We start from the raw sequence: 121,896 nt of genomic DNA on the forward strand, positions 1-121,896 counted from the left end.
AGACGCTCAACCACTGAGCCACCCACGTGTCCCCCTTGCTGTATATTTTAGAAAACTTTTTTAATCAAACAGGTATAGATGTTTATGGTGAAAGATTTTGGCAGTGAGGACCAGCTAAATAAACAAGCATCACCCATTATCTCATTAACCGATGACAAGGTTGCTGTTTTCTTTTAAAACTATACTTACAAAAAATAAAAACAAAAAAATAAAGCTATGTTGACGTGCTTAATATAAAACTTTAATTTAAAAAATGTGAAAAGGTAGAAAAAATGTTCATAATTATTCAACCTTAACTACTATCAGAATTTTGGGATTTTTTGGGGGGTACTTTTTCCATCTTTACAAATAATATTCCTTCTTTAACAGGGTTGCATAGATACCACCTGTATACAAACTGAATGTACAGTTGAGTACCGGGACGTTTTATCTGACATTGTCACAAGTTTTTCAGGGTTACAAGGTTTCTCTCCAGCAATCTTTATTTCTAAAGTCACCCTGATATCACAGACTAGTTGTACTGTTGCTTGTATATTTAACAATTCCCCTATAGCTTGAAGATAGTTAGTTTCCAGATTTTGTTGTTAAAAATATCATTATATATATATGTATATATATATATACATATATATATATATATATAAAGTTAACATCCTGCAAACACTATGATTTTATTACCTCAGTTGTTTCTCTTTACATAACAGACATTTCCTGGGTGCCCCGTATGTGCAGGGTGCTGAGATACCAGAATGAAGAAGATACAGGCTCTGAATTCGGGAGTTTGTAGTGGAGGCAGGATAGAGTAGAGACAGATGCTTGTACGACATATTTTAGTTCACCTTGAGAAGTACAATAACAGAAGGAAGCACCAAGTTCTATGAACTAATGCATAAAAGTCATTTGCACGGTACCCAGTACATAGCAGTAAATGTTCAACAACAAAATGACAACAATGATGATGATTACACCATCACGTTGCTCGTAGAACCATTTAAAGCTGGTTTCCATGATTCACATTCATAGAAAAATGAATAAAAATCAAGACAGCAGGGGATACCTGGGTGGCTCAGCGGTTGAGCATCTGCCTTTAGCCCAGGGTCCCGGGATCGAGTCCCACGTTGGGCTCCCTGCATAGAGCCTGCTTCTCCCTCTGCCTGTGTCTCTGCCTCTCTCTCTGTGTCTCTCATGAGTAAATAAATACAATCTTAAAGAAGAAAAAAACTTAAAAAAGAAAAATCAAGACAGCAGCAACAAGTGCTCCTGGAATTCTAAAAATCAATGCTAACTCATATATGTCCAGGCTATGCTGGTAAATAGCAAAAGCTATCAAATTCCTTCTTCTTTATTATTTTTTTTTAAGATTGTATTTATTTATTCATGAGAGACACGCAGAGAGAGGCAGAGACACAGGCAGAGGGAGAAGCAGGCTCCCTGCGGGGAGCCCGACGCTGGACTGGATCCTAGGTCTCCAGGATCACGCCCTGGGCTAAAGGCAGGTGCTCAACCGCTGAGCCACCCAGGTGCCCCTATCAAATCCCTTCTAGGGAATTCCTGGGTGGCTCAGCGGTTGAGCGCCTGCCTTCAGCCCAGGGTGTGATCCTGGGGTCCAGGGATCGAGTTCCACGTCGGGCTCCCGGTGCATGGAGCCTGCTTCTCCCTCTGCCTATGTCTCTGCCTCTCTCTCTCTCTCTGTGTGTGTGTGTGTGTGTCTTTCATGAATAAATAAATAAAATCTTAAAAAAAAAATTCCTCCTAGTTGCTAAAACAAAGGTCCTCATGGAACAGAAGCTCCTTCCTTAGTAATGTTCTAATGCTATGATGTCATCCTAGCTTGAATGCTGTCACGTGGGATGACTTTGCTCTTCCGAACATGACACGGGTCAGACAGAGCTATTTGCAGAGACGGGGTCAATTATAGCTGTACTTTTCTTTCTTTAATACAAATATTATGTATGTTATACATACTACATATAATATATACCTATAAATTTAACATATGCAATATATATATTACACATAATACACATAAAATAAAACTTGAGCGAATCGGGGCGGATATGAGAACTCTAAAATTTTCCATAGGTAAGAGCTTTTGCACTTCACTCCCGATTCCCGTCATTTCCTCTAGCAGCCAGGTCTGCAGACCTGAACAATGGTTAATGTTTAAAAAGGTACAGCGTGTTCTGCTTCACAGCCCTGCTCATTTCCTCTTCCTGAGGGTGCCGTTGTGATCGCAGGACGCCAGCCAGGCTTTCACGACACGACTGCACGAGACGTGATGCTCGAGCCGTGGTGAATGTGAGATCAAGGTTGCCTGGAGATAGAGACCCAGTAGCCTTCGCGAAAAACTTGGATGGGCTCGACCTCTGCGGGGCGGGCAGAGGCTTAGGGTAGGACAGAGAAGCAGGCCGCAGCCCCCCTGAATTATGCATCAGGATTTCCGACAGGAAATGAAGGAAATGCTGCATTAGACTGGAAGCACAGTGGGATTTAAAGAAGCCGAATACAGACTGTCGGTGGGCATCTGATCGGGGCGCTGCTGGCAGGGCCCAGCCCCTCGTCTGCGGCAGCAGAGCGGATTACACGGTGTGCGCCTCAAATCCAGGCTGCACAGTGCTTTCAGGTCCTCCAACCATCCTCCTCTGTCGTGCATTGATCCTCTTCTCCCTAACGCCCGGCCAAGGTTCCCTGAGAGGAGCAGGTGCAGCTACGGACGTTTCCCATTAATGATCCGCTCTCTTCCTACCAATCCAGTTAGTTCCACCCCCTTACTCGACACCCAACTCCTCTGAGAGGCTTTCCCTGACGACCCCGGCCCTCTTCCCTGTCATCGCTAACCCTTGGCAGGGGTTTGTCCCCTGATTTGCTCTCTCGTGATTGTGGGTTGTTTAATATGCTGGGCAGGCAGGAGCCTCTGTGCCCAGCAAGGCCCTGGAGGAGGTCACAGCTCACACACCGAGGGTGCTAAGGGCAGGGGTGGGGACAGGCACGAGGAAGCGCAAGGACATGCATCTCCGGGGTGTCAGGAGGTTTCCCGGAAGGGCTGGGGTGAGTGGAAATCTTGCAGATGCAGGGAGATGGGCCGAGGCACAGCGGTTTGTGCGGGGGTAGCAGGCCCGGGGCAGGCATGGCAGGAGGGCCCGAGTGCCGCCTTGTGCTTGGCTGTATTTGGAATCTTCCACCTGCTGATGAGAAGTTCTCTGAATTTGGGTTCTTTTCGTGCAATTGAATAATAAGCTCTCCTAGGGACCATAGTGTCTACTTATTTCGCCTTCTTCCCCAGTGGGGCTGCTCTTGGGCCTGGGGTTCACCGAAACTCCAAAGAGTGTTTCTGAAGAGTGTGTTCCAGCCTCGTGGGCCACACCGCTGGGTCACCGGTCACCCCCTGCACACCCACCAGCTCTAACAAGACCGTGTGGCCATGGGAAGGTACACCGTGCTCTCCCCTGCACCCCGAGACTTGACTCAAAGCAAGTACTGTGCTGCGTAAAAGGAGGAACCATCCAAACCCCTCACCCCACGGTCCTCATTCAATACCAGCTTCCTGCTATTTCATGTTCTTAGCCTTTGTGATGATGGTTTGCATTTTATATTCCAAACCTCTGCCTCAGTAATTCTATCACCATCTCATGCATGGGGTAATCAAAAAAAAAAAAAAAAAAAAAATCCACTGAGCAAGTAGGGAAAAGAAGTTTTAATCACCTACAGAAACAAAGTAATCATTTTTGTTTGCTTGTTCCAAAGATTTTATTTATTTCTTTGACAGTGAGACAGAAAGCACAAGCAGGGGGAACAGCAGAGGGAGAAGGAAAGGCAGGCTCCCCACAGGGAGGGGACCCCGGGACCATGACCTGAGCCAAAGGCAGATGCTTAACCAACTGAGCCACCGGGCACCCCAAAGTAATCATTTTTTTAAAAGTAAGATCCTGGGGATCCCTGGGTGGCGCAGCGGTTTGGCGCCTGCCTTTGGCCCAGGGCGTGATCCTGGGGTCCTGGGATCGAGTCCCACTTCGGGCTCCCTGCATGGAGCCTGCTTCTCCCTCTGCCTGTGTCTCTGCCTCTCTAGCTCTGTGTCTCTCATGAGTAAATAAATAACATCTTTTAAAAAATAATAAAATAAAATAAAAGTAGGATCCTAGGGACTCTCTGCTCAGTGGGGAGTCTGCTTCTCCTGCCCTTCACTCTACTCATTCTCTTTCTTTCTCAAATAAATAAATAAAATCTTAAAAAAAAAAAAAAAAAAAAGCACAATCTCAAAAGCCCCCTTTTATTGATAGGTTTGCTAGCTACCTCAAAAATTGCAAATGTTGGGTGGTCACTGTTGTCTCTTGATCCATGTGATTTTTTTTAAGATTTTATTTATTTATTCATGAGAGACACAGAGAGAGAGAGAGAGAGAGAGAGGCAGAGACACAGGCAGAGGGAGGAGCAGGCTCCATGCAGGGAGCCCGACGTGGGATTTGATCCTGGGTCCATCTGGGCTGCCCGAATCCATGTGATTTTATTTAAAGTGAGAAACACTTAGCAGGCGAACAGGCCAGTATCTGACAGACCTTCGCGGGCTCCGTGGAGTCCCTCTGCTTCCCAGCGGCCGGCTGGATGGCGCACACTGGGGCCGAGGCCTGAGCTGGGCCTGTTGCCTCTGGCCTCACATTCGCCCTCCGGGGAGAATGACCTCCACATTCCAAGACTGCAAAAATTGCCTTTGTTCACGGATGGTTAAATCCTAACGCCTTTCCCACTGCCTGGGGTCAAGGGTGGAGGAGGGGGAGAAGTAGAATTAACAACAACAGGGCAGAGTCATTTAAAAAAAAAAAAAAGGGGGAATGGGGGTGGAGTGGAGAGGGCAAGAGAGAGAAAGCACCAAACAAGTTTTACAGGCTCTGCGGCTCCAAAGCTGTCATTTCAAGGTTAGGGCTTGAGGATGGCAGAGGAGGCCGCTTTCCAGCCCAGCACTCCTTAGTGGAAACAGCCAGGCGCTAGCTTGGCCCTGGAAGGAAGAAAGAAAAACCCTGCATCTTGTAGCCAGGTGGAGAATTTTAGCCACAGAATCGAGAACTTTTGGAATGACCTAATTTCCTACCTTGGAAACCTTTGTTTCTGATGTCTCGCTGACAAGGCCCAAGTCCTCTTTGGTGCGAAAATCAACCTAATGGCCTGTTTTACATTCCCCAGCCGGCCTTTCTGACCACAGGTGACCTTCTAACAAGCAGACACTTGGCCAGTGAGATGGTTTCAGTAAAGCCACGTGCCCACCCAAGGCCTGGTCGTGAGGGGAGAAAGGTATTTCTTTATCTGGGGAAACTTCTCCGTTCCCAGGTCAAGGAATTCCTTTCAAACAAATCCAAACTTGTCTGTGAACACTCCTGGCGAGCAAATGATGCCTCCTGAACGGCTTTTGCTCTCCCCTCAGCGTCCTGATCAGAATTTGAGAGATGTTAGCACCCAACTCAGCGCGAGAGAGTCCTGAAGACCACAGGAGATGAGATTTTCAAGTCCTCCCCAGGACAAGATGATTGGCTTCTTCCTTTTCTCTTACCTTTCTGACTCCCAGTGCTCCTACGTCTTGGCAGTGGATGACATAACAGACTTGGGGCACTTCTTTGCTCAGGTCTTCTCTTCTAGAAGGCTCTGAACACTCACTGGGGGCCCGCATGGTAAAGAGCCGGGGGTGCTGGCGGCCGTGCGGTTCTGCACCCCCTATGAGCTGCTTCACTCTTGGGTGACGTTTCCTCCCTCTCAAGGACCTATCAAGGTTGGTGGTGATGAGGAAAACCAAGGCAAGCGAAATGTAGTTAAAATTAGATGTCCTTACAGCTTGCAGGCTGCTGCTGAATCCCCGAGATGGACAGAGTAGGAATTCCTCAAGGGACTCACAGCTGCCTCAGTGTCCTTGCTTCGCTAGGGACTAAAGGTAACCTTAGCCTGCTGCTAGCCAGACCACCAGGATCCAGGAAGTCTTCTTGAACATACAAAAATCCCTTTAGAGGGACACCTGGGTGGCTCAGTAATTGAGCATCTGCCTGTGGCTCAGGTCATGAACCTGGGGCCCTGGGATAGAGTTCCACATGGGCTCCCCACATGAGAAGCCTGTGTCTCCCTCTGTCTATATCTCTGCCTCTCTCTCTCTCTTTCTCGAATAAATAAAAATAAAATATTAAAAAAAATCCCTTTAGAGACTTTCTTCATCCGCACCCCCCCATCCCCAAATGTATAATCAGTCCCTCCGCACTATCACAGCGCAGGGCTTTCTGCCCACGAGTCCTAGTCCCATGCTATAATAAAAGCCCTTTTTGCACCTTAAAACGTCTTAAGAAGTCTTTCTTGATTGTGGTGCTCAACGGCCCTGCATCAGTGGCAAGGCAATAAAATGCTTTTCTATACTTCTTCCCCACACTTAAAGGCAACAGGCCAACAGGAATGGAATAAAAAGGAGAAAAGTATTTTTTGCCATAGGTTGATTTATTCAGAGGCAATGCCTCTATTTCCCAACTGGGACAGCATAGCCAGGGAAATTAGCCTCTCAATGGCTCTCTAAGTCCACTCCCAGCAAAACTGTAAGTTCAAAGCAATCATCTGGCCAAAAGGGCATTTTACAGATAACTCTGAAGATTTGCTCTCTAATCTTTTGCAAAAGACCAGCACCCTTGCAGCTGCCCTCTTGATACTGTCAACCAGCCTGGAGGGACTGTCTGGGGACACTTGGACTTCTCCAGACGGGTGACTCCTAGAGGCAGATAGACAAGGACATTCGAGATTGCCACGTCTTTCATTTCACAGATGAGTAAGCTGAAGCCAGAGTTGTTTCGCCCAAGATCATAGGGCTTGTTAGATGTTGAGCTAGATGGAAAAAAAAAAAAAAAAAATCAAACAAAAACCCAAACCCATGGCCAGTAGTTTCTGGCCTGATTCATTTTATTCAAAAAAGGTTGATTATATGTTTACCATGTGCTTAATAGGTTGGGGATACAGAGGAGCATGATGCGATCCTTCTACTCAGGGAGCATGCAGTGTAAGAGGGGCTGAGGGACAAGAGGAACTGTTATACAGCAACGGATGGAGTGATGGATGTAAAGGGGAGCCAGGCGAGACGAGTGAGGCACTCCACTGGCGCTCAAAATTGGCGGGACACCAAAACATCAGTAACTGAGATAAGGAATATTTTCTTCCTGAAGACAACATCATTCTGACTAACTCTTCCCCTTGGTTCGGCAAGGCACCCTTGCTGCTCCTCTCTTTATTTAACACGTGAATATTTTGTTCATTATGCATTGTTTTTGGATTCATTTTGGTTGTTTAAAATATTCTTTATTTTGATGGCCAAGTTGCTCTGGTGTTCTGCTCTAAACTTTTGCAACTTGGGCAAGAACCTCACTCTAGCCTCCAGGGGGATCTAACAGCGCCCAAGTGGGGATGGGAGGAAGAGGAGGATCCTTTATGGGAGTTTCAACAGAGGTACAAGGTTTTCACATTCTGCTTCCTGGAGACCTACAGGTTCAAGAAGAGCCGCATCAGGGGAGAGGTAGGACATTGTCAGCCAGAGCAGCTCAGCCTTGACCTGTTGTGTTTGCTAACATTTGGTGTAAGGGCTTGTCGAATTCCTAATTTGGTAGAAAGGGATGCTCAGGTCTAAAACACTGAAAGGTTCTTATAGCAATGAGAAGGATTAGGTTCAAATCTATAAGACCAAAACATACATCACAGGGTCCGAGTTAGAGGCAAACGGATGGAGTAAACAGGTGGAGCAGGGAAGGCATGGGGCCCCAGGGAGAGACTGAACGGGTGCCGCTGACTGAGCCACCCGAGATGGTGGTTTCAGAGCTCAACTCTTTGCTCTCTCCCAACTCCTCCCACAGTGCCCTGGTAGCTGACTCATTTGACAGACGTGTCTGCTCATTTCACTGGATCACGTAGTTTGCATCCCCTTAGCGATCCACCAAAGAGAGGGTCGAAAAGAATAATTTTTCAAAGTTGATGATCACAAAAGAAAGTCCGCTTTCCTTAGACAAATGCTGAATAGATGATGGGGAGTAGGGGAAGGGTAGAGCCAGAGAAAGACAACATCTTAGAAACAGTTCCTAAAACTGAATTAAGTGCAATCTGGGCAGATTTGGTGGTGGTGGTGGTGGGGGTGGGGACCACATTATCCAACTCCGGGGGGGCGACTTCTCGGTGTAGTCCATGTAAATGGCACCCTCTGGAGTCATGCGATGTACAATCACTTGACTGCATGGGGAAGCTATCATTTATGACGGTTGCCTAAATATCCACTAGGAAATAATAGGTTTTGTCCACATTTGGCTAATTCACGCATCCTAATCCAATCATCCTACTTTAAACCATCAGGCTCTTTTAATTTTAGCAAGCTAGATTCTCAAATTCTGAAATTTTCTCTAGCCAGACTGCTCGATTTCCATTCTCTTGGATCCCTATAATTATTAGGGAAGAAGGAAGTGTGTGTGTACAGCAACAAGTGATTAAGGTGACAGGGGAATCTGAGAAGCCACAGAAAGTTGTCAGCTAAGAAAGTTTTCAAGATCAGAGTCAAACCGATTATATTGGTTGGATTATATACACACCAAATCTGATAATATCAAGTTTTGAAAGAGGAAATGTAAAAATGGACCCTCATAAACTCCCAGCAAGACTGGGATTTCTTAAAGGTTATGTGGGGCTATGTGTTTAAAGTCTAAATTACATGCATGCCAATAATTTTAAAGCAGGTTTTAAAACTATGTCCACAGTGATCCCACCAAAAATACATATGAGTATAGGAAAAAAGAATGAGAGTTTACATGAATTTAAATGATGGATAGTGTGGTTATGGGTGATTTTTTTCTTCACCAGCTTTATTGAGATATACTTGATCTAAAGCATTGTATAAATTTAAGGTGTACATCCTGTTGATTTGCAAAATGATACATATGTATAATGAGATATATATATTGCAAAATGATTACCTCTAGAACTTGAACTAACACTATCATGTTATATAATTACCATTTTTGGGGGGCAGTGAGAACATTCAAGATCTATCTATCCTCTTAGCAACTTTCAAGTATATACCACAGTATTATTAGCTATAATCACCATACTGTCCCTCAGATCCCCAGAACCTATAACTGGAAGCTTGTACCCTTTTATTTTAAAAAAGGATTTTATTCATCTATTCATGAGAGGCACAGAAAGAGGCAGAGACACAGGCAGAGGGAGAAGCAGGCTCCCTGCAGGGAGTCTCATGTGGGACTCGATCCCAGGACCCTGGGATCACGACCTGAGCCAAAGGCAGATGTTCAACCACTGAGCCACCAAGGTGCCCAGGAAGCTTGCACCCTTTGACCAACATCTCCCCATTTCCCCCACCCACTAGCTCCTGGTAACTACCCTCTACTCCCTCTTCAATCAGCATTTTTTATTTTTTTATTATTTTTTTTAAAGATTTTATTTATTTGAGAGAGAAAGAGAGAGCACGAGCAGGGGGAGAGACAGAGAGAGAGGAAGAAGCAGGCTCCCCGCTGAGCTGGGAGCCCAACATGGGCTCGATTCCAGGACCCTGAGATCATGACCTGAGCAGAAGGCAGACACTTAGCAGCCTGAGCCACCCAGGTGCCCCTCTGTCGGCATGTTTAGATTCCTCTTATAACTGACCTCATAGTATCTGTCTTTCTCCGTCTTATTTCGCTTAACATAATATCCTCAAGATCTATACCTGTTGTGAAAAATGGCAGGATTTTCTTCCTTCTCATGGCTGAATAATATGCCATTTTGAATTTGTGGATGTTTCCCCCTCTCCCAATTCTCTTATTTTACTTTTCTATCTCCTTTCTGAAAAACGTACTCACTCAACAAACATTTCTTGAGCACCTGTCACATGCTGGGGGTTGTTCCAAGGACCAGAGATACAGCAACCAATCTCTTGGTGCTTAGATTCTAATGGGGGGTGGGGTGGAGATCTAGGCAACAAAGGAAATACATAAAATATGTAGTGATATGAAGAAAAATAGAGAAGCCTATCAGGAGTACGAGGGAGGGGGTGACTTATGAATAATAAGTGTCAAGAAAAGGGCAGCCCAGGTGGCTCAGTGGTTTAGCACCACCTTCAACCCAGGGCCTGATCCTGGAGACCTGGGATCGAGTCCCACATCAGCCTCCCTGCATGGAGCCTGCTTCTCCCTCTGCCTGTGTCTCTGCCTCTCTCTTTCTGTGTCTCTCCAGAATAAATAAATAAAATCTTAAAAAAAAATAAGTGTCAAAGAAAGCCACAGAGAAAGGCGATCTTTATGTAAAGACTGAAAGGAAGTGAGAGAGGAAGGCCTCCAGTGTCCTTGGAGAATGGTTTTGTGCAGAGGAAGGACACTGCAAAGGCCCGAGTGGGAGGAGAGTGAGCAAGAGGGGCAAGGGGACTGATTATGTGAGATTCAAAGGTCTTTCCAAGAAGTTTGCTTCCACTCTGAGCTTGGAAAGCCATTGTCTGATTCTGAGCAGACTTCTAGAGCCTGGCACATTCCTCAGTGGTCCCACTCTGGCAGCGTAGGGCATCAGGGGCAGGAACAAGAAGACCGGTTGTGAGGCTATTTCAATAATCCCAGCAAGATGTCCTGGTGGCTCGGATCAGAGTGATGGTGACACGGGACTGGATGTATTGTGACAGCGTGCCTGGCAGGATGTGTTGCACATTTGGAAGGGTGGCATGAGGGATAAAGAGAGGCCAAGGAAGCCTCTGAGTTTTCCGGCCTAGTCGGAGTGGCCGTTGACTGAGGTATAGGGACATCTGTGGGAGGAGCAGATTGGGAAGACTGGAGCTTCAGCTTTGGACGTGCTCTATTTGCAATGTTAAGGGGTGGTGGGATTTGGAGTTCTGGGGGGAGGTAGGAGGAGGACCCTGGGACTGGAGCTACATTTGTTTGTGAGTTTGTCAACATGTCTACATCAAGGCCACGAGCCTGGAGATCCCCAAAGGGCTGAGTTTAAACAGTGAAGAGGTACCCAAGCCCTGCCTTCTGGGAGGCCAGTTCTTCTGCAAGAGAAGGGAGGGCAGGGCTTATGGCCTTATTGCAAAGTGGGTAGATACTGTGGTGAGAGGAGTCGAGATGGATGGTTGCATCTATTTGTCACTGAAATAGGAAGCAAGTTACTGAGAAGATAAACAGATATTAGTTAAGGACAAGGAATTCAAGAAAAAGAGAAAACTGAAATATGCATGAACTTTCATTTGACGGCATCACTTCCAGGAATTTTTGTTAAGAAAATGATCAAGTAGGGCATCTGGCTGGCTCGGTCAGCGGAGTATGCAACTCTCGATATTGGGGATGTGAGTTCAAGCCCCAGGTTGGGTGTAGAGATTTCTTTAAAAAAAAAAAAAAAAAGGAAGAAAGAAAATGATCAAGGAACTTTGCCAAAATACTCTTTGGCAGGGCTGTTTCCAGGAGTAAGAAGTTAGAAACCCTCTAAGAGACTCATAATAGCAGATTGGTCATGTTTAACCAATTAATTAATTAGCGCAGCCTTTCAAAGGTATACAACCATTCCTATCAAAAGCTATTGACCATTTATTTAGAGGAAAAGGAAAGTTTCCATGTTTGTAAAAAAAATACTAATTCGCATCTATATAATCTATCTGTTTAAAATTGATGATCCTTGCCAGATTGGATTATGGATTGCTGATTCCTTTTTGTTGACTGTATTTTCTGATTTTTCTATAATAAACAGAGTGAAAAATTTGTAATGAGAAAGCAAAGTGCTCCGTATTTCTGTGCTATGTGGCACCATTATTTTATTTTTTTAAAGATTTTATTTATTTATTTATTCATGAGAGACACACAGAGAGAGAGGCAGAGACACAGGCAGGAGGAGAAGCAGGCCCCACGCAGGGAGCCTGATGTGGGACTCGATCCCAGGTCTCCAGGATCAGGCCCTGGGCTGAAGGCAACCCTAAACCACTGAGCCACCTGGGCTGCCCTATGTGGCACCTTTAGTTTGTGACTCTCGTGATGTCCTGCAGCCTCAGCCTCCTCTGAGCTTTCATAAAGGTAAAGCAAACCCTGCAGCCTCAGCCTCCTCTGAGCTTTCATAAAGGTAAAGCAAACCCTGGTAATGCCACCAGCTGGCAACATTCTTACCTACAATCCCCATTAGCCATCCATTACCACTAAAACTACTGAAACTAAAAATAATGTGATATTTTTATCTATATGATAATTTGTTTTTAAATCTTTAGGGGCACCTGGGTGGCTGAACATCTCCCTTGGGCTCAGGTTGTGATCCCGGGGTCCTGGGATCGAGTCCCACATCGGGCTCCCTACAGGCAGCCTGCTTCTCCCTCTGCCTGTGTCTCTGCCTCTCTCTGTGTGTCTCTCATGAATAAATACATAAAATCTTAAAAAAAAAAAAAACTTTTGTCTAAATCATTTGTGTGTGGGGGCATTAACTCAAGTCAATGCAAGGGACCATTAATTAGATGTGAAGAATCTGAATCTAAATCAACATCTTATGGTTGGTTACTTAGCATAGAGAGTATACTTACGTGAATCAACACTGAAGGGTAGTTAATGAACATAAGAATGTTAGAAACAATGTTTATAGTGAAATTGTGAGTCAGGAGCATGGGGACAGGACCCAGTGGCCTTGCACGAGCCACCACTCATGGACTCTGCAGCCCATGCCCACTCAAATCTGGGTCTCTTAGCCCTGGGTCCCTCCACTCCTTGGAGGACCCTCTTGCCTGATCTAACCCAAATGTCGCCTGTGCAGTCCTCCTGTGGGTACCAGCAAGTCGACCTCAGGTAAGATGCTTCTCTGGGAAGATGCTGGTGGACGTATAGAGCCACAGTGCGGGAGCTGCCCAAGCCACGAGTGTGCATGCCTGCCTGGTAGTTACCTAAAACGTGTGCATATGTTGCTTTTTTGTTTTTTAAATAGACTCAGTGCCCAACATGGGGCTTACACGCATGACCCCGAGATCAAGAGTCACACGCTTTACCAACTCAGCTATGTATCATGACACACCAACTGGGTTGGATCAAATCATGCCTATTGGCCTGTTAGAAGAAACTGCAATTTACCAGGAAGAACCTTGTAAGCTCTGGTGACCAGATTGATTGGAGTCATTTGCTATAAATAAAAATAATTACATAAATATATAAATATTTATAAATATAAAAAATATTTATATATATACACACACATATATATGCCATTTTCTCAGTAGTATACAAGGTGGATATAAAAGCATATTTAGAGAATTTTCCTACTTTTGTGATCTGTTTACATAATTTAAGTTTCAAAAGGGCGCTGCCAGTGACACAGCTTCAAGACAACCCTCAGCCATCCCTCTTTTAACCAGCTTGCTGCCCCAGACTCCTGCTCCATAGGGATTCTGGTGCTGCCCCCGCCCCCACAGGGGAGGCTGGGTGCTCTTTAGAAGGCCATCTGCCTTCTTTCCACAATGTGCCACTTACCTTTGAAACAGCTGCTCCAGAATTCAAATTTCCAGCCCCAAGCTGGCATTACTCTCATCCATTTGTAACTTATGTACTATTAATGTTTGGATTATACTGGATAAATGTGCAGGTTAAAATTGATTCATGCAAATGGATGACTGAGTAAGCAATAAAAACATGACCTAGAATAATCTCATGGTTTGATATGGCAAAAACATGTTTTATAATCTGTTTAACAGCAAACTTGATACTTCCTGAATGTGTCAACCATAACACACCCTTTTTTGTTAGCAGGGAGAAAAAGGAAAACTATATTTCTCTTTTCATTCACCATCAAGGAAATTATTAAACAAGAAAAGCTGGTTGTCCTCAGTAGGGCACTTTCTTATGCTTTTCTTTACTTCCTGTTTTCTTTTTTCATCTTCTTGTGCAGGGCCGGAGCAAAGACAACTCTCATACCTAGAATGGTGCTTTTTTTTTCCCCAAAAAAGATTGTATTTTATTTATTTATTTGAGAGAGAAAAGAAAGAGAGAGAGAGCATGAGCAGGGGGAGGGGGAGAAGGAGCCTGGGAAACAGACTCCCCACTGAGCCTGACATGGTCCCAGGACCTGAGCCCAAGGCAGACACTTCACCAACTGAGCCACCCAGGTGCCCCTGGAATAGTGGCATTTAACCTCGCTTATTATTTTAAATACACATGCCTGATTCTGACCAGAGACCAAAATGAGCATTGTCAATAATGGGACAGGTTGACATGATGTGTCCTTCGGTATGACACACGCAGGGGAACAGCACCACTTCCATGATATTCCTGGCAAAATGCTTATGTTATCAGAAAGAAATCCATCATGTGAACCCAAACAAAGGGAGAGTCTACAAAAAAAAAAAAAAAAAGTGGTGTGAAATCTTGAAGAACACTGAAGTCATGAAAGATAAAGACTAAAGAATACTAGAGAGACATCAAAGGTAAATATGACACATTATCCTGGATCAGATCCAGAAACAGAAGGAAAAAAATTTTTTCCATACTTATCAGAATAACAGGTGAAATTTGAATGGGGTAGGTGATTACATGGTGATACTGTATGTCAGCTTCCTTCTTTTGATTGCTGAACTGTGGTTATGCAGGGAAATGTCCTTGTCTTCTAGTAAATACACATTGACATTTCTCATTGACATTTCTAGTGGGACTGAGGCATCGTGTCTGCAACTTTTGTTTTGGGAAAATAGATGGTGGGGAGATGATAGATGGTAGATAGAAGATGGATGGATAGATATAGAAAGAATGATGGATACATCAATGATAAGCAAAAATGGCAAAACGTTAGCACTTGGAAAAACCTGGATTAAAAAAGTATATGGCTTCGGGGGCCTGGCTGGCTCGGCTGGTGGAGCATGTGACTCTTGATCTTAGGGTTGTGTGTTTGAGCCCTACTTTGGGTGTAGAGATTCCTCAAAAATAAAATCACCCCCCCCCCCAAAAAAAGTATATGGCTTCATAGTCTTTCAACTTTTGAAATGATTTCAAAATAAAAAGTAAAAAAAAAAAGAGAGAGAGAGAAATACTAAGGAGTATTAGAAAGCAAGAGTCATTAGGTTACTTCCCATTATTATTCTTAAAATGAGAATGTTCACTGTCCCCATAAAACAAATGGCAAATATCTCTATGCTATTGTATATAAGATATAGAGACTATGTATTCCTATCTACTGTGTGCAGGTGTGTGTGTGTATAATTTGCCTGGGCTCCTGCAGACCCACTGAATCGGAGCTCGGGGTGCTCCCAGAAGGCCCAGGGGTGACGGCGGCTCACAGCCAGCATGGCACATCAGCACCCCTTCAGCAAGTCTTGTCAGTTCCAGGAACCCTGGGGTAGGTGTGGGAAGGAGGAGATCCTGCTTCCTGTCTTCTCTTGCTCCCCCTTTCACTCAGTAAGGTGCAAACCCCCCAAGTGGATGACTCAGCACAGCTTCCCAACCTGTGTTCCTCAAAATCCTAACGTGTTCTATGAAAACAAAACCCCCCAAGAAATCCATCTGGTCTTTGGCTTAAAGAAATCTATGTGATGCTTCCTGTACTAGCTCCTTCCTGGGCATATACTTATTATAAATAGGTGTGGTGTCTTTTAAGTCACAGTTGACAAACTTCCTAGACATTTATAGTTATGCATTCGTTTTTTTTTTCTTTTTTATTCATGAAAGACAGAGAGAGACACACAGAGAGAGGCAGAGACCCAGGCAGAGGGAGAAGCAGGCTCCATGCAGGAAGCCTGAAGTGGGACTCGATCTCGGGTCTCCAGGGTCACACCCCGGGCCAAAGGCAGGCGACCAACCGCTGAGCCCCCCGGGGATCCCCAATATGCATTAGTTCATCAGTGTTTGACAAGCGATTGCATTTTGTATAATTTGATATTTTGCAAACATTTCTTGGCCACGGAGGGCTTCTCCCTCCCATGTGACACGGGTCACATAACGTCCGGGGACACTTGGGCTTCTCCAGGGTCACCCCTTCCCCAAGGGTGTGTGAACCATTCTGGAGGCTGAAGGGAACCACCTCAAGGTAGCCACAGGCTGTGGCCCTGCTCGGGCTGCCCCTGGCCCACCCCCAGGTCCCGGGCCATCAGCCGGGGCTCACCCTGGGGCTGGCAGGGTCCCCCTCCTGCCCGGGGCCACACAGAGGGGCGGCGGATCGGAATATGCTTGGGGGGTGGGGGGCCTCAGAATGCTCTGCAGCAGGTGGGATTTAAGCCGCAGAGAAAGGCGGGCGCTGTGCCTGTGACTCGGGTAAACCTCCCGGGCTCCCCGCTTCTCGGGCAGCCCCGAACCCCAGCTTCGGCTGTCTCGGGGCGGCCAGGGTCAAGAGACCCAGGCCCAAGGCGACGCCCGGGGCGCTGTCGTCCCCCCACTTCCTTCCTCCTGCCTCCCCCCTGACCCAGAAACGCTGTCCCCAAGGAAGGGGCCAAGAAACCACTGGCAATCCCTGGGGCAAGGGCCTCCCACAGCTGCCCCCCTTGCCCTTCATCATCAGCCCCTCCTGGGATACATTACTATGGGATGAGCTGTGTGTGTGTGTGTGTGTGTGTGTGTGTGTCTGACACACACACACACACACACTTTTATTTTATTGTATTTTTAAAGATTTTTATTTATGAGAGAGCGAGTGAGAGCAGAAGCAGGTGGAGGGGCAGAGCGAGAGGGAGACTCCCGTCCAGGTCCCTGGGATCATGACCTGAGCCCAAGGCAGACTCAACCCCCTGAGCCACCCAGGCGCCCCCCCCCCCCCCTTTCAATGTGAGATCTTCAACACCTCACTTCAAACTAGTGACAGGAGGGGAGGATCCCAGGCTTCCTCCTCACCGTCAAATGCTTGCTCCTCTCGTAAACCAACCCTAGCGGTGACCTGAGCAGGATGTTTTTAGGGTCACTCTGGGGGACAGGGGACCCTGTGCAGCCTGCAGTCTGTCAAACATCTGCCTCAGGGAAGAGTCAGAGCCGGATCCTCAGAGTCGCTTGAGGCTCAAAATTCTTGAAGGCCGCCTCAGATTTGTGAGACCCCACCCCAGAGTTCCTGCCGCATTCACCGGGTCAGCAGAGGTAAACCACAGGATCAGGAAATCTCAGGGTAGGAGACGATCCTCAAGGTGCTGTTCTTTGTTTCTAAGGCACAAGTCCCCCGCTGAGTGGTAATCTAGCTTTCTCTAAGACGTCGCAGGAAGGAGCTCCTCTCGATTTCTCGAGGAAGTCCATTTTGCTTTCAGATAGCACTGACAGTGTTCCTCAGATCTGGTTTAGCCCTACCTTTCTGTAGTTTCTAGCTCCTTCTACCTTCTGAAATAACTTTTTAAATGCCCAGTGTTGGGGCACCCGGGCGACTCAGTGGTTGGGTGTTGGCCTTTGGCTCAGGTCGTGATCCCGGGGTCCTGGGATCAGGTCCCGCATCAGGCTCCCCACAGGGAGTCTGCTTCTCCTTCTCCCTATGTCTCTGCCTCTCTGTGTCTCTCATGAATAAATAAATTCTTAAAACATAAAATCTTTTCTATTTTAATCGATCAGCAACATGAAACCTAAGGATTGTTAGAACCAAACCTGTTCTTAAATAAAATCTTAAAAAATGATAATAAATGCCCAGTGCTCCTATGTGGCAAGCGCATACCTGGAGCCTGCCATTTCCTTTTTTTTTTTTTTTTAATTTATTTTTTATTTTACGATAGTCAGAGAGAGAGAGAGAGAGAGAGGCAGAGACACAGGCAGAGGGAGAAGCAGGCTCCATGCACCGGGAGCCCTACGTGGGATTCGATCCCGGGTCTCCAGGATCGCGCCCTGGGCCAAAGGCAGGCGCCAAACCGCTGCGCCACCCAGGGATCCCGAGCCTGCCATTTCCTATAACGGCATCTCACGCTTGGGCAGGTGGGCCTGCCGTGAACACCACTCCCAGCCAAGGGAAGCAACACGCTTCCTTGTACCTAAGTGGCCATGTTCCGTGTGGGCGATCATTCTGGGCGACCTATGGGCTGATCCCTGGCCTATGGGAAGCCCCAAGTAAGTGTTTGGCTCCCTAGGGATGGTGATGACTTAATTCATCAATGGAGTTGTTTCTCTCAAGCATTTGGACTAGAAAAACTGGGAGAGATCAATCAAATGGTAACATCAGCAAAGCAGCGACAAAACAAAAATAGCCAGGACATGTTAGTGATGAAGCCCCAGAATCGGAGTTCTGGTGCTGGGGGTCTGGTATGAAAGGTTACCTGGAGCCGTGATGGGCTCTATCGGCACGGCTCGTATCCTGCACCGGATCTAAGGTCTAGGCTCAGTTAGGCCTGGCCAGACCACAATTCCTCTCTTTCCCGACAGATGTGACTGCGACTCTTCCCGGGTTGCCATAATGCCCGCATTGTAATTGAGATTCTTCATTTTCACATAGAGTTTTCTAAAATTTCTGCATAACCTAAAATAAACTAAATGAATCTCTAAGCCTTGAACCCACAGAATTTAAGAGTTCTCACATCTTCTAAGTCTTCTCTGCTTCAAGATAAAAATCTCCAGACATTTAAGCCATTGTTATGAAATGGCTTCCAATTTCTTCTGGTTCTTGGCCTCTCTCTATCCCATCTCTCCTCTCTAAATTTCTTAGACGCCACCCCCCCTCACCTCTAATAGCCAGCATCATAAATGAAGCAGATCAAATGGTAACCCATCCTAAGCGGCCCTGTGTGTCTCTAGCATGAGCAGCATGTTTGTATGGAATCAAATGTGCGCTTCTTTCCATTTTGGGGATGATCAGTGGAAAGACTTCCCTATGTGATCGATCAGCAACATGAAACCTAAGGATTATTAGAACCAAACCTGTGAACTGAATTAAAATGGATGATTATGGGCATGCTTTTAAAGGGAATATGGTGTGGAGCCTTCTAGTCATCTCCTGACTACCCCCTCTCATTGGATGAGATGATCGAAAGTATCGGCTCTCATTTCAATTTACTTAGGTAGTATTAGGAAAGGACGTGAAAAAGAATCTGAACTCCAGATAATGTGTTTAAATTGATTATCTGAAAGAAAATGTAAAGGTTCTTATGTGTACCTGACCTGCTTTTTTGGCTGCACGTAATAGAAAACCTAATGATTACATACACCATAGACCATTGTTTACTGGGGTATCTAAAACGGAGCTTGGGGGTCTGTTCCTACTACCCCACCCCTGAGGTTAGAATCTATAATTCTGCCTCCAGAATTTTGCTTAACATTTTTTTTAAGATTTTATTTATTCATGAGAGACACAGAGAGAGAGGCAGAGACACAGGCAGAGGGAGAAGCAGGGTCCCTGCGGGGAGCCCCATGGAGGATTCGATCCCAGGACCTCAGGATCACAGCCTGAGCTGAAGGCAGATGCTCAACTGCTGAACCACCCAGGTGCCCCTTGCTTAACATTTTCACATAATTATGTTAAAGACTGAAAGTCCTGAAAGTCTTGATCCACTCGAAGACGTCCCCTTCCATCTCATTAGTCAGGGCAGAGGCACTTGGCCAATCTGAGCTGTAACGGAAACAAGGAAGTGAGTATTTGGCAAAGGGAAGTGGGCTTGTCATGACTAGGCCATGCATCTGCTTCAATGTGCTTAGGATGCTTTAAAATAGAATTTTGAAAAAAAAAATAGAATTTTGTTTTGTTATAGAAGTTAATACATAATTATTAAAGAAAGTCTGGAAAATAGAAGAAATTTCCTAAGGGCCCTTTGATTCTGCTCTCATCCTATTGTACAGAGTATGATTTTCCTTTTTTTTTTTTTCCACATAACATACAATTATTTTAGAGTTTGATGGTTTTTGAAATATATTGACTGTCGTGAAATAAAATATAAAGTGAAGGAGGCAGCACAGAACGTGGCAAAAGGGCTGACTCAGGAGTGGAGGGGCCGGGCTGTGGCCTGGGTCCCCGCACCCATTTAGCACCACTGCATGCCCATTTCCTCAGGATGAAGAGCTCTGCTTCCTTAGTTCTATCATTTCCGAGTCTGCAAGCTCGTGAGAGCTGGGCCTATAGACACACAAGCCGCCCTGTTCAGACACTGACTCAACAGGGCAGCAGAAGACTGGCAGACAGGTGAGCTGGAAGGTGCTGCCAGGGGACACTGGATGCCCCGTATTTACAGTAACATAACACACAACACAGAATAAAGGACACGAATACAGTGCCAGGTCTTCCCGTTTCCGATCAGAACCCAGAAACCTGGATTTTCACGAGCCATTGTTTCATCTTTAAGTGTCAGCACCTACTTGGAAATACCACAGACGAGGAACAAAATGCGTGTGCCCAGCGCCAGTTGGGACTCCAGCTGACCCGGCAGCCAACTTGAGCAACACCAGGGAAAAGGGTGTATTTGGGGGTTATGAGGAGCTGCGTTTAGACACTTGGCTCTACAGCAACTGGATTATTACATAAGCCTAAAACATCAAATGCTTGTGCTGCCGGTGAATAAATATAATCTGGCCCATAGGATGTTATGGGCCCCAGTTTCTTACATTGGCCCCATAGGACTTCCCACTGCTGATTCCCAGGCCCCTGAGCTTACAGATGCTCTCTTGAATATCCACTGCATTGGGAACAAAGAGTCAGGACCCTCTTGGGCCACAACTCCTTTTATGTGGATTTTTCACGATCCCACCTGGTCCAAAACCACATCCCGCGTCTCTGGCCTGACTCACGCAGTTTTGGGAGAAATTAGAAAGGAGGACGCTGAAAGTCTCAGACAGGTGTTCCCTGGTGTAAAAACTGCCACCTCAAGCAGCCTGTTCTCCTTTCGCCCCTCACGTTGGGCCTTTAATCTCTCCCTTTCAGAGGAAGAAGGAATGAGCAACATCACAGGGACCGGGAGCCCCGGCACTTGGCAATTCTGGCTCTCACTCCCTGAAAGCAGTGCAGAAAGAGGATTTAACGACTTTGAACTTTTTATGTGATTTTTTTTTTTTTTTGCCTTTGACACAGTTATTAAGTGAGTTCGGAAAAAGCAACAAACCTACAAGAACGTCGGGTTTCTAAATGATTCATCTTCTCAGAGACCTTGATATTCAATCCAGGTGTAGGAATAAACAGTACAGCCCTTGGGGTCTATCCGTGGGGCCTGGAAAGGCTTCAGTGAAATTCTATAGCAAAAAGCCCAGGCGCTTCCCCTGACTTTCTCTTTGTTCTACTACTAACTTTTTATCTCTGAAAAGCAAAGGGATTTCCTTCGGGGATTAAGCAGAGGAAACAACCTAAGGTGGCGATAGTGTTTCATTAGAATTATGAGACGCAAAGGTATCCTGGAGTCGACCTACCAGCCAAGAAGCCCTTTACCCTAGTCTTGGACCTCCTCCCTCTGACCCAGCAGAGAGCTCTTGGTCCCTGCCATGGGAGTTTCTTGCTGTCCTTTCTCTGGGCCACAGGAAGATCTTGGGCACACACAGAGGTGTCTCATTCCAAAGTGATGACCTGCTGCTTTTTTTTTCCCTTTGTATTTTTTGAAAGTTTATTTATTTATTTTTTTGTTTTTACAGGTATTCTTTCGTTAACACAAAATCATTTTGTGATAGATATTTAAAAAACATCAGGGCCATTCTCCTCCTGTCAGGCTGTGGTTTTGAGTCACTAAAAGGAAGAAAGGTTAGAACGAAGCAGATGATTAATTTTCTTGATACATCTGTACAAAGAATGTGAGGAAAGAGAAATCCTTGTAAAAATACTCTTTGGCTCACAGAAGGCCAGTGTCCTGCTCTTCGTTTGTCCTAGCCACACTTTTTATGCCAAACCAGGGGTCTAGAAGGATTAGAGTACGACAGTGGAGAAAAGGATCTGTGTCAAAGCAGCTACACTAATGCCAGCCTGACATCCCCACCTCCCGCCAATGCGAGGCTACATAAAAAGTACACACATACTGCCACTCCAGAGCCATGAAAAAAATCTTGAAATCAACAATTACATAACTCACGTATCTATTACATTTGTTTCCCCCAATTTCCCTACTCCGATTAGTTGCTGACATTTACTTTACAAATGTTCATGGTAACCCAAATGGCCAAATTCTAAGTTAGCCATCGTTTTATTAATTACTTTTGAACTAAAACAAGTTTTCTCCTCCTTTTGGTTAATGGGTAGCTTAAAAATTTTCAAAGAGCCAACTATTTTCCACATTTTTATTTGAACTTTGTTATGTTTTCCTTTCACCTGTTATGACCACTTCGTACATTTTTAGAAAGTTACTTGGCTCATACTTTCATTGTTTCGGTGGTATCCCATCAAATCTGATAGATTGCATTTCTGGTTGCATTTAAAGATATGCTTCACTACATCTTGGGGTTTCTTCACTTGGCCCAAATATTATTGAGGAGTGTAAGTTTTCATTTTCATTTTCGTATTTTACTGTGTGATTGGGCATTTTATCTTGTTGGTTCTAATTTTACGATTTGCTCTCTGGATATACGGAATATAGTATTACAACTTACCATGTAATCCAGAACATGAAAAAATACACTTAGACAAAAAAGAAAATTTGCTTCTATCTCCATGTAGTTCTTTGTAGCTATGCTAAGTCTGCTTTATTAGTTTTGTGTAATACTATGTCATGGATTAATACAATTCTGCTTCTGAGCTGTTGATATTCTCAATTATTTGTGTTGCATTTCTGCCAATTTTTTCCCCTCATGTACTTTTTGCTTTAGAGGTTTAGAAATTTTAGATGAGTGAGCTAGTTCTCCTACTGCTTTTGTTGTGAAATCTACTTTATTTATAAGAAGAATCTCAAAGCAGAGCCTTTATTTTTATTAGGAACATGTTTGAGATTTGGCCCAAAAGAAAAAGCAATTTTTGTATTTTGCAAAGAAAAAAAGTAGTTACTCACACCCTCTTCACCCCCATTAACCTCTGCCTCTTGGCGAGCCGCTGATCTATTTCCTAGTAAGCCCACGCTGCCATTGTGTTACCTGACCGAGAGTCACAGTTGGGGCTTAGGGAGGACAACCTGGCAATCACACCGTGTTCCTAGATTCGATGTACATTCATAAATCCTCTGGTGCATGAAGTCTAAATCCACATGACTTGCTACGGCAAAAATACTGAATAAGCCACAGTGGAATATGAATGTATTGAAGATATAATTCCACTCACATATCTATTACAGACCCATCCACACACGTCTTAGTGAATTTGCCCATGAGTTGAACATGACTGTCAATGACCTCCAAATGCTGGAATCATTTCTTTCTCTCGGCAGCCAAGTATTTCTACCCAGGGACAGAGGGCTTATCTTTCAATCCTCTTAGATGCACAGAATTCATCTTGGGAACAACAGACCAAGTTGGCCCCTCATGTGAATGAAATGCTAAGTGAGGATCTGGATCGCTTTGTCTTTAAAGAAAAGGCAGCAAGCAAATGATGCTTGTTCTCCAAATGTCAAAGGGCGAGCGAGAATAGTATGAGTTCCGGGTAAGTCTTTGTCTGACTGGCACTTAACTCGGTTCACATGTTCACATTCCAGGCCCGTCTCCCACTTCTCATTTCTGCTCTGCCTCTATTTAGGATAATTATGGCATTTGTATTCTCAGGCTGAATTCCTCTGAAGTTGCTCAGAGGATGGCTTTTGGCCTGTACCTTGAGGTTTCCTGTGTATGGAACGCTAGTTTCTTTTCCTTATTTATTCTTTTTGTTGTGCTTTTAATAAAAAAAAATACTAATTTTGGATTAAATATCGTGCATTCATTCATGACCACTTACTACCTGTATCCTTCCCACAGTTATAGTTGAAATCATATTATTTGGAAATGCAGGCCAGGGAAACAAAATGATTAATAAATAGCAGTAATATCTACCATTTGTTGAGCATTTAGCTCTGTGACAGCTCCTGTGCTAATCATTTCACAAACATAATTCAATTATTATTTTCACTTTTTAGAGGTAAGGCAACTAAGCTTTGGGAGGATCTTTCCTAAAGGTCACAATGCTAGAAAAGAACAAAGCCAGAATGTGCACCCAGGTCTTTCCAGCTTCAAAGACTGTGCATGTGGGACGCCTGGTTGGGCGGGAGGGGGGTGGGCAGGGCGGGGTGGGGAGCTCAGGCGGTTCAGTGTCTGCCTTCAGCTCAGGTCATGATCCTGGGGTTCTGAGATCAAACCTCATATCAGGCTTCCTGCTCAGGGGGGGAGTCTGCTTCTCCCTCTCCCTCTGACTCCTCACCACCACCACCCCCAACTCCACCACTCATATTCTTTCTAAATCTCTTTCTCTCTCTCTCAAATCTTTTTAAAAAGTCTTTAAAAAGCAAAAAAAAAAAAAAGACTGTGCATGTAACTAGTGAGTTTACAACAAACAGCAAGTCAGAGCAATGCCCACTCTGCCCCAAACATCGAGCCTCTAAATTTTTACCTATGCTATTTCTTCCAGTCCGCTTGGCCTCCTTTTAACTGACGGCTGGCAGTGGATTGAAAACCAAAAACTTGAATAAATGAAAATGCTCATTTGCTCAACAAGTAGCTGCTGAACTCCTATGAATAAGGCGATGTGTTTGGCGGGGAAATCGAAAGATGACAGCACTGTCCTTTTGAGAAGGGGAGGAAGTAGAATTGCAACTGTGTTGCATTGGACCAGAGACATGCAGGGAATGAATCGAAGTGAGGGATTTCATCCTGGTGGTCAGGGAGGGCACCTCGGAAAAGGCAACTTGAAGGGGTGCCGGGCTGGCTCAGTCTGTGACTCTTGATCGTGGGGTCATGGGTTCAAGCCCCGTGTTGGGTGGACATTGCTTAAGAATAAAATCTTAAAAAAAAAGAGTCTTTGAGAGGCAACCTGTGAGCAGGGCTGGAATGTTATGAGGACTGGGAGAGAGAGTTGCAGGCGGAGGGAATGGCAAACACAAAAGCCCTCAGGCGGGAGCTGTTTTGCTTTTTCAAAGGAAGGCAAAGAGTCCAGTATGGCCAGAGGGCCGTGAGTGAGGGTGACCCAAGGCAGAGGGGAGAGGAGGCCCACAGGAGGGGGAGGGCTCACATTACTACTGTCAAGGCTTGAGCTTTTATGCTGCTGAGAAGGATGGGAAGCCCTGGAAAGTTCTGAGCAGAAGAGGCACACGTGTAAGCTTGCTTTTCAGTGACGGCTCTGGCCAACGATGCAAGGCCAGCAGGCAGGCCAGCTAGCTGGGGGGCACTTGTGGCCATCCGGGTAAGGGACAATGGTGACCTGGGCCCAGGGAAGTAGGCGGCAGAGGCAGTGAGAGGGGATCAGGCGTTTCCTCCATCCGGACCACCTCTGCTGAAGGAATGGAGGGATGGGAGGTGTGGGAGAAAGGTCTTCAGCCTGGGCACCTGCCAGGACACCATACAGTCTGTGATGCCTGTAAAAATACAGGGGACACCACGTTGTAAGGAGTGGCTTAGCCCTGGCACCGGTTTCCAGAGTGTAGGCCGTGGGCCAACAAGCACCTACAGCACCTGCGAACTTGCTAAAGACGCAGACGATGGGGCCCCGCCGGCCTGGGGGGCCCGTGGTCGGGGGATAGGGCCCAGGAAACTCTGACAAATGCTCCAGGACAAGGCTAGTGCGCAGGAGACTGCGCTGGAGAAGAGGTTTAGTGTTTCAAGGTTTTAACCACTTAAAAAGAAAAGAACAACTTTCTTAAAGGTAAAATTTTGCCTTTATTGTTTGAAGCTTGAGACATTGTAAACAAAAATCAGTATGACATTTCATTTCTTAGTCTTTTGAATGAGGCTATAAAAATACAATGCCACTTAGTCTTTATAAACTCTTGAAAACGTCTAGAAGTTCACACCTAGTAGGATACAAAAAGGCACTTAAAACACACAATGAGGTGATTTTAAAAAAAACACAAGACCACTGTATAGATATGATTGAAATTGCTTGGGAAAAATTTATAAATACAGAATCCCACATAAATAGGACTTGACTTTTTCTTCTTTTTTCAAAACATGGATGGCATTTCCCCATTTTATCTACAGACAGCATAAATGTGAACTGCCCTCTCCCACCTTCTTTGTTCTTGATTTAGGTTAACAGAAAAACAAGCTAACATTAATTTGTTTTTCTTCAATTTAATCTCTTATTTATTTATTTATTTATTTATTTATTATTATTTTTTAGGTAAAACAAAATTCTTAAGTTGTAACCAACCATGCTTAGCATTTTTTGGAATGCTAGACTCATTTCCATTTTGTTTCAAATCACAATTCACTTTCATTTTAAAAAAACAGGAAGACAATGATGTGACTATAATAGGTACTTATTACTCAGACACCAAAATCACCCTAAGCAACAACATTTCCAAAGCACATGGATATATGTGTATGTGTGTGTGTGTAAATATCACGGTTGCGTCATTCAAGCATCAGAGCATACTGAAATCCCACTAGCGCCCTTTTGTAACCTGGGGTCATAGGTCTGGACACAACCCAAATCAGTAAGTGCACTCATCCACGAGAGGAAAGACGTGCACTTTACGCATCTCTAGCTCTTCATATTCTTTCAGGCTGGGCAAAGGATAAGCCATGTACACCATAAATTAAGTAAAAACCCACTGCCCTGTGTCACATATGTGCTGTTGTTAATTAAAATAAGTGCATTCTTGCTGTGGAAATTCTGTGCTTTGGGAATTTTATAAGATCATCATAACAGGGCATTGTTAAAAAACAATAAAAAAAATTTTTTTTGAGCTGACATTAACGTGAGTCAGGCTACTAACTTGGTCCCTGCATACAGGATGCTGTTTTAGGGGTAACAGCATTACTTCACCCCAAGGGCGTTTTTCATGAAAGAAATACATCCATTGCTTTAAGGAATTGCCTGAATGTGATCAGTTGAAAATAATTTAACAATGAAATTCAGAGATTTGCTTCCTTTCCTGGCAGGATTTGGTCTATAAACAAAAACTGGCATTTACAATAATATGGGGGAAAATATAGAGCCATGTGAATACTTACCACTTTATTACTGCAATTGTAAACGGTAATGATTTGAATTCTCCTTGACATTGATTTGTGTGTTTAAATTAGTCATTAATCATGCCTTTTCTGTCTTTTGTTCTGTTGCTCACCCTTTTAAGAAATGCCATGATAATGAGTACATGGTTGTGTTGCATGAAGCATCGTGTCCTACCTTCCTGAGCATATGTGCGTGTGTTCATTTAACATGCCTCTGCTCACACTTTTCTGGTTAACTTTTCTGTTGGATAACGTTGAATAGCCTTTGCTGATTTTCAAGGCAGTCTTTCAGCTTATCCTCTGTCAATGTCAGTCGCTGCTCCAAGATTGAAACAGTCTGCAAAGGGAGGACAAAATAATCAATACCTGGTGACCTGATGGTGAGGAAAATGATGGTCATCTCTGCATAGGAGATCCTTTTAGGAACGGGAACGTCCACCCCTCTGCCAGGAAGGGTCTCAAAAATTAGCCCCAGAACTTGTCCTGCTTCTGGGCCCTACAATTGGCCAAGGTACTATCAGGAAATGTGAGGAGAAGATAAAAACTGATGCCTTTGGTGAGAAAACAGAAAAAACGAGGCCTCTGTAGACAATTCTTGTCTGATCTCCTGAAGCACCAATGTCAGGGAAGAGGCCACAGGAAGCATTCAATGAGTCCTGCACGCTACACAGCAGTGTGGGGAGTGGGGAGGGTTGGAATGACACATGGCCAGCCCAGGTGTTACTTATATGTCATCATTGATCACTGTCACAATCAATCCATGGTGCACCCTATCTATACCAGCTGGACACCTAGTTTACTTCAAAAATATTATAATGACCGGCATCGGTTCTCAAACCTTGAAGATAATCACAGCACCTCACAGGGATGTTAGGAAGACTGAATGAAGTAATGCACATAAAACACTTTATATGAGTGCCCAGTACACAGGACTTGATGAATCTTAGCTCTTCTAACTCCTTTGGCTAATAAATGAGCATGTAATCACACACACACACACACACATACACACACACACACACACACGAGTACTACTTTAAATCTGGCAAATCTAATTTTTTGTGATGTTGACCACTTCATTTTCAATCTCTTAGATTTCTTTTAAACTTTTTATTATAGAATAAAATGGATTCAGGAAGCTGCACAAAACACATGTCCCTGAATGAATCTTGAAGAGAAAAATCCCTTTATAACTGGCATCCAAGGTCAAGAACTAGAACTGTGCCAGCACCCCTAGACTTCTTTCCAAGGGCCTCTCAGAATCCCTACTCCTGCCCTCCCCTGACAATCGCCACTATCCCACCATTAGAGTAATCGCTCTCTTGAATTTCTTTATGGTTTTATCTTTCAAGTGTACATTCTTAGAGACCATAATTTTGTCTCGTCCATTTTCAAAGTTTGATATGTCATTTAAAGTTCCTTTTACTTTATAGCTTCTTATCCTCTCTTTCTTAACAGTTTGTTGACAGACTCAGGCCATTTAGAGTAGAGTTTGTCTGTATTGCTTTCACTAGACTGAATTGTAAGAACAGCATGCTAAGGGTGCAGGTCAGTCTGTTCTGGTCTCTTATTTTCTATAAATTGGCAGCTGGATTCAAAGGCTTGATTTGACTCAGATTAGATCTGTAAGACTATAACTCTACTAAGACCTATAGTTAAGACTACAGGTAGCGGTCTATTTCACTAGAAGGCATGTTAATAAGGTTTGATCATTTCTTTTCTCTTGACGTTGGATAACCAAGCAGTTGAGGAAAGTGTCTCTTATTTATAAATTATCCCAACTAATAAGTTTTTTAAATGATGGAATTAGAATACCATCATTTATAGTCCTCAAGAATGAGTAGATCTAGGCGTTAAGCTTGGTTATCCAGTGGTGGAATTCATTAAGGAAAGGCAAGATAAAGGCCTCGTCATTTTAGTCCACAAGTTTCAAGATAATAAACTGATTCCCTATGGCCCTCTGAAGGTAAACAATTTTTAAAATATTATTATTTAATTGCTTTTGCTTTCATATTCCATGCTATAGATTTTGACTAATTAAAAATTATGTTGATAATATTTTCTACTATTTCTAAGTTAGCTTTATGGGCCAAGCATTTTGCCATATACATGTATTATCACAATTCCACATGCTAAGGCTGTTGGTATGTATATTATCAACACCTTTAAGACTGGGTAACTCAATTTATCTACCATATAAAATGTAATTTTATTTTATTTCTCATTATAGTTCAGTGCAAATAAGTTATAAACACTGCAACTGAGTCAAGAGATGTTCAGTCATCTGGAATTAAAGTGAATCAGACCATGTTTTACTTACTATTTGCCCACAGAGGCACTGTTTCTATTTTGCAAGTGTGTTGTGCTTGCTTTAACCTCTTCAATTATAAAAGAAAGCCAGCTTTTAAAAATTAAAAATAAAAAATCTTAGAGACATTTAGTAAATCTTAAACTACTCATTCAACCTTGAATCAGGTAAGAAGGAAAGATGGGTCATGAGGCTGAATAGAGAATGGAAAGATTCACTCGGGAGAGGCTCTAAGAAGGACCTGACATTGAATTTGACAGTGTACGTGAAGAAGTCATGGCGATATGGGAAATAAGTCAACCAAAGCCAAATCTGGCATGAGGCCAAAAGGGAAGCTGCCTTTAAAGGGAAGGCACATCTGATAAATACAGAGAGGGTCACCCCTAGCACAATACTGCAAAGTGAAAGTTAGTGATTTTACTATGATTTTCATTAAATAAATCCTGTGATGACTAAAGTTAGTGATTTTACTATGATTTTCTTTAAATAAATCCTGTGATGACTCTAAGTTCTCACATGGCTCTTTCTCACAATCTTTCAGGACCCCAAACCCATATACATCCCCTTGCTTTGAAAGGCCCGGAGATGTCATCTATGGTTTTAGTATTCGTTTAATTAGTGGCTCTAAACCTTGGCTGTAAAACAGAATCATATGGGGTGCTTAAAAAGACAAATGACAGGGCCTTACCCCAGACCAATGGCAATGATCTTCTGGAGATGAGAACTGGCCATCTGTGTCTGTACGTTTTATAACCAGGTGATTATAATGTACAGCCAGTCTTGAGAACAGAATGAGATGATTTCTATATAAGAGCTATTTCAACTTGAAATAAGTATTCTAGAAAAGTAACTAACATCTCTCTAGCTCACATTATAGCCTCTCTTTATAACTTGTAACAGGGTCTGCTCTGGCAAATATTGGCAACCTCATTCTATAGATCAGAGGAGCAATAAGACTTCTTCAGGGAAAACACTGAATCAGCAGAAACCTTTGATGTATCCATTTCAGTGCAACACTTCCCTTAAATGACATCTATATCTACTGACCAACAGTTGGAAGACCTTTGGTATATAAAAATCCACAGTATGCCTTCTTTGCGAAGGTAAAATGGTATCAAAGGACGAGGTAACATTCTAAAACAGGTATGCAAAAACCATCACCTCCAGAAGAGCACGACATCCACATAACACAGCTTTGGAATGAGGAAAGCTATATCCTGGATGGTGAGAATATTTTCACTGTGGAGAACTATACACATTGTCAAAATTTCATACTAACCAAATGTGTTAATCATTTCTCTCATGGCCCTAAAGATTTCTTTGATAGTGTCCTAATCTGAACAAGAGACATCAAAAATCTTCGGGTAAAATATTACTGAGCAGAATCAGAGACATTTATAGCATGGAGTACCACTGCTATCATTCTTAGTCTCCACTGTTCCTTCTAGCCTCCAGATGGCAGGTAGGGCACAATGGCAGGTGCACATCTGTGCATGAGTGCGTGTCAATGCACACATGCATATGTACACATGGGCTCTGACCTTACCTGTGCGAGATCTTCTGATGGCAGCTCAGCCGAGCATGCCCTGCTGTACTGATTGCCACCCTGAGCTCTGCTAGTTCTGCAACCTGCTGTAGCCAGGACTATTCTGTATAACTTACCCCTAAGTACAAAGCATGCTAGCCCACCTGTGTCAAAACATTGAGTTGCTCCATAATGTGCTCTAAAGCGTCAGTCACAGCGAGCGGGATGCTTCTTTGGCTCTCAGAAGGGATGTCACTCATGTCTTCTGTTTTCTTTTTCAAGGCTGCTGGTGAACAATCCGGTGACAATAAAGAAGGGTTCAAGAAATATCTGCTGATCTCTTCACCCTTGTCTGGTAAGGTCCTAACAGTGGTATCCGTTGTCTTTGACATCATGGAAAAGATAGGAGGAGTTATATTTTCTAAGATTTAACATGATATATAAATATATATATTTTAATATTCTTCTTCTAAATACCCAGCTTTTATTTAATTGTTTGTCTTCAACTCCAGTATTATAGAAATTACAATTACAGGGAGAAAACAAAACTAATAATGAACAGAGAAAATACACCATTTTCCTTGATTTTTAAGATGAAATATGCTCTGTATGTATCTGAGAGATGAGGCATCCTACCACTAAAAGAACTGGTAGATGTAGTATAATTTTAATTAAAAACAAATACCACATCAAGATGACCATTATTTTTTAAAAAATGGGAAATAACAAGTGTTGGTGAGGATGCAGAAAAACTGGAACTCTCATGCATTGCTGGTAGGAATATAAAATGGTGCAGCTGCTGTAGAAAACAGTTTGGCTGTTCCACAAAAAGTTAAATGCAGAATTACCATATGATGCAATTCCACTGCCAAGTACATGCCCAAAAGAACTGAGAGCAGGGACTTGAACAGATACTGTTATCAGCAGCTTTATTGCCAATAGCCAAAGGTGGAAACAACACAAATATCCACCAACAGATAAATGTAGAAACAAAACGTGGTACGTACATACAATTGAGTATTGTATATACAAAAATGACTGGAATTTTGATACATGCTACAACATGATGAACTCTGAAAATACTATGCTAAGTAAAATAAGCCAGACACAAAGGAAAATAGCATATGAGCCTACTAATATAAGGTATGTTGAACAGGCAAATTCACAGAGACAGACACAGTAGAGGTCACTATGGGCCGGAGGGAAGGGGAAGGTGGAGTTATTGTCTGAAGGGTACAGAGTTTCTGTTTGGAATGATGAAAAAAGTTCTCAAAATAGATAGTGGTGATCATTACACAACACTTGGACTACTTCTTGCCAGTAAACTGTACACTTAAGAGTGGTTAAAATGGTTAACTTTTATGTTGTGTAAGTTTTATCACAAAAAAATAAAAATAAAAAAAACCCCTCCAAATATATGGAATGGACAATCTGAAAATAAAATTTAAAAAACAACTCCATTTATAATAACACCAAAAAGAATGAAATACTTAGGATAAATTTAACAAAAGTGCAAGGCTTGTGCATTGAAAACTGTAGACATCACTAAAAGAAATTAAAGAAGATCTAAATAAATGACAAGGCATCCATGCCCATGTCCATGGACCAGAAGAGCTAATACTTTTAAGATGGTAATACTCCCCAAACTGATAATGTACAGATTCAATACAATTCCTATCAATATCCTAGCTACCTTGTTTGCAAAAATTGACAAACTGAACTTAAAATTCATAAGGAAATGCAAGGAACCCAGAACAACCAAAATAACACTGAAGAATAAACTTAGAGGATTCGTACTTCCCAATTTCAAAATTCAGTACAAAAGTACAGTAGTCAAGACAGTATGGCAATGGGTATAAAGACAAACATGGCTCAATGTAACAGAACTGAGAGTCTAGAAATAAGCCCTTCAACTTCTGCCCAACTGGTTTTTGACAAGGTTGCCAAGATAATTTAATGGGGGAAAGAACAGTGTTTTCCACAAATGGTGCTGGAAAAACTAGATGTCTAAACCCAAAAGTATGGATTTGAATCCTTACCTCTCACACCATATACAAAATTACTTTAATATGGATCATAGACTTGAATATAAGAACTACAATTATAAAAAAATTCTTAAAATACACAAGTAAATTTCCCTGGCTTTCCATTAGACAGAGGTTTCTTAGACACAACACCAAAAGTACAAATGACTAAATGAATAAATAAATTGGACTTTATCAAAATTAAAAACTTTTGTGCTTAAAATGATACCAACAAGAAACTGAAAGAAAAAAACCCCCACAGAATGGAAGAAAACATCTGCAAATCATATATTTGATGAGAGTTGTTTAAGAATGTATAGAGAACATGTAACTCCTATAATTCAAATATAAAAAGAAAAATACCTCAAAAAATGGTCAAAGGATCTATCTGAATGAATGTGTCTCCAAAGACACACAAAATGACCAATTAGCTCATAACAAGATGCTCAACATCATTAGCCATCCGGGAAATGCAAATCAAAGCCACAATGAGATATCACTTCATACCTACTAGGATGAATAAAATAAAAAAGACAGAATATAACAAATGTTGGAGAAGGTACAAAGAAATCAGAACCCTCATATATTTGCTACTGGGATTGTTTAATGGTGCAGACACTTTGAAAAAGAGTTTTGGTAGTTCCTTAAAAATTTAAAACATAGAATTACCAAAAGACCTAGCAATTCCACTCCTTGCTATATGCCAAAGAAAAATGAAAACATACATCCACACAAACTTGTACATGAATGTCGTGGAAGTATTATCCATAATAACCAAGATAATGATAACAATCCATATGCATCCAAATGTGGTGATAATGAATGGATTAACAAAATGTAGTATTTCTCTACAGCGAATATTATTTACTCACCAAAGGAATGGAGTACAGAACATGCTAGCATGTGGATGAGCCTTGAAAACATTAGGTTAAATTAAAGAAGCTGTAGGATACATTGTATGTACAATCATACATTGTATGATTCCATGTATATGAAATGGTCAGAATAAATAAATATATGAAGACAGACTGAGATGAGTGGGTTGCCAAGAGGAGAGAAGAAGAGGGGAGAGATTGGTAATGGTATGAGGGTGATGAAAATGTTCTAAAATTCTGGGGCGCCTGGCTGGCTCAGTTGGTAGAGCATGTGACTCTTGATCTCAGGGTCATGAGTTTAAGCCCCATATTGAGCAGACGTGGAGACTATGGGGAAGAAAGGAAGAGAGGGAAGGAGGGAGAGAGGAAAGAAAGGGAGGAAGAAAGTGTTCTAAAATTCTTTTTGGAGTGGTGAAATACTTTAAAATTAGATAGTGGTGATTGTTATACAACTTTGTGAATATACTAAAAACCATTACATTATAAACTTTAAAAGGGTGAATTTTATAGTATGTGAATTGTATCTTAATAAACCTATTATGAAAACAAAAATACAAATATACACATCAGAAAGTTAAAATATTTTTTTAAAGATTTTATTTACTCATTCATGAGAAACACACAGAAGGAGGCAGAGAGAGAAACAGATTATCCTCGGGGAGTCCAACGTGGAACTCAATCCTGGGACCCCAGGATCATGCCCTGAGCCAAAGGCAGATGCTCAACCACTCAGCCACCTGGGAGTCCCAGTTTTTTAAAAATTTTAATCAATTTTACATTGCTGATTATCATGTGAGAGTTCCTGAGAGAGGTTACCTCAAACGTGGGAAGTATACTGATGATGATGATGGTGGTGGTGGTGATGACAATTAGCATACAGAGCTTACTATGTACTTGGCACTGTTCCAAGTACTTTACACTTATTAACTGATTTAATCTCCACAATAATTTCATCAGGTAGGTTCTGCTAATATTCCCATTTTACAAATGACGAAACAGAGACTCAGGGAGATTGAATAACTTGAGCAGACCACAAGAAAGATGTATGAACCACAACCAATCATACATCTCAGAGATGCTGAAGTATTCCAGGTACTGTAACTTTGGGATCAAGGCCACTTTCTTTATGAGGCTCCCAACCATTTTTGTTTTTTGTTTTTTTTCGCTCCCAACTATTTTTGTAGGAAGATGAAAACTTCCAAGTTTCCCTCTGTCATAATCTTACAAATTCACCATTTGTTGAAAATAATAAAAACGAACTCAAAATCCACCAATCACAATTCGTTTGTTTTGAAAGGATGTATAATGCACGTTTTCATACTCCTACCCAGCTAAGTGTATCTGCTCAAAGTCTCTGTTTGTTCACTCGGCACATACTCAGGGGGCCTTGCTCCGTGCTAGGCACCCTTCCAGGCCGTGAGAACCAGCAGTGGGCAGCGTTCTCCTGAAGCTTTCATTCTGGACCCTTCAGAATGAAAAGTTTGGTAACTTTTCTACTTACCATCCTCAGAAATTTATGAACTTATATTTTGTTTGATTGTCTAGCAGGCTACATTTATCTTCAAAACCCATCCTGGTCACTGAGTTTTGTTTGGGGCCAGCAACAAATAAATTACTATGCTATGACATGTGGAGGTAATGGAAAAAAGCAAAGGGTAATGGCAGAGAAAGGGGGAAGTATGAAGTCTCCATCCCACATCCCACAATATTAGCCAACAGATGTCTCTCTCTCTCTGTTTCTCAGAGGTATTGGAACCTAGAAATTAGATTATTTCTCACCAACCAACCCTGACTTTGCATCCTGTTTGGGGAAGTTTTAACACACTCACTCATTAAATTTTAAAAAAAAATTGAAAAGGGAAAAAATACATTTGATATTCTGGGTTATCCGAAGTCCCTCAAATGAGGCTGCTGTCCATGCTGTTCCCAATCACCTAGGCCCTCTCCTACCTCAAAGCTGTTACTACTCATTTCCTGGGTAAATGCTTACTGAGCACCTATATCATACCAAATATTTACCGATGTTAAATGGGAGTATGGTGCAAGCCTTGCTCTTAAAGATTCTCTGTTGTGGTGAGAGAATTAAGACAGAGCAAGGCCTAGAACCCCCGCAGCACCTGGCACATCACTGGCATTGAAGAATGACAAAGAAACACTAGCAGACAAGTGACTATAAGACTGCAAACAAGAACAAATGCTTTGGTGCTCCATAAAAGGAAGAAATCACACCATGTTCCCTTAGTGCCTACTTTTATTGCTGACAGTTGAAGTACAGTGAGGTAAAGGATTCATTCATTGATTGAGTCAGCAAACGAAGGCCTCCTATGCTGGGCATTAGAGCTATGGCAAAGAGCAAGAGGGATGCGGTACTTTCCTTCGTGGAGTTTTGAGTTCTCTGAAAAAACATTCATCCAAAAGGATGGCAGGACAATCGTTACCCCTAAGTTTTCCTCGGATAGGTCCACATTTGCCACCTCAAAGATGGGAAGTAGATCCTCACCAAGTGCGTGAATAAATCTGAGTGGCTGAGAAACCCTTACCTCTGCAGATTAAAAGCCTTGACTCTTCCTTTGAATGTACAAAATAAGAGAGAGTTGACTGATGCAGACAACTTTGATATGTCCTGAGAACTAGATACAAAGCCTCTGACACTCTGCGGGCCACTGACTCTTAACAGACTGTTCAGATGCCATGGTAAAATTAATGCATAATTTTTCATTTGTCACTTACATTAGAGAATGAATTTCTTAGATATATTAATAGAAATGAAAATCATGGCATTTGCAAGCAAATTTTTATCAGGAAGTGAACCATTCAAAAATGTAATCAAGTGCTCGCTTCAGCAGCACATATACCAAAAATGTAATCAAGGTCCACACATTTAAACTATTACTATTTATATCATTAACAATGGAACATTCAAGATACTGTGCTGCTCTGTTACACACTGAAGTTCATGCATTATATTTATTTCCTTCCTCCTTTCCTTCTTTCCTCTTCCTTCTCCCCTCTCACCGTCTCCCAATCCAGGCGAGGCAGCCAGAACTAATCACTGGTGCCCCTTCACTCTCGTAAGCCATCAGGCCTGCCATCAGTAGAGCACTGTCACCATCATTTCTTGTTATATTTGTGTTTACATGTCTATATCCCAACTAGTTAATGAGAGAGAGTATCTTGAGGGCAGAAGCCATAACTTCAACATCTTTTTTTCTCAGGTGTCTAGCATAGTGCATGCGATACTGATAAGGTTCGCCAGTTGTTGAGTTGAATTCATGGATCTGATTCACTGAATTCACTGTCCTGTATCAGTTGAGCCATCAACAAAATATAAATGTTAATAATTTGATAGTATTTAGAGAGAAGTAAAAAAACCAAAGTTAAGCCAATACCATTCTCTACTGAAAATTACTATCTGAAATGCCCCCTCAGAGTCACAATGAGGTAGCAATTGAAGTATTTATGACATAATAAATTTATGCTCTGACATAACTGCAAATTTGCAAATCACTTTTTGATTTTCACTCCCCCATCCCAGCATATCTGATGGTTTCTGATGGCCTAGCATAAAGACCTTCTCAAAAGTAGGCATTTCACGTGTGAAGATAATCAATGATTTGGACTCCAGATATATCTTTAATAAATGGGTTAAAATAAATCAGTTTTCACTTATAACTAATATTTTTAGTTTTGGTTTAATTCTGTAAGTAGAAAACCGAACAGACAAAAGTCAAAAAGTCTATCCAGAAGTGGTTTTGACCTCTCCAACTAAAAAGTGAGTTTCCCATCATTGAAAATTCTAAAATAGATTTGGGATGGTCACTTGTTGGGGATCTTATGAAAAATATACAAACATGAGGTCAGGAAATTCAACTGAATGCCCTTCAAAGTCCTTTCCATTCCAGATATTCTGAGATTTTTAAATTGCAACACACAGACACAGTCACTTATAAAATGCCTGCTTGAAATAGACTAGGATAACAAAAAGTATCTTTTGCCTGTATAAAAATAAAGGTAAATATTATTTTTCAAAAGTATTTGAAATTAGTGAATTATTTATTTCCAAAAATCTCTTTATGAGATCTAAAATAATGAAGACATAACACTCATACGACATTTTTTTATTTAGCACTTACATGTCAGAAAAATTCTAAATGGCACTTACAGAAGTGTCTTAGTTTCCCACTGTTGCTGTAACAAATTGTAAGTTTAGTCACTTAAACAACACAGTCATTATCTTAAAGCTCAGGAGGTCAGAAGTCCAAGATAGGTTTTACAGGGCTAAAACCAAGGTGCCGGCAGGGCTCTAAGGGAGAGTCTCTGTTCCTTGCCTTTTACAGCATCTAGTGGCCCCTGCCTTCCTTGGCTCATGACCCCATCACTTTAATCTCTGCTTCCATTGCCCTATCTCCTTCTCTAATTCCCACGTCTCCCTCCTTCCCTTACAGGGACTCTAGTGATTATATTGCACCCACGCCGATAATCCAGAATAATCTCCCCGACACAAGAACCTTAACTTTATCACATTTGCAAAGTCCTTTTTGCCATGTAAGAAAACACATTCACACAGTCTGGGAATGGGGACATGGACATCTTTAAAGGACCCGCATGCTGCCTACCGTAAGCAATGAATAAACAAAAGAGATTCTGTTGACACAAAGTTATACTCAAGTGGGTGAAACAGGAAAATAAATATACAGATAGATGATGTAATAATGTCAGGTAATGACAAATAAAGCTGGGTAACATGCTATATTATGATACAGTTTCATTGATGATGTATTTTTTTTTTAACGGGAAAGGTAGATAACTTCCAAAGGGAAAAGTCATGAATGCCACTGGAAGTATATGATTCTAGATTTCTGTGGATAAGTTGTGGAGAGTTATTTGAAAAAAAAAATATATATATATATATTTACCAGTTTTTACGAAGGATATGAAGGGACAGTGAGATGAAGAGATACACAGAGCAAGGTCTGGAAAAGTCCCAAGTACAGGAACTTCTGTTGCCTTGAAGTTGGGGCCCTCGGCATGTAAATATTATACGCATGGGTCTATGATCACTCAAGGAGAATCAAACAAAAAAAGGGAGAATTGCAAAGACTTCAAAAAGCAGGAAGAGAAGGAGCAGGAAAAATGACTAGTGGCCCATGAGGTGGGAGAGGGTAGTAGCCCAGAAGCCAAGTGACAGAAGAGTTTCAAGGAGGAGGAGGTGAGGACCAGGACCAAGTGCTGTAGAAAGGCTGATTTAGACGAATCACTGGGGTCTTGACATCAGTGGAATGGTGGGGCCAAAAATTTAATTGGAAGTGGACTCAGAAGAGTGGAAAATGAAGAAATGGAGATCGAATAGAGCCAACTCCTTCGGGGAGTTCTGCTTTAAAGGGGAGCAGAGCAATGAGACAGGAGCTGGACAGGAATGAGGGGTCAGATGAAGTTTTCCTTTTTAAAAATGGTAAATACATTGTAAATGTATGCTGATGGAAAAGATCTAGTAGGAAGGGAGCACGGATGCCGTAAGACAGTGAGGTGATGACTATTCAGTAAATGGGTTGGCTAGGCAGTACTGAGTGCCCTGGAACTCTGCATAAAGACATTTCAAGTGCAATCAGTCGGCATGGTTGTTGGCGTATAGGAGGCAAAGAAATGGATTTAACCAGGTGGAAATCTCGTGGGAGATACAACAGAGGGGAGGAAGGCACACGGGCATGGCGGTAATAATGGACTACAGAATCTAAGGTAAAACAGAGGGACTGAGACACAGGGCGCAGGCAGCGAATAGGCAGGAGGCTCAGCGGATTGGAGACACTTCTGGGGTTGATGAATTATCAAAAGTGGAGGACTGGAGGAAGTGGTGGCCCAAGAGCAGGAGGCTTTACACTGGGCTTACCATCAGCACAAATGATTCAGTCACTGACTTCATCTGAGAATCCCGACACAGAGTATGGCTGCCTTTGAGAAGTGACTCAGAGTGCTGCTCTATCTTTAGCTCTCTCCTTGAGATCAAAATCCTGTGTTAACCAAGGAGTGGATGTACCAATCAGGAAAACAGAAAAAGGAGCTATAGGCTCACCCATGCGGGGTTGTCACAGGACCACACCAAAAGGTTCATTCTCAATTTCTAAAGTGATTAGGAAGAAAATCCTAAAGAAGAAAAACACACCTATTTTGTACATCTGCCCAGTGTCTTGTGTATCTTTGTGCAAATATACCCCACCTGCTCGAGTCTTACTGATTTAAAAGTATCTCTTGGATAAAACCATGTGAAATGCCATGTGAAATTTGCGTCTCCCAAACTACACTGGCTGAGCTGAGAAAGACTTCTGGTTTGTCCCTTGGGAGAAATCATACGTCTTTTCTCAAAGAAAGAACCTTCGGGCTTTAGGGGTAAGGTTTTACGGAGGGCTTTGATTTTTGTTCTTCAAACCAAATTGGAAATTTCATTTTTGTCAGAAGATTTGAAAAACATACCCCTATGCAGTTATCAACTCTAACATCTGAATGCTTAATTCAGTCCCCTTGGAAAAGGCAGCTGCTGCAACAAATCGACTGTCTTTGTCTTTAATCTTTATTCTCATCTCTAGAGAAGCTTATTAATTTTGAAGGCACGAACATGTAGGATACAAGTAGGACAAATAAAATCTATACAAAAATTTCCTTCTGTGTTTCACTTCTCACATGATTAGGCAAACACAAACTATGACACTTTGCTCTTTTTTCAAAAAAGCTGCATGCGTGTGCGTATCTAAATTTTGAGGCAGGTAATAGCTTATATTATACAATGATGTATTTCTTAAAGATCTTTTATATGCAAGTAAGTATTACATCTTGGAAGAAAATGGAAGTTTGACGTGGAAAGCCATATTTGGTTTAGTTTCACCCACATGTCTCAAAAGAGCCATCTGTTCACCTTTCAGAAAGCTGCCCCCTTCTCTGTGTGCACAACAGCAAGCAAGGGAAATGAATACGTGAGTGAATAAGAAATTCAACCTCACTGCAATACTAATGTTTTTCAATGAATCAGTGATCCTTTTTTTTTATCTAATAACTGTTTAAGTTGCAACTATGCTTTAAACCTTTCAATCAAAAAGTATAAAGAATAAAGCAACCCTTTCTCCTACCTTAAGATATAAAATATACCCTTTTCTGATCTTTCCTTTCCCTCTTAAAGGATACCATCATCCTGAATATGGTATATGGTATCTATCATTCCAATTCATGTCGCCTTGCTCTTATCACATCTGTATCACATTTTTTTGCATGTATTAGAACTGCACATAAAATGGTATTGTACTGTATCCTTGCAGTACTTTTTGCTAATCAACATTTTTAGATTTGTCTATGGTGACGCAGCTAAGTCTAGTTCACTTCTTTGCACTGCCAAATAGTATTCCATTGACCATTCTACAATTTATATATTCTCTCTATTTACTTGCTTTAAATACTACAATGAGCAGTCTATAAATGTCTCCTGCATACAGTTTCTCCAGAACGGAAAAGTTAAGTCAAAGTTTTACCAGATATTATCCAAAATATTGTTCAGATATTGTCCAAACTTACTCTTAAATGAGAAGGCAATCTCCCCTTTTTCTACCAAATCAATAATACTTTATTGTACATTTCCACGATTACTGGTAACTTAAACATATTTTATGTGTTTATTATCATTCTTCTGTAAATTGCCTGTTTAAATCCTTTATCCACTTTTTAATTGGTCTACCTCTTTTTTTTCTAATTTATATTTAACAGTTCTTTATATATTCTGGATACCAATATTTTGCTGTATATATATATATATATATATATATATATATATATATATATACACACATACTACATCTCCTACTTTGTGGTTTGTCTTCATTTCTATTTTATGGGATTTCCTTTATTCATACAAGTTTTTGTTTTTATTTTATGTTTAAGTTTTTGTTTTAAATGTAGTCAAATTGATCAAACTTTCCTTTGTCATTTGTGCATTTTGTATTTTGTTTCAGCAATCCTTCCCCTACCTGGAGTGTATAAATATGTTGTTTTCTTTTAGAGGTTCTGAAGTATTTTCACATTTAAGCCTTTAACTCTCCTGGTATTGATTTTGTTTGTAGCTAAAAGTAAGAAAATAATTATATATTTTTTTCAATTAGCTGGTTGTCCCAGCAACGTTTATCAAACAGTCTATTCAGGGACTAATCCATTTTCAAGGGTCTGCAAAGCCAGGCCTTTCATATACCAACCATCTAATCTGTGTGGGTCTGGGTATGCACTCCCCATTGTGAACTCTGTCTCTCCCTGTAACAAACACCACATTTAGAGCTTAATGAATCTCCAAACCTTATATTTCTTCAAGTGTCCTGTTCCAAAAATAGGCTATTTTTGGCCCTTTCTTTTCCATATGAGCTTTAAAATCACCTTTTTTTAGGTTTCATTAAAAATCTTACTGGGATATTTATTGGAATTTCCTTGAATTTGTAGATTTAGTCAGGAAAACTAGCATCCTTATGACATTGAGCCAGCCTGCCCACAAACATGGAATATTTTATCAATTTCACATTATCCTTACATGAAGACCTTATACTCTGTATTTTCTGTATCATTTCGATTTTATTATATGTGCCTCAAAAGCAAACACATTGCCACCATGTTAGTATCATGATCATTATTCAGACAGAGCCCAACTTATGATGTTTCAAGTTACATTTTTTCAACTTTATGATGGTGCAAAAGCAATACACATTCAGTAGAAATCATACTTCCAATATTAAATTTTGATCTTTTCCTGAGCTAGCAATATGCATGGGGGATGATACTCTCTGGTGATTCTGGGCAGTGGCAGTGAGCCGCAGCTCCCAGTCAGCCACATGATCTCAAGGGTAAAGAACTGTTATACTTTCAATCATTCTATTTCTCACTTTTAGTGCAGTATTCCATAACTCACATGAGATACTCAACAGTCTGTAATAAAATCGGATTTGTATTAGATGATTTTGCCTAACTGTAGGCTTAAATGTGCTAAGGGCAGGCAAGGTAGACAGGGCTAAGCCATGATGTTTGATAGGTTAGATGTATTAAATGCAGTTTATTGGGAGGTAACCTCGTTGTATGTCGAGGAAGTGCTGTACACAGAAAGCCAACCAAATAAACAGGTCAAAGTATATCCTCAAATAACTATCCTCAGTATTTTTGTAAAACATAAAGTTTTCCTAGAATCAGGGACATTACTTAGAATATATTTTTGAAAAATTATTTTCTGAGGTTGCTTATTCTCGCAGATAACTAATGCCATTTCTTAGCCTTTCCTACAGGCCTTGTTTTTTGTTCCTAAAAACTCTTCAAGTGCCAGATTCAAAAGAAGTGAGCTGTGTGTTAAAAATCATAAGATAATTCTTTTAAATTGTACACACAAAGTAAATCATGCTTTACTCAATTGAATGCGACTTTAGCTCCCTGAGTGTACTTGTTTCAGTGCTATGAAGAAGCAATTTTAAAAGAAGGATTTATCTAATCATTCAACAAAGCTACATTCAGAAAACTGGCAAGCTTTACAGAACATCTTTCAAAGAGCAAATATTGTATTTATTTATTGTTCTATTCATCATGTAGTATAATGTGAATATTATAGTACAATTAATAATAACTGTGATTGTAACAGTAATATATATTCACAGCTGTGTATGAGAACCCTTCTATCTATTATTCATTAAATCATTCAAAAAACAAAGAATGAAAGCTTTCTATGAGAATTCAGTATACACAGTGTACATTGTATTAGTTGACTTTAATTTGCATTTGCTAAATAATGAAGTCTTTCCTTATATTCCCCAAATAGATGAAATTTGGCCCTCACCTAAATCTCTATAAAAATTCAATTTTGCTTCTTAAGGCAATTATCAATGTTTTCTTGCATTTTTGCTATTTCTGACATCATATAATTTTCTGTGCTCTCATATAATACGGTGGCTATATGAATGGGACATCAAGTCACACAGACCCTTAACCTTCTATCTTTTGTGTATTAACCTTGTGACAAATTACTCCATTCCCTAGGCCTTAGTTTCTTCATTTATAAAATGAAAATAATATTGAGCTACATTATATGACATTGAGCTATATTGAGCTATATTATGACATTATAAGGTCATTGTTAGAATGTATAGAGTCTATAGTTTGTATCCACTTATCTATCCTCAATAACATATTATGTTTTCCCCTAACTCTTCTAAAATCTAATTTTGCAAGTTTCTAGAAGGGCAGAAGCCACAGCTTCCTTTCCTTCACAGAGTTGACAACTTGCTGAGTAACTCCTATGTGTAAGGCATATGGTTCAAAATAATCCCTTTATAATTAAAGTAATTAATAAAATTTGTTGAATTAAAGATATATCTCTACGCAATACACTCCAAGTTTTCCTTTTTCTTTTTTTTCACCTCTTTATATGTCTGGTTTCTCAAATTAGATAACAAACCATATAAGGGCAGGTGGCAGTCAGACTCCGTACACAAGACTGGCATTCAGAAATCCCACACTGCAAATGGTCAAAACTGCAAAGTAAGAAAAGCCCTAGCTAGGAAGAGATGGCCAGTGCTTCATCCAGCCAAAGAGGCTGAAGTGGTTCTGAAAACTTTGGTGGTGGTCATGGAGGTGGTTTTGGTGGGAATGACAACTCTGGTCATGTAGGAAACTTCTCTGGGTCAGGTGGTTTTTGGGGCAGTCAAGGTGGTGGTGGAGGTGATGGTGGCAGTGGGACGGCTATAATGCCCTCGGTAATGATGGAAGCAATTTTGGAGGTGGCAGGAACTACAGGGATTTGGGCATCTACAACAATCAATCTTTAAAATCTGGACCCATGAAAGGAGGAAATTCTGGAGGCAGAAGCTCTGGCTCCTAGGGTGGTGGAGGTCAATACTTTGCCAAACCATGAAACTAAGGTGGTTATGGTGGTTCCAGCAGCAGCTGTAGCTATGGGCAGTGGCAGGAGGTTTAAATTACTGCCAGGAAACAAAGCTCAGTAGGATAGGAGAGCCAGAGAAGTGACAGGGAAGCCACGGGCTACAACAGACTTGTGAACTCAGCCAAGCACAGTGGTGTCAGGGCCTTCCTACTACAGAGAAATGTCTTTGACAATACTCATGTGAATGGGCAAAATTTCATGATTAATTAATTGTATAATAGGTTATTTCAGTTTCTGTTCTGTGGAAGATGGAAAGCATCCCAAGAAAGGGTTTTAATGTAGTTTATTTTTTGCACTCATGCTGCCAATTGCTAAATGTAATAGTCTGATCACAGAGTTGAAAAAAATGTGTCTTTTTAAAAATGTGCTGTGTAAAGTTAGTCTACTCTGAAGCCATCTTGGAAAAGTACCTGGACAGTGTGAAGTTAGAATTCCTTCAAGGTGATACCAGGTTCCATCTGAAAATGTATTTACAACTTGCCTGGGCACAGAAGCCACAGTCTCCAGAAACCCTGGTGTAGTTGGAACTGACAGTTAATGTGCTGCGGTCTGGAGTTCGTGGTTAAAAGAACTTTATTTGGTTATCTGGCTATTAATATGATTGCTGGCACATCCTATGCAATACATCTAAACGGAATTACAGTATCAGATAAAATTAGAGATGGGACTGAAGCTTGTGCATCATCCGCTACTACTGTGTGCAATTAATAAATAATTTAATATCCTCTTGGGGAAAAAAAAAACAAACACTATCACAAAATTCAAACATACTTTTCACAGATGGCATGAGTCAAAGAGAATACGAACTAGATTCTCTAACTTTGTCCAAGAGTGGTTAGCGATCATGATAATTTATGTGCACACATGGGTGCGCGCGTGCACACACACACAAAGAGGGAGGGGAAGGCAGTTCTTAAAAGGGAAGCTGTGCCACCACTAAAATGTGTCCAATATTTCCTGCTATCAAACATAACCAGTTTCATGTGCTTCATATTTCAGTTCCGGTATTTACCAGATATGCAGCATTTCTCAAACAATCTAACGATCCATCCTGATGAACAGGACAGGATCACGCTGATCCTTGGTTCATCGTGATGGCTATAGTACTTACTACGGAGGCAGCCAGGGAACACGTGTGCAACCTGACGGCTGGATCCTTCAGGTAAAGATGCTCCAGCCTCCATCTGGGCTGGATGCTCTACCCAAGCTCCATGTCCTATCTTGGTAAACGATCTACTTGGTGGATCCCCACGTCAGTCAGCTCGTCTCCATTCCCGAAGTTACTGCTCTTGATCAAGCACTCCCCATCTTGTGTCTGGATTGCCACTGTAAACCCCACGCCTCCCGCCTCACTTCCCTCTCACGTCCCTCCTTTGTCACATTTTCAGAGTTCCTCTTCTGAAATTCAAATCTGCTCGTCACTCCCCTGCTTCAAATTCTTCACTGGTCCTCCTGAAATTCTCCAGGTGAATTCAAACACCTTCAAATAGCATTCAAGGTCATTCACATCCACTTTCATTCCTGCCCCATCTCTTGCTATCCCTTCAACTCCGGCCAAGGCTGCAGCCAGTCGGGAGTGCCCACAGGATTCTGAATTCGCCATGCCCTCTCCAGCCTTCTTGCCTATGCAGGTACTGAGCTCTGTCCTTGCCCCCCAGATAATCAGGCAAATTCTTAAAGAATCTGTTTGGGGTATCAACCCGCCTAGAAGGTTATTCCTGATTAACTTTTTGTCCCCCACCTTCTTCTTCCAGTCTGCACACACATATGTGTACACACACACATTCCTTATTTGGCCATTCTGTTCACATCCTCCCATAGCAACTTAGGCATATATCTCTATTTTTGGACTTAGCTCTTCATCTGTACGTTCTCACTGCTTGGTGCATAACAATGTTCCACAAATGTACTGAATGAAAGAAAGAATGATCTATTCAAGCCGTCTCTGTTGCTCACCCTTCTCCCCATACTCACTGCTCAACTCACTTCATACTGGCTTGCACCTGTATTGTTCCATCAAAAAAGCCCTCCCGATGGTAACCAAAAATCTGCCAAATTCGTCAACGTTTTTCAATCCTTCTCTTGGCTTTTGGCTACGTTGATATACCCATGCCCTGGAAATGCTCCTCTCTTGGCTGCCGGGACACTACCTACTCGCACCCATCCCTGGGCTCCTCTTTGCAATTCCTAGGGCATACCAAGCTCTGTGACACACCAGTTCCTTCCATCTGGGACACTCCAGACCTGCTAACCCTCTCACTTCAACTCCTGCTAAAGCTTTAGATCAGCATTTCTAAAACTCCAATGTATGTCTTATTCAAATGCAGAGTCTAATTCAGTAGATTGAGGATGGGACTGGAGAATCTGCATTTCTAATAAGGTCCCAGGTGATGCTCCAGCATACTATTCACGGACCACATTTAGAATAGCAAGGTTTTATACCTCAGTTCAAATGTCTTTCCAGGAGAACCTTCTCTGATTCCACCTTACCCACACACCTAATGTAGTCAAATGCCCCCAGTTCATACTCTCACTATACCATGTAACTCTCCACAAGAGCTTTTGCTCAGATTTATAACCTACCTGCATCCTTCTCCCAGCCCTCATTTCCCACCTAAGACCTGGTACATTCCTTTTTGAGAAATGAATGAACAATATCTGTTGAGTCCAGATCATGTCCCTTCATGATCCTAATGCAAGGTTCACCACCCTGAGTTTGGCTCCTACAGAAATCCAGCTTGTCTGTGGTTAGTTCTCTGAGGAATTTTCTATTCCTCCCCAAGATTCATTCATTTGGGGTCCGCCGAGCTATGGCCAGAGAGCAAGGGTTTCCAAACTCCAGATTCTCTTGTGTCAGGCATATAAGAAATGGAGTTTAAAAACTAAATTCGGGATTCCTGGGTGGCTCAGCAGTTGAGCGTCTGCTTTCGGCTCAGCATGATCCCGGGGTCCTGGGATCAAGTCCCACATCGGGCTCCCTGCATGGAGCCTGCTTCTCTCTCTGCCTGTGTCTCTGCCTCTCTCTCTCTCTCTGTGTCTCTCATGAATAAATAAATAAAATCTTTAAAAAAGTAAAAATAAAACTAAGTTCTACTTGTTGTGGCCAGATCCAAATCTCCTACCCTGGTGTGAGAAATATTTTGGCACCAGGAGGGAATGAGGTGGGAGGAAAAGACAAAAACTTTAAGTACATTCTAATTTTTTTTTTTTTGGCTTATAAATCATTGCCTAGCTTCTCATAAAATCTGTGTTTAGAGGAAAAGTTTTTGACTATAAAATACTATAGGAAAAATTATATAAGTTAATGGCTGGATACAATAGCTAGAATATTTACATGAAGTAAGTGGTGAAGGGGAATATAATGGAAGAGCTTAATTGCGTAAGACACACGACTGGCAGCAGCAACATCACTGTTGCCAGGAAAACTGCCTGGAAGGAGTGCCAGGCGAAAACTAAAAATAAACAAAAGAGAGTTTGAGATATAAACTCCATGATTGTCATTTCCTTTGACTAATAAATACACAAAAATAGTCACATCTCATAGTAGCACAAATAAAAAGATAATTAACAACTTGATTAAAATATCATTAATATATCTTAGAGAAAATTGTTGCTCTCTAAATAAAAAATCTTAAGTGTACTTAAGGGAAGAGTCATTTATTTTGAAATTAAAACAATTTTTTTCCTCAATTCTATTTGGTATAAACCTATTAGTATACTCAATCTGAAAAATGGTGATGTGTTTTTTTAAAATAATAATCGTATTTGTGTGAAATTGTTCATGTCATTTAATTGTATACCAGAAAGTAACTGTTTTTCCTAGAGGTAGAGAGAAAAGAATAGGACCCTCTGACACATTAGTGCCCAAAATGTAAATAGCCATAGCTTTATGCATTCATAATTCACGGAACACTTATGGATATAAATCAATTCTTGAAAAAGAAAGAATAATTTTTAAGATAGCATTAACATCTTGAATTTTTCAGTAATTCCACTGTGTACAGAATAATACAGAAAGTACGCAGAATTTTCTAAAAGTACAAATCTGGGAGAGCACATTGCTTAGTCAAATTTTTCAAACTTTCAACCAATTTTCCAAAGCACACAATTGTCTTCACTTTATCTTAATAATGCATTTCCAATTCTGCTTCACATAAGAAATTATTTTAGTTATTTATCATCCCCAAATTTCATTAAATTATTAACTATTATCCTCCAAATGCATATTTCAGAATTCAGAATGACATTCCTCAGTATGGTAATTTGCTTGATGCTAGAGATCATTTAGAATTAATTCATTTTACATAATATTAATTTTAGAGAATGGACAAAGTAGGGCACAGATCTATTTTACTGAACCTGAAGCTTCAAACGGAGGTTGTCCAAGTGAACTGGGAAATGTCTGCAAGTCCCTACCTATGGGGAAAAGATAGAACACGGTAACACAGTTTTGTTACATAATGGCTCTCAAAGAAGAGCTAGCTACCTGTGGGGCCTGGGAAGCAGTGACCATGGAAGGACTGGATCCCTTCAAACTGCAAGTCCTTGGGATCTGAGAACTAATAACGGTAAGAGAAAAGAAAGATTGGAAGAGACTGTCTGGATTCTGCAAATAGGTGTGGAGTTGCAAAAGTGCCTCAGATCAATAGAAAGAAACAAACAAAATAGGAGTTTGAATATGTTTTCCAGCCTTGCCCACAAGATTTCCAGCCCAGCAAACTAAGGATATTAACCAAGAAAACATAGCTCTGTTTAAAAATAAGTCGTGAAAAAATGTTCCACATCACTTGTCATCAGGGAAACACAAATCAAAACCACGAGATGCCACTTTACACTGCTGAGAATGGCTAAAATTAACAAGACAGGAAACAGCAAATGTTGGTGAGGATGTGGGGACCCTCTTCCACTGTTGGTGGGAATGGAAGCTGGTGCAGCCACGCTAGAAACTGTGGATGTTCCTTAACAAGTTAAAAATAGAGCTACCCTATGACCCAGCAATTGCACTACTGGGTATTTACCCTAAAGATACCGATCTAGTGAAACCAAGGGCACCTGCACCCCAGTGTTCACAGCAGCAATGTCCATGATAGGAAACTGTGGAAGGAGCCACGATGTCCTTTGACAGATGAATGGATAAAGAAGATGTGTCTACACATACAATGGAATATTACTCAGCCATTAGAAAATACGAATACCCACCATTTGTTTCGACGTAGATGGAACTGGAGGGTATTATGCTGAGTGAAATAAATCAATCGGAGAAAGACAATTATATAGTTTCACTCCTATGTGGAATATAAGGAATAGTGCAAGGGACTATAAGGGAAGGAGGGGAAACTGGGGAAAATTAGAGAGGGAGACAAACCATGAGACTCTTAAATCTAGGAAACAAAACTTAGAGTTGCTGAAGGGGAGATTGGTGGGGGGATGGGGTAACGGGGTGACAGACATTAAGGAGCGCACATGATGGGATGAGCACTGGGCATTATACTTGTGTTAGCAAACTGAATGTAAACTAAAAATTTTAAATTTAAAAAACAAATAAAAATCAATGTCAGTGGAAAATAGGATTCACTTTATAAAGATCATACATAACCGAATCTGATGGAAATGGAAGTTATCTTCTATTCTACAAAGGAAGTAAACCTGCACACACCAGAACTGATGGCAATAACACCACTAAAGAAAACTTATGCACTTGCAATTCTTGCCACAAAGAATATCCTTCCTTTAAAAACAATGAACAAACACAAATCAAAAATCAGTAGTAGGATAAGGTTGGGGAGCGGTAAAAGAAAAGTCACCAAAAAGCCCTGTCAAGAAGGTAAAGTCATTATATTATTATGAAAGTTTTAAAGATACGATAGCCCAAATAACTATTCTTACCATATGGCACACCTCCTGGATAATCAATAAGAGACAGTGTTTCTTAAACACAATTCTTTTTGGTGAGGACTCTAATACTAAGTTAAGGATTTGTGCTTGTTAAAGTCTGGTATATGCCGAGGATTTAAGTACTTGGCAAGTAGAAATAGGCAAAGCAGGCTGCAGAATCAATTCCTTAATACTATTGACACTAGGGCCTCTTTCTCCATATGCTCCCAACCAAGAACTGAGGTCCTCAAAACTTGTCCCCTCTTTCTCCTCAAACAGATTCGCATTAGGCTTTTTTGGCTACTGTATTACATGATGGTAAAGAAATTTACTTAGGATAATAAGCCATGTTGCTAATAAGGAAGCTAAAACTAGGATTCAGAATAAGTCATGTGGTGTGGGTAGTTTAACTATTTGGGCAGTTGTAGAGTGCAAGGGGTCAGAATTTGGGCTCTGAACTTAGTCCCATCTGGGTCCTAGCTCCCCTCTATCACTTCACAGTTGGTGTGACTTTGGGCAAGTTACTTAACCTCTTTTTTCTTTTCTTTTTTTTAAGATTTATTTATTTATTTATTTGAGAGAGAGAGCATGCATGAATGTGTGATGGGGTCGGGTGGGGGGAAGCAGAGGAAGAGAGAGAGAGAGAATCTCAAGCAGACTCCCCGCTGGGCAAAGAGCCCAACTTAGGGCTTGATCTCAAGATGCTAAGATCATGAACTAAGCCAGGGACACCTGAGTGACTCAGCAGTTGAGCATCTGCCTTTGGCTCAGGGTGTGATCCTGGAGTCCCAGGATCAAGTCCCACAACGGGCTTCCTGTATGGAGCCTGCTTCTCCCTCTGCCTGTGTCTCTGCCAGTCTCTTTCTCTCTCTCTGTCTCTCATGAATAAATAAATAATTTTTTTTTTTTTTTAAAGGCAATCCTGGTGGCCCAACGGTTTAGCACCACCTTCAGCCTAGGGTGTGATCCTGGAGACCTGGGATTGAGTCCCACATCGGGGTCCCTGCATGGAGTCTGCTTCTCCGTCTGCCTGTGTCTCTGCCTCTCTCTCTCTCTCTCTCTCTTTCTCTGTGTGTGTGTGTGTGTGTCTGTCATGAATAAATAAAATCTTTAAAAAAAAAAAAAGAACTAAACCAAAATCAAGACTCAGATGCTTAACCGACTAAGATACCCAGGCACTCCTGGGCAAATTACCTTAACCTCTTTAGAGCAAATTAGTAGGGAGAGTCTATGTGCATCCTTAGTAAGGAGACAAAATGCTTAGTTGAACATAGAAAAGGTGGCTGTTTTTATGGAAACCACACACATATAAGGAGAATGCTCCTAAACTTCCTTCAGTGAAACTTTAAAACACGTGTCTATAATACTATATTCCTAGATGAGCAAATACGAGATACTAAAGTTGGCAATCCTCCTCAAATTATGTTATAAATAGAATGCAACTCCCATTGACATTCCAAAAGGATGTTTTGAGAGAATGGACAAAATAATTCTAAAGTTCATATGGATAAATAATAGGCCAGAATATCAAAGAAACATGTGATGGAAAAACTTGTGCCCTGTATTTTCATGAAATATTTTGAAGTTACAATAATTAAAAAGCTATGAAAATAGATCAAGAACAAATAGATCAATAAGACAGAAGACAAAGTCCCCAAATAGACACAAGTACATAAGGATTTAGTTTTAGGAAGGTTCAAATCAGCGAGGAAAGAAACAATACAAACGGAAGATAACTTTGTTAACTAGAAATATGTACCTTATAACCAAAATTAATTCATCTAGAATTTCAGATTTAATTGTCAAAAATAAAACCTTAAGGAGCACCTGGGTGGCTCAATCAGTTCAGTGTCTGACTCTTGGTTTCAGCTGAAGTCAGTATCTCATGGTCCTGGGATAGAGCCTAGAACATCAGGCTCCCAGCTCAGTGGGGAGCCTGCCTGCCCCTCTCTTCCCTTGTCTCTCAAATAAATAATTTTTTTAAAAACTTAAAAAAAAATAAAACCTTAAGAAGAGTAGCTAGAGATATATTTGGGGAATAGGGAAGGACTTTCTTTGTATAAACTCCAAAGAAATCATAAAATTAAAATAATGATATATTTCAAGAAGTTAATGCAACTGAACCCATCAAAAATCAGAAAGAGGAAATAACAAAACTTTGTAGCACATGGCAAAGAGGGGCAACTCTATTAATTAAAATGACTTTAAGGATAAATTTTCAAATGAATGAAACAATAGAAAAATGGGCAAAATACAAAAATAGGCAATTTTGAAAAATACAAATGAATAGAAATCATGAAAACAAGTCAAAGCACACAGGTCACTGTTCTTACCACACACACACAAAAGGTAACTATGGGAGAGAATAGATATGTCAATTATTTCGACAGTGGTACTCATTTCACGATGTGTTCATATATCGAAACATCACATTGTACACCTTAAATACATCCAATTTTTATCTGTCAAAAATAAAAATTTTTATTTAGTCACAAGTCACTAAAAATAAAAATTAACATCTCTTGCTTATTACACTTTTAAAGGTTTTTAAAAAATTAAACAATAATTAAATAAGCATAACACCTAACAAATGTTTTAAAATGTAGGAAATGGGCACTTTCATATAGTACTAGTGGGAACCCAAATTCATACATTCTAGAGTGAATTTGCTTTACAGCTTTTTTTTTTAAGTTCCTATCTTTTAATTCAGTAATTCCTTGTATAGAATATGTTTCTTGGTTCCAAATCCACCCTCCAAAACTGTTTTGTGATGCTGAGATTGGGACTCTGCACACTCCAGCTTTCTCTCGCCAATTGGTTCCCTGATGGGCTCTGACAAAAGGAGCCATGATGTGGAGGCTGGAGGTCAGTGGCAACAGAAGAGCAATCAACTCCTGTTTGATTGCTGCTCCAGTCAGCTTCTTCCCAGCAACAGCCTTGACCCCACAGAGACATTAGCACCAGGTGGCCAGCGCCCCTCAGAAGTCTGGGTTCAGTTCTGCAGGCTCTGTCAACAACAGCAACCTCTTCCTGGGAGACTATATTTTAAATGTTAACAACAGTTGTCTCCTGGTAATTTTTTGTTTCTTGTGTTTTCTCTATTTTTCATTCTTGATATAATTAGGAAAGTTACTGCTCTAAGAACATAAGGCATTCATACTACATAGTGGTTAAAAGCATTCTTTCTAAAGCTAGATAGAGTTCAAAATCCAGCCTTGAATGACCTTGGGTAAATTTCAAATGCCCAGGTTAGTATACAATACATACAGGATGCTCAGAAAGAATTTCACTGAATGGATACACATACTTGTTTCCCTTGACAAAATCAGAATCATATTGCTTATAATATCCTTATTTCACTTATTAAAAAGATAAACAAAAATCATATTTAAAAATTTTACAAAACAAAAATTATACTTTCCTATAAAGACATATAAGTGATTTTTTAAATTTTCACTTTGACATAATTTCAAACCTTTATAAAAGTTGCACGAATAATGAAAAGGACTCTCATATACCCTTCATGTAGATTTATGTGTTGTTTTGCCATAACTTCTATATCATTATTACCTAATTTTTTTTCTGAATCTTTTGAGAGAAGCTATAGGAACTATGCCCCTTTACCTCAATTACTATTGTGGACATTTCCTAAGGACAAGACCATTCTCCCATATAACCACAGTACTATTATCAAAATCAGGAAACTTAGCATTGATACTATCATATCTAATATTCAGCCCATATTACATTTTTGCTAATTGTTTTAATCACGTCCCATATAGCAATTTTCCCACTGGCCCATGAACAAAGCAGGAATTACACACATTGCAATTAGTTGTTGTTAAATATGGTATGGCTATATGATATTCCATCCATGGATATACTATACTTCTATTTAACCAATACTCTCTTAAAAGACATTTGATTTATGTTCATCTTTTTGTTATTATAAATAATGCTGAAATGAACATTCTTGAATAGAAGTCTTGGTCAGTACATCTTACTTTATAAAAGATGATTTAGGACATTTAGAATGATCATTCAGGATCCAACAGGTAGACAGAAACCATAACAGTTATCTTAACAGAGAGAATTTAATATAGCGAGCTGGTTAAATAGGTTTGGAAGTGTGTAAAGGCTAAAAGGGACCATGGAGGTAAGAAGAAACAGTAAATGCATGAAACAACTACCTCTCTAGGGCTGGAGGAACAAAGAAAATATGTTGGATTATTGGACACTAGGCACTTCGAGGCCCCGAGCTGACTTGAGATGGTTTGTTCATAGGAGAGAAAGGAATGTTCATTAAAAAGACATTCTGAAAAGGAAGAGGAAATGCCTGGCATTCTTTCTCCATCTCCCCTTCAACTTAGAACAAACAAGTTAACTTGTGTGTGCTTTAGTAAAATAATCCAAACAAACACATGAAAAATAAAAGAATTTTGCCACCATAAGCACTGAAACTCAGCAAAATTCTGTAGTGATTGGGAAGGCAATTTAAAATGTACATGTAATATACAAACTGGGCTTTGTAGTGGCCATCGTTATGCAAAAAGAAAACGCTAGAGGAATTAGTTTTTTAAAAAAAGTTACACTAAAACATTCTTCAACTGTGAAAATCCATTTAAGGGGCACTTGGGTGACTCAGTGATTGAGTCTGCCTTTGGTTCAGGGTGTGATCCCAGGATCAGAGTCCCACATGGGGCTCCTCACAGGGAGCCTGCTTCTCTCTCTGCCTGTGTCTCTGCCTCTCTCTCATGAACAAATAAATAAAATCTTTTAAAAAATCCATTTGAAATGTACATGAGACGGGTTGGTTGGTTGGTTGGTTGGTTGAAAGCAACAGAGTTTTAGCTATGCATGGGAATGCATGATTGTGCGCACAGCTTGTTACCTTCTATGATGCCTACCTCAGAATGTAAAAGAAAGGAAATTGAAAGACACAGACGAAACAAGACAAGGGCCAGCACTGGGCCTTAACAGCCAGTTCACTCAAATTATCAAGGTTTTAATCTCTCTGAAGCCCTACCATATTGTACAATTCCTGATTTCATGAAGTACAAATGACTGAAAATTCATATTAGAAGACTTGTTGACTACCTTCCCCAAATAACTAACTGTCAAGTGGCTAAACAAAGAGAAGGGCAAAGCCAACTAGCTTTACTGTGTATGCAGCACCGAATAACTCAAAACCAGATAGGTAGACATGGACAGAACAGCTGAAAGCAGAGTTCACAATTCTCCATGAAACTCTGACAGAGCCACACGTGGTATTTAGCTCCACAGTGAACCATCCTCTGGGTCAGCAGCAGGAAGCTCATTAGGGGCTGACAGTCCAAGAGACAGGCACTTTTCAGAGTGCTACTGTAGTAATTTCCTGTGTGAAGAGCTCACTGCTGTTCTTGCATTCCTCAGGGTGCATTTCTTCTCATCTCAGAGGATGTTGCTCTTCCACAGGAAGAGGAAGGAACCAGTTGTTACTGGATGTGTGGGCGGAGAGAGCTGTTGGGCATTTTCAGCATGCCTCTGTCTCAGCTGTGGGAAATGGGGGTGCAGCTGAGATTCCCAGGCCTGGGGCCCTGGGCAGTACTGCAGCAGTTAGGAGACACAGCTTCGAAAGACAGTGTATCTCAGGAAGTTGGAAGGCAAAAATAATACCTGGAACATCAACACCTCCAGTTCCCAGAAATGTGCTAATTTTCTAAAGGAAATTCTACAAAGTACTCTGTTGGGCTCCCAAATAGCATGTTTTATAAAATCTTTTTGTAGAGAGTCTCCTTTTTTCTTGTGTACATTTCATGAAGAAGTGTTTGAGTCCTAAATCATTCTTGTTGAAATTTAATTAGTATGACATTTTTTTGGTAAAAGGAAACACTCATTAATGTAAGCTTTCTTTCTCTGTAAACTTGAAACCAGGAATTAAACTCAAACTAGTATTTTTTCAGTATGGCTAAATCAAACACTTGGAACTTTTGATCATTATGATTTTTATTAAGAAGTACATTTTAGTTGAAGGAAAAAAAGAAAGCCTCTAACCTACACTATTAATCTCATTTTATAGTTGAACTATCTCAGTAAATTTTACAGATTACCAGATCTGTGTCTTCAAAAAAAAAAAAAAAAAAAGGAAGGAAGAAGTCATGTTCCTTTAACAGACTAAAAAGTTTTAGTTGGATCTTTTTCTTTTTACAATCCAAAAACACATTTTTTTTTAAAGGTCAGCTACCACATGCACAACTGTTGGTAGTTTTTATAACATATGGGTCATGATATACTTTAAAAGCAAAGATACAACTAATTTGGAAATAGTCTCTTTCCATCTCTCATATTTTCTCTATCTCTAAGATAATTTGTATTTGAGAAAAAAAAAGTGGTGTTTTTTTCTAAATGGTAAAAGATCTATGAAAACATTTTTCTTCATTACTCCTGTTGATTATCATGTATGTCTCCTTTTCGAAATGTCTTTGACAATTTAATTCCTTCATTTCTTACAATTTCGAAGGACAGTGTTTTAAAATTATTTCTCAACCTTGATGAGAATTCTTCTTTTATTCCTAGCGAAGCATCTTGGAGTTATATTGAACTTTTTGAGTTCTGGATATAAAAAAATTACTGTATCCTACTTGCCATGTTCACTATTGTTTGAAATGAAGGCTAAAAGTCTTTTAATAAAAGGAGGACTAAGTGTGGAAGGTGCCAGCTAGTGAGTCCGGATACAGATTCTACAAACATCCATGTTCATTTCCTTTCAAATTTTTAGAGCAAGATAAAGGAGAAAGATACCGCAGGGCCACTGAACCAATATCTAAAGATACCATTAAATTGTCTGTTTCCTAAAGCTTAGTAAGCAGCAACAAAGTTACAAACATATCTAGTTTCAGAAATCTATGTACCAAATTTATACATCAAATGCCACCTTATAAAATATTGCAAAGTTTAAAAACTTAAAAAAGAAGATCCCCTGCCTCCAAATTTAGAGGCGGTTTATTTGTAAATCCAGCAATTGTTAGCATACAGGAAAAGTAGTGAAAGCAGGAGGTTTGTGCAACCTGATTTTTACTTATTTTCCTGAAAACATAAATGGGGAGTCTGAGGATGATAAATTGCATATTACCGTTTTACACTTTTAAAGTCACAAACTTTAGTTTTGAGACATTAGGTTTGCATACACCATGTTCTTTTGAGTAAGTCTTTCCAAATCTTTGCTTACATAAGCAGTTAGGAACTGGAATAACTCTGAACTAGTTATGCAACGTTGTTTAGTAACCAGGACAAACTGTTGCCACAACATCCATGGAAATACTCTCTCTGCATCTGCAAGTCTACTCTTTGTACGTCCATATATTTTATGAATGCATTGATATTTTTCAGAAAGCATATACCATAGGAGTGTCTCCAAATGCATGTAACATTTTTCTTCCTAAAAATATGCAGAGGCAAAAATCTTTCCAACAGGGAAACCAGCGCACTTCGCTGAAAACCACAATTCTAAATCACATCGAGGAGGGAGGAGTGTGTTTTACCATGGCGCGTCCCAAAGTCATGGCAACAGCTAGAGTATCACTTGCACTGATTCAATTGATCGGATCACTTTCCTGAGCCTAGAAAAGGATGTGGTAAAACCACAGTTCTTTTTCTCTCAGCAACTCCTCTGGCAAAATGATGCAGCCCCAGGAGATAATCTGGCTACCCTGAGGGTTAGTCAAGGCTACACCTTACTGTCCCTGCGGAAAGGAGACAGGGAATCCCACAGCTGACATCCAACCTGTCAGGAAATCCTCTTGGCTCTGCCTTCAAAATACATCCAGAGTCAGATCACTTACACCACCTCCTCTGCTACCACTGTGGGTCAAGGGACACTGGCCTCCCATCTGGCTATTCGTAATTGGCCAGTCTCCTTGCTTCTCTCCACCACCACCCCCAGACCCATTCTCAACACAACAGTAGCCACAGGAAGCCTATTAAAAAACCTAAGTCAAACAAGTCCCACCTCTGCAGGAAACCCTCTGGTGGCTCCTAGCTCCCCCTCAATCTGCCCTTCTAGCACTGCTCCTGGAATGCCTTCACAGATATCCACAGGGCTTGTTCCCTTCACTCCCCACATGTCACCTCTTGTCATGGACATACTACCTACAGCACACCTTTCCTCCTCCCATCTGCCTTTAGTGCTTTTTATACCTTTGAATTTCGGGGGCCTATATATGCTATGCTCTACCATACGACACAGTCTATCTTTTAATCTGTGAATTGCCTGTCTTCCCCACTAGAATGTAGAAAACAGGCTTTTCTGGGGAAGGTATTTTTGTTTTGTTAGCTTTTTCTAAAGATAACAACAGTGAATGACACAGACTAGTTATTCAATAAGCATGGATTGAGAGACATTTATGTTGTAGTAGGCATGCTCCTGGCATTCTATCACAACTGCTACCCATTGAGTCAAGCAACCTAAAGATCCCAAACCAGACTGATGCACTTTTATTACTGTGGTATGTATTTTCAATGGTTTCTGAGACACCTACTTACACTTTGCTTTCCCCAACTCGAATGTCCCTATCGAAATCCTACCCAACTCTGGTCAGGTCACGAACTGGTCAAAAGTTTCCTTCTAGAGAAGTTCTCTAGTTTCCTCCAGCCCATTAATGATCTTTTCTGAGTACTTCCACCAATAACCTTTCGTGACAATCATATACAGTTGGCATCTACTCTACTGAAATCGCCACTTATTTCTTATACTCTTATTTCTATTGGGCTAGGTTGTAGGTTTCTTGAAGTCAGGTAGGCAGCTTGACAGCGCACTGAGCATCTCATGTAATGTTTTCATGCCCCATACTTTTAAAAATTTTGACTGATGGAGCAAAAAAAGACTGTAAACCCTTGATTTTTTTTTCTGTAATATAATAGCAAATTCTCATTTTATTGTAAAGAATGAATTTGACATGAAATACTGACCCCAATTCTAAAGAAAGGCACCCACATTATGTTCATATTCTACACAGTTTGCTGAATAAAGATGAGAACTTTTTTGTTGTTGTTGTTCTCAGAGAAGAATCCAGTCTGAATTAATCAGAGGAAGACCAGCAAGATTATCAATTTCATTTTATTTATTTGGAGGACAAAAAATAGCAAATAATAATAAAATTAATACATCAAAACTTAGGAATATAGTTTAGCTAGAATAAAATATTTTAATAATCCTAGAGTATTATATTTTTTAATTTTTTTTATTTTTTTAGGTTTTATTTATTTATTCATGAGAGAGACAGAGAGAGAGAGAGAGAAAGAGAGAGGCAGAGATACAGGCAGAGGGAGAAGCAGACTCCATGCAGGGAGCCCGATGTGGGACTTGATCCTGGGTCTCCAGGATCACGCCCTGGGCTGCAGGCAGCCTAAACCACTGCACCACTGGAGCTGCCCAATCCTAGAGTATTTTAAATAAACTGTATTTATAGTCAGTATTGTTTTTAAAAAAGACTTTATGTTAGGATACAGAAGAGAAATTCCTATCTTGCCTGCCTTTTGCAGGGGAGAGGTGAGAATGGGGAACGGTCTGGAAATCTCAAATAGCCGCATCACATGTCAGTACTAATGCTAAATGCTGTTGTACAACTTTCACGACAAAATCTTGGGTCTAGTTCTAACTGAATAAATGAAAATATTAAAAGACTCAACGGACTCTTAGAAGACCCTCAGAAAACCAGTAGATAACAAGTAACAATGTAATTGGAATAAAGATTTAGGAATTTGAGATCAAAATTTTATTTTATTTATTTATTTTGAGATCAAAAATTTAAAACTATGTCTATTTGATAGCCAGTATATTCCTTTACAAACTGCACTCCCCATTCTGTTTTTTGTTTTTTTGTTTGTTTACAACAAAGGTTTAAAAATGCAGATTGGTAACAGCTTATTTTGATCCCAAAGTATTGTTATCAGATGTCCTGCCTACCATTAGAGGCACAGGTGAAGCCACAAAGATATCAACTTAACATTGTATGCCATAATTTGTAGTAAGAAAGCATCAGAGTACTGGGTATCAGTACACTCAGATCTATAAATCATTCTGAATGTAATATTAAATCAAATCAAAGCAGAAATAGAAGCCAACTGTTTCCTATACCATAACAAACCTGGCTTTTATCTTACTAGGAAATTTCAAATGAAGGCTTAAAGAATAATCTTTTTTATGTCCTATCTTGATGAAATGAATTCTAAGGAAAATTTCTTCCCATCTTCTATGAAAACCAAACAAATCCTCCAAATAAAGAGTAACCACTACAACAAAAACCAAAACCACCTTTAAACACTGTTTTACGGCTTCCAGTATTTCTCTGGGTTTTAAAATTATAATCATACACAAAGTTCTTACCACAAATACTTAATGCAGTTGTGCTTTATGCCAGAGTAGAACAAATCTCCTTTTTAATTATGCCTGATTTGTTGTGCAGAAACAAAAGAAAAGCAGCCAATGTCTAGAGACTACAGATTAAGAATTACTTACCAGTAGATTAATGAGAAGATGAACATTTAAAGTGATTTCACTTTGGTTTTCTTTTTTCTTTTTTAAGATCTTATTTATTTATTTGACAGAGAGACAGGGATTGAGTAAGCACAAGCAGGGGGAGCAGCAGAGGGAGAGGGAGAAGCAGGCTCCCTGCTGATCAGAGAGCCTGATGCGGGGCTTGATCCAAGGACCCTAGATCACGACCTGAGCCAAAGGCAGATGCCTGACTGGCGGAGCTACCCAGGTGCTCCTCACTTTAGTTTTCTAACCAATTCCCTATCAATAAGCTTAAAGGAAGATATACATATATTGAAAATTTTAAGGAAAAAATTTCAGAGAGCTTTTTTAATAAAAAGATGCTTTAGGAGCATATATTTATGTCTTCAGAGACTGTCCTAGGAAAATAAATAAAATCAGGAGCCATTATACCTTGCCTGGAGGCAACTAGCTATCTTCCAGATTGTAAAAGAATCTACCTAGATGGGACTTCATTAGCCTAATCCAAAACTGATTAATAACAAATATGTTTTTGTTTTCCTGTGTTCTTGTTTGTTTTCTTTTTATAAAGCATCAAGCACACAACTCAAAGTAACAGTAGAGAGTCTTCTTCATTATCCTTATATACTGGGTTTTCTCATCACGGGAAATCACTGACATTGGCCCATTTTTGCCTACAAAATGGCAATTTTACATAATCCAACCTAATATTATCCCTTATGTCCATAATATTTGTACTCTTGGGTCTTATTAAAGGTTTTGTAGCAGAGCTGCAAACTTGTCATGTGTTTGTCATATAGAATTGCCCTCTCAAAGTTCCACATACATTGTAATCCCAGAGTTAGGGTCCTATACCATGAACCAGTTGACTTTGGCACCTTTGGATTACCATCCAGGGATAGATACTCTGCTATCACTTGTTAGGTGGTAATTATGCCACTTCCATAGCATACTGTAAAAAATACCTGGATTCTTCATGTCATGAGGCCTTGCACAGCTTGAAAGTTACCATCAGGGAAAGTGAGTCTCAAAGTGTAGACCAAAAACTTTTGATGATCTAGGCCAGGAATACCCAAAAGTTGTAGAGTAACAACTCATAAGAAGGCATCACATTCTCAAAAACCACCTCTCTTTTGCTCCTCTTATTACAGCGGCAAAAATCCAGCTCATTAGAATTTATAAGTTTCAACAGCATGCCTTTTGGGTAAGTCACTGAACATAAATGTACTCACTACCTATTATAAGCCACCAATCACCAACCAATTAGATGTGCAGTTAATTTTTAACATCATAAGTAAGCCATTAATGCAGAAGTGCTAAGAGGCATATTTTATAAACATGAATACTATAAGGGACAAGACCATAGACCTGCTTGAGGTTCTAGTTGTCACCACCAATTACTGGACTTATTTCCCTTTGACAATCAGCCTGCTGGTTACCAGCCCCACCAGCCCTGGGTGATTGCTGAAACATCTCATGAGCGATGTAGGTCTTCTCTGCCTGAGATTAGCAGTGAAAGAACCCTTTAATAAGTATATTTCTTTCTGGTACAGGGTAGATTCAACATGGACTAGTCCCTCTATAGAATTCCTCTACAAAAAATACTATTCTTGAGATCTGCTGGAAAGGGTGTAATGTCATAATGTCAAGCATTTTTGTTTTCTTTCTTGGCCACACATTAATAATTTCTCCAAAATATTTAACTATACTGACACCATCACAGTAGTGTGACCAAAGACCATGCACGCCATTCCTCCCATTCATTCTTATGACCAGTTTTGCATTGACTAGCAGGATTTGATGACAGCAATGATCTGTCTTGCAAAAGCTAACAGACTCAAATTGAAATCTTTGACTTTACACTGAGTAAATAAATTACAGACATATGGTTTTATAAACAAAATTGCAAGTGCTAGAAATACTTAATCTCTGGATAATCCATCAAGAGGGATAAATGAAGGGAAATGATTACTTTTTTAAATAGCTTCACTGGAGAAAACACCAGAAGTGAGTTTAGCATCTCTGAAAGGCAATTAACAGTGAAGAAAATCTGTTCTGCGACAACACAGTGAAATGTCACCTGGATGGTACGTTTACTAGGGAACGCTACAGTAGGGATGTAGACGAAGCTTAAGGTCATCAAAGGAACGGTTTTTCTGAAAATCGGTGCTGCTCCCCCTCGTGGCTATTTAGACACACTTTAAGTATGACTTTATGTATGAGGTTTTTTAATGCTAAAATGTTAGGCTAGTTGGCCCACTTTTTATCTCCTCTCCCACACATTTTTTTAAGGAAAACTGATTTTGCCAAGTAATCAGATGCCACTTAAATGTCAAAGAAAACTTACTGTGGTAGAATCAAAAGACAGGATGTCCACAACAGGGGGAGAAGCAGTCTGCAAATCGATTACCTCAAGCTTTGGATTAATCTGTGTATATATATATAAGAAAGGTTAACATTAGTTTTTTCTACCATAAGAAATGGGATGCTATTTGTAACAACCTAGAGGGTATTTTCTAATATATTCTAAAGCTAAAAGATATCACTTCTCGGCCTTTTAAGATCATGTGTACTAAAGCTAAAATATATTCCTATATTCATTAACATGGATGCAAAAATTTTAAACATAATATTAGCCTATTAAATCTATCAACGTATAAAAAAAGATTGTTATGACCAAGCTGAATTTATCCCAGGATTAAAAAGTTATTTTTTCATTAGAAAATCAATATAATTCACCTCTATGAAGGGATTTTTAAAACAAAATAAAATGACCCACCTCAAAAGATGCAGAAAAAGTCCTAGCCAGTTCATTAAAACAAGAAAAGGAAACAAAAGATATTAAGATGTAAGAATTGGAACAGAAGAAAGAAAACTGTCATTCATATGTAATTATCTATGGAGAAATTCAAGAGAATCCACTGCTAAATAATTAAAACCAATAAGAGAATTCACAAGATCCAAAATTCACACACAAAATCAAATGCATGTCTGTACTTCAACAGAAAATGTAAATTTTTAAAAGACATAATTTGCAGGGCACCTGGCTGACTCAGTCAGTAGAGTATGTGACTCTTGATCTTGGGATGGTGAGTTCAAGCCCCACACTGGGTGTAGAGCTTACTTTAAAAACAATAATAAATTTTAAAAAAAAGAATAAAAAGACGTCATTTATAGTACATTAAAATTTAAATACATGAGAATAAGCATACAAAGATGTGTAAGACCTTATGGGAAAAATAATAAAATTAATGTGAAAGATATTTTAAAAGACTTAGCAAGATAGAAAGCTATACCATAAACAGTTTAGAAACAGTGCCCTATATACATGGGAAATAAATACAAAAGAAAAATAGCACAACAAATCAATAGAGAAAGGATGATCATAGTTGAGAAAACTGGCTCACTATGACATACCAAAGTGGACAGCAGATAAATTATAAAACCTAAATATTATGTTAAAACTAGCAAGGTATAGACTATAAGGTAAACACAAAGAATACCCTTGTGACATGCGGTCAAGAAGGACATCTTAAAAGAGCCACAAAAGCAAAAACCATAAGGCAAAAAATAACAACACTGCACTTTTAAAAACCTGATGCATTTGATTACATCAAAACTAGAATATTTGTTTAACAATGGACACCACAAAGTTAATAATCAGATCATGGAAAAGGAGATAGATTATAATGTCTAAAACTGAAAAAGTAGGTTTCCTTACACACCTACAAATCAATGTGAAAGACAGTGATCCTAAGAAAGAAAACTATCTAAGAGAAAACCTAACAGTTGACCAGCATATAGAAAGATTTTCAAAAGCATTAGTAATTAGACCAGATTAAAGCAAAATATTAGACTCCAAAAACGAGAAAGCTCAATAATGCCAGCCTTGTTTATTATAGCAGCACTGTTTATTTATTTTTTATTTTTTATTTTTTTTAGCAGCACTGTTTATAATGGTAAAAAACAACAACAAAAACACAACCCCAAATCCCTTCATGTTTATCAACAGTAGAAAAAAACACATAAGTCCTGGTAATTACTACTCTGGCACATTCACTAGAATCCTATACAGCAGTGAAAATAAATGAAATACAACTATGTACAATATATGGTTGTGCAAATTCAGAATCCATACGTGTGACTCTCAGGATTTTAATTTTTTTAAGATTTTATTTTATTTATATGAGAGAGAGAAAGAGAGAGAGAGTGAGTGCACATGGGGGGGGGGAGGGACAGAGGGAGAGGGAGGAGCAGAGTCCTCACTGAGTGGCAGTCTGATGCGGGGCTCGATCCCAAGACCCTGAAGTCATGACCTGAGCCGAAGGCAGATGCTTACCTGACTGAGCCACCCAGGTGCCCCACAGGATTTTACTTTTAAGTGAAAAAGCAGTTTATAGAGAAATACAATGAGTATGATTTCTTTTGTATAAAGCTTAAAACCATCTAAAGCTACATGATATCTAATTATAGATTAAAACACATATATAAGAAAGCAAGCAAGCAAGGGAATAATTAGCTAGGTTAGCAATTACTTCTGATGGAGGTTACTTCAGAATTCAAGATCAAAGAAAAAAATTAAAAATCACATCATCATCAAATACTTACTAAAGATTGTGAATATAAATTAGTTAACAAAGGGCAACAAAGACAGAACTTTGTATCAAATGTATGGTACCAGCAATGAGTATGCAAGAACCTCAAAGAAGAAAGTGTTGATTGGGCACTTTGAAAACATGTGGAGGGAGTCATGCTTCCAGTTAGGTTCTTTGCTAGCTAACCTCCAGGAATATTAACAGCACTCCGTCCTTAATAAAGGGAAGAACCGTGTCGTAACTACACTCATCTTGAAATAGAGCGGACTCTACTGAGGGACTGAGTTCTCTCCATCACTGAACCAGGATATATCACTGAGGCCTCTGTGCAGGAGAGAAGCCTCACGTGCACCATCCCATCCTGAGGCTCTGTGTTCCCACCTCACTGAGGAGTCCGGAGTTTGACTGTATCAAATGTATGGTACCAGCAATGAGTATGCAAGAACCTCAAAGAAGAAAGTGTTTCCCATGTAGGAAACATAGGAAAGGCTTAATTAAGATGGATCCTTGAAAAATAGGTTTAGAAACAAAACCAGAGACAGAGATGAGGTGAAGAGCATTCCTGAGCACAGAGGCAGAATGCCCACAGGATACTTTTGCATAGGGTAGTAGTGAGGGAGGCAAGGGGCCTGGCGAGGGGCAAACTGTGCAGGCTGAAGGAATTTGGAAAGGCACCGAAGAGCTGGAGCCTACAATGTGCTTAAGCAAGATGAATCTGACAGAGGCACGCAGAGAACCAAGGATAAAGTCAGGGAACAGCGAGAACCCCACTGCAACAGTCCAGGACCGAGCTGATAAGGGCAGAGCCTGTGAGGAGAGCAGAATGATTCTAAGAGCACTTATCATGTTTGATGGGTACAGCTAGAGTTCTGGAAACATTAAGAGGTTTTTATAATTATCCAGCCACTTGTGTGTAGAGGTGTGTGCCCAGGAGTGCCCATGCCCCAGAAAAGGGGTTAGCAGGATGAGGATGAGGGCCTCTCAGCTCAGCCTGCCAGCACCTTTGTTTCTTCCTGGCTGCTCCAGACAGCAGAAAACACAGCCTCCTCTTAGCAGCTCTGAGTCCCCACTGGAGGCCAAGATAAGAAGCCTGACGATGAATCACTTTGCTTCCAATCTTAGCCTAGCTGCCCAGAGATTGCTTGTAGACTTTCATTCTCATTTATCTGCTGCCACCTAGTGTAGACATAAAATCATTTCTCTAGGAAAAATACAATCGGGTTTTACCATCTGAAATTGGAACTTCTCAAAAAATCTAAATCCCGTGGAAACAGCATCTCTCACAGAGAATCCGTAAGCTTCTATGAGTTAGAAAACTCTTAATGTAACTAATAAGTTGTTGCCACATATGTTAAATGGAGCAGGACAGTCTTACTGGTAACACTTTACAGTCTTCTCCAAAAGAAAATATGTGGAGGGAGTGATGTTTCCAGTTAGGTTCTTTGCTAGCTAACCTCCAGGAATATTAACAGCACTCCGTCCTTAATAAAGGGAAGAACCGTGTCGTAACTACACTCATCTTGAAATAGAGCGGGACTCTACTGAGGGACTGAGTTCTCTCCATCACTGAACCAGGATATATCACTGAGGCCTCTGTGCAGGAGAGAAGCCTCACGTGCACCATCCCATCCTGGGGCTCTGTGTACCCCTCACTGAGGAGTCCGTGAGCACAAAGACTGCTACTAACAAATCCTGAAGGGCAAGGAATACACCTGTTTTGTTCTTTGTTGCATACTCTAAAGCTAGTAGAATGTCCTCCTGCTCATAGATACTTACTATTAACAGATTAAAATTCAATTTTGATTATTTTGAAGCATTACATCAAAATGCTTAAAAGCACAAAATGGAACCAGAGTGCCTCCACTGAAATTCTGCCACTTACTAACTTTAAGTTTTAACTTACATGTGCCTCAATTCCTCAAGGAATAAAAATAGTACTTCACTGAGTTTTTAAGGAACATTTAATGACAATTTATATAAGCTAATTAGAATAATTTTGTCTGTAATGTTATTATTATTATTACTGGTATTATTATATAATCTCTGAAGAACACTTATTGAGCTCCAAAACAATATGAATATATGCCATAGCTAGAAATAAAATACAAGATTTGTAGAGAAGTACATATTACATTTACATATTAAATTACCCTTTTAGAATGAATGTTTAGTTTTATCTGGAGGTGCAATTCAGCCCATGCCAGTCTGAAGAAGATAAAGACAGCATGAATTAATCATGTGCCATAACACAGCATGGTCAGAGTTAAGATACCTTGTTTTAAAACTGGACTTCTTTCCCACTAAAAAAAGAAAGAAGCTGTTCTCACATTTTTAATTAAGATGGAGTATCTAGGGGACACCTGGCTGGCTCAGTCAGTAGAACGTGCAACTCTTGATCTCAGGGTTGTAGGTTTGAGCCCCACATTGGGTATAGAGATTACTTAATATATTTTTTTTAAAAGATGGAGTGCCTAGGCCAGAAGTGCTACAAAGGATCTGCAGTTAGATCAGTGGAAAGGACACAGGAGGGATCTATTTCACACAGCTGGAGCTAGGATTGGATACTTCGCGCCTTCTTTCATGTGGCCTCCTCTCATCTGTTCTAAAAAGCAATCCGTTATCACTCTCTCTATCCATGTAAGAATTAGTAATTTACATATTTATTCAGCTGGAACCCAAGGTCTAAGACTGCAGGTTCCCCACCTTCAAACAAACAAAGCACCTAACACTGGCATATAGGTAGTTTTTTGCAAAAGGCCAAACAATTTCACCCAAAAGATTGAGATTATGCCACTCAAATGAACCTCACAGAAAATACAATATATGAATATATATATGAATATATATATATATATATATATATATATATATATGAATAATAGAAATACTATGTTGCTTCAAACTCAGAAATGGAATACTCGTGGTTACGATAAAAAAGGTTAGGGAAATCAACTAGATCATTATACTATTAATCATGAATTCAGACCTCAAAAAATTTTTCTTTCTAATTTTCAAATATTTCCAAAGTAGCTTATTGTATATAAATTGACCTTGCCTGAACCTTTGAAAAAAAATTAATCCACCAAACATAGGAGTTCAAAGTAAAATGTACTAATCTTAACTGGACATAGTAGTAGTACAACTTCTATTCTCTTTTTTTTTTTTTTTTTTTTTTTTACAACTTCTATTCTCATTCATCCTCTTTCATTCTAAGTAATATCTTCAAATTACTAGTCTTTTGGTTCTATGAGGGGTGCTTGGATATTAACCTGTAGCCTTTAAAATTTTTTGATATTTAACATTTACTTCCAATGTTAAAGAAGTCCTCTGTCTAGAAAACTTTACACCCTTGCTTGACTATAAGAGCTTTCAAGAAAAAAAGGGGGGAAAAGGCAAACAGCTGTTCATATGCAACATTCTATCACTTCATTTCTCTGGCATTTTAACATCACATGATCTGAAAATGTTTTAACAAATACATGTCATACTGGGTACTTAATTTAAGCAACTGTGAGTGCTTTACAGGTAATTTAAACCAGCCACACAGAGGCTGACATTCTTAAGGCCACAAACACAATTCCATCATAATGCTCAACATTCTGTATAATATAACTGAACTCTGATTCTAGGATGAAAAGTTGGATTTTAATAGATTTTTCAAGTGTACCTGAGAAAATCATGGTTGAGAGTGACTTTACATGGCCTGGGTCACCTCGACCTACCAAACAAAGCAACCTAGCTGTTTTTACTGCTTTCTGGCTGCTCTGTTAGAGCAGAGCTTCTCGGACAACTTGTTGACATTTTAAAGAAAGTCTAGCACTCTTAAGTGGGCACACAGAAAAAGGCTTAGGTCTCTAATGTGGGGGTAGTGTGGTGTCATGGAAATATCACTGAATTAGAGTCAGGGGACCTGGGCTGAGCCTGCAGCTCTACCCCACCACCACTCTGGAAAGGTGGCTGAGTGGATGACTGGGCAGCAGCAACACTGATGATCAAGCCCAGCCAAACCACAGAAATGCTAGAATAAAAAAATACTATGAGTCAATAAAACCAGCTGGGGTAAAACAAGAAAAGGGAACTCAAATTAAAATATATTTCGCTCCCTGCATGGAGCCTGCTTCTCCCTCTGCCTGTGTCTCTGCCTCTCTCTTTCTCTCTCTGTCTCTCTCGTGAATAAATAAATAAAATCTTTAAAAAAAAATAAAAATAAAATATATTTCACGTATACATTATAGGTGATCAGAGGAATCCACAAATACATCTATCATTGCAGAAACTGAAACAAAAATGTGATGAGCCACAAATTACATTATTTCTTTCAAAGAAATTTTTAAAAAGATACATTAATCATGTTGATACAATAACAGCACAAAGAAGCAATAAGGCACATGGTAAATACTTTGTTTAGAAGAATTAGAAAGATGGTCAGAGGATGGGAGGGACAAAAATTAAAAGGAAGAATTGAAAATAAACACCACCAAGAAAAAACTAGGACAGAAATCCCCAAATGAGGTTAGACTAAACAAAATCTAGAAAATACCCCAAAACACTTTAAAAAGTTTTAAAAATTTAAATGCGCACACACACACACACACACACACACATACACATTGTGGCTAACAGAATCCAAAATCAAAAACCTGATTGGGTGGAGACAGAGGGACCGTGGAAGGGTGTATGGATCCACCACATAAACCGTGTGGGGTGACTGAACTGCCACTCAGGAGTAAGTGCTAAGAACTCAAAACGGCTACTCCAAAATCAAAGCAAGATTCTGTCAATGATGAAAAAACAATTCAGATAAATAGGTAATAGTGATTTCCAGTATCAGCTCTTGGGAGAGAAAGGGGCTTAAGAAGAATCATGCAAAATGGAAAGAAAACAAACACCAGCCAAGTATCCAGCAAAGATGAATTCTGCCTTTGAACAGAGTAGAACATTTAAATCCATAGGACCTAAGAGAACTTGTCAACGAAAACCTATGGCTAAATAGATAATTATATATTTGAAAATATGTAGGCAATGTAGGCAAATAGTAAAATGGTCTCAATTACTAGGTTTAATGCCTAAATCTCTTCTTTTTTACTGTCCATGGAACTTTTTTTTTTTGTCATAAAAAAGGCTTTAAGATACCCATTCTAGGAACTGTTACAAAAATTCTTCCCTTCAGTCCTGTTCTTGTGACAGCCATCACAGGTGCTCCCTAAACACATCAAGAATACGAAGTCATTCAGGCTTCATGATTACCACAGGCCTAAGGTTTGATTTCTCATTTCTATTATCACTGACATAATATTTAACCTTTATTTCTAGGCTTTTAAGCAGTGAACCTGAAAGGCTTCAGCAGAATTACCCACTGTCATTATTTATAGTCTTATTGTATTAGTGAAAATAATTGTCTCTCAAAGTGCTATTGTTTTAAGACATAACTAGGTTTTCCATAATAAAGTATAATTTTAAGCATCTAGTTGACCAATTGCCCCAAAATGTACATTTACATACAGTAGGATATCTATGCCACAGTACTCACTTCAACAGTCTCAATTTTCCCTTCATGGGGATGTGGTGTTCTTGGGTATATGTCGACAAGATGTGGTGATGAATCAAAATGTAACCTTTTGAGATTTCTTTTAATCATGTCTTTACAATTCAAATAATCAAAATTAGTCCTCCATAATAAGACCTATAAAAAAATTAGTAAGTGGGCACTTAATTGACTTGCATGTAAAAGCAACAAAACTGACTTTTTTAAAAAACCAGTGTACATAATGATTGTTCTTCATAATAGTAGTCAGGAAGGCTAGATGTATATTTCAACAACAGCGCTACTACTTCCCAATACTACGTTTTTTAAGGGTGAGAGGGAGAGATTTAACACTTTGAGTTGCCTTCATGTCCAATTTAAAATTTATAGTAAGAAAGTAACTCATTACTTTAAAATCCTCTCTTACCTTTTCAAAGTTCAAAATCATGTTCTTGGCTTGGCAGCCCACCTCATTCAGTACACCTACCTGTGAATGACTTTTGGTCATTTCCCAAAAAAAATGCATATTGCTACATTAACAATTTATATTTACCATCCTCCAGGAGCTTAACATTTGAAAAACAAGACCTAGAGATAAAAGACGAGGCAACAGTTCAAATGGAAGTGCCACATCAACACTGGGAATTCAGTAAATTACATGTGTAACTGAGCATTGAGAGGAGCACAAGAAATAATTGCTGTTTGAGGTCCAGAAAGTACCAGAACTGGCATTGTTTCAGCTATGAGACAGCAGACTTCTTGGCATTAAATTAAAATATAAATTCATTGATAATCATCTCAACACATACAAACTAGCTGGTTGTTAAGAATCTTAGCCGAGGTCTCGGAATCCTTCACCTTCACCAAATCAAGGAAGGAGCTGAAAGATTTACAAACCTGTGTGTCTGCACCTCCTGAGCTAAACAGCTCTCCACCTTTTGAAAATGAGACAGTAAAGACAGGTCCCTAAGAAATAAAGGGAGACAAAAAAGGAAAAAAAGCACTTGGTATTGTGTTCTCATGGCCAGGAAGACTGTATAAATTTTTCATCCTAATATATGTAGACTATTTATGCAGTAAATCTGATAAAACGTATCCAGTCACTGCCAACTAATGTAGGCAGAGTAAAGATGATCAAAGAACCAACTCAATTTTATTAAAACACATATAAATGATACTAGATTTAAAAAGCAATACTAATAAAAATATGGATATACACTCTCTTTTCATTTGAAGAAAAGCTTGTTACATGTGTCAGTTAATGTCTGTTAAGATTTTCTGGTTTTGGACTCTTTATTCAACAAATTACTAGCAGAAACTGAATGACAAGTCTATAAGGTGATATGAACAAAGACTATTTCCTGACCACAACAGGCTTCACTGGGCTCTTTCCCCTCATGTGGGCAACACTGAGTCACTGCAAGTTTTGCCAGCAGGACACAGATAGGAGGAGAGCTGTGATTGTGGAACACTGAGATCACCATTGTAAGAATGATGAATTAGAGCAAGAATTAATGGTTGGAGCCAGTTAAGAAATTACTGCAATTATCCAGGTGAGAGGTAGTGAGAACCTGAAATTAAGCAATGACTCTGGAGTTGGACAAGTCACAAGATACATAGCCTCTAGGTCAATTTTTCAGTCAAGATAAGAGTAATTCTTTCTCATCTCAAAAGTATTAGTATATTGTTTGTTATTAATGTCCTTAATCTGTATAAGAAAAATCTAGGGGGACAACCATACATCTTTACTCTGCTGTGAAAAATTCCATCTTTGTGTGCACTGTTTTTCTCCTGAAATATTGTCTTTTTCTCCTATTATTCTGTATTATTATTATTATTATTCTGTATTAGTCCATGGATTTTTTAATCCTTGATCACTTTTATTGGTTGTTTACTCAGGATAAATCCGTGGATACATATATATCTGAGCTGGGTAGTGTCTATTTCTGCTTCCCTCTAACACAGCTGCAGAACAAATGATAAAGCAAAGCAGGAAGCCAGGCAGGATATATGAAGGCAAAAAGAATCCCTTCTCCCATAGACCACAAAGCCTATTCTATTTCTGGAGATAAACAACTTATACTTGGTTAAAAGGAAGTACCTAGTACATCTTTAAAAAAGAGGATGCAGGATGCATTCCAAAAAAAATTTAGAGAAGTTTGAATATTTACCCAGAAAGGAAGAATAGTTTATATACTTACAAGTTTTTATTTAGCGCGTTATTTGCTGGTGTGTGTGTGTGTGTGTGTGTGTGTGATTGAACAGGTTCCATAAATAGTAAGCCTCTTCCTCACTGGGTTCTAAGTCAACTGAAAATCAATGCACAGGCATGTCATCTTTCTTACTGTTAAAGGCTTGTAAAGAGAACATGTGGCTTTATCTGTGGGCAAATGGGCTGAAGAACTGAATCCCAAAATGAGTCAGATTTGAATACCCCATCACAGGCAAGACAGGACAAGGGCAGGCATGCCCACAAGAAATATCAGAGAAAAACACTGGTGGCAGTCTCCTAACAGAAAGCACTGGGCTCTACTTGTTGACTTTCTCCTTCTAAACTCACCAATCAGATTAGTGAAAAGGAGTGAGTGAGAGGGTGTGAGAGGCTCAGTGTCAGAGCCCTGGGGCAGCCTCCACATAAGCAGAAGGATCACAAGGAGGGACACTGCTTATCCATCGTCATCTGACCAGTCAAACCTACCCTACATGCTAAGGAAGACAGCAGTGAAAGATTAATTTAATGGCCGTTGAAAGATACACATTGATTTTGACAAGAACTACAATAAAATAATATTTCTAAGAGTTGCTTCCAGAGGATAAAAACAAAGCCCTGAAAGCAAACATCTGTGTGTGTGTGTGTGTGCGTGTGTGTGTGTGTGTGATAGTGGCAATGTGTGCTACACCTGGGAGGACAACAATAAAGACATATAATAAAATGGATCAACACTTTAAAAATATATATTATTTAAAAAGCACAAATCTTAGTGTTAATACCGTATGTCCTTGAAGTGTATATATGAGCCTTCCTTCTAAGAGATCGAGAATCTTAAGTGTGCCATCTGAAGAAGCAGTGATGATGTAGTTGCCCGAAGGATGGAATGAGACACAATTAACTCCACCACTGTGAACTGATTCATAGAAGATAAAAGCAAAAAGTTCAGAGAACAATTTTTAATTCTAAAGATGTCCCTTTGCCCTATTAGCATTATTAGGTTGGAAACAACAATCCATGAAAGGCAATGTCTCCGCAACACCAAAATTCCATCCAGTTCACTAAAACAAGTATCTTGCCATCAAACAGCTTAAACTTCGAGCTAATGAGACAGAGTAGCTTTAAAAGTCAAAGTGTGGGCAGCCTGGGTGGCTCAGCGGTTTAGCGCCACCTTCAGCCCAGGGTGTGATCCTGGAAACATGGGATGGAGTCCCATGTCGGGCTCCCTGCATGGAGCCTGCTTCTCCCTCTGCCTCTGTCTCTGCCTCTCTCTCTCTCTCTCTCTCTCTCTGTGTCTCTCATGAATAAATAAATAAAATCTTTAAAAAAAAAAGTCAAAGTGTGTCCTGGAAAGATGAGCTTATTAACCACATAACTATAAACTCTTCAGATCCATAACCAATATAATATAGCCAATAGCTGACCGCCGCCAGCTCACACAAGGTATACGACCAGAAACAGGAATCTCATAATCAGCTAATGGTGCTTGAGGCTCAGGGGTGAAGGGCCTACAGGTCTATCTGCAGACGTGCACAGTCTCTCCCAGCTTGTCCATCAGTTCATTCCTGGACACGATCCGTCCAACAGGAGGCAGTACGACACAGCCATCAGAAGGCTGTTCTTTCACATGCTTTGAAAACAGGAAACCCTACTCTAGTTCTATCCATTATTGTAGCACGGGACTTACCCTCAAGCCTCAATCTCCTCATCTTTAAAATGGGGGAAGTAATAATAATAACTTCCCAGAGCTGTTGTAAGGGTTCTGCATGGTGTCTACTACATGGTAAGTATTATACTTCTTTTAAAAGGGAAATGTGGATTTTAACGTAAATCCAATACAAACCAAGAAATCAATTCATTTCTCTTCTGGTTTCAATACGTAGCCGCAGTAGGATGCTGTTCTCCACCAATTATAACACCGATTTGTGCTCACAGAACTCCTGATTCAGAATTCAGAGTCAATTTCTATCCCTGATCTCTCTTATTATGCAGAGAGCCAATCTGTGAACATCTCACTGTAACTTCTTTTTTAACAGCCCTGGCATCATTTTCAAGGTTCCTCCTCCTCCCTCTCTACTCTGACACCCATCCCAGCTTCTCAGGCTACACTGTTGATTGAATTAACTGGTCTCCAGTCAATTCAAAGGCAGCCCCTGACTCTCTTTAAGAGGGCCGTACCACACTGAGAAGCACAGTCTGTGGGTTTAAGACTTAGGTTCCTGGAGGAGGCCAGGCATCAACTGGATTTTGTTGTCATGGAAATTGTTACCTTGATAATGCTGGAGCAATTTGTTTACTCTTATATCCCAGATTTTTACCGTATGATCAGAACCTGCTGACGCTATGCATGTACCATTAGGGTTAAAATCCACAAAATTTGCAAACCTAGGAGGAAAGGATTAAGATAGTCTTAGATTCTGATTTTCTTCCCTTCATTTCTTTATTTGAATTTTAATAAAGAAATGTCTCCTTAGCAAACTAACCCATACAAATGCACAGAGAGAAAGAACTTACCCTACAGAATCTGAGAAGTTATTAACACACTGCTTATTTGTGGTATCCCAAATTTTAATAGTTTTATCTTCACTACACGATACAATTAGCCTCCCATCAGGCGAAAATCTGGAAAGCACAAGAAAGAAGACTGTCTTTGTGAAAGGCTTCTAACAATCACACACACTCCCTACACACACACACACACACACACACACACACACATATACACACGCACGTGCGCGCACATCAGAGACCCTAGTTACCACACCATGGCCACAAAGTCATATTCTACAGCCATCTAACTAAAAATAAGCATGACAGGGATCCCTGGGTGGCGCAGCGGTTTAGCGGCTGCCTTTGGCCCAGGGCGCGATCCCGGAGACCCGGGATCGAATCCCACATCAGGCTCCCGGTGCATGGAGCCTGCTTCTCCCTCTGCCTGTGTCTCTGCCTCTCTCTCTCTCTCTGTGACTATCATACATAAATAAATAAAAATCAAAAAAAAATAAAAATAAAAATAAGCATGACAAATGACAATGACAGACCATATCAAAATATACTATATAGACCAACCAGCTTTCTTTTTTCCTTTTATTACTTGATTTAAATGACTTAGTTTTATGGCAGTTGTTCTAGGTCTTCAACTCTGCATTCCCTAAGCCAAGTACCTTGGTTTTTTTTTTTAATTATTCTTTATCTCTTTCTTCTATTTTTGTCATTTTCCAGTATTATCCGTATAACCTATGAGAGCCTTTACTACTCATCCCACTAACCCTGTACCGAAGCTTTTTGGAAGAAACAGATTGACACGTTGAAGATGAAATTAAACAATACACCACCAAAAAAGAAAAAAAAAAATCGACTCCCCAAGCCTGTAACTTCCTGGACTTCAGGAGGCTGGAAATCTCCAGTCGATAGCTCACTTACACAGAATTGAAGGCCCTGATTCATGGATACATCTATCTTCCACATGTCTCATTAAAAAAACAAATGAGACAATTCTCAGACATCTCATCTACTGTTTTTATGCACTCTCTTGCTTTAAGAACCTTTCTACGGTTCATTTTTTTCCCCTAAGTGATAGGGGAAAAACAGAAAAACATAAGACCAAGAAAAAAGCCCAAAAAATTTTAGACTATTAGGAAACTATGAACAGTATTTTTATTATTAATACTTTAGCAATAACAAAAACCAAAAACCACTTAGCTCATAGGCAGATTATGTTTCAATTTTCTTTGTACTTTTCCTCTATGCCCAGATGACTATAAAGGTCATCGATTAAGGGTATGGGTTATTGAAGGGGTTTTTTGTTTTGTTTTGTTTTCTTCCTTCTCTCCTACTCTCTCCTCTCTCCCTGTTTTGTTTTGTTTTTGTTTTTAATTCATGAGAGGCAGAGACCTAGGCAAAGGGAGAAGCAGGCTCCATGCAGGAAGCCTGATGTGGGCCTTGATCCGGAGACTCCAGGACCACATCCTGGGCTGAAGACAGGTGCTCAACTGCTGAGCCACCCTGGGTGTCCCCTCCCTCCCTGTTCTTAAGGCTGACCTAAAAATAATTCTTCCTGACAGAAACTTTTAATCTGTCATTTAGACTTGCCATATAAAAAAAGGGTGCACAGAAGCATAATTAAGTTCTATGTGAGGTACTTTTTTTAAAATTCCAGAAAGTAATCTTCCATGCTACTCAGCATGGAAGATTCAGTTTGATTTCATAATAACACAATTTTTTATTAATGTTTACCTACAGAAAATATGTGAGGAAGATCCACATATGAAGGACAGTATTATAGAAATGCTTCAAATAGATAATATGCATTTTACACAGATCCTGGGGAAGGAAAACCTATTCAGTATCCTCACAAAAATAAATTTTGCATAATAATGCAACTAATACAAGGATTCAAATTGCTTCTTAATAAGTTATCTTTTAGAAATCACTTAATGTGAATATTTTAAAAAGTATTTCTAAGAGATTACTTGATTTTTATATTTTAAGAAAGCAATGATGAAAGAATGGTTAATAAAATAGAATGTCCAGATTGAAAACAAAGCCTAATAATACTCACCCTTTGACATTACTGGTCAAATACCACCACCTCCATTATTGTCATTACCCTGCCTACATTTACTGAGTACATATGTCTTAGAATAGTTCCTAATACATTACCTATAGCAACTCACTTAATCCGCCAGATAATCCTATAAAACAGGTGCTACTGGTAGCCTCAATCTACTGGTGAATGTACCCAGCCACATTAAGGATCAGTAAACTGCCGGAGTCACACAGCCAGGAAGATTTGAACCAGACAGTCCGGCTCCACAGCCAAACCTCTTAGCCATTCTGCTTAAGTACCTGACAGAAAAGACACTTTCTTCAACTGGCTAAATGATTTAGAGCACAGTTCAGTGTGGCTTCTGGGTAACCACAGCAAATCCTAGAATGAAGGGAAACCATGAGGTAAGTGTTCTCAGGAGGCTATGTGACTGGGCTCTGACAGGCTAGCCGCTGGACTAGGCTTTAATAAAAACCTGTCTGTGTTGCCATACACTGTCAGTGTCCTTGGGGAGTTTATGGGGTAGATATTCATTCATTCATTCAAATATTTACTGTGCACCTGCCAAGAGCTCAGTCAGCACTAGGCATCGTCCTGGGTAATGGAGATAGAGTGGTGAATGAGACTGGTAAGATTCCTGCCCACATGAGGTTTTCATTCTAGAAAGGGCACACAGATAATATCATTTTAGATAGTGCTAAGAGTCTGTCACAGAAAGGTGCCAATTCGTCAGTGGAAGTTCCATGGGAGCAACAGGATTTTAAAGAAACTAGTGAATAAGGAAAAGGAGGCAGCTTGGCTGGCTAGAAATTCATCCTGAGCAGGAGGAGCTAGAGGCCGGGAGAATTTCCGGTGCTAACCAGATGAAGGGGATGAGAATGGTAGGTAAGTAGAGAGTGAAGGAGGTGCTTGAGAAGAACCTGATGCAGGGCGGGGGCTCTACTCCCAGCTCAACACAACCAAAGGCGTGCTCAGGCTTAAGGCTGTTTCCCTCCCCTGGAAATAGGTGAGCATCAATAAAACAGGCTTCTCTTGGTCCTGACTTTGGTCAGGAAAGAATCGTCCTTTCCTTTGTCAGGGCTTACACGTCTAACTGGGTTATTACTTTTAAGAATGTTAAGAGGATATAACATTTCTGCTGAGACATCAACAGATTTCTACCTAATTCAGCACCACGTAACTACCTTTTAAAACCTCTAGAGAAAAAAAATAATAAAAAATAAATAAATAAAATAAAACCTCTAGAGAGGGGCGCCTGGGTGTCTCAGTCAGTTAAGCATCTGCCTTTGGTTTGGGTTGTGATCTCAGTGTCCTGGGATCAAGCCCTGCATCAGGGTCCCTGTTGAATGGGGAGTCTGCTTCTCCCTCTCCCTTTGCCCCTCCCCCAGCTTGTGCCCCCCCCCCCTCTCTCTCTCTCTCTCAAATAAATAAAATCTTTTTTAAAAAATTAAAAAAAATAAAACTTCTAGAGAGTGTGTCACTGAGATGGACATCGTATTAGTCAATAGTGACTAATGGATTAGCACACATGAACTGTCTGTAAGGTATCCGGGAAATTAACTCAGCTACTATTCAATCTCTTAAACATACTGATACTCATTTGAGACAATCAGAAAATTAGTGAACTTCTTTCTAGAACAAACGGTTCACAAGTCCCTGAGAATAGCCCAGTTGTGTAACAGGATTTCTTTAACTTGTAATCTATGCAGTTTCTGAAACTGCATGTTAAGATTGTATTATTATATGCACAGCCATAGAGTTATCCCCTCATTAGAGAGCCAAAGGGGTCCATGAACCATGACAAGTTTCAAAATGCTTTCATAAGAATTCAAAATTTTCCTTTGGAAATTTATTATCATGGGAATGAATATTCTATAAAAAGACAATTCCAGGGATCCCTGGGTGGTGCAGCGGTTTGGCGCCTGCCTTTGGCCCAGGGCGTGATCCTGGAGACCCGGGATCGAATCCCACGTCGGGCTCCCGGTGCATGGAGCCTGCTTCTCCCTCTGCCTATGTCTCTGCCTCTCTTTCTCTCTCTCTCTCTCTTGTGTGTGTGTGTGACTATCATAAAAAAAAAAAAAATTTAAATAATAAAAATAAAAGACAATTCCAGCCCTCAAGGGTCTGACACCAAACAGAGTAGGTCTGTTCCACATCCCTTAAGAAACAAATCAGTAGTAACTGGTACTCTGAAGCCAGCAGCTATTCTATAGGACGGGGAAGCAGTAAAAATAAGTGGAAATAACACTGCCCAGTCAGTACACGGTCCTGAATTCTAGGGCCAATTCTGCAACTGCCCAGCTATGTAACCTTATAAAATTCAAAACCACACCGGCCACTGTTTTCTATTTGTATAATGAGGGAGTTTGGATTGCATTCAGACCTAAACTTTCACAGACTCATTTAAAAAAAAAATACACTGGCAGTCTCAGAGTTTGCTTTGGTGGGATTTTGTGTTTGCATACTGAAGGTGAAGTTCAAGGCAATAAACACAACATTTATGGTTTTTTTTTTAAGTGCTGGTCAGCATCAGAAGGGAATCCATCTGTTAATAGCAGTAACAGGATTCATTCCTACAGCCACTGAGAGACAAAAAGCTGATGAAAGAGATATAAAAAGATTTAACTATGCCATGAAACATACTAATTATTTTTTGGGTCATTTACCATTTATATGCCCAGACTTCTCTCCTGGGATCTCCACCCACAAGTACGACTGCCTACTGGGCGTCTCCTCTTGGATATCCTGCAGGCACCTCCAACTCTAAACTTGTCCAATTCTGAACTCATCGTCTTTTTTCCCCAAACTGCTCCTTCTCCAGTGTTCCTTTTCTCAGTACTTTCTCACAGACCAGAAACCTAGGAGTCACGCTTCTGCCTCTTTTCCCCCTCACTCCCCCCCCCCCCCACACACACTCTCCAATCCATTATCAGGTTCTGTCTTTTCAAACCATTAAGGGAACTAATGTCTTCCCTTCTCTACAGGCAATAAAAGTGATCTTTAAACATGAAATCAAATTTCTCTGATTAAAACATTTTGATGATTTTGCATTTCCCCTGGGAAAAAGCCTGGCATCCTTACCACTACTTGCCAGGTCCTCCAGAGTCAGCCTTCCTGTCTCTGCATCACCCTACTTACTCTTCCTGGGACACATGCCTTTCCTCTCAGGTCCTTGCTCCTGCCTCAGGAAGTTTCCTCCGTGCTATTCCCTGTGCCTCAAATGCTGCCCCCTACTCTTTATCTAGTTTAAAATACTTAAAAGGATTTTACTCATCCAGCAAGTCTCCGCTCAGTGTCCCTTCCACAGGAAATCTTCCGGGCCACCCCCACCCCCAGGTTAGTTCCTCAGTGTGTATTCTTAGAGCAGCTCATCTTCACACTTAGGTCACACCAAGCATTCCGTTCACTTCTCCAAAAGACGTAAGCTCCAAAAAGACAGAAACCACATCTGTCTCATTTACTGTTGCACCCCCAGACACAGTATATGGCACTGAGTAGGCCTTTAGTAAATATTTAAGGTAGTAAAAAGAAAATTTAAAGAGAATTGGGGAGAGCCCGGGTGGCTCAGCAGTTTAGCGCTGCCTTAGCCCAGTGATCCTGGAGACCCAGGATCGAGTCCCACATCGGGCTCCCTGCATGGAGCCTGCTTCTCCCTCTGCCTGTGTCTCTGCCTCTCTCTGTTTCTCAAATAAATAAATAAAATCTTAAAAAAAAAAAAAAGAGAGAGAGAGAATTGGGCGCAGTTTAATATTATAGCCAATGAAAGCTGATGTCTTTACAATTTGGGGGTGCCTGGGTAGCTCAGGTCATGATCCCAGGGTCCTGGGATGGAGCCACACATTGGGCTCCTTACTCAGGGGAGAGCCTGCTTCTTCCTCTCTCTCTGCCTGCTGCTCTGCCTACTGGTGCTCGCTCTCTGTCAAATAAAAAAAAATAAAATGTTAAAAAAATTTTTTGCAATTTGTTGTGCAGTGTGAATATATCTAATGACACTTAACTGTATACTTTAAAAGGTTAAAATGGTAAGCTCTATCTTACCACTATAAAGAAAAATCTCTGCAATTCAGATGGTCAAAGATCACTTGTAACACCACCAACAACTGAAAATTAAAGGTAGATTTTTTCCCCCTAAAAATTAATACTGGGGATCCCTGGGTGGCGCAGCGGTTTGGCGCCTGCCTTTGGCCCAGGGCGCGATCCTGGAGACCCGGGATCGAATCCCACGTCGGGCTCTCGGTGCATGGAGCCTGCTTCTCCCTCTGCCTGTGTCTCTGCCTCTCTCTCTCTCTCTCTCTCTGTGACTATCATAAATAAATAAAATAAATAAATAAATAAAAATTAATACTGGAAAAGCAATAATGTTGGAAAAGTTGTCTCAATAGGCTGTACTTATTTTTGATGGAGGATACCACAAAAAAGCATGTTATCCTAGAGTATACATTATTTTTAAGAACACAGGGCTATAATAATTTTACCTATTAAAAAAATTCTTTGCCACTGGAAAGAGATAATATTTTCTCACCTACACATATATTTCAAATGATAAATGTTTTCTTCATTACTCATTAAAGAAAAATCAGATGTTAAGGGAAGGGAGAAGAAATGTGTGGGAAATATCAGGAAGGGAGACAGAACATAAAGACTCCTAACTCTGAGAAATGAACTAGGGGTGGTGGAAGGGGAGGAGGGCGGGGGGTGGCGGGGAATGGGTGACGGGCACTGAGGGGGACACTTGACGGGATGAGCACTGGGTGTTTTTCTGTATGTTGGTAAATTGAACACCAATAAAAGTTAATTTATTAAAAAAAATGGGAAATATAGTAAGGAAAAAAAAAAAGTCCATAGTCTCATCACTCAAAATCACACTTAACATTGCATGTATGATAGCTACTTTATCTATTATACTGTAATCATGAGTTCTGAAATTTGCCCTCCCTCCCTCACATAAACATTTTCATGTCATTACTTGCCTATAGACCTCTTTAAATGGCTACATGATCATCTAAATTTACTTAACTAGCTTTCTTCATTTGGAAAATTGGTTCTTTCCAATTTATCACCATTATAAATTATACTGAAAGCAGTATCTTTGAACACAAAGCTTTTTCTTCTGCACACAAAAGAGTATGTACTTAGAATATATTTCTAATTGTGAAGTCACTGCAACAAAGACACCTGATATATTTTGCAAATTCATTTTCTAAAAAGACTACTAATCTGGGATCCCTGGGTGGCGCAGCGGTTTGGCGCCTGCCTTTGGCCCAGGGCGCGATCCTGGAGACCCAGGATCGAATCCCACGTCGGGCTCCCGGTGCATGGAGCCTGCTTCTCCCTCTGCCTGTGTCTCTGCCTCTCTCTCTCTCTCCCTGTGTGACTATCATAAATAAAAAAATAAAAAATAAAATAAATAAATAAAAAGACTACTAATCTATGTTTAAAAGCATGAATATATTTCCTAATAGAGAGTATATCTTGAAAATATTTCTGTGGATTAAAATGTACAATCATAAACAACGGTTACCCCAAAGAACATAGTTAGCTAGTCATCACTTCTTACATGAATAGACACCATCTCTATGCCACATAGAGTAAGACTAGGCTCCAAGGACAAACTTATGATAAGTACTAAGCACAGACAGACACAAAATTTTAATTATTAAAGTCCATGCCATACTTTTAAAATTCAAATATTAAAGGGAAAAACAATTGCTCTGACCCTCTATACTCATCTAAATAAACTGTCTATGTATTAGAAGGAAGAGTAGTATCACTTGGACAATTTTTTTTTAAGATTTTATTTATTTATTCATGAAAGACAGAGAGAGAGAGAGAGAGAGAGAGAGGCAGAGACACAGGCAGAGGGAGAAGCAGCTCCATGCAGGGAGCCCGACGTGGGACTCGATCCTGGGTCCCCAGGATCACGCCCTGAGCCGAAGGCAGGCGCCAAACCACTGAGCCACCCAGGGATCCCCACTTGAACAAATTTTAATGTTTTAGTTGTTTAATTCATCTGAAAATTTTGTAAATGTATGGTATGCAATAAAGATCCCACTTTATATTCTTTTAAACAAAAATCGAATTATCTTAACTATATATTAAATAGTCTATCCACTTCCTCACTGATCGGAAATACCATCTATCATAAGCATACATGCAACTGCTTTTAGACTTTCTATGACTTATCTTCCTAATACTATACTATTATCACCATATTTTAACTTCTATAATTTTATACTGTGTTCTGACAGCTGGTTGGACAAGTTTCTTCTCAATTTTTTCCTTGTCATTTTTTTCTTGGCTATTCTTGCACATATAACTCATCCATATGAATTCTGAAATTGGCTTGGTAGGCTCCACTAAATTCCTTTGGCAGAACTTCTAGACAGAGGGAGTAATGGTTATCAGACTTACTCTCCTACTATAAACAATCATACAACTGGGGAAAATATATAAAGTAACTGTTTTTAGGCCCTGGAGAAGAGACAGCACAGGGTTGTGAATCTTGAGAGATAGATCATATGTGATGAGCACCAAATCTATCCCAGATTTATACCTAGGAGCATTTTCCAAACCACAGCTTAAGGATGTGGAGCCCAAAGAGACAGTAGCAGTCCGACTGAGCAGATGAAACAGAAATCAGAATTCAGAACTGGCCTACAGGGCTGGAATTTTGAAGGCAGGATGTGAGTGAGAGAGGAGCTATGAAGAGCAGAAACCCCTCCAAAAAAACATGCCTCCAAGCCCTCTTGAGTCTGGTCAAATACAAAGTTGCTTATGCTCTGGGCAGCAAGGCTCAGCAGAGAACAACCAAGAGCTGGAGATGAAGAAGTGAACAAAGATGCCAGAGGTTATACAGTACTGAGAGGTGTTCAAGTTCTTCTCAGACTTTGCTAAACACTTCAGGCATTTGTTTGAGGCCCTAGAAAGGCCACTAGTACTACAGCACAAATGTAAAGACTACTCTGGTTCCACCTTAAAGTAGCTTAAGTCCAAGCCTGAAGAGAATCTAGCTGAGCCAGCAGAAAGTTAAGTGCTTACCAGAAGAAAACTCAACATTTTTCTTTTAGAGATGATAGAGTAATCCATATTCTCAAATACTTCGCAATGTTTGGGCCCACAATTAAAAAAAAAATCACAAGACATACAAAGAAGCAGAGAATCTAGACCCAGATGGGACAGAGATGTTAGAATTAGCAGACAAAAACTTTAAAACAATTAATATAAATATGTTCAGGATTTAAAGGACATGATGGGCATAATGAGCAAATAAATGGGGAATCTCATGAGACACTGATAAGCTTACAGTAGATAAGACACTCCAGAAACAAAAATGCCAGGGAAGCTGAAGAAAGGCCAATAGAAACTATGCAAACTGAAGTGCAAAGAGAAAAAAAGTTTGAGAAAATGAGCAAAGCTTCAATAACCATGGGATGATATCCAGATTCAACATATGTGAATTTGGAATCCCAGAAAGAGATGAGAAAGAAATGAGGGCAGAAAAATATATGAAGAATAAACACAATTTTTCCAAATGTGATAAAAATATCAATCCATATATCCACATCATCCCATAAGCCGTGAGAAAAATATACAAAACCATAAGTAGGCTCATCATGGTCAAATTGCTTAAAAAAAAAAGAAAAAAAAAGACAAGACCTAAGAGCAGCAAAAAAAACACAGATACATTACATACAGAGGAATAACAATACAAATGACTACTACCTTCACATAAAAAAACTGCAAAGTAGAAAGTAGTGAGAAGACATCCCCTAAGTGCTAAAAGAAAAATTATCCACTAAATTAGAAATCTACATGTCAGCAAAAATATCCTTTAAAAAGGATAAACAAGAAGAGAGGATTCATCACCAGGAGAAATTCATCACTACAAGAAATAGTACCTGAAGTTTTTTTAGGCTGAAGGGAAACGATAACAGATGGAAACTTGGATCTACCTACACAAAAGAATAGAGTACTAGAAAAGGTAAAGAAGGCAGATGTACAGACCTTTTTGTTTCTTATTTTCTTTAAAAGAAAATGGCTGCTTGATGTTTTGTGGGCTCATAACATATACAGAAGTAAAACTGTTAACTGTCAATAGTTGGGTAAATGGAGATAGATTTTTTAAGTTCTCACATTAAAACTTTTTTTTTTAAGATTTTATTTATTTATTCATGAGAGACACAGAGAGAGAGGCAGAGACACAGGAGGAGGGAGAAGCAGGCTCCATGCAGAGAGTCTGACATGGGACTTGATCCTGGGACCCCAGGATCATGCCCTGGGCCAAAGGCAAGTGCTCAACCACTGAGCCACCCAGGCGTCCCTCACATTAAAACTTTTATAAGGATATAGACTATAACCTCTAGAGGTTGCTACTAAATAAAATCCAAGACAAAGAGCAAAGCTAAAAAGCCCAAAGAGGAGATAAAATGGAATACTAAGAAACAATCAATCTGAAAAAAAAATGGAGGAAAAAGTAAACAAATGAGACAAGTAGAAAACACAGAGTAAGAATGCAGACTTAAACCTAATTATAGGAAGAGTTACATAAATATAAATGGATTATGCTCTCCAATTAAATGGCAGAGATTTTCAGACCCAAATGCTTAGAAACAGTTTCCCTCTGATAGTTAAATACATAAAGCACATTCAATGGATGATAGCAGTTACCTATAGTAGCAACCCCAAACACTGTGTACAATTGTGTGAAATGACTTGTGAACACAACCTAAAGGTGACTCCAGTATAATCCACAGGAGAAAAAACTGGAATGTGAGGGTAGTTGATAGCTAACATTAACTGACACTTTATATTCATTCACTTGTTTTTAATTTTCACAAAGACTCTATGAGGAAAGTATCCTTTGATACTCATTTTATAGGGAGCCGACCAAGGTCCAGAGAGATTGAAATCATGTTCCCAGGATCACATGCCAGTGAGCCCATGCTCTTAACCACCCTGTACTGCCTCTCAGCTGAATCTAACCAACTATACTGCTGCACTTGAAAGGTACTATGTCACCCAAGAGGAGGTGCCCAGCAACCACAAATGGCAAGACTAGTCAATGTGTCTCCTGCCTGGCCCCAGGGGAGGAAGTACCTGACCAGCTGATCATGCAATTTCCTTGGCAGGTGTGTGCACATGGCAGAGATGACCCCATCACATGACCCAACCCTGAGGAAGCTATTCATCAAGATATTTTTTCAACAAACTTCCTTGCTTTAGTTCCAGGGCCCATCGACAAAGTCAGCAAAGTAGGAAAGCCTGGACTGAAGCACGCAAATATTCTAGTCCCTTTGAAAGTTAGCATTGTTATCATAAATAAGTAAATTGGCATCTGGGTTATGTTTCGGGCTCTCCTAAGTTTATTAAGCATGACTCAGTGCCCCCAGAACATTCTCATCTCTGAGTAAAAAGTGAAAATAGCACTTCTGGACCTTCACACCTTTGGAATAAAGTCCTAGACTGGGCTGGCCCTGGCAAGGCTAAATTCTCACAGGAAGTTGCACAAACAATGGAGACAGGCTGGGTCTAAGTGGGCCCCCTCAATACTCCTGTTGTCAAACTACAATAGCATGAGCCAAGAAAAAAGATAATAATAAATGCATGAGCAAGAATCTCTGAGCATGTTGTAGGGCATATACATGGAGAGTTGCCAAAGAGATGAGACCCTTAGTCATTAAATTTAACCAAATTATTTATCAAAGAACATTTCCCCCAGGGAGGTCTCTGCAGAGTTTCACATGAATCACTCATGCCAGTTAGAAAACAACTGATTAAAAAAGAGAGAGAGAGAGAAGAAAAAAGAAAACCACTTAGAACAAGGTACCAGCGAGATAAAGGCATTCCATTGAGACCAGGTGAGCTCAGTATGAAATAATCAATCTGAACAGGGATTGGCCAAAATGGGGAAAGAAAGATAGTGAAGCCCCATAAACATTCTCCATCACAACGAGCATATACAGTCCTCTTATATTTGATATACAAAATCCACAAAAATGACTCTTCCTTGAAAAAGTCCTTGAAAACCCCACCTAAGCTACCTGCACACTTCTCACTGATCCATTCAAGCCATATTTTTGCACAAATCCTCTGAGCCTTCCCCACCCTATACTGACATTGCAGTGCTTCTCACGCTGTATATGACTCCCAACACTCTTCCCTGTTGTTGGGAGATGGCTTACTGGCTCCCTCCCTTCAGTCAAAGTCACCTGAGCAGGGGCACCTGGGTTGGGTGGCTCAGTGGTTGAGCATCTACCTTTGGCTCAGGTCATGATCCCAGGGTCCTGGGATCAAGTCCCACATCAGGTTCCTTGCAGAGGGCTCCTTGCTTCCTCTGCCTAGGTCTCTGCCTCTCTTTCTGTGTGTCTCTCGTGAATAAATAAATAAAATCTTTAAAATAAACAAACACAAAGTCATCTGAGCAGAGATGCCTTCCCTGAGCTATATGTAAAAGCGCACCTTCCAACCCTACTACTCTCTACCTTGTTACCCTATAGTATTTTTTTCAGAGCACAAGCACATATCATTAACATATTTTGTAATTGTCCACCTCCCATGTGTAGAAGGAACTCTACAAGACTGGGAATTTTGTTTTGCTTTCTATGATATCTATAAAATTTAGAACAAGGCCTCTCAAGAGAATACACTATGAATAAAATACTTGTCATTCAAAGTCTAATAGGGAAGAGAATCCTAAGCAGACAGATCTCATCAACAGGATAACGCGGTGGCATAAAGGACTTATAATAAGCTTGGACTGTGAGAGTCAGAAACATTTCCTGGGGGGAAGAGAGGCAGGGCGGGACTGTGAGGGGAGGGTAGATGCAGGGGGCATTCCAGGCAGGGCAGGCAGCATGTGGAAGAGCCACAGAACATAAAAGAACATCTCACACAGGAACTCTGTGGAGCTGCAAGGAGGGGATGGTGACAGGGACAAAAGACAAGGCTGTAACAGGAAGGCAGAGCAGCATCCCAAAGCAAGGAGTCACTGACTGGTTCTGACCTGAAGAGCAGTATGAGATTCGCATTTCACAAAGGTCTCCGTGGAGACAGTAGAGCAGTGGTGGTAGGGGTGGGGTGTGAAGAATGAAGGCAAATCTGTAGAGAGGAAGAACATTTAGGAGATTACTGCAAAGGTCTCTGCAAGGGCCCTTGATGCTAAAAGCTAAGACGATGGCACTGGGGATGAACAGAAAGCAGGTGTCTTGAGTGCACATCATTGGATGCAACAATATCTCCCACTTTTCCAAAAAATGTGGCCCCATCCACTATCACATCTTATAGGAAGTACCTCTAAAAAAAAAAAAAAAAGTGAGAGTTTTTGAGGCCCATTTCTCACACACGCATACATGCAACACACACAAACACATCTAGCAAAACCAGGTAGGACCGTGTCCAGAAACCACACCATGTAATGAGGTAGCTATTCTTTCTTTCTCCACTCACTGCTCTGCTGTCCCCTGAGTCAGCATCTTTGTCAGGTCAGCTCTTTGCCTACAGTGTCCCGCAGCAGCCACAGGCTTAAATAAGCCTACAAGGTGCCTGGCTGGCTCAGCTGGAAGAGTATGTGACTTTTGATCTCAGAGTTATGAGTTCAAGCCCCATGTGGAGTACAGAGATCACTAAAATAAATAAATAAACTTAAAAAGAAAAAGGTAGAAATCGCAAGGGAAAGGCCTCCAACGAGGCTCACTAACACCCACAGGCAGGAGATGCCCTGTTCCAGATGGCAAGCCTGAGCTCCACGCCCTGTACCAGCAGAGACTAACATGAGGGGGGCTGCTGGTTGGGGTGGGGGGGCTGGTTCCTCAGGGACAACCCAGGCACCACCACCGGAAAACAAGAAAAGACGCGGGCGGACGCCGTGGCCTTCTCCTCTGATTCCTTGAGGGGGACATTTGCAGGCGCCCTTCCCTAATTCCTGAGTTCCTCCCCAAGTGATGTTGCCCCTCCGGAGGACTGGCCGGCTCCTGGCAGCACTCAGTTCTGAGCACAGTCTTCCTCACGCTCCCGACAGGCCATGTGAGGAGCCTCCTTACTGTCCCCTCCCACGGAGGTGGAGAGCCGTACACCACCTTGCCCAGGGGTCGTGATGCAGCCCAGGGAGGCCTACGAGCCCTGGCCCGGCTCACGCCAACCCTCTAAAGCAGTCGTGCTGTGAGAGGTAAGACCAATCGGTGGAGAGCTTGGGAACGATGGTGCTTCCTCCCCATTCCAAGCCCTCCAGCGTCTCCAGGTCACCTGGAGGATGAAGTCCACAGTCTTCCTCGTGACATCCATGACCCTGAGCCTTCCACACCTTCTTCCCACACCCCCGCTCCAGCCAACCTGCATCCCACTTTACTTCCTGGGCCTGGCAACAGCTGAATAGTTAACGTTCCCAGAGCATAAAATGTTTTCCCAGGCCGCAGTGCCTATTCCTGCTGCTCCCGTCTGCGAACGGCTTGCCACCCCTCCTCCCCACGTGGCAAGACACTGCTGCTTCTTCCTCCTCTGCCCATCGCATGGTGCTGGGCCTGAAATGTCTCCCCCGGCTTGGCTTTTCCTCACACAGGCCTGGTTCAGTGCCCCACCGCACACTCTCTCATCCTTCCCATAGGACACATTATTTTATAATTATTTTATATCTATTTTCCTTCCATTAAACTATAAAACATAAAAGCTCCTTGAGGCTCTGACTGCGGTTTTCATCTCTCCCTAACATGCAGCACGGATATGTGGTACGCAGCAGCGCTATGCTCATTAAATGAATATTCTCAAGACCAGAATTGTACAGTATTGGCAACCTTTTCAACCTTCATAAGTTCTCCTTCCTTATATTAGCAATACCTTTTCTTTTGCATTTATAATATACATAGATGATTCAGGACTAGAGCAAGGAATAAAACACTCCTAGAATTTACTACAGGAAGAATTTTATCTGAACAACTTGAGAGGATTCCTTTTTGTTGTTAGAACATGAAAATATGTGAAATCATCCCATTAATACCTTGGCTGCAGGAAACCCAGGCTAAAGCTGCCAGGTTTGCACTAACCAAGGTTACACGGTTCTAGACAGAATCGTCTCTTCATTCCCCCCATTGTATGACAGTTATTATAAAGCACCTTAAGTTATTTTGGGAAGGAAATAGAGCCACATAGGACACACTAGATAATTAATGGCTCTCATTCGATGTTTTTGCTTCCTGAAGAAGGTAATAGAAACCAATGTCTTTGCCAAACATGTCTAGAATCTATTCCAGTGGGAGCTAAATAATGACTCCCAGTCTCCGGCCTAGTCTCCTGTGCCTCTGTCAGTTCTCCGGGTCTGATCCACTGGATGGTAGATCTCTGTTCCCAACATCATTTCATAAATAAATACAAATGATTTGACTGACCTCTTGGGACCACCACACGTTACCTCCTCAGGTGGGAAAAAATGATCAACTCAAGTTACACAATGTTTTTAAAAATGAAACAAGATTGAAATGTCCAATGATGAGGATGAGGATGATGGCTAAGATTTAACTAGTGATTACTCAGTGGGAAGCATGATTCTAAATACTCCATGTGTATTTACTCATTTAAATACCATGATAACCTATGCAGCGGGTTACTTTTATCATCAGGCTACTGTTACGTACAGGTAAGAAAACTAAGGCACTGAGAAGTTAGGTCACTTTCCAAAAGGTCACACAGCTGCTAAGTGGTGGGGCTGGAATTTTAACCTATATATTTAGGTCCCAGGCCCATGTTTTTGACCACACAGCAAGGTGGCATATATAGAAATAAGACTGAGATGGCCAGAGCCAAAAGTGAGACCCTTAGAAGAAAAAAGAAACTACTGACTAAAAGTATGACCTTCGGTCTATCTCTTTTATTCCTAGACTCATTACCATAGATTATAATCAACACCTGAACAATAATGTCCAACTGAGAGCATGATAAGAGGAGTGTGGACATAAGGCAACACAGAGCTGGGCTCCCACTCCCCCCTCCAGCGCATCCTAGCTGGGGATGCCGGGCACGTTGTTTCACACAGAATGCATAGTCTGCTGGTTGCAGGCTTTGCAGACTCTCCCCCAGTGACCATGACTATGCCAGTCCCCTTCTTTTAAGGGCTGTCCTCTCTCTCCACCTCCAGGATGCATGGTTGGTATGGACTCAGCTGGCTGGGATACTGGTCTCAGGGGCTTGGTTCACCTGAGACAACCACAGTATCTCACTGCCTGGGGAAGGGATGGGCACAAGATCCAAGCTGGGAGCTGCCCCTGGTACTTTCCTAACTGGAGGAGGAGAAGTTTTTCCTGTCCAGTTACAAAGCTGTAAGGACTTCAGCCTCAGTTCCAGGGTATTTGAGAAAATAGAGAGGCCATTTAGAGGACTAGAGAGAGACTGTGGGCATCGCAGACCCTGGTTCTAGGGGCCCCCGCTCTATTCCAAGGTAACCAAACATCAGTCAATTAGCCACCCTGAGAGAAGAAAAAGAATTTCTCTGGTTTCTATCACTTTCAACTAGACAAGCTCTAACCTGAACTCTGAAACTCAGTTCCCTCATCTGCAAAATGGGGAAAATAAAACAATAGCCCAACCCTCCCAGGGCAGTTGGGGAAATATCTGAAGTACTTTGCCAGCGTGTCTGAAGAACAGAAAAGGCTCCATGGCTATTAGCTCTTGTCCCAACAGCCTACTGCCAAAGACTGTGGAGTCATTCTCAGTTCCTCTCTGTCACATCCAATACATGACAGTAAGTTCTGTTGGTCCCTCATACTACCTCTATCACCCAACCACTTCTCAAAATCTCCACTGCTACCACTCTGGTCCCAGTAAGGATGTGAACTACTACCCATAACCTCCTAACCCATAACCTCGAACAGACTGGTGAAAAGTAAATCATGCAAAATTTTTCTTTAATAAAACTGGCCAGAGCTTGTTTTAAAGAAAAAAAAAAAAAAAAAAACACACAGCAGTCAGAGCAATCCCATTCAGGTGTCGGTCAGAGATGAACACACTCCAGGGGCATCTCATCTCCCTGAGAGTAGATGGCAACTCCTGCCCATCTGGCTGCAACCTCCCTCTGGGCTCTCCTCCTTCCCCACACTCTGCTCCACACTAGCCTTCTTGCTTGTTCCCGCCCCAGGGCTTTTGTGCTGGTTTCTCCTAATCCAGGGCATTCCTTTCCTACATAGATTCAAGCCTTGACCCTTCTCCTCCATTAGGTCTCCTCTCGTGAAGCAGTCTTGAACACTCTGTTTAAAACTGCAGTCCCCTCCTCCCCAGCCAATCCAGGTCTTTTTCTCCAGAGCACTTACCACCATCTGACCTAATTTATCTATTCCCCTACCTGTGTATTGTCTATCTCCTCTTTCTAGAATGTAGGCTTTATGACGAGGGGTTTTGACTGTTTTGTTTCCTAGTCTTCCCAGCACATAGCAGACACACAATAAATATTTGCTATATGAATGAATGAATGAATTTGTCCTCAATCCCCTTTCTGGGGGTTGGAGGGTGGGTAAACGTGTACTATAACAGGAAAAAAAAATAGGAAATCTTAACTCGAAATTTCACTTACTTGGCACAGCGTACCCAATGTGTATGTCGGTACAAGGAATATAAGAAGCGCTGGCGATACATGTTCCATACTTTGATGGATTTGTCTTCAGAGGCTGTAGCTAGAAACTGGCCATCAGCTGAAAAGTCTACACTTCGAACTGGAGCTGTGTGAGCTTTAAATTCAGAGGATTTCCCTCTCCTGGAAAGAAATAGTTTAATACTTATAACACTTGATTTAATTATAATCAATATCTAATCAGTATACAGACTTTGAAACATATAAAAGTTTAACTCCTATAAAAAAATTAACAAAAGTATGAAAAGTTTCTTCATCAACACTCTTTTAAAAGCTGGTTTTATTAATTAAAGTCACAACTGAAACCTAACAAGAAAGACCCTTGGCGGTCCCACCCAGAAATGCACTTGCTGTTTTTGTTTTAATTGGAAGCTAGAGAATATTTTGAACAAATCTCAACTGTGAATTTAAAGCTCCTGCTGTTCCTCTAGAAATAGCAATAAATACTCTAACGGGCCTGCAACCTAGAAAAGCTAACATAGATTAAATTAATAGCTCCAAGAGAGTGCTTTCAAACTGGGGTCATGTGGAACCTGTGTGGACGGGCTGTCTGGGCTGAGAGGGAAGAGATGCCCCTCATGGCATTTTCCCCCTGACAGAATGTAGGTCTAGGTGATCTGACCTTGGGGTTTCTGCTCCCAATGAGAACTAAGACCCCCCGGGGTGCATCGAAGGCCTTGCTCAGCCCAGGCCCAATCTTACACTCACAAGCAAAACACATTCCAGTTCTCAACACTTTGAAATTTCAGATGCTGCTGCTTTTTTTTTTTTTTTTCTTCCTTGACTAGAGTGAGAGAAAGAGAATAGGAAAAGAAAAGATGGAAAAAATAATATGTGGCACTTAAGGAGAAATGTTAAAATAGTTAGGGGCAGGCTAGCAGATACACTGGAGTTGGAAGGTGGCATTTGGGACATACTACTTTGTGTCAGCATTCCAAAGTCCCCAAGACACTCTCTGAAGTGAGTGTCTTAGGGAGACACTTTCCTTCCCATCAGGAAGTCATCTTTATATGCAACTGTTTGAAAAACATCGGGAAACAGAGTTTGCAGAGCCTGGAAGGCCTTCTCAACTGCTCTGCTTCTCCCACAAACGGACTGAGTGATAGTGATACTGCTATCCCTTCCCAAATACCCTTTCGATGTGGCTCTTCTTTCTATGCCAGCTGTGCTTATGTTAAGGGAGACACAGCCTCCATATCGCTCACCAAGATTATTGCAAAAGCTTCTTACCTGGTCTCCCTGCTCTAATCTCTTACCCCCCTCCAGTCACCTACATACTCTGCTTATTACCTTGCTGAAAGTGTCATTCTCAGCACGTAAATCTCAGCATGGACGTGTCGCTGGCTGCCCTCCAAGGAGAAGTAGAATGCTCAGGCTCTCCGGCAAGGCATCCTGCCGGTACACTGAACCTTGGACTCAGAACAGTCGCAGAGCTTCAAATACACCTCTGGCTTTGCACTTACTGCTTTTTCTCAGCCTGGATTGCTTCCTCTGCCCCAACCCCCCTTGACCAACCCAGGCAGGCTTAATTGCTCCCTATCTGCTGCATCTATTTTGCTTATTACATAATACAGTACTTTAAAAAAAAAAAAGACCTATTCTCTTCTATCAAGCCATGAGTTTTTTGGAGGACAGGAATGATGATTTATTCATCCCTATAAGACCAGCGTCTAGCACAATATCAGGCATATGAAAAGAGCTCAATACATTTTGTTGAATTCCACTGGGAAGAGTCACTACTCAAAGCTCTCAGATCCATCCTGGCTTATCCCTCCAGCGGTCTGTAGAAGGTAAAACTGACTTTGTCCTAAGTTTCCATCACCTGATACATGATAACATACTAGGAAAAATGAAAATTAATACTAAAGAAAATGGGAAGGAACATTCAGTGATGTTTTGCCAGAAAGTTCTATGAGTGGCAGTGAGGAGTATAGTTTGGCCTGAATTCAAGAATACAGCGTAGAGAAAATAAAGGAAAGAATGGCATCTGCTGTGACCGGGAAGCCAGGAGACAGTCCGAATCATCACAATCTGCCCTGCTCTTGAGTTCTACACTCCACTCTCCAGCAGGCTACCGTGCTTGCCTTCTTTCTAAAGGGCCCGCCTCTTGGTAACCCCTGGATCCGGTCTCAACAGGAAGCATGTAAGAAACCATAAAAGGAGTGCCCTGTGTTTGTTATGCTGCCATTTAACTGGTTTGTACTTCCCCCACCTTGTCTTGACATTTGCTCTCTGCCTCCCACACATTTACCTACCCTGTCTGCCCAAGTTCTCTTGATGGCCCACTGTGAAGAACTCCAGGCCAGAACTGCCTCCATGCTTGTTCCTACTATTCTTCCTTAGCCTGCCAGTCACCTGGTGTGAGTGATGTTTGTGAATACGACCACCTATCACTTCTCTTACCCCCTGTTCATGCTTGCCCCTCCCACAGGAGGTGGAATCTATCAATCTCTCCTGTTCAAACTGGGCTGTGACTTACTTTGACCAATAGAATGAGGGAGAAGTGACACAGAAGTGTCAGACCCAGCCTTTCAAAGGTCTAGTGGCTTTCATTTTTACTTACACAGTTGCCATGCTCTAAGGAAGTCGTTATCCTGGTGCAGAGAGGGCATACAGAGGGCCAGGGTGCCCCAGCCAATAGCCAGCAGCAGGCCCCAGGTATATGAGTAAGGTGCTGGACCTCTAGCTCAATGAAGCTGCATGAGTAAGAGCCAACATTAAATGGGGTAAAAGAACCATCCAGACAACCCACACAATTATGGGAAAGGACAATTATTGTACTAAGTTTTGAGGATGGTTATGCAGCAATAACTGATCTATCAGTTTCCATCCCACTGCTATGATCCATGATTTCCCTGGCCCCACAATGATATGATTTGGAAAGTGGACCAAGAGATAGCTACACAAGCCTAACTGTTACACTTAGATTAACGCATACAAATTAACAATTTGGTGTGCTTTTAGCACATCTACCCTTGTATAGTTTGTTCACTGAGAATTCCTTGAACTGGTAATGGGAGACTGAAGCTGTGTTATGCTGAAGACAGTAGAACCACTAATCCGAAATCCCCCAAATTAAAGATTTTAGAACAGCTTCCCTTCTGGACCCCAAACCAGTCTCCCTCTTTCCCACTTCCCCTCTATGTTGCCACCCACAATGGCATTATAACATGTCACTTCTTTTCAGTCATTTTTGCTGCCATCAGGGTAATGTTCAGATTTCTCAGCATGGAGTTTCCCTTGGGTGGTGGCAGAAAAAAAAAGAAGGGCCTCCTGGCACGGAAATGCCCTGTGAACTTTCATTTGGGAGTGCCTGAGACTGTTTAGTCATATACCACAAATGAAATCCTGCCATAATAGAGCCAAGGAAAACGCTCAAATTCTTATTCTCTGAGGTATTTAGGGAGGGGAAATGATATGATCTGTGGGATTTGTTCTAAAAATACTCTAGCTTAAAAAAAAAGAGATAGAGAGGGAAGAGAGCAAGAGGATGGGTGAAACAACTAATAACTACTGATACCAATAGCTGCTGGATGTGGTGGAGGAGTAAAGTGGGGAGGGACTGCTGTGCTCTTTGTTCTATCTTCATGTGTGTTTGAAAACATATAACTGAGAGTTCCATTGAAAAAAAGAGTTCAAAAGCTTTTAAAAAAATCATGGGTCAATAATTGCTTAAAACAGATAAGCTATCACGTCTGGGATTTTAAAAGCCTCCTATAGAGAGGTTTGTTGTAACAGGATTGGACCTTACACGAATGCAATGATTTACACATTTGTCAGAAACTTTCTTTAGCAAGAAAACTCTGGAGCCCAATAATGAATGACATGCACCAAAGAATAGTTCTGGTACAGGATTAATAGAGATCCAAAGGCCTCCAACAGATCCACAAATGGGCAATAGTAGAATAAACTATAAAATTTCAGTTATATATGTCAGTGTGTATCTCTCTGGGGAGACAATCTGAAGTTCACCACAGATTTATAAAGAGATTGATAACCATCCCCCTGCCAAAAACAAAACAAAATTTTAACCCCCCCCCCAAAAAAAAATCAAGCATATTTCCATAGTTAGAAATAGATTTCAGATAGAAGAGATAATTATGAGTTAAAGGTGAAGAAAAAGTGGTATGAAATAGTTTGCTAGCTTTCGGAAAAGAGCAACACATCCTGCATGTGACTCAGACTAGGTATGGGAGTTCAGGCATTCCTGAGAAGTGGAGGAACAGCCAGGCTCGTTTTCTTTCACATTCATACGTCCACAGCATAGCAGGTATTTCTTTGTTGCTCTTACTTATCAGGAATCCAGAGTCTAACAGTTCTGTCTCGTGAAGCTGATGCCAATAAGTTTCCAAGTGGAGAAAACTGCACGCTGGTTACAACATCCTTGTGACCCACGTATCTGAAAGCTCTGGCTTGTGGCTTGCAATTCCATAGCATGAGAAACGTATCCCAAGAAGCCGTAGCTATTAGGAAAGAGAAGAACAAACCACTGATTGTTGAAATGCAAATGTAGGCATGTCTCATTACAACGGGGCAGCATATCTAGTAACAAGATGTCCAGGTACCAGAGGACTGGACATTGTAGGGCTGACCAGTTAGTGGAAAAATATTTTTAAAGTAACCCAAAGCCACATCATTAATGTGCGAGCTTGGCTGCATCCTATGCTACCACAAGTCAGGATCACTGGCCCCTGCCATTGGGTTAGAGCTCAGTGACAATTTACTAGAAGGTGGCAGAACAGTGTAACACAGTCCACGGGACTAGGAGAAATTTGTCTCTAACTCTCAGGCTGCCTGGGAAAGTTACTTAACCTCGTTGTCACAAAGAGTGAATGCTTTTCCTGAGAGGGTCGGATGAGATGATTTTTGAAAACTGTTGATGTGGAGATAATTTCACACTTAAGAGGAAACATAAGAATGTATGAAAAGATTAACATACCCTTTGCCAGATCTGCCTGTTGTAAATATTTTGGTTTATAATTTACTCTTCTGTTCACTTGTGCTCACTCTTTCCATATGCTTGCAAGCTCGCACACACAACACACAACACACATAACACCACACACAAACACAATTTTTCTTTCCTGAACCATTGGAAGTAAATACACCATCATGGCACCTTTATTCCTAAATACTTCATTGTGTTTTCCTAAGAATAAGGATATTCTCTCACATGCCTGTGGCAGTATCGACCTCAGGAAAGTTATTATTGACAATACTTTAATCTACCAACTGTTTTCCAATTCTGCTAATTGACCCAGTAATGTCTTTTATAGCTCAATAAGGTGATCTTGATAGTCTTTTTCTGCTCTCTTATGACATTCTACAATTAATAAAAGAATTATGTATGTCAGACATTAGCTTAAGGCTTTAAGGAAATTAAAACAAGTGCAATCAATGGTGGAAATAAATGCTTCAAAGAATGAACGAATAAACGAATGAAAGATAGCTCTAACTCTTGCCCCCAAACCAAATTTTATTTTATTTTTATTTTTTTTTCCAAACCAAATTTTATGTATGCATGGAGCCCAAATTATCTTAATAACAGGAATCAACAGGTCAATGAGATTCACTATCTAGGTTGTAGAACTCCTAGAAAAAAACGCAACTTTATAAACTTGAAATACAACTAGTATTGCTGTTAGAAGAGAATATAAAGTCACTGAAAACCTTCTAATTTCTTTAGCCATAGATAAAATTCACCTGGACTTAGCCTATGCACGTCCTATGCAAGTTCTATGTAAAATAGTTAAAGTGAGTTTTGAAGTTTCAAGCTATAATGCTGTCTACTACCCCTTTTTAAAAAAATACAAAAAGTTGATGTTCTACCACAATTCATAATATTATTAAATATTTATATTAAAGTCTAAATTTTCAGGAGCTAATGTAGACAAAATGGGGAAAACAATGAATTATCATACGCATTACAACTTAGGACCCTATTTGAGTTCTAAAGTATTATGCTGCAAATAAGATCTACACAAAGAATTAAGACACAATCCCTTACCTCAAGGAATCACAACAGCATAGGGGAGACAGTTCATTAATAAATCATACATGTTCAGACGACTTTTATAAATTATCCTATTTTCTGTACATCCCACTCCTCTTCATCTGTTGTGCCCCTCCCCACTGGCAAGCACAATTTGTTCTTTGTATTTATCGGTCTGTTTCTGCGTTTTTTGTTTGTTCATTTTGTTTTTTAGATTCCCTATATAAATGAAATCATATGGTATTTATCTTTACCTGATTTATTTCACTTAGCATAATACCTTTGAGGTCCATCCATGTTGTCACAAATGGCAAGACTTCATTCTTTCATATGGCTGAGTAATATTCCAGTGTGCATGTGCGTGTGTGTATCACATCTTTACTCATCTATCAATGGACACTTGGGTTGCTTCCATTTCTTGGCTATTGCAGATAATGCTACAGTAAACGTAGGGGTATATATATCATTTTAAATTAGTGTTTTTATTTTCTTTGGGTAAATACCTAGTAATGGAATTACTGGATCAGATACTTCTAATTTTTTTTGAGAAAGCTCCATACGGTTTTTCATAGTAGCTGCACAATTTATGATCCCATCAACAGTGCATGAGGGCTCCTCTTTCTTCACATCCTTGCCAACACTTATGTCTTGTCTTTTTTATTCTAGCCATTCTGACTAGGTTTAAGGTGGTATCTTGTTGTGGTTTTGATTTCTGCTTTCATAATTAGTGATGTTGAGCATCTTTCCATATGTCTGTTGACCATCTGTATGTTTTCTTTGGAAAAAAAATGTCTATTCAGCTCCTCTTTTAATCAGATTATTTTTTGGGGGGGGTGTTGAGTTGCATAAGTTCTTTATATATTTTGGATATTAATCCCTTGTCAGATATATCATTTGCAAATATCGTCTCCCATTCACTAAGTTGCCTTTTTGTTTTGTTGGTGGTTTCCTTCATTGTGCAAGAGCTTTTTATTCTGGTGTAGTCCCAATAGTTTATTTTTGCTTTTGTTTCCCTTGATTAAGGAGATATATCGAGAGAAAAATTACTAAAGCTGATGTCAGACATTATCATAGATGTTTTCTTTTAGGAATTTCATGGTTTTAGGTCTTACATTTAGGTCTTTAACTCATTTTTTTTTTTTTACTGAAATTGAATTTTTATTCCAAATAACTGTAGTGGCTGGAAAGACAACAGAGAAAACTGAAAATGATTTGTTGAACTGGCAATTAGAAATGGTTGATTTCAGGAGAGCAAACAGTACAATGACAGCCTGGCACTCAGATAACCGTTCTAACTAAGAAAGCTTGAAAATAACCAATGTCCTTTTAATACACAATCTGGAGGTGCAGCATTTATAGCAAATAACATAAAAAGAAAGGAGGAAAGAAAACGAAAGAAAAAAAGGGACAAATCCACAAAATTCCAAGCCTCAGAAATTAACATTCATTTAAGAACACACAGTGGTGAAGGTTTTGGGTAGCACAATTTTCACAGTTCTTAAAATGGAAGTCTTCAAAATTACTTCTTCAAATTCAAAAGCTAAAAACAATGAAGAGAGAACAATTAAACTGGCGTAAAAGAGCTGCTACCTGTCACAAAGATGATAATTAGTCCTGCTTCCAAATACAGTGAGAGCTGATGAACCTGACAACAAAACAGAGAGGCTGCCTGGCATGCACTGACATCATCGTGAAACAGTTCATTGATAAGATCACACATGTTCAGAGGACTTTCATATATTCTTCCTTCATAGTGTTATGTGGTTAATGATCCTTCCTGAGAAAAAGGCTTTTAAAAAATACATTATTTATTTTAGAGAGGTTGTATGCGCATGCGAGTGGGGCAAGGCAGGGAAAGAGGGAGAAAGAAACTGAAGCAGACTCCACACTGAGCACAGAGCCTCATGTTGGGCTTGGTTTCACGACCCTGAGATCATGACCTGAGCTGAAACCAAAAGTCCAACACTTAACCCGCTGAGCTACCCAGGTGCCCCTTCCATTTGAGCATGGACTTGAGTGCAGTGAGGAGCGATTTGGGCTGACACATAGAAGAAGAACACTCTAGGGGCAGAAGGAACCCCACAAATGACTGTCCAAGATAATAATGTACTTGAAAGACTGAGGAGCAGCAAGGAGACCAGCATGTCCACAGAGTGAGAACAGTGGGGTAAAAGCTGAGAAGAAAGGAGGTGCAGGCAGAGCCATGGTAAGAAATGTGTATTTCATGCTAAGTGCAATGGGAAACCTCTAAAGGATTTTGAGCAAGGAGGGGATCTCATGATCTGAGTTAAAATTACCATTCTGACAGTAAGAAAAGGATGGTCTTTACAAAATATGATGTTAGGTCAATTGGATATTCATAAGGGGAAAGAATATATCTTGACTTTTTCGGTTTATACTATATACAAAAATAATTCCATATATGTTATAGATCTAAAAATACAATAGGTAGAGTGACATGCTTTTAGACTAGAACACAGGAGAATACCTGCATGACCACTGGCATAGGTGATGAACATGACATAAAAATGATTAAATTACTAAAGGAAAAGTAATAATCTGTACTACACTAAAATTAAGAAACTGTGTTCATTGAAAGATACTACCGAGTGAAAAGGCAAGCCACAGAGTGAAAGAAGATATTTACAATACATGTATCCTACATTTAACACAGAATCTGTAAAGAATCCCACAAAAATTTTTTTAAAAAAGGCAGGAAAATAGGTAAAAGGCTTCAATGGGCACTTCATAAAGGAAGACATCCAAATGGTCAATAAATGTATGAAAAGGTGGTCAATTCAATTGGTCACCAGGAAAATACAAATTAAAACCAGAAGGAATGAGTTAGCACTAGTGAGATGACAATGAGATAGAATGACTACAGTGAAAAAGAGAAATAATACCAAACCTTGATGAAGACGTGAACCACCGGAACCCTCATATAATGCTGGTGGTTATAACCATTTTGGAAAATTATTTTGATGTATCTGCTGAAGCTGAATATACACTTACTGTTTGAGCAATCCCACTCAGTGGAACAGAAATTCTTATGTATGTTTAGCAAAAGACCTATAATAATGTTTGTGGCAATATGATCCAAAATAGGCCAAAACTAGAAACCCAATTATCCATCAAAGATGGATACATAAACTGTCTTATATTCATAGTATGTACCTCCTGTGCAATGAAGTTTCATTTAGATGAAGTCCAAGAAGTAGAAAAACTAATCAATGGAGTTAGAAATCAGTATGCAGATTACTGGGGGACAGGGAGGGAGGACAGCGGCTGCAAGGCAGCACGGGTGGGACTGCTGGGGGTACTAGCTCTGGGTGTCAGTTAGATGGGCACATCATGTTGTAAAAATTATTATTCAAGTTGTCCAACTTGGGTGCGTATCTTGTATTTCAATAAAACATTTAGAAAAAAAAATTAAACTATCACTCTAATTGCTCTGTGCAAAATATACAGGAGGTAGGAAGACAGAATTGAAGAAGGAAATCTATTAGGAGGCTACGACAATTATCCAGTTAGGAGAAAGTCGTGGTTTGGAGTAAAGGGGAGGCCATGGCTCTGGGTACACTCTATATTTCTTCCACATTTTTCATCCATACTTCCTTAACCTGATCCCACCAAACTCTCACACCATGATCATAAAAGGCATTTGACTATCGATGTCAGTGTTGTATAAGGTCAACGTGGAATTTGCTTTCATATATTTCTACTGAGCCACACCTTATATAAACATTACCACATAATTTAAAATGTCAAGGCTTGTACCATTCATCATCTAACTGGTCTATTTTGAGATAAAATGTCAACAGCAGGAAGTCAAGAGAAAAGATTAACAAATCTATTCATTTTAAAAAACAATTTATATCCTATAACAATAATTCACTGTTTCAAGAAATTTTCATCAGGACAAAGGAAAACATAAAGTCCGTGCTCACCTAGGCCAGTGCTGAGTCTCTGGAGGTAACAAGGAACATACTAATGGAGAACATGTTTGCTTTCCATAATGTCCAAAAGGTCAGTAGTTATTGTGTCACCCTAAGCAGCAATAACTTTAGTCAACCCAAGATCTCTCGCACCTTGATTTAACCAAAACTGAAGTTATTTTAGAGGTTTGCTCCATCAGGAATACTATATCCTGGAAAGAAATGGCATTGCTTCCAATTTTTGAGTCTGTTGTCAAAGTAGCTTAGCTTTTCAATTGGTAATATATGTACATGATATGGGTATTTACCAAATTCGCCTTCCAGATCTTGGCCACCTGGTTCCACTTCCTTGAGGAAGCCAATGTTAACCATTTCTGGAGTATCCTCCTATGTATGTACTTAAATATATGTCTGTTCACATGTATTTTTTATACAAATGGTAACATGTTATCCCTGCCACTCTGCTTTTTGCTTCTGCATCTTCTTCCCACCAGCCCACTTAGTATAATATATTGGAGAGCAAGTTTTATCAGAACACAGAACTGTCTTACTCTTTTCCTATTTTGGTAAAACTTTATTTTGATTATTTCAAGCTTACAGAACAGTTACAAAGTAATACAAGAAACTCCCTTATATCCTCTACTTTAGGTTTCACCATCATTGACATTCTTATTTGCTTTTATAGTCTCTCTCCAAACACTTACATGCATTTTTTTTCCCTAACGATTTGAAAGAAAGTTAGAAACGTAATGTCTCTTTACTACCAAATACCTTGGCATGTATTTCCTAAGAACAAGGATACTCCACTGACATAGATCATAATACAGTTAACGAAGTCAGGAAATTAAGTGCTATTTAATATATTCTTAATGCTTATCCACAGTCTATATATAGACCTTGTCAATTATAGCTATTTTCCTCAGTCCATGGTGTAATCCAAGGACATGCACTGTATTAAGTGCCAAGTGTCTTTAGTCTCCTGTAAACTGGAAAGATTTCCTAAGTCATTTTTTGACTTGATATTCTTTATTAACCTTGATATTCTTAAAGACCACAGATCTGTTACTTTTGGAGGTTGTTCATCAATTTTCTTCCTGATGCTCCTCACGATTAGATTCAGGATATGTATTTTTGATAGCAAATCCACAAGTTTTATTGTGCCCTTATCATCCATATTAGGGTGTATGTGACATCTGTCCCAATTTTGGTGAGATTTACTTTGATAACTTGGTTTGGGTGGGTTTTGCCTCTTAAAGTTAGTATCATTCCCCTCTGTCATCAGTAAGTTGTTTGTAGGGAGATAATTTAAGACTATTTAAATACCCTATTCCTCAGTGAGCTGTCACACAATTTGAACATCCTTAATGTATTTCTAACCCATCCTTCTTTCCACAACTTACTAATTCATTAGAAATTACATTAATTAATAATTTAACTAATGAATGAATATATAATTTAATTTATTATTATAAGGAAGAACTTTCCCTTTTCTTCTATTTATTAATTTATCAGTATGGACTCAGATTATAATCCATAGCTGTCATTATTTATTATGACCCTCCTCCTATTCTAAATTTGGCTAATAAGAGCTCCTTAAACTGGCCTCCATGTCCTCTAATATGTGTCCGTCGTTCTTGGAGTACTTCTTTCCAGAATCACTTCTAGAACTATGATTTCTGCTGCCTCTACTCAGCCAGGACATCACTGTTTCTGCTGTACCTGTTCTGGGGTTCCCCTTGTGTGTTTTCCTTCCTTGCAAGGGATCATTACAATTTTGCACGCTCTGTTGCTTAATGCCTGACTATGGTTGCCTCATATATTTTGTATCATTTTGCAGTTGTTTTCAGGCAGACAGGCAAGCTGGATTACCAATTACCCATTTGTGACTGGAGGGGAATATGCCATCTTTTTGATAGCTACATAGTATTCTACTGTAGCTACACCTTAACTTATTTAACCAGTCTACCCCATGTAGGTTGTTTACAATCTTGCCCTTTCACAAATGATACTGTACTGTACCTGTGTCATTTCTGATGTGTGCAAGTATATCACTGTGATCAATTCCCAAAAGAATTATGAATGGGTCAAAGAGTACATGTTTTTAAACTTACCAAAAAGTCTGTAATCACAATATAGTATGTTTCGCAACTTTGTGCATTTGGATTATATCCCTCTCAGGCCTTTCTTCCCCATATTCAAGAGAGTCCTAATAATTCAGATCACCTTATATACAAATTCTTGAATCTTTCAACTATTTCAGAGGTCCTTCTGATTATGTCCCATTCATACCCGACTATCAGAAATAAACTCAGATTTCTAGTTTGAGGGCATCATGATTTTGTACTTCCTGTTGCATTTCCAGGTTCGTACTGGTCTTTGGGTCATAAAAAGAAACTCGAGGCTGTCTTCTTCAAGGAAAAATAAACAAGGACATCTTCTAAGGAAATCTACAAGAAGGAGTTCTCTATAATTATTTTTAAAACAAAAAATATGTAATTCCCAAGCATATACATCTATAAACTTAGATAAAAGAAGGCTGCCCAATAAAAAGATAATATTCTAATCTTTACTAGATAAACTTTACTACTTTCAGAATTAGTTTGTGCTATTCAAGTACTGTATAATAATATAAATAAATGATGGAACTAACTGAACACTCCTCTGCCCTGAATGAGGGAATATTTAATCATGTGTTCCTTCTAGCTGACACTAAGTAATTATCTTACTAGTGTAGTAAGCATGGTCTAAAAGGAATCAGACTCCAAACTAGCCCTATAGAGTTCAGCAAAGTTAGTGAACCTTCACCTGTAAAAAGGGATGGAAACACTTCACAGGTTACTGAGTCTTCCTATCCTCTTTCCTCGATCCTTCCCAACCCACCCTGTGAAACCCAAGAGCCCACCACCTTCTAAAAGGCTATCAGGTATAAATCTGCCATACTTTATGTTCTGTTACTCTCAGCCATGACCAGAAGTAGAAGCCTTGAGCCCCTCTGGTCATCAATTACACGTACTCACTCCCAGAATGCTTGGATGTCCCCCTGGGCGACCCAACACCTATGCTCTCCTTTCCAAAAGTTACCACTGGGCCAGACAAACACCCACTAGATGCTCTCCCTATACCCACCTTCTCCTCCCTGAAAGTCCCTTCTCCTCAACCACTTATGCCTGACTCTGCTTGGGAGCCCCAAGTTCCCTGAAACCCTCTCAAGGGGCAATCATTTTCTCTTTCACATTTCACCTACGTCGGGTCACAATTTTCCTCTCCAACTCCTGATATTATTAGCTCATTCAACAGCTATCTCACCCCTACAACACATAAGGCATTGTCGGAGGGGCAGGGAAAGTCCTAAGTAACAAAATACGCAAAATCTCTAACCAGGGAGCTTGCATTCAGATGAAGAAGAGGCAAACAAGTCAATAACAGGCAAACATATCATTTTAAATTGTGCTAACAGACACGAAAGAAAAGTCAGGAAGTCATAAAGAGAATTTTGTGTGGGGGTGGAATTTAGATGAGTTATTAGTAGCATTTTAAGTGGAGGCATCAAGGACAAGGAGGAGCCAGCCAAGCAGAGTGAAAATGAAGAGCAATTCAGACCAACGAGACAACCAGGACTCTCCAAAGCCCTTTTCTTCCACACTTCCTCAGCAACTCGTTCAGTGGCCACACCCTGCATCTTGTCATCAGCAGAACCTGAACATTCTCAGATCATAAACTGAAAGTCAGCATCCCGACGACCAGTACTCCTTACGGCAGAGTCAAGTTACTTCTATCTTGGGCAGAACTCCAATCTGTTGACCTATATTCTCCCCTGAGGCTCTCTCATTGTCTTCATTTCTCTCTCCAACTTATAATCACTCTCTTACACATATATTCAATCCCTTGGCCCTCCCTCCTTCCTTCAAATTTCCCCAGCCAAGTCCCAATCACTCTGCCTTTTTTGGGACCATATCTGTACCAGTGAAAAGGGCTAGATCCACCCCCAAACAGGCTGGAAACACTGTAAATTCAGATCCACTCATTTCACATGGATCTTCTACACTGCCCAGCAGTGCTTAGTTCTGCGACAGTCCCCTCCCCGCTCTCCTAATGACACAGAGCCTGATGTGGAACTCGATCTCACGGCCCTGGGATCATGACCTGAACCAAAATCAAGAGTCAGGTGCTTAACTGAGTGAGCCACCCAGCCCCCCACCCCCACCCCCTTAATGACTATCTAGTATCTTCTCCTCTCAATTCAACAATTCTACTCCACCCTGGACCTTGGCTTTCGTGATACTCTACCGTCATGGTTTTTCTCCTATCTTTCTGATTATTCCTTCTTAGATTCTTTTGCCATTTCTTCTTCTGGTCTAGAGGTTGGAGATCTTTAGGACTCAGACTTGGGCCATTGCCCTCATTGTTCTATGTTCTTCCCAGGTGATCTCAAATATTCCCATTACTGCTAAAAATCAAAAACAAATGGAGGCCAGCCTTGAAAATTCCCTGAGCAGACAAAACCTATTTAGTCATACAAACAAAGATTAATTTAGCTTATTTTGTAAAACTAACTTGATCTGGGTCATTTCTTGCTTATGTCTCCGGAAATCATAAGCAAAACCTGAACTGTTTCCCAAGGTTAACTGCTGACCAATACCCTATCATTTAAGAAAATTCTAATATTACAAGCAATCACCGTGAAGAATAAAGTCACTGCTCTCTTACTACAAAAGCTGCTTTATAATGTACCTCTGAGCCTCATTCCATGTTTTGAGTACTCTCAGTTTGCAAACTGTCTTTATGGTATACACACAACAAACTTTTAATAATTTCTATTTCAGAGATTGCTTGGTTTTACTTGTTATTTCTGAATTTTTGACAACTTTAAATACCATCTGTATGCTAACAACTCCCAAATTTCTCTTTCCCAGATTACTGCCCTAATTTGAAGGCCACCATCTTAGTTTGAACCACCATCATCTCCTGTTGTTGTTACTAAAATAGCTCCTAACTTATTTCTCTACTAATATAGTTCAGTATCCACATAATAGCCACAATGATCTTGTTGAGGTATAAATCAGACCATGCCATTCCCTTACTTAAAATCCTTCAACAACTTTTTACAACTTTCAGAACCAAATTCCTAAAATATGGCCTCTGTCTCACTTTCCTGTGGCTGCCATAGTAAGTTGCCACAAACTGGGAGGCTCAAAGCAAAGGAAATTTTCTTGTACAGTGCTAAAGACCAGAAGTACAAAATCAAGGTGCTGGCAAGAATCTAAGTTCTAAAGGAGATCCCAGTCCTTGCCTCTTCCAATGTCTGATGCCTCCAGAAGATCTCTGGCTCATGGATGCATGACTCCAATCCCTGCCTCTGGCTTCACACAGCCTTCTTCTCTTATCTCCTCTGTGTGTCTCTCATAAGAACGTTTGTCATTGGATTCAAGGCTCACCAAGATAATCCAGGATGATCTCTTTTGAAGATATTTAACTTAATTACATCTGGAAAGGACTCTTCCCCCTCCCCCCCACAAGGTCACATTTACAGGTTTCAGGGACATAAACTTATCTTTTAAAGCACCACCATTTGACCTAGTCTAACCTCCAAGACCTTCCCCAAACTGCCTCTGTCTTCCCGTAGAAACTCAATTCCCAAAGCTACGGACTCTCTCTTCTGGTCTTTTTTTTTTTTTTTAAGTAATTTTTTTCTGAAAATTTTTTACATATATAATATATAAAATATATATGTATATATAAACACACACTATATACTTTTTTTTTTTCATTTTTCTCCTTATACAATTGATAATCACTCTCCACAACTGTAATCTCTACAGCCATCACAGGGCTTAAACTCACAACCCTGAGATGAAGAGTTGCATGCTCTTCTGAATGAGCCAGCCAGGTGCCTCTGGCCTTCTATTTCCTTGATCAAGGACAAGTTCTTCCCCACCCTTGGTCTTTGCATATGCTATTCTCTCTCTAGTCTTTGCCTAGCTAACTCCTTCTTCAGGCCTTGAGCTAAATTGAACTCCCACAGAGGAGTGTTCCTTGATCCCAAAAACATATGTCACCACTGTTATTCTTCAAAGAACTCTTTCTTTTCTTTACAGTGTGTTCACCTTTTCCTGTTTCCAGTTGTACCTGCACATGATTTGTGTGTTTACTAATTAATATTTGTCTCTCTCATTGGACTGTGAATTCCATCTGAAGAAGCATACGTGTTTTGTTCACTTCTGAATGTATACCCAGGGCATAAAGCAGCATCTGGCACACAGCAGCATTAACTAAATAAAGAAGTACTAAATAAATAGAGTACCTCCCATTTCCCCCTTTGAACAAGATTAGATACATGCAAACAAGAGAGTTAGAATAGTAACCAGAGAGCCAAGGACACCCCCTGGCCTCCAGTAGACAACTCTCCCAGGCCAACCTGAGAAAGTGACTGAGCTTGGCACAAAAGGAAAAGTAGTGTCTGATTATTAGCAAGTTGTAAGGACTTGTCTACTCTTCAGTTCTACACAATTCACAAATTCATTTCACCTTTTATAATAATTCCTACTTCCTGTTCAAAAGGATTGACTGAAGTTTTTCCTTAATTTTAGGAAAAAATTCCAATAAAAACTGATTTCCACTTACAGCTATAATTCAATTTATTACCCAAAGTTGTACAATGAGGGATGCCTGGTGGCTCAGCGGTCGAACATCTGCCTTCAGCTCAGGGTGTGATCCTGGAGTCCCAGGATGGCGTCCCACATCAGGCTCCTTGCATGGAACCTGCTCCTCCCTCTGCCTGTGTCTCTGCCCCCCCCCCCCCCCCCCCCCGTCTGTCTCTTATAAATAAATAAATAAAATCTTTTTTAAAAAAATCAAAGTTGTACAACCAATGTCATTATCTAATTCCAGAACATTCTTATCACATCCCCACCTGCCCACAGAAAAATCCCCATCCTCATTAGCAACAATTCTCTGGTCCTCCCTCCCCCAACCCCTGGCAAACACTATGTACTGTCCCTATGATTTTCCCAGTCATTTTTTACTTTCATGAAACCGAAACAGAGATAAAATGATTTGCACAGCATTGCCATCACTTAGTAGGAGAGCAAGATTACAACATATGTATTTATAGTAATTTTTTAAACTATATATAAAACAAAAGATCAATAAAAATAACATTGAGCTCAAGTATGTGGCTGTAAGACATCTGACGTCTTAGCATAGTGATTCCCCACTGCGCACTCAGAAGAGAAATTCCCAGGCAGCATCGCAGGCTGCGGAGATGCAGGGGTATAGGGCAGTGGGCAGAATCACTAAGGAGGAGGAGAGATGTGACTGGTGGACAGGAAAGGCACTTGGGATGCGGTGATGCAGAAAGAAGGTTAAGGGAAATGTGAGGCTACGTGCTTTACAGAATAGACATATTTCTTTTTAGCCTAAGGTTTTGAAATTGGTGTTACTGTGCCCAGGTGCTCACTTGTTTCCCCAGTGGGTCCCAGAGCCCTGGGGGATCATTTCCTGTTTGTTTATAAATAGTTAATGCATGCATTAATAGTGCTAACACCACTTCAGAATACTTGGTTAATGACACCTTGCAAAATAATGCAGGAACTTTGACTTTTTAATATTCTGTCCATATTTTCAAACAAGCAAAATAATTACAAACTTAACTCACCTCTGTTACCATCAACAAATGTGCACAATAGAAACAATGACCCCACAGACTAAAATCATTAGAATCCATTTGCAAAAATAATTAGCCACACATTTTATTTTATGTCTTAATCAATATTGCAAAAACCATTAACAAAGGGAGAAAAGAGGATGGAAACTGCTCATCATACAGGAAAAAAAATTCATTGTTCAAAAGAGATTAATCTGAACCCCAACATTTTTTGTGCTCTTTTAAAAATATGATTAAAACAGCAATTTAAAGGGACAAACAAGTCAACACTAAATATTTTATTAATTAAAACTGAGATCCTAAAACCACTAAGACTATACAACTTAAAAAATAACTTCTTGACTTCAACCTAGAAAAGTCTGATTTGCCAACATAAAATGAATGTGCAGGAACCTACCCCTGGGAGAGTAAACAGATCTTCTTTTACAAACAAGTTATTCTGAGTTACAGAGATCCTGCAGATGACTAGGTTACCATTTGTTTAAAAGATGACTGCTAGAATTGCCGATTTAGACAATCTACTCATAAAACTGGACACTAAATGACAGTGACCATTTAAAATGGAAACCTCTTGTCTACCAAGTATCGTACTGAAACTGTTATTAGTATGTAAAGTAACTTAAAAGGTCAACTCTTAATTGTCTACAGCAAAAGAGAACTTTGGTACCAATAAACTGGAACTAGGGAATTCAAAATAAATTTTGTTTGCAATTTGACCGTGTGTTTTTGAAATTAAATCGGAAATGTCTATAGATGAAAATATGGAAGTCTCTTTCTTCTGTTACCTACACTATCAGGAGGAATGAACAACCAGACACTTTCAAGTTATTGATATACGTAAGACACTTTCCAAATATTCCTTCCAAAAACATTAATGGGTCACGTCCTGCAATTTAGGCAATAGGTAAACAATCAAGTACTTTACTTTTCAATGACCCCTTAATTTTTTGACAGGAGCAGCAAGATACTGGAATAAAATAATTCCAATAAGTACTTTCAGAACACATCAATTTTAGTTTTTCTGATTGATAGGGGCTAACAAGAACAAAAAAATAAATAAACAAAAAGAGAATGGGTCATTTAAATTAAAAAGTAGACTGGGCAAGAGGAAGAGGGTGGGTTTAGGAGAACAACTGCCGTCAACCATTTCTGCAACATTCAGAGTATTATTATAAGTCCTTCTTAAATTACACCCATGGCCATGTATGTTGCAAATGAAATTTGGACAATTCTTTGATAAACTTTAAGGGTGCTAAATAACTTAATGAAAGTTATTAACGCACTTTCATTTTAAGAAGCAAAAGAGAAATAAAATATTCAAGATACAGAGCACTTTTACTTTTTGAAATTAAAGTCACATTTTGCCAAGTTTCTTCCCTCCAATCATCATGTACACACTGAAAAAACTTTACTTATGAATACTGTGGATTAATTCTCTATGGAGTATGCATTTTTCATAAATCTGGACCAAAGCAAACTAATTGAGATTTAATCCTAAACTCAGCCTGTGATTTCTGGATATGGCATTGAAATAATACTAGTAAACATACTTATTTTCCTTTAAAAAAAAAAAGTATACTTACTTCTCGGATAATTTGTTTTGGAAAATATTTATATTCTTAGGCCAAAAGATTACTTTTAGAGTTTGAAAGAGTAAAGATAAAAACAAAATTGGTTCAACAACTGTCAAAATAAAACGAATACAAACACTGACCACAACTTTCCACTCAATTCAAACTAAACCACTTCAGTTGAGCTCAGCTCACTTAATTTTTGTTTAGAGATTTACTCATTCGAAAGAAAGAGAGAGAGAGAGAGAGTGGGGAGGGGCAGAGGGAAGGAGAGGATCTCATGTGGGTGCCCCCCTTAGCACAGAGCCCACAGATGTGGAGCTCGATCCCATGACTCCAGAGATCATGACCTGAGCTAAAATCAAGAGCCGGACCCTTAACCAACTGAGCCACCCAGGTGCCCCTCAGCTCACTTAATTTTAAAACTCCCTCTTTTCCAGCTTCATAACTGGACTGAAAGTTGCCCCACATTATTGTATTGTGTTAAAAGTGAGGACGTAAAAAGTGTTATAAAGACTGCAAGATTGATTGTAATATGTAATCACAACATTTCAGAGCTGGAAGGGATCGCTGAGATCTAATCCAGCACCCACGTTTTACAGATGAGAAAACTAAAACTCAAAACAGAGTCTTTTGGTCAAATGACAGGACCAAAATCATGAAAGGACCACGGCTGAGCTATTCATTCATTCATTGATTCATTCATCATTCATTCATGCACCCACTTTCTGAAAGCTGCCTGAGTGCCCGGCGTGGTGCTGAAAACAGGCTGCAACGCAGCATTATTCACCAGTGCCCAGGCAGTCTTTCTCCTTGGTTTATGATAAATCCTTCCTCATCAGGAAGAATGACTCGAAGAATCCCACAGCCTTTGTAGCTTGGGGCCCACTTTCAGTTTCACACATTTCAGTAAACACAGTTGGGTTTAACTTCAGAGAGCCAACAACTCTGTTTACTTTAAACAATTAAGCATTAACAAAGGGAAGCACAATGTTGTGAATGAGTCCCTCTCCAGGACATTCATAACTTAAGGAAGTGCAACCAGAAAATGCCCCCCACACACAAAAAGAGTTCACAGAGAGGACAGCTTACAAATTCAGAGCAATATGAGGTATCAATACGGATCAGTGAAGTGTAATAGCTCACCGAGTGTAGAATGTAAATATCGCCCCGTTTCATTCAGATGCGGGTGTACTTTTTTCCGAGATGTCTGCATGTTAAAAAGACCTCCGAACTCACATTCAAATTAATGCCCTCTTCCAATGAAACATACATCTAAACTTTTTTCCTTAAGATCAACTTTCTTTGATTTCTTCTTGATTAAAGGAAAATTAAAGAAATAACACCTAAAATGTAATGTGTTGGCAAAAAGAAATTCAAATCCTATATACAACCAAAACAGCAATAGCTCAAACCACGCCATTTGCGAGTTTTGTTTTTAAAGGGATGGGCAAACAAACTTACTCGTCAACATAAATCATCCTTCATTCTGCTTAGACTTTTACATTCTTTAGTATCAAGTCTGGCGCTTAAATGTTTTGTGTATCTCAATTCACAGTCAACTTCTTTAAGGAGAAGAAACCATACTGACAAAGCTCTTAAATAAAACAACGTATGAGTAAGGCACTTTGAAATATTAAACAGCAGCTCTCTAGGCACCCACTTTCAGTGTTCTATACCAAAATGAAACAGCTTTCACAGAGCTCTCGCAGATGACCAGTGAGTGATTTCTGATAAAATACAATCTTCACTGAGGTTCTTTAAAGGCTCTTTGATTTTCATGAAGCTATTGTCAGCTCAGAAAGAAAGTGCTATTGTGCTCTTCTATTTCTCAAACTTCCAGATTTGATTTTTATCTAGAGCATCACAAGTTCTCATCTGAACATCAGATCGACCCTCAGGTGTCCGGAAGGCACTAAGACACAGCCCCGAGTGTGGATGAAAAATGGTCCCATCTTCTCTAAAATGCCAAACAATGTTTGCTGGAACAGGGAACCCGTCTTTTGGACAATTCTGCATCCCTACGTATTTTTTTTGCTCAGGAACCTCTGCACATAACTCTGTCACAGAGTTAAACCTTATCTCTTTGTTTGAAGTATATTCAAAGAATTGATTGCCTCCTTGACCGTGGCATCCAAACAGTGAAAGGTTGGCACCTGTCGGGTTGTTGTCGGGAGAATTATAATCTAAACACTCAGAAGAGATCCCCATACTGCGAATAGCTCCATGCCAGCCTGGCCTATCCTCTGGAACGTGTAAATTAGAAAATACGTTTTTCAAATACCAGTCAAAGCTCTTGCACTTCAGCCGATCTCGTAGTAATTTCCTTTCAGAAATATCACCATAAGCTTCTTTCCTCGCTGGAGGGTTTCGGTTGTAGAAATGCTCTTTGTACTCATCCATCCACACTTCCGCTGCCCGGGCAGTATTCTGGAGGAAATTGGGCCGAGCATATGGCGCCCGCTTGGGGAACACATGGCCCACATGGGAACACGGGTGGATCTCCAATTTCCCGCCACACTGCCACACCCTAAAAGACAGCTCAAGGTTTTCGCCTCCCCACACTTCCATTCCAGTGTCGTATGTTCCAAGGTACTGAAAATATTTCTTGCTGACGGCAAACAGTCCTCCAGCCATGGTGGGCGATCTGATGGGGTCAATTCTCGATTTCCGCCTGTCCCTCTCATGTTTGGGGACAGAATGCCACTGGAAGGTTAGGCGCCAGTCAAACCCACCAATCATGGGCTCTCCGGTCTGCATATAAAATTCAAAGGTATTCCAATCGATGGTGTCTATAACGGGACAAACGACCGCGGTTTCGTCTTCACTAATTCTCTCCAAGAGTGGTTCTAACCAGCCAGAGTTACACTCACAGTGACAATCCAGGAAAGTGAGGACGTCCCCAGTGGCGAACGTGGCCCCAATGAGGCGGGCTCTCACCAGCCCCTCGCGCTTACTCGTTCTGATCAAGCGGACTCGGTCCAGATCGCTGATGTAAGTTTCAAGCTGCGTCTTCAAATAGGCTCGGTCGCTCAAGTCATCCACCAAGATGATCTCCTTCAAAAGGACCGCAGGGGAGGTCTCCAAGACGCTGTGGATGGTGCGGAGCAGGGTGGACCAGGCTTCATTGTAGAAAGCGATGATCACGGAGGTGGTGGGGAGGCTCCGGTAGTCGAACGTCTTGGACTTGCACTCGTACATCCTCTTATCCTCTATGTGGCGGTGCAGGGAAATCCTGTCGCTGAGATAGATGTTGATGGCATATCTCTCGATAAGTTCTTCCTGCTGCTTCAGTTCGCCCCCGCCGAGCTGCAGTCTGCTGGCCTTTCCCCACTCCCCGAGCGCGTGGGAGTCCGCCGGGGGCTTCTTGTACAGCGGTCGGGACAAGCCCTCTGCCTCTTGCCGGGGGTCTGCGAGCTGTCTGGGGCCCCGCTCGCGGGCGAGGTCGGCTGCTGGGGAGGCGTGGAAGGTGGAGGCCGAGAGCTCCGCCAGGATATAGGCCACGGTCAGAAGCGCCAGCAACAGGCAGCTTTTGCGCGCCCAGGTCCACCTCGCGGCCACCCGCACCCTCATGGCTACGGCGCGGACGCCGCCGGCAGGGGGGCTGCGGCCCGCGGGGGGGGCTCGGGCTCGGGGCTCGGGGCTGGGCTCGGGCCGGAGCGAGCCTGGGGCGGCTGCCGGGGTCACCTGCCGCCGCTGGGGCCTCGGCGTCCGGCGCAGCCACAACTTCTCTCTCCCCGCGTCCTCCGGCTCCGGCTCCGGCTCCGCTCACAACTTTTCACAAACTCTCCAGCCAACACCCCACCCTCCCCCCGCCCCCCTCCCCGGCCGAGAACAAACCCCTCCCCTTCCCACTCACTCCTCCTGGTGGTTAGTCCGCGAAAGTCCTCGGCTCGGCGGGGGCCCGCGAAGGGGAGGGGAGAGGAGGGGACGGGGTAGGGGGTGGAGGGGAGGGGACGGGGTAGGGGGTGGAGGGGAGGGGACGGGGTAGGGGGTGGAGGGGAGGGGGTCGGGGAGGAGAGGAGGGGAGGGGAGCGGAGGGGAGAGGAGGGGAGCGGAGGGGGTAGGGGAGAGGAGGGGAGCGGAGAGGAGGGGAGGGGAAGGGGTCGGGGAGGAGCGGAGGGGAAGGGGTCGGGGAGGACAGGAGGGGGGAGAGGAGGGGAGCGGAGAGGAGGGGAGGGGAGCGGAGAGGAGGGGAGGGGAGCGGAGAGGAGGGGGTCGGGGAGGACAGGAGGGGAGAGGAGGGGAGCGGAGGGGAGGGGGTCGAGAGGAGCGGAGAGGAGGGGAGGGGAGCGGAGGGGAGGGGAAGGGGTCGGGGAGGACAGGAGGGGGGAGCGGAGGGGAGGGGAGGGGAGCGGAGGGGAGGGGGGCCGGACCCACGGAGCGCGGGGCCCGCCTCTCCGGCCGCGCGGCACCTCCGCCGGGTCCCGGGAGCCCCGCGGCGCAGCGTGGACCGGTCGGTGGAGCATCTGCCAACTCGCCGGCAACGACGGCGAGACAGACCCAGCCCAGAACTCACCAAGCTGTTTGCCGCTGGGACTGAAGGCCACGGAGGTGACCGCAGCTTTGTGGCCCTTAAAATACCGCTCCAGGACCGGGTCCTCCTGGAAGGAGAGCGGGCGGGTTTGCGGGCGGGTTTGCGGGCGGGTGCGGCCTCGGAGGCGCGAGCCCGCGGGACAGGGGCGCCCGGCGCCCGCACGCGCTCCGCGCCCCGGGACCCCGCTCCCCCGGGCCGCCCCTCCCCCCGGGGACCCCCCCCCCCCGAACGCGCGTCCCCGGGCCCGGGAGGCACAGCGCGCGGCCCGGCCCCCTCGCGGCGGCAGCCCGCGGGCCGATTCTGACGCAGGCGCTCCGCGGGAAGCCTCGAGAGCTCTGGGGGCCGCGGGGCGGCCCGGGCGCGGCCGGAGGCCCCGGGGGCGCGGGAGGAGCGCCGGGGACGAGGCCGGGGGACGAGGCCGGGGCTCGGGGCTAGGGGCCCGGGGCGCGGGGGCGGGAGACGCGGACACCCGCCTCCGCCTCCGCCTCCGCCTCCCGCCAGGTGCGGGCGCGGCAGCCCCGCCGAGGCGCCCCCAGCCCCTCCTTACCGGGGCGGCGGCCATGGGAGGAGCGGTCGGCGCCGGGCTCCCGCCGGCGAGGGGCCTCGGGGGGAAGGGAGGGGACGGGGCAGGAGGGGGGACCGTGCGGCGCCCGGAACCGTCCGCCCGGAGCGGCGGCGCCTCCCGGTCGCTACAACAACGGCGGCCCAGTCAAACCCCGCGCTCCAGGCGTGGCCAGCCGAGCCCCGAAGCGTGCCGGCGCGGGAGGGAGCGGGCCCCCGCCGCGGGGCAGGCGGGACGCCGCGGGGCAGGTGTGGCCGCGCACGGAAGCCGCGGCTTAGGGACCCCCGCGCTTCGAGCCCGGCACGGGGGAAGTCGAGCCGGGGCTGGAAACGCGGCCGCTGGGCCGCAGGGTTGGGAGGCTCCTGATCGATGCGCTCGGAGTTCTATTGCATGTTAAAGAGACAGCGCCCCCCGGGCTGCGGGAGGTCTGCGCCAGCCCCGGGACGGAGGGAGGGAAGGCGGCTCGGTGGTCGCTGATTCGCGCGCGGGGGCTGAGCCCCCGGAGGACACACCTGTACTCAGGTAGTCGCCACGTGGGGCACGATGAGCGTCGCGATGTGAATCACAGATGCTGGTGGACGGACGACGCCGTGACAGCCGCGGCCGCAGGGAGCCTCGGGGAGAAGCTCGAGCGGCCGCGAGGGCCCCGGGTCGACCCGATGGCGGCGTCCGCAAGCCGAGGCCTCGGTGACGCGGGGCCGAGCTCGCGCTGCGGGGTCCGTCTCCCGCTCCGGCCCTGCCTCAGCGCGGCGGGACACCGCGAAACACACCGAGATACGCGTTACTGGCAGCGAAGGAAACGAGGCGGCGACGGCCCACGCCTGGGAGGGCCCGGGGCGGCGGGGACGGGGCAGGTGAGCCCCCACCTGCGGCCAGGCCCTCGTCGACCCTGTAGCCGCAACCGAAAGCAGCCAGGAGGTGCCTCTAGGTCTCGGGATCGGCTCAAGCCCAAGTTTGTGCACCGGCCGTCGTTGGGCTCGGAGGGCCCAGAGGCGCCTGTTGCGGCCTGTGCGTGCGGGCTCAGCGCCCCCCCGGCGCGCCCGGGTCTCCGCCGGGTCACTTAGTCCCGGAACTGCTGTAGCGCGGCAGGCCCATCCCACCCCAGCGGCCCATCAACGCGCTGCCGCGGGAGTCTACGCTGGGCTTATCCCTAGGCTAGGTTTAACTGAAAAACAAAAAACAAACAAACACACATACTTAAAAACAGTTTTGGGGTGCTGGTTTGAATGTAAAATGTGGTGGCTTTGTGCACAGCAGTTTGGCACTTCCTCCATAAGTTAACTCCTGGGTTTTGTTTTGTTTTTAAGATTTTATTTATTCATGAGAGACGCAGAGAGACACAGGCAGAGGGAGAAGCAGGCTCCACGCAGGGAGCCCGACGTGGGACTCGATCCCAGGACCGCGGGATCACACCCTGGGCTGAAGGCAGACGCTCAACCGCTGAGCCACCGGGGATCCCACCTCCTGGGTTTATACAGGAAAGTATTGAAAGCAGAGACTAGGGGATCCCTGGGGGGCTCAGCGGTTGAGCGCCTGCCTTCCACCCAGGGCGTGACCCCAGGGTCCCGGGATCGAGTCCCGCGCGGGGCTCCCTGCGTGGGGCCTGCTTCTCCCTCTGCCTGTGTCTCTGCCTCTCTCTCTGTGTGTGTCTCTCATGAATAAATAAATAAAATCTTTAAAAAAAAATAAATAAAAAGAAAGCAGAGACTAGAATAGATGCTTGTGCATCAAGGTTCATAGCAACATTACAACAGTCAAAAAGTAGAAACAACTCACCTGTCCAACAGATGATACTACAAATGTGACAGGTACCTACAACGACCGTTATTTGGTCATAGGAAGGAATGACATTCCAGTGCTACTACAATGTGACTGGAACTTGAAAACAATACACTAAGTGAATAAGCCAGATACAAAGACGGGCACATTGCATGGTCCCATGTGTATGGGGTTCCTCAAATAGTTGGATTCAGAGAGACACAAAGTAGAATGGAGGCCACTAGAGGTGTGAGGATAAGGGAGAATGGGGAATTATTTTTTTTTTTAAAGATTGAATTTATTCATGAGAAACACACAGAGAGGCAGAGACACAGGCAGTTGGAGAGGCAGGTTCCCTGCGAGGAGCCTGATGCGGGACTCGATCCCAGGACGCCAGGATCACGCCCTGAGAACGGGGAATTATTGTTTAACGGGAGCAGAGTTTCTGTTTGAGACGACCTTCTGGAAATAGGTACTAGCGGTGGTTGAAAACATTGTGAAAGTTCTTCAGGCCACTGACTTGTACACTGAAGAATAAACTGGTAAATTTGATGTGATGTAGATTCAACTTCGATCAAAACTACTAATTCTGGAAACTATGAGGAATAACCAGGACGTCAGGATTTCTCACAGCCAAGAGAGGTCTAATCGTGGGTATAGCAGATTTAGAGAAATAGAAAAAGATAGGGATGTAGAAACTAGTTCAAAAGAAATGAGAAGTTTTTAAGTACAGGTTTTTCTCTCAGTCTTTTAGTAAAAAAGTTTTAGGCTTGTTGTCAGAAAATACATGTTCTTAACTTAATAGAAGGAAAATGATCACCCACTGGCCCATCACCTAAAAATTGGCTTTTTAAAAAATTAAAGATTGATTGATTGATTTGACAGAGGGCACAAGCAGGAGAGCCAGGCAGAGAGAGAGGGAGAAGCAGTCTCCGCTGAGCAAGGAGCCAGATGTGGGGCTGGATCCCAGGACCCTGAGATCATGACCTGAGCTGAAGGCAGATGCTTAGTGGACTGATCCACCCACGCACCCTACAAATTGACTTTAGAAACTTTTTTTCGCTCTACCTATGGTGTGCTCACTACATGCAGAGTACTCTTCTAAATAACTTACAAGGGCAGCCTGGGTGGCTCAACGGTTTAGCACTGCCTTTGGCCCAGGGCCTGATGCTGGAGACCCAGGATCGAGTCCCATGTCAGGCTCCCTGCATGGAGCCTGCTTCTCCCTCTGCCTGTGTCTCTGCCTCTCTCTCTCTCTCTCTCTCTCTCTCATAAATAAATAAATAAATAACTTACAAATTTGACATTTAGTCCTCATAAGGATCTTATCAGAGAGATGCTATTATTACCATGTACATTTCTATATGGGGGAATTGATATGCGGAGGCATGAAGTAACCGGCCCCAGGTACACAGGAAGGGGCACAGCTTTAGATTTCCGTGGGTACCTCCAGACTTAACCAGTGCCCTTTGCATGATTGCAGGCCTGTTGTTAAACATGTAAAATTCTGTATCCCAGCCTAACAGTAAATTTTACAAAAAGAAGAATGGAACATCTCTGTTTCCATTCCACTATTCTCTTAGTAATCCACACTGCTTTTCCACATTTGATTTGATTTTGTTTTATTTGTTATTCCTCGCCTTTGCAAACAGCAAAAGCTCAGAGATAGATATTTGGGAACATGGACAAATTGGGATTTTTTTTTTTCCCCTACTTCAAGCCTGCTTGAATTCATGTAATTCAGGACACCTGGGTGGCTCAGTGGTTGAGCATTCGCCTTCTGCTCAGGGCGTGATCCCGGGGTCCTGGGATTGAGTCCTGCATCGGGCTCCCCACAGGGAGCTTGCTTCTCCCTCTGCCTATGTCTCTGCCTCGGTCTCTCTGTGTGTGTGTGTCTCTCATGAATAAATAAATAAAATCTTTAAAAAAAAATTCATGTAATTCTACTTGCTACAGTAATTTGGAACCACTCCAAACTGCAAATTTATTAGTCTGGAAGAAAGCCACAATATTTCACAATATTTGGAAGTCTACATAAGAAATCTCCAAGATACCGTTGGAGACAAGGTACTAAGTAAGACAAACTGATCCTATAATTAGCTCTCCTCTTTCAGATTCCGCTCAAATTAGAAATCAAGTTTATCCACTTGAGCACCATATACATTTGTTTCTCCCTTAGGAGTCCTTCAGTTAGTTCCCTTCAAAGGTCGAAAATCTGGAGATAGCACAAAAGTGCCACCTACTGTTCATATTCCTGTGTGGCACTTGGAGTGAAGCAACTTTGCAGCCTATTCCCAGACCATGTAACTCTTTTGGATTTCTTTGCTCCAGAGTATAGGAGAGGACACAGAGGGGACGGACATACCAGGTCTGTTTGAATCACCAAAGTGTTAGCTTTTGTTTTGTTTTGAAGACCATAGGTGATTTATTTCAATCAAAATTCAGTTTCCAAATCCATAT

General features: G+C 41.2%; 2 protein-coding genes across 13 annotated transcripts; both read right to left on the reverse strand.

The window, feature by feature from the left end:
- Positions 1–25,568: 25,568 nt before the first annotated feature.
- On the reverse strand, positions 25,569–118,740 carry POC1B (POC1 centriolar protein B). 12 transcript variants are annotated; one of them, XR_011994903.1, is made up of 12 exons: positions 117,664–117,818; positions 97,710–97,881; positions 93,362–93,541; positions 75,777–75,884; positions 75,532–75,647; positions 74,045–74,178; positions 71,951–72,019; positions 71,060–71,212; positions 63,714–63,735; positions 63,282–63,362; positions 30,889–31,107; positions 25,569–27,228 (listed from the first exon to the last, which is right to left on the reverse strand). XR_011994903.1 is itself a non-coding variant. In XM_025992209.2 (12 exons), exons 3-12 carry the CDS (start codon positions 97,853–97,855, stop codon positions 27,124–27,126), a joined length of 1,311 nt encoding a protein of 436 aa, XP_025847994.1. In that variant the 5' UTR covers positions 97,856–97,881; positions 117,099–117,183; positions 118,191–118,720; the 3' UTR covers positions 25,569–27,123. The 12 variants fall into 12 exon arrangements, 9 of the variants coding, with proteins under 9 accessions (XP_025847994.1, XP_025847991.1, XP_025847995.1 ...); XM_025992209.2 differs by lacking the exons at positions 63,714–63,735; positions 117,664–117,818 and adding exons at positions 117,099–117,183; positions 118,191–118,720; XM_025992206.2 differs by lacking the exon at positions 63,714–63,735 and adding an exon at positions 117,099–117,183 and having other exon boundaries at positions 117,664–117,834.
- On the reverse strand, positions 110,928–116,344 carry GALNT4 (polypeptide N-acetylgalactosaminyltransferase 4). The gene has a single exon (XM_025992205.2). It carries the CDS (start codon positions 116,150–116,152, stop codon positions 114,404–114,406), a length of 1,749 nt encoding a protein of 582 aa, XP_025847990.1. The 5' UTR covers positions 116,153–116,344; the 3' UTR covers positions 110,928–114,403.
- Positions 118,741–121,896: the final 3,156 nt, after the last annotated feature.

This window comes from Vulpes vulpes, chromosome 10 (assembly GCF_048418805.1).
Source record: "Vulpes vulpes isolate BD-2025 chromosome 10, VulVul3, whole genome shotgun sequence".
Taxonomy (NCBI): Eukaryota; Metazoa; Chordata; class Mammalia; order Carnivora; family Canidae; genus Vulpes; species Vulpes vulpes.

Bases quoted from the DNA above. Each gene is read 5' to 3' on its own strand.
- POC1B (XM_072724551.1), bottom strand. From the start codon at position 117,048: ATGCTCCACCGACCGGTCCACGCTGCGCCGCGGGGCTCCCGGGACCCG. The intron at 31,108-63,281 runs GTAAGTTTTCTT...ATGATGTCAAAG, and splicing joins TGTCTTTTGATTCTACCACA to ACAACGGATACCACTGTTAG. The intron at 27,229-30,888 runs GTGGGCTAGCAT...CTCCCTTTGCAG, and splicing joins AACTCAATGTTTTGACACAG to ACTGTTTCAATCTTGGAGCA.
- GALNT4 (XM_025992205.2), bottom strand. From the start codon at position 116,152: ATGAGGGTGCGGGTGGCCGCGAGGTGGACCTGGGCGCGCAAAAGCTGC.